This window comes from Rana temporaria, chromosome 3, assembly GCF_905171775.1.
Source record: "Rana temporaria chromosome 3, aRanTem1.1, whole genome shotgun sequence".
Taxonomy (NCBI): domain Eukaryota; kingdom Metazoa; phylum Chordata; class Amphibia; order Anura; family Ranidae; genus Rana; species Rana temporaria.
In genome coordinates, this window is record NC_053491.1 from 46,519,147 (window position 1) to 46,663,325 (window position 144,179).

Sequence of the window (144,179 nt, forward strand, 5' to 3'; positions counted from 1 at the left end):
CCAACGGTGTAAGTCACTTACACCTGTCGGATCTTAGGGAGATCTATGCGGAACCTGATTCTATGAATCAGGCGCATAGATACGACGGACGGAACTCAGAGATACAACGGCGTATCAGGAGATACGCCGTCGTATCTCTATCTGAATCTGGGCCCCTGTGTTTACATGTAAATAACCGTCATTCATATGTAAATAACGTGAACATTCATATGTAAATACAGGTGACATTCATATGTATATCATGCCCCTCTGCGGTGAAGAGATGATGTGCTATAACCTCTAGCAACCAATCAGTGAGCAGTATTACTGTACAGTAATCTCTAGAAACCAATCAACAAGAAGAAATCATGTTCTGTAACCTCTAGCAACTAATCAGTGAGCCGTAATGTGTGCTGTAACCTCTAGCAACCAGTCAGTAAGTGGTAATGATATGCTGTAACCTCTGGCAACCAATCGCAACCACTGCCTGATCTGATACAGTAATCTGATATTAAAGAGGAAGTAAACCCTTGTTAAAAAAAACAAACCCTGCAAGACAAATGCATAATGAGCTAGTATGCATAGCATACTACAGTAGCTCATTACTTACCTCAAAACGAAGCCCCCGCAGTAGTCCACATCTCCCCCTCCAGCCACCAAAATTCCGTCCCAGAGTGACTTCTGGGTATCGCGGCTCCGCCGCTGTGATTTTCCGGAGCCGCGATGACGTCACTCCCGCGCATGCGCACGGCAGCAGCCGGTAACGGCACAAGGGCTGAAGCAACGGCACATAGGTGCGATTGCTTCAATTTGCCCCAGTGCACATGGGCCGATGACATGCAGGTTTAAGAGATATCCTGGGTGGCGACAGGTAAGCCTTAATATAAGCTTACCCGTAGCATAATGTTGTAATAAAGGGTTTACAACCACTTTAAGTCTAGCTGATATTTATTGTATGTCTCAGAGCAGGTAAAGATCAAAATTGCATGGGGGGTGGCAAGAAATTATTTGCCCAGGGTCCAATCAACATTAAAGACAGCCCTGGCAGGGAAGAAGTTAACACTAGTGGTGATCGAGGGGTTAAGTGTGTTCCCTGGGCGGTGTTTCTAACTGTATGGTGGCTGGTCTGACTGGAGGAGGAGGGAGATCGCTGTTCCTGATCACTAGGAACAGCAGATCTCTCTCTACTCCCCTGTCAGAACGGGGATCTGTCTTTTTACATTGACAGATCTCCATTCTGGCTCTTGTTCCCGCAGCTGCCGGCCACGCGTATCGAGTCCCCTGCTGTACAGCGCCCCCTGCATCCTGGTGGTGTGAATGAAAGACAGTCATGATTGAGATGTGCTGCTAGCAGCTCTATGTATCCACATTGACAACATGGGGCTAGATTCACGTAGCTGCGCCCCTTCTTACGGCGCCGCAGCGTATCGTATTTACGCTACGCCGCCGCAACTTACAGGAGCAAGTGCTGTATTCACAAAGCACTTGCTCCGTAAGTTGCGGCGGCGTAGCGTAAATGGGGCCGGCGTAAGCCCGCGTAATTCAAATGTGGAAGGGGGGCGTGTTTTATGCTAATATGTGATGACCTGACATGATTGACGTGATTTACGAACGGCGCATGCGCCGTCCGTGTACATATCCCAGTGTGCATTGCTTCAAATGACGTCGCAAGGGCGTCATTGGTTTCGACGTGAACGTAAATTACGTCCAGCCCTATTCGCGAACGACTTACGCAAACGACGCAAAAAATTCAAATTTGGAAGCGGGAACGACGTCCATACTTAAAGGGGTGGTTCACCCTAAAAACTACTTTTTTTTATTACACTGGCCCCCCACATTACAATACGATTAAGCCTATTATCTTTTTTTTGATGCTGTACATACCTTTGTACAGCATATTCACCCGTGCATCCGGGTTGCGAGTCCCGCGGGAGTGGGCGTTCCTCACATGTCTGTGATTGACATTTTGACCAAAAACGAGCTCCCTCCGTCGCCACGGTTGGCGAAAGGAGCAGAACGGTGAGTTGGCGCTATACTGCGCATGCACATCGCCGTTCGGCTCCTTTCGCCAATCGTGACGCGGCTTACGCGACGGGGGGGGGGACTCGTTTTTGGTCAAAATGTCAATCACAGACATGTGAGGAACGCCCACTCCCGCGGGACTCGCAACGGGTGAATATGCTGTACAAAGGTATGTACAGCTTCAAAAAAATAATAATAAGAGCCTTAATCGTATTGTAATGTGGGGGGCCAGTGTAATAAAAAAAAGTCGTTTTTAGGGTGAACCACCCCTTTAACATTAATAGCAGGAGCAACGTTACGCCGAAAAAGCCTTACGCAAACAAGTAAAAAACTACCGCCGGGCGCACGTACGTTTGTGAATCAGCGTAACTAGGTAATTTGCATACTCTACGCCGAAAACTACGGGAGCGCCACCTAGCGGCCAGCGTGAGAATGCACCCTAAGATACGACGGCGTAAGAGACTTATGCCAGTCGTATCTTAGGCTAATGTCGGCGTATCTTGCTTTCTGAATACAGAAAGAAAATACGCCGGCGCAGATTTTAATTTACGCGGCGTATCTATAGATACGCCGGCGTAAATTCTCTCTGAATCCAGCCCATGGTCTTTTTTTATCTTTTGCACTGGTGGTACTGTGGTATTTTTATCTTAATGTTACTTTTTGCTACATTGTTTTCAATAAAGTATGTGGGCCAGATTTACGTAGCTGCACGGCGGCGTAACGTATCTCATTTACGTTACACCGCCACAAGTTTTCAGCGCAAGTGCTTGATTCACAAACCACTTGCCTGTAAACTTGCGGCGGCGTAGCGTAAAGCCGTCCGGCGCAAGTCCGCCTAATTCAAATGGGGCGGGGACCATTTAAATTAGGCGCGTTCCCGCACTGAACGTACTGCGCATGCGCCGTCCCTAAAATTTCCCGACGTGCATTGCGCTAAATGACGTCGCAAGTTAACGTAAATGGCGTCCAGCGCCATTCACAGACGACTTACGCAAACGACGTGAAATTTCAAATTTTGACGCGGGAACGACGGCCATACTTAACATTGGCTAGACCACCTAGGGCCCAGCTTTATCTTTATCTTATCCGCACTGGAATCGGATCACATGAGTGTTCACCCTAATGCCATCCAATTCCTGCACCATGTTACAGCTCACACTGCGATCTGTGAACCGATCGGGGGGTGTCATTAAAGTGGAGCTCCACCCTAAAGTAGAACTCCCGCTGATCGGAACCCTCCCCCCTCCCGTGTCATATTTGACACCTTTCAGGGGGGTGCAGATACCTGTCTAAAAACAGGTATTTACACCCACTTCCGGCCACATAGTCTCGGGCAGACTGCGGGCATGAAGTCACCTCCCCCCCCCCCGTTGTGTTCTGGGAACACTCGGCTCCCAGTACACAGCGGGAGCCAATCGGCAGGCGTAGCGCGACTTGCGCATGCGCCGCAGGGAACCGGGCAGTAAAGCCGAAGCGCTTCACTTCCTGGTTCCCTCACCGAGGATGGCGGGGGAAGCAGCAGAGTGACGAGCGATCGCTCGTCCTCTGCTGCGGACGCCGCTGGACTCCAGGACAGGTAAGTGTCCTAATATTAAAAGTCAGCAGCTGCAGTATTTGTAGCTGCTGGCTTTTAATATATTTTTTTCAGCCGAGCTCCGCTTTAACTTTGTATTGACACCTACAGCGGTTCGCAGAGGGCAGGGTTAACCACCGATGATTCAGGTGCGATGCAAGGCTCCTTACCACGTGATCAGCCGTGACCTATCACAGCTGATCACAGCGTGAACCAGGAAGTGCCGGTAAATGGCATTCCTTGGTTCACGCTGACAGGGAGAGCCGATCGGTGTCTCTCCCTGTCAGAGGGTGGTCTGTGCTGATGATTAGCATATTGATTATCAGTGCAGCCCCCCATGATAGGTGCCCATCAGCTGCCGATCAGTGGCCATCAGCTTCCAGTCTGTGCCCCATCAGTAACGCCTGTCAGTGCCCATCAAAGTGCCAATCAGTGTCCATAAATGTGCCAATCAGTGTTCCATCAGTAATGCCTCTCAGTGCCCTTCAGATGCCAATCAGTAATGCCTGTTAGTAGCTCCTCATCAGTGCTGTCTATCCAATGCCATCTATCAGTGCCGCCTATCAGTGCTGCCTATCAGTGCCACCTATTAGTTCCCATCAGTACCACCTATTCATGCCCATCAGTGCCGTCTATCAGTGCCCATCAGTGCCACCTATCAGTGACCATTAGTGCAGTCCACAAACAGTCACCATCAAATTGAACTGAACTTGAGCAGTTCTGCCAAGAAGAGCGGGCAAATATTGCAAAGTCTAGAAGTTAGTAAAGACAAATCGCAACAGACTAAAGGCTGCATTAGGACCCCTTTTACACTGAAGCGTTTTTACAGAGTTTTAGCGTTAAACATAGCGCTCTTAAAACGCTCATAAAATGCTCTCCATGCATCTCAATGGACCCTTTCACACTGAGTTCTGCAAGCAGCATCTTTGGAGCAGCTTTTGGGCGCTGAAAAAAAACGCTCCAAAAACGCCCCTCTCCATTGAAATGAATTGAAAGCGCTGTAAAAGCGCCTTACCCTTCCACACCGAGGCACTGCAAAAAAATCCTATGGGCCAGATTCACAGCAAAAATATGCCGGCGTATCTACTGATACGCCGGCGTATTTTCAAATTTGCCGCGTCGTATCTTGATTTGGAATCCTCAAACCAAGATACGACGGCTTTTGGCATAGATCCGACAGGTGTACGGCTTCGTACGCCTTCGGATCGTAGGTGTAATTCTCCGGCGGCCGCTGGGTGGAGTTTGCGTTGTTTTCCAGCGTCGGGTATGCAAATTAGCTGTTTACAGCGATCCACGAAGGTACGCGCGTTCGTCGCATTCTCTTACGTCGTCGCTAGTCGTTTTTTCCCGTCACAATTTTAAGCCTGCTATTTCATGGCTTATATTTAGACCAGCCATGTTAAAGTATGGCCGTCGTTCCCGCGTCGAATTTCAATTATTTTTTTTTTGCGTAAGACGTCCGGGAATACGAAAGTACGTTACGCACATCGCCGTTCAAAAAACACGTCGGGGCGCCGTAATTTCGCGCAAAGCACGGCGGGAAATTTCCTAACGGAGCATGCGCAGAACGTTCGGCGCGGGAACGTGCCTAATTTAAATGGTACACGCCCCATTTGAATTAGGCGGGCTTGCACCGGACGGCTTTACGCTACGACGCCGCAAGTTTACAGGCAAGTGCTTTGTGAATCAAGCACTTACGCCGAAAACTTGCGGCGGCGTAACGTACAGGGGATACGTTACGCCGCCGTAATTATTCGTGAATCTGGCCCTAAAACTTTAGGGTCTTAGCGCTGCTTTACCAGCACATTGGGATTGCAGATGAGGCTTCGCTCGAATAACGCTGTAATAACGCTCGAAAAATGCCCCAGTGTGAAAGGGGCCTTAAAGCAAAATGTGGTTCAACAAAATACCGACATAAGGGGGGTGATCCTTTTTCAAACTAAGTGATTCAGTTTTTTTTTTCTGATTATTTTTTTCCCTGACATGTTGGTGTTATACGTTTCACTTGGATGATATAAATTGCACTAATAAATACAGCTGGATAAAACAAAAACTGTGTCTGTCTTTATGTCAGGCTGCAACGCAATTTGATTATTTTAAACGGGTGGGTGATTCTTTTCTATGCCCACTGTATATTATTGTATATTAATTGGTAATAATTTGTATATTGAAATAATTTATTTATGAATTATTGACCCTTGGAAGATACAATTTGGGAGAGCATTATTGCAAATTTTAAACACACACATAAGATAATAATCACAATTGGACACAATTAAAAACTCATCATAATTTTTATTTACCAAAGATTTTTTTTTTCTTAACCTAAATCATCTTACCAAAGATTTTATGGAATTTCACATTAATACTAGTAAAGCGAAAGCAAAGTGCCCCATTACCATATATTGTATTTGATTTGAGTGAATTGACTACTTTTGAAACAAATACTGCATGGTTACATTTATTTGCTAATTCCCTCTAGCGTTCTCTAGCATTGTTACATTGTGGGCAGTGGCGGCTGGTGTTTTTCTTGGGGGCCGGCAAACAACCCCCTCCCAGCTGCACCTCAAACCCCCCAGCCCCCTGCCCGCTGGCTGTCCTATCCCATCTAGGTGGCAGGTGGCGGATATCAGCCAGTGGGCATCGGCAGCAGGATCAGCCGGCAGGCAGCGGGATCGGGCATCAGTAGCGAGAATTGGCCGCAGCACCGGGCATCGGGGATCTCCTCCATTCCTCCATCTCGGCGGCCGTGCCTCTCCTCCCCTCCTCCAAGGCATCCAATAGGATCACCTGTCACCAGTTAACTACTTAAGGACCCCTTCACGCCGATATCGGCCGATATACGTCAGCAGAATGGCACGGCTGGGCACATCAACGTACCTGTACGTTGCCCTTTAAGCCCAGCCGTGAGGTTGCGCGCGCACCGCAGGCGCGTGCACGCTACCCGGTCCGAAACTCCGTGACCGCAGCCGCGGGACTCGCGGACCCGATCGCCGCTGGAGTCCCGCGATCGGTCCCCTGTAAACACGGCTTCCCCGTTCTTCACTGTGGCGCCGTCATCGATCGTGTGTTCCCTTATATAGGGAATCACAATCGATGACGTCACACCTACAGCCACACCCCCCTACAGTTAGAAACACAGATGAGGTCACACATAACCCCATCAGCGCCCCCTTGTGGTTAACTCCCAAACTGCAATTGTCATTTTTACAGTAAACAATGCATTTTAAATGTGTCAAAATTGTCCGAAGTGTCCGCCATAATGTCGCAGTCACGAAAAAAATCGCTGATCGCCGCCATTGGTAGTAAGAAAAAAATTATTAATAAAAATGCAATAAAACTATCCCCTATTTTGTAAACGCTATAAATTTTGCGCAAACCAACCGATAAACGCTTATTGCGATTTTTTTTATACCAAAAATAGGTAGAAGAATACGTATCGGCCTAAACTGAGGAAAAACATTTTTTATATATATATTTTTGGGGGATATTTATTATAGAAAAAAGTTAAAAATATTGAATATTTTTTTTAAATTGTCGCTCTATTTTTGTTTATAGCGCAAAAAATAAAAACCGCAGAGGTGATCAAATACCACCAAAAGAAAGCTCTATTTGTGGGGAAAAAAGACTGCAATTTTGTTTGGGAGCCACGTCGCATGACCGCGCAATTGTCAGTTAAAGCGACACAGTGCTGAATCGCAAAAATTGCCCGGGTCATTTAGCTGCCTAAAGGTCCGGGTCTTAAGTGGTTAATCGGGTCTCAAAACCCGCTTTCTGATTGGCCAGGTGGAGGTTAAGTGTTACAACAGAGAATATTTATTCGCTGTTGTAACACACCTGGGTGGGCTATGTTCACATTCTCTCCCCCCCTGATCACACCCTATTTTGAAGCCTATTAGAGCTTCAAAAAAAAAAAAAAACCCACCCATTGGAATCCATGCATCCGACATCCTGAAAGGGGCCAGACGCATGGATTTTTGAAGCCTATTAGAGCCTCTGGCTCCTATCACATGCTTAACCCCCCTCCCCCGCATTGGAATCCATGGTTTGGCGCCCTGTATGTAGATCAGGGGGCCTGATGCATGGATGGGGGGGCATCGTGATAAATCTTTTTTTTTTCTAAGACAGCTAATCAAGAAGTCTAATGCTGGCCATACATTGTACGAAAAATCGTCCGAAACTTGGTCATTTAGACAGTTTGTTCGTTTTTCGGACAGGTAATGGGCACAAAATCGATAATCGTTGGGATGTTTTTGAGCCGAAAAAAATAAAAGACAAATTTGGAAATTTTAAAGGTTAATGTGTTTCCCTTCCGAATGGTTTGCACTAGGTATGTGTAAAAAAAAATAAAAAAAATAACATATTCATTTATGTCCAATGTTCCTTTTTTCGAAAATGGGTTTGGCCGATTTTTCATATAGTGTATGGCCAGCATTAGAGATTAGCCACAGAGGAAAATGCAAACTTTGTTCACATTTGTTTTTATTTCAGACATGCTTTCTGTCTTCATGTATTATGTTAAAAGCATTGGGAAAATATTTTTGGACTGGTAAATATGAAATACCTGGATTTCATTTGTATATCGTGTAGTCTTCTATGTAGCCACAAGATGGAGCTCTAGTCTTCTTTTTGTATTTTCAGCTTTCCTGAAAGTCAAAGGATGACATCTCAATCTGAGCTTTATGCCACGTACACACGATCATTTTTCAGCATGAAAAAAAACGAAGTTTTTCCAAGTTCATCATTAAAACGATGTTGCCTACACACCATCGTTTTTAAAAAATGATCTAGCAAAGCGCGGTGACGTACGACGGCACTATAAAGGGGAAGTTTCATTCGCCTTGAGGCTGCTTTAGCTGATTCCGTGTTAGTAAAAGACGATTCGCGCTTTTCTGTCTGTTACAGCGTGATGAATGTGCTTACTCCATTATGAACGGTAGTTTTACCAGAACGAGCGCTCCCGTCTCATAACTTGCATCTGAGCATGCGCGGGTTTTTTACGTCGTTTTAGCCCACACACGATCATTTTTTACAACCCGAAAAACGACATCGTTTAAATCGACGTTTAAAAATGCAGCATGTTCGAATTTTTTTTTGTCGTTTTTCAGAACCTGAAAAATGACATGTAGCCCACGCACCATCATTTTAAATGACGTTTTTGAAAAACAATGTTTTCTTCATGCCGAAAAATGATCGTGTGTATGCGGCATAAAATCTACAAATCTAACCTCTAGAAAAGTCAGATGTGAGCTTCGAACCGTGTGTTTGCTGTAGCAATTCCGACGCGCAAAATTACAACACATGCTCGGAAAAAATGTGACGCATGCTCGGAAGCATTGAACTTCATTTTGAACAATTTCAGTGGGGGGGGGGGGACGGGGACGTGTTACAACAGCGAATGCATATTCACTGTTGTAATACTGATCCTCCTCCCGGCCAATCAGGAAGTGGGTTTTGACATCGGTCACCCAATTGGCTAAAAAGGACACCTAGGAGGAGGAGGAGGAGGAGAGAAGCTGGAACCCACCATGGAGGAGAGGACCCGGAGTCGCTGCACCACACTGCCTGTCACCCGCCGCCACCTATGGGGTAAGTGCCCACTGGCAAACAGTGGGGGAGATGGGTGGTTGTTTGCCACTGATGTCCAATGACATCAAAAATTTGAAAAGATGAACTTGGGGGCAGTGGCGGCTGGTGCTCAAATTTTTTTGGGGGGGGGGTGCAAACAAAACAAAAACAATTGCATCCTCACTGTGCCCATTAAACGCAGCTACTGTGCCCATCAATTGCAGCCACTGTGCCCATCAAACACAGCCACTGTGCCCATCAAAGGCAGCCACTGTGCCCATCAAAGGCAGCCACTGTGCCATCAAATGCAGCCACTGTGCCATCAATTGTCGCCACTGTGCCATGCCATCAATTGTCACCACTGTGCCATCAATTGTCGCCACTGTGCCATGCCAATAATTGTCACCACTGTGCCATCACTGTGCCATCAATTGTCGCCACTGTGCCATGCCAGCAAACGCAGCCACTGTGCCATCAATTGTCGCCACTGTGCCATCAACTGTCACCACTGTGCCATCAATTGTTGCCACTGTGCCATCAATTGTCGCCACTGTGCCCTGTAAAATGCTGCCAGATTCCCCCCCCCCCCCACTAACCTTTCTGGGGTCAGCCATCCTCCTTCCACCATCCCTCGATGTCTTCTCCCGTCCTCGATGACGCTTCAGAACCAGTGAACTTGATTGGCTGAGACGCCTGTCAGTGTTAACCAGGGAACACTCCCCCGCTGGCTCTGATAGACACTTCCAAAGCCAACCAGCTGCCATTATTCAGATGGCCGGCGCTCACCAGGGGGCCGGCCATCTGAATAGTGGGCGGCAGCAACAATACAAGGATTCATGCAATGCATGAATCTATGTATTGTTGATCAGTGGACGTGCAGGAGCGAGAGGGGGCGGCGCTCCTGCGCCCTCTATGGACGCACCGCCACTGCTTGGGGGAATGTTTCTGTTTAAGGACTGGTTAATGTAAACTAATATTTTAAATTGTCATAAACTATTTATTAGTTGTGTTCCTATTAATAATAAAATTCTGCGCAGTAAAATATATTAATACCATAGAGGGGCAAAAAAATGGCCCAAATGCACGTCTCAGCGCCACAGAACCAGGATATCTCTGAGCTAACAATTGTCACTAGAATGGATGAGCACAATCTATAAAACAACCAATATCACTATTTTTTAAAAAGATATGGTAATGAAAGCAGCTATTTAAAATCCAAAAGTAAAACTCATAGAACACATAAATATTAAATATATCAAACTGAAACTTAAAAAAGTCCAAATGATAAAACAGCGCTTATTTAAGTTGGTTAGATGCCCAACTGCATAGAGGCATTTGCGTGATGACGATGCAACAAAGATATTCTACAGTGATGGGTGCTTATAGCAGTAGGTGGTGATGGATCCTACACTTGCTCCCAATCTTCACCAGAAGTGAGGCACTCTCCCCTTCGGGGTACAAACTCACCAGAAGGCAAAATAAATTGAGCATTAAGAGGTAACTGTCACTGGAACATCCGTCAGCACTGCCAGGGTCAGCATGGGTTAGTACTCCATATGCATATATAAAGACAAGAAGGCACCAGCATAGTGTAATCCCACTTTTAATAGATAAAAGAGTACCCCTTTAACTACTTGCCGACCTGCCGCTGTCATTTTACGGCGGCAGGTCGGCTCCCCTGTGCGAGAGCTCGTAGCTATATGTCGGCTCTCGCGCAGGCCCGTGCGTGTGCCCGGCGGGCACGATCCCAACTTTGTAGGAACAGTTTGGGGATGGCCCCTTCCTGTTCCAACATGACTGCACACCAGTGCACAAAGCAAGGTCCATAAAAACACGGTGAGCGAGTTTGGGGTGGAGGAACTTGACTGACCGGCACAGAATCCTGACCTCAACCCGATAGAACACTTTTGGGATGAATTAGAGCGAAGACTCCGAGCCAGGCGTTCTTATCCACATCAGTGCCTGACCTCACAAATGCGCTTCTGGAAGAATCGTCAAACATTCCCATAGACACACTCCTAAACCTTGTGGACAGCATTCTCAGAAGAGTCGAAGCTATTATAGCTGCAAAGGCCAACTCAATATTGAACCCTTTGGACTAAGACTGGTATGCCTTCAAAGTTCATGAATGTGTAAAGGCAGGAGTCCCTATACTTTTCACAATATACGTAGTGTATATTAGTCCATAAATGTCCATATGTTCCTAAAGTGCATTTGCCGCAGCCATCCTAGAGTGAGCCAACTCTGTATGCAGAAAAGAGAAGAAGTGAGAGAAGAAGTCCCTGGGGCCAGCTTGGAACGCACACATGGGCGGATGTGACGTCACTCTCGGGGAAGAACCAGTGTCAAAGCAAGGCTATGCTCTCTGAGCTTACTGCTCCTTCTATAGGCCTCTTAAAGGAGCAGTAAGCTCAGAGCACATAGCCTTGCTTTGACACTGGCCCTTCCCCACCCATGTGTGGGTTCCAAGCTGGCCCCAGGTAATTCCGGGATGTCTACACAGCGTCCTCATTGTTTGTTTTTGCTCAGAAGTTGCTTTATTTCTTCTCTGTTCTGTTCACTTCCTGCTTGTCTGATTTCACTATCCACCGTGAAGGGAGGCTTTACTGCGGTGGTCAGTAACGTGCTCACCCCCTCCTGGGAACTACATCTGTTCGGCAGGACGCTCTCTACGTGTTAGACCTCGTACACACGACGGGACATGTCCGATGGCGGATTTTGGTCTGATGGCTGTACACACCATCAGACCAAATTTCCCGCGGACAGCAAACGCGGTGACGTGGCCGCGCCGTCGCTGCAACGATGATGCGGCGACGTGCGCGACCCTGGAAGGTCAATGCTTCCACGCATGTGTCAAATCACTTTGACGCATTCACGAGGGCTTTTGGCCGAGCGGACATGTCCGGTGAGTCGTAAAGACGACCGAACATGTCCGACGGACAGGCTTCCAGCGGACATGTTTCTTAGCATGCTAAGAAATATTTGTCCGCTGGAAACCTGTCCGATCCGCTGGAAAATTGTCCGGTCGGCCGTACAGACGACCGAACATGTCCGCGGAAACTGGTCCGCGGACCAGTTTCAGCAGACATGTTCGGTCGTGTGTACGAGGCCTTAGAGACTTCAAGGAGGTGTGAATTACTGGGCGTGCCACAGTTCATACTGGGAAATGTAGTTCTTACATGAATAAGCAATACAAACCAGGAAGTGAATGAGAGAACAGAAACTAGAACGCCGAAAGGTGCTATAGATGAAGGAATTTAATAGGTATTTACTCGTTATTTAACAGAATCATTACACTATTCTGTCTGTCTACCTTGCAGACATAAATTTTAGGCAAAAATGTTTCTTCCTTTACAACTCCTTTAAGTTGAATCTGTTTGTAAGTTGGAACAGGTACATTTTATAAGTGTAGCTCCAGACAAAACAATCTATTTGTAAGCTTTTTGAAAAACATAGGGACATTTGTAACATTTGTTTTGCTGTCTGTGCCCCTGTTCAGAAGATTTCACCTCACTTTCTGTCCCAATGACAATTAGATTTTGAAAATTTTAGGTTATTAGGGAAACAAGGATTGGTGATAAAGCTTCAGTGGAGACACATTTTCCCATAATAACTCTTAGGCCGCGTACAGACGGTCGTTTTTTGTGATGAAATAAAACAACGTTTTAAATCATGAAATAAAACAACGTTTTTGAAACTTCCTTTTAAAAAACGACGTTGCCTACACACCATCGTTTTTTCAAAATGCTCTAGCAAAGCGAGGTTACGTTCAGCGCTCTTTTCCATTGAAGCTCGCTTCATAACTTGCTTCTGAGCATGCGCAGGTTTAAAAACGTCGTTTTAAACGTCGTTTTAGCTACACACAGTGATTTTTTATGACACAAAAAACGACATTTTGAAAAACAAAGTTTTCCCCCACACACGGTCATTTTAAATGACGTTTTTAAAAACAACGTTTTTTTTCATCACAAAAAACGACTGTCTGTACGCGGCATTAGGCCTCGTACACACGACCGAGGAAATCGTCGGAAAAGACACATTGTTTTCCTCGATAGGCTTGTGGAGAAACTTGACAAGCTTTCTTTGCGTACACACTGTCAATCCAAATCTCGTCGTTCTCAAACGCGGTGACATACAACACGTACAGCGGCAGGGGAAGTTCGATTCCACTGGCACAACCCTTGGGGCTGCTTTTGCTAATCTCATGTTACTGCGTGTTAAGTAAAAGTTTGGTAAGAGACGATTTTCACTTTTCAGTCAGTTACAGCGTGACAAATGTGCTATCTCCATTACAAACGCTACTTTTACCGAAGGTGCGCTCCCGTCTCATACTTTATTCTGAGCATGCACGGGATTCTAAGCATACACACGATCGTGTTTCTCATCGAAAATCAGCCCGACGAGGAAATTGAGACTCCCGTCGAGGAAAACTTGTTCTCTTTTTTCCTCGTCAAGTTTTCTCAATGAAAAACGTACACACGACCGGTTTCCTCGGCAAAAAAGCTCTGCCCCCAAGTTTCTTGATGGATTCTGCCGAGGAAAACGGTCGTGTGTACGAGGCCTCACAGGAGAGAATTTCCCTTCCTAGGGGTAGATTTTCTCTCACTTCCTGTTGTTTCCCTCCGTTTGTAAGTAGGAGTCGTTTGTAAGTTGGATGTTTGTAACTAGAGGAAAATTGTATTTGACAAAGCAAGAAGTGACGGATATCTGTAGCGGTCAGCGATCCCCAACACAAGGTAAGTATAAAGATGCAGGCTTCCAGAAAGGTAAGTACACATCTGCTTATTTTACAGGGTGGCTTTAGTTTAGGGCACAGAAACGGGGTCACTTTAACCTTCTGCCAGTTGGATTGTTTTTTTACTTCTGGAATATACTTAACTCAGCAAAACCTTACAAAAGTAAATTTTGTCATCACTTTGATCACTGCCATCAGCGAGAGGGTCCAACTTAGTGGTCTTCTTCTTGGTATAAAATAGAAAACAACATTTAGAGACCAAATGATAATTATGTCTTTTCAAATACAGTAAAACCTTGGTTTGAGAGTAACTTGGTTTGAGAGCGTTTTGCAAGACAAGCAAAATATTTTAATACATTTTGCCTTGATATACAAGCGATGTCTTGATACAAGAGTAGCGTCATGTCACAACTGAGTATAAAAAAGAAGAGAGGAGCCTCTAAGTGTAGCAATATGGTTACATTTAAAGGGTTTGTAAAGGAATTTTTTTTTTTACCTTAAAGCGGGAGTTCACCCGAAATTTTTTTTTTAACCTTAGATTGAGGCTAATTACAGGAAGCACAATCGGGTGTTTTTTTTTTAAAATCAATGTAGTACTTACCGTTTTAGAGATAGATGTTCTCCGCCGCTTCCGGGTATGGTCTTCGGGACTGGGCGTTCCTATTTGATTGACAGGCTTCCGACAGGCTTCCGACAGTCGCATACATCGCGTCACGAGTAGCCGAAAGAAGCCGAACGTCGGTGCGGCTCTATACGACGCCTGCGCACCGACGTTCGGCTACTTTCGGAAACTCGTGACGCGCTGTATGCGACCGTCGGAAGCCTGTCAATCAAATAGGAACGCCCAGTCCCGCAGCCCATACCTGGAAGCGGCGGAGAACATCTATCTCTAAAACGGTAAGTACTGCTTTGATTTAAAAAAAAAACACCAGATTGTGCTTCACAAAATTAGCCTCAATCTAATGTTAAAAATAGATTTTTTTGGGTGAACCTCCACTTTAATAGCTTCCTTTACCTTAATGCAGTGCTGTTTTCATGTCCTCATTGTTCGTTTTTGCTCTCAAGTTGCTGTAATTCTTCTCTGATCTCCACACTTCCTGGTTGTCTGTTTCCTGATAACCACAGTACTGGGAGCTTTCTCTCTGTGGTCACTAATCAAGAAGGTGTGATTACTGTGTGTCTAAAACCCCTCAGCACCAATCAGTTTCGTTTTCCAAACCATCACTGCCCTGTGTTGGCTCTGTGGCTCTGTACAGCAGAGAAGTAGGAAACAACATGCAAAAATGAAACTAGAAACTACAGGTACATTATAAGATTGATTTTTATCTATTTTTAATCGTTTTTAAAAGGAATCAGTTAACTATTATGTCTCTATACCCTGTAAACAGTCATTTCAGCAAAAACATTTTTTTTATTTACAACTCCTTTAATGAAGGTACAACATTTAGAAACGTATTGCTACGCTTCGAGGCGCCTCTCTTCTCTTTTATACCCTGTAAAAAAATGCTTTGATATACAAGTGCTTTGGATTACAAGCATGTTTCTGGAACGAATTATGCTCACAATCCAAGGTTTTACTGTAACAATGTTAACCTATATTCATTTTAATAGTGAATCCAGATGAAGATAATTAGTAGCTGCTGTGCTGGTCCAAAGGTGACTGTTGCTTTACTGTTCATGTAAAGTTTTTTCCTCTTCTATCATCATGTTTTTATTCTTTACTGTACCAATTTAATAATCAAGTCCAGAAATTGCATTGATCTTCCTTGTGCTCTCCGAAATCCAGTTCCTTTGCATGGTTATTAAATGCAGAATCTCACCATAACTTTGAACATTCGGTGTTGGCCAACATTTAGCATTCAACAATCTACGATGATACAACATGTATGTCTCTTTCTAGTTAACAGTGTATAATCTTTTCATTATTATTATTATTTTTATTATATAACTTTCCTTTGTAAAGCCACTTTATTTACTCTGTATTGTGTTACCAATATTGTTTTCTTGATGTGGATGTCTTTCATAATCCCCTACTGTTCTTCTTTTGTGTTTTATTTGTTGTTAGCATCCAATAAAAAAGTATTTAAGAAAAAACATTCTGCAGATGCCAAGTTAGGGTCCTTTCACACGGAGCGGACCGTTTCTGTGTCCGCTCCGTGTGTCCGCCAAAGCTCAGCGGGGATCATCCGTCATCCCCACTGAGCTGTCGGCGTATAGGGCGGTCCCCGCACACTGTGCAGAGACCGCCCTGTCTCTGCTCCGCTCTCCCCTATGGGGGATCGGATGCAGACGGACCGTCTGTCCGTCTGAATCCGATCCGTTCCGCCGGACGGAAGAAAAATAGGGTTTCTTCCGTTCGCAAAAGCGGATCCCGACGGACGCGGATGGTCGTGGACGCTAGCGGATGCAATCCCATAGGGATTCATTACAAGTCCGTAAACAGACTTGTAATAAACGGACGAACGGTCCGCTATTGTGAAAGGACCCTCAAAGCCTCGTACACACGGTCGGACTTCAAACAAACTTTTCCATGGATTTTTGTCCGAAGGGAGTTGGCCGGGCACACCCATAGCATACACACAGCAGGACTTTTCTGCAAACTTTCCCAAAACCTTCCCAACATCACGTGGTTTTTCTACTCTTTTCCGCCACCCTTTGGTCAACTTCTGCTATTGTTGGTTGATTTTAACATTGGTTCTGGGATGCGTATTTGTACTTCGGACAAAAGTCCGATGGATTTCTGTACACACGATTGGACTTTGCACCATTGGACTTTTGTTGCCGAAAAGTTTGTCTGTTTGCAGAGCGAACTTTTGTCCGATGAAAACCGACGGTGTACACATGGTCGGATTTCTTGGAAAACTTGCTCATTTTGAAGTTTGTCGGCAAAAAGTCCGACCGTGTGTACGAGGCTAAAGGCCCGTACACGCGGTCTGACTTTTTGCCAACAAACTTCAAAATCAGCAAGTTTTCAAATTTGTCCGATCGTGTGTACGCTCCATCGGGCCAACTTTTTCGGGTTTCATCGGACAAAAAGTTTGGTCTGCAAACGGACAAACTTTTCAGCAACAAAAGTCCGATGGTGCCTAGTTCGACCGTGTGTACAGCAAGCCATCGGACTTTTGTACAAAGTGCAAATACGCATGCTCAGAACCAATGTTAAAATCAACCAACAATAGCAGAAGTTAACCAAAGGGTGGCGGTAAAGAGCAGAAAAGTGCAGAAAAACCATGTGATGTTGGAAAAGTTTTAGAAAAGTTTGCAGAAAAGTCCGAGCGTGTGTATGCTATGGGTGTGACCGGACAACTCCCTTCAATCCAAGGGAAAGTTTGTTGGATGTCCGACTGTTGGTACAAGGCTTTAGGAGTGACTGTGGACTCCTACTGAAGCTACCCAGTGCAAACTAAAGCCTCATACACACGATTGGACTTCCAACTGACGTTTCCATGGATTTTGCTCCGAAGGGCGTTGTCCATTAACTTGGTATGCATACATACGGTAGCCAACAAACACGAACGTAGTGACATAATAGATGCACTATGTGTTTTTTCTGCTCTTTACCGCCACCCTTTGGGCAACTTCTGCTATTGTCTGATCTTTAGCATTGGTTCTGATCATGCGTGTTTGTACTTGGACTTGTGTACACAAGATCGGATTAGCCGACGTAGGACATTTGTTGCCGGAAAGTTTGTCTGTTCACACAGCGAACATTTGTCCGATGAAAAAGCGGAAAAGTTTGTCCGATGGAGCGTACACACGGTTGGATTTTCTGCATAAACAGGTCCATCGGAGGTTTGTTGTCAAAAAGTCTGATCGTGTGTATGGGCCTTTACAGTGACTGTGCCAGAATGCCCAAAATTCTGCTGTACTGACCGAATAAATGTCATATTCCATATAAAACACACATTTCCTTTGAATAAATAGAATATATTATCTATTGCGAGGCTTACTTATAAACTGTACATCACGTCATTCTTTTTAAGCTGATGGGCAGAATCCTTCAGACAAGCTTTCTTATTTGCAGTAGATGTCCTCTACTCAAGAAATCTCACTCTGTATATTCCAGATATGACTCCATGCCATATTTATCTGAAGGTGCATATAATGTTAGGAATACAGGTGTAAATAATGTCCAAGACTGTTGATATTCATCTGTTAAGTTTTAGTATGAACATTGCCAGCAAACTTAGCAAAGCTGCAGCCACGGCACCTATTAGTAGCCTCTTGTAGGTCACCTGGAGGAACAAGAAATTTAGAGATCATACACTTTATTAGTTGCTAATCAAGCAATAACCACTTGCCCTCTGAAGATTTACCCCCCTTCAAAGCCAGGCCATTTTGTGCTATATGGCACTGCGTTACTTTAACTAAAAAATTGCGCAATCATGCAACACTGTACATAAATTAATTGATGTCCTTCTTTTTTCCCACAAATAGAGCTTCCTTTTGGTGGTATTTGATCACCTCTGTGATTTTTATTTTTTGCGCTATAAAAAAATATATTTTGTGCTTTCTACTATTAACCACTTGACCACTAACCAGACCAATTTTCAGCTTACGGTGCTCTCACATTTTGTCATACAACACTGTACCCAAATGAAATTTTTGTCCTTTTTTTCCCACAAAGCTTTCTTTTGGTGGTATTTAATCACTGTTGTTTTTTTTTATTTTTTGCGCTATAAAAGAAAAAAGACTAAAAATTCTGTAAAAAAAATAATTTTCTTTGTTTCTGTTATAAAATTTGTCAAATTTGTAATTTTTCTTCATAAATTTTGGCCACAATTTATACTGCTACATATCTTTGGTAAAAATAAGTACAAATTGGTGAATATCATTTGGTCTTTGTGAAAGTTATAGCGTCCACAAGCTATGGTGCCAATATCTGAAAATTGTTCGGGGGTATTGCAGAGTATTGTGCGGGGGTATTGCAGAGTATTGTGCGGGGGTATTGCAGAGTATTGTGCGGGGGTATTGAAGAGTATTGTGCAGGGGATATTGCAGAGTATTGTGCGGGGGGTATTGCAGAGTATTGTGCGGGGGTATTGCAGAGTATTGTGCGGGGGTATTGCAGAGTATTGTGCGGGGGGTATTGCAGAGTATTGTGCGGGGGGTAGTGCAGAGTATTGTGCGGGGGGTAGTGCAGAGTATTGTGCGGGGGGTAGTGCAGAGTATTGTGCGGGGGTATTGCAGAGCATTGTGCGGGGGTATTGCAGAGTATTGTACGGGGGTATTGCAGAGTATTGTGCGGAGGTATTGCAGAGTATTGCGCAGGGGGTATTGCAGAGTATTGTGCGGAGGTATTGCAGAGTATTGCGCAGGGGGTATTGCAGAGTACTGCGCAGGGGGATTGCAGAGTATTGCACAGGGTATTGCAGGGATGGCTGAGCAGGGATGGCTGGATCTGTGACTGCAATAGTCACAGATCCAGCCCACAGTGCTGCTGACACCCGCGCTCTCCTCTCACACTGTACCGATCGGTACAGAGAGAGGAGGGAGGAACCGGCGGAACCGTCATCAAATGACGCCGGTTTGTTTACATGTGATCGCTCCGTCATTGGACAGAGCGATCACGTGGTAAACAGCCGATATCAGCGGCAATTTACCGCGATCCGTGATGCGCCGGGTCCTCCCGTGTGCGCGCCCCAGGGACGTCCTCCCAGAGTTAAGGAACCGCCTTGTAGCCGTAATTCGGCTATGAGGCGGTGATTAAGTGGTTAAACAATAAAAAAAATGAAAAAAATCGAGTTTCTACATAAATTTAGGCCAATATGTATTTTGCTACATATTTTTGGTAAAAAATAAAAAATAAATCCCAATAAGCGTATATTGATTGGTGTGCCCAAATGTTATAGTATCTACAAACTATAGGGTATACGGGTGAAACTCGAAAAATTATAATATCGTGCAAAAGTTCATTTATTTCACTGATGCAACTTAAAAGGGTGAAACTAATATATGAGATAGACTCATTACATGCAAAGCAAGATAGTTCAAGCTGTGATTTGTCATAATTGTGATGATTATGGCTTGCAGCTCATGAAAACCCCAAATCCACAATCTCAGAATATTAAAATATTACATGCAATCAATAAAACAAGGATTGTAAATAGAACAATATCGGACCTCTGAAAAGTAGAAGCATGCATATGTAGTCAGTACTTGGTTTGGGCCCCTTTTTGCAGCAATTACTGCCTCAATGCGGCGTGGCATGGAAGCCATCAGCCTGTGGCACTGCTGAGGTGTTATGGAAGACCAGGATGCTTCAATAGCGGCCTTCAGCTCTTCTGCATTGTTCGGTCTCATGTCTCTCATCTTTCTCTGGGCAATGCCCCACAGATTCTCTATGGGGTTCAGGTCAGGCGAGTTTGCTGGCCAATCAAGCACAGTAATCCCACGGTAATTGAACCAGGTTTTGGTGCTTTTGGCAGTGTGGTCAGGTGCCAAGTCCTGCTGGAAAATGAAGTCAGCATCCCCATAGAGCTCGTCTGCGGAAGGAAGCATGAAGTGCTCCAAAATCTCCTGGTAGACGGCTGCGTTGACATTGGACTTAATGAAGCACAGTGGACCAACACCAGCAGATGACATGGCTCTCCAGATCAACACAGACTGTGGAAACTTCACACTGTACTTCAAGCATCTTGCAGTGTGTCCTCTCCATTCTTCCTCCATACTCTGGTCCTTGGTTTCCAAATGAGATGCAAAATTTGCTCTCATCAGAAAAGAGGACTTTGGATCACTGAGAACAGACCATGTCTGATTTTCTTTAGCCCAGGTGAGACGCTTCTGACGTTTGTTGACAAGAGGAATACGACATTTGAAGCCCATGTCCAGGATCCGTCTGTGTGTGGTCGCTCTTGATGCACTGACTCCAGCCTCAGTCCACTCCTTGTGAAAGTCCCCAACACTTTTGAATGGCGTTTTCCTGACAATCCTCTCCAGGCTGCGGTCATCCCTACTGCTTGTGCACCTTTTTCTTCAACACTTTTCCCTTCCACATTTCTTCCAACTTTCTATTACTGTGCTTTGATACAGAACTTTGGAAACATCCAACTTCTTTTGCCATTGTCTTTTGAGGTTTTCCCTCCTTATGGAGGGTGTCAATGATGATTTTCTGCACAACTGTCAGGTCAGCAGTCTTTCCCATGATTGTGATTCCTACTTAACCAGACTGAGAGACCATTTAAAGGATCAGGAACCATTTACAGGTCTTATGGCTTAATTAGCTGATTAGAGTGGGACACTTTGGGCTGGATTCAGGTAGGTGCACGCATTGTTACGGCGGCGCAGCGTATCGTATTTAAGCTACGCCGCCGTAAGTCAGAGAGGCAAGTGCTGTATTCACAAAGCAATTGCCTCCTAAGTTACGGCGGCGTAGTGTAAATGGGGCCGGCGTAAGCGCGCGTCATTCAAATGAAGATGAGGGGGCGTGTTTTATGTTAATTTTTGGTGACCCGACGTGGCGCCGTCCGTGTAATTTCCCAGTGTGCATTGCTCCAAAGTATGCCGCAAGGACGTCATTGGTTTCGACGTGAACTACGTCCAGCCCCATTCACGGACGAGTTACGCAAACGACGTAAAATTTTCAAATTTCAACGCGGGAACGACGGCCATACTTAACATTGGCTACGCCACCTAGGGGGCATGTTTATCTTTACGCGGCGTTTCTCTTATGGAAACGGCGTATCTTTACTGCGACGGGCAAGCGTACGTTCGTGAATCGATGTATCTAGTAATTTACATATTCTACGTCAAAATCAACGGAAGCGCCACCTAGCGGCCAGCGGAAAAATTGCACCCTAAGATATGACTGCGCAGGCCGTCGTATCTTAGCTAGGTTTAAGTGTATCTCAGCTTGAGCATACACTTAAACTTACGACGGGCTTAGATTCCGAGTTACGTCGCGGTATCTTCTGATACACCGGCTAACTCTTTGTGAATCCGCCCATAGAGCCTAGAATATTGCACCTTTTCACATTATTCAAATTTTTTGAGATTGTGGATTTGGGGTTTTCATGAGCTGTAAGCCATAATCATCACAATTATGACAAATCACTGCCTGAACTATCTTGCTTTGCATGTAATGAGTTTATCTCATATATTAGTTTCACCTTTTAAGTTGCATTAGTGAAATAAATAACCTTTTGCACGATATTCAAATTTTTCGAGTTTCACCTGTATACTTGATTTTTTTTTTATACTAGTAATGGCGGTGATCGGTGACTTATAGCGGGGCTGTGATATTGCAGTTGACAGTCTGACACTTTGTGGGGACCAGTGACTAGGGTTGAGCGAACCCGAACTGTAAAGTTCGGTACGGACTTTGGGTTTTTCCCGAACCCGGACCCAAACCCGAATAATTGAAAAAAGTTCGGGTCCGGGATCGGAGTTCGGGAAAAAAAAATGTGCGGAGGTCCCCGCAAATTCAATAACCAGACCCTTTAGGTCTGGTATGTATATTCAGGGGAACCCCGCCGTCAATTTAAAACAAAAATGACGTGCGGTTCCCCCTAAATATCCATAACCAGACCCGTTATCCGAGCACGTTGACCTGGCCGGCCGCAGGAAAGAGGGGGGGGACAGAGTACGGCCCCCCCCTCTCCTGAACCGCACCAGGCCACATGCCCTCAACATGGGGAGGATGTCCCCATGTTGATGGGGACAAGGGTCTCATCCCCACAACCCTTGCCCGGTGGTTGTGGGGGTATGCGGGCGTGAGGCTTATCAGAATCTGGAAGACCCCTTTAACAAAGGGGACCCCCAGATCCTGACCCCCCCCCTGTGTGAAATGGTAATGGGGTACACTGTACCTCTACCATTTCACGAAGGAAGTGTAAAGTCTTGCAAAAAAACACACTGACACCAAAGAATAAAGTCCTTTATTAAAAAAAAAAAAACATCCAGCGGTGAGAAATCCACTCGTTCCCGGCTTCCTGCGTTGTCCTGATCCTGCGACGGCTGCGGGTGATCTCCCGCGATGAGAAGATCCTGCGTCGGGTGATCTCCGCTCCGGCGATGAGAAGATCCATCCAGCGCAGCAGCATCCCGGACCTCCTCTCACCGCTGGGCACAGCCCAGCGAATGAGCGGCTGAAGCTGTGACATTTCTTATATAGAGGAGGCAGGGCCACCCGTCACGTGACCCCGCCCCCTCTGACGTACCCTCTGCTACGTCACTGGGTAAGCCCGTCTTTCCTCTTCTAGGGCTTACCCAGTGACGTAGCAGAGGGTACGTCAGAGGGGGCGGGGTCACGTGACGGGTGGCCCTGCCTCCTCTATATAAGAAATGTCACAGCTTCAGCCGCTCATTCGCTGGGCTGTGCCCAGCGGTGAGAGGAGGTCCGGGATGCTGCTGCGCTGGATGAATGGATGTTCTCATCGCCGGAGCGGAGATCACCCGACGCAGGTTCTTCTCATCGCGGGAGATCACCCGCAGCTGTCGCAGGATCAGGACAACGCAGGAAGCCGGGAACGAGTGGATTTCTCACCGCTGAATGTTTTTTTTTTTTTAATAAAGGACTTTATTCTTTGGTGTCAGTGTGTTTTTTTACAAGACTTTACACTTCCTTCGTGAAATGGTAGAGGTACAGTGTACCCCATTACCATTTCACACAGGGGGGGGGTCAGGATCTGGGGGTCCCCTTTGTTAAAGGGGTCTTCCAGATTCTAATAAACCTCTCGCCCGCATACCCCCACAACCACTGGGCAAGGGTTGTGGGGATGAGACCCTTGTCCCCATCAACATGGGGACATCCTTCCCATGTTGAGGGCATGTGGCCTGGTGCGGTTCAGGAGAGGGGGGGGGCCGCACTCTGCCCCCCCTCTTTTCTGCGGCCGGCCAGGTCAACGTGCTCGGATAACGGGTCTGGTTATGGATATTTAGGGGGAACCGCACGTCATTTTTGTTTTAAATTGACGGCGGGGTTCCCCTGAATATCCATACCAGACCTGAAGGGTCTGGTTATTGAATTTGCGGGGACCTCCGCACATTTTTTTTTCTAAAAGTCCGTGTCCCATTGACTACAATGGGGTTCGGAGTTCGGGTTCGGGTTCCCGAACCCGAACTTTTTTTTTAAAGTTCGGGTTCGGACCCGAACCCGAACATCCAGGTTTTCTGCTCAACTCTACCAGTGACACTAAGGCTGCATTCACACCTAGGCGTAGGCGATTTGCGGCGTTTTTTACAGCGATTTGCCGCAACAAATTGCGGCGTTTTTTACCGCGATTTGCCGCGACAAAACGTGGCATTTTTTACCGCGATTTTCGCTGAAGGGGTGATTACAAATTGTGTTATATGGCTGAACGCCGAAGCCGCCTGAAAAAAAGGGTCAGGGACTTGTTTTGAGCTTCAGGCGTTTCGGCGGTCGGCGGTCGGCGTTCGGCGTGGAGATGTGAACCATCTCCGTAGCCGACAATGTTAAATCACCCCTCCAGCATATTGCAGGCTGCAATAGTGGCGGGCGTCGGGCGTGAAAACGCCTAGGTGTGAATGGAGCCTAATACAGTGATATGCACGGTCACTGTACTAATGACACTTGATGGGAAGGGGTTGTAAAATCTAGGGGGATCAAAGGGTTAAATGTGTGCCTAACCAGTGTTTATGTGTACACATTGTGGTGTTTTTTACTAAGGGATGTGCTGGATTTTATTCCCTCCATAGGTTTGCTGACGGAACTCTGCATTGTTTACATATGCAGAGCTCCATCCTGTGTCTCTCCACGATGATCAGCAGGTGCTGGCGGTCATCCATTGGCTGGCAACTGCTAATCGGCTTCTGCTGTGACTAATCACGGCAGAAGCAGCGCACTCCCTATGCAGAAGTGCAGAATCACGTATATATACGTGAGCGGCTGCCCTGTAGCAGTACATTTGCTATAGGGCAGTCGGCAAGTGGATAATATCCTTGACAAACCAACATACTTTAGAAATGCAATGTTGATTTATTCACTTACTGAGTATGCAGCTTCTTTATCTTCTAATCCTTGCCTATGTTCCAGTTTAAGCTGGTGCCATGACTGCTGCCCCAGATTTCTTGTTTCGGGGTGGCTACTTTTTCTTGCAGCATCCAATGGAACCACCTTGTATGAAAGGACTAAAATTGTCTGAAATTCTGTAGATTGGCGTGATTGTTGTGCGGCGATCTTACCCGGAAGTGGGAGCGTGTACCTGATTTTCACAGGTATCCGCTCCCCGCCAAAAAAGTGCCAAATGTGGCAGTGGAGGAAGAGGGGGTGCAAACAAGCTGAGCTACCACTTTTGGGTGGAGCTCTGCTTTAAGGTAAACTACTGAACAAACTACTTAACTACTACTTTAAAGTGGATGTAAACCAGTGGCGGCTGGTGCTCAAAATTTTTGGGGGGGCGCAAACGAAAAAATAACAAAAAACAATTGCAGCCACACAGTACCTATCTATTGTCACCACTGTGCCATGCCATCAAATGCAGTCACTGTGCCATCAAAACGCAACCACTGTGCCATCAAAACGCAGCCACTGTGCCATGCCATCAAAACGCAGCCACCGTGCCATCAAAACGCAGCCACTGTGCCATGCCATCAAAACACAGCCACTGTGCCATGCCATCAAAACGCAACCACTGTGCCATGCCATCAAAACGCAACCACTGTGCCATGCCATCAAAATGCAGCCACTGTGCCATGCCATCAAAACGCAGCCACCGTGCCATCAAAACGCAGCCACCGTGCCATCAAAACGCAGCCACCGTGCCATGCCATCAAAACACAGCCACTGTGCCACACAATCAAACGCAGCTACTGTGCCATCAATTGTCACCACTATGCCATCAAACACAGCCCCCAATTGTCGCCACTGTGCCCCCAATTGTTGCCACTGTGCCCCCAATTGTAGCCACTGTGCCCCCAATTGTAGCCACTGTGCCCCCAATTGTAGCCACTGTGCCCCCACTTGTAGCCACTGTGCCCAGTACCCCCCCCTGGCACTTACCTTTATGGCTTCTACGTCCCTCGATGTCCCTCGTCCCGCCCTCGATGACGCTTCAGCCAATCAGGTTACCTGATTGGCTGAGACGCCTGTCAGTCTTATCCTCGGACGTACGGCCGGTACGCCCCGAGGATGAGCTTCAGGAAGCCGACTACAGCCTCAGGGCTGTACTCGGACAGCCTATCAGGGCCGCTGGCCCTGATAGGCACTTCCACACAGCCAGTCAGCTGCCGCTATTCAGCTGACCGGCGCTCAACATCCGGCCAGCTAAATAGTGGGCGGCAGCGGCGAAAATATACAGATTCATACAGTGTATGAATCTGTATATTTTACTGGCTGTGAGCGAGCCAGAGGGGGCGGCGCTCCTGCGTCCCTATGGATGCACCGCCACTGATGTAAACCCACTCTCATCCTTTCTAAACTACTGCCATAGTGCTGATCTATAAGGATATAGATGCCTCCTGCATGTATCCTCACCTGTCAAATGTCTCCCCTCTGTCTGTTATAAGAACTGAAAAACTGCAGATTCTGTGGGTGGATCTGTTGTCTGGAGCTCTGTGGGTGGAGTTGTGATGTCAGTAGACTCCCCTCCCTCCTCTACACCCCCCTTGTCAACATGCATTTTCTCCTAGGTATTACTTACACTGAATTCTGCTATAATCACTGTAACGGAATGGCCTGTGATACCCAGAGACTTTTGAAGTATGCGGGGTACTCCTGTGCCAGCTTCACTAATGACTCTTGGGTCTAGGGTCATGCTATGTCCAATAGGGGCATAGGATGTCTGAGAAATTATATATCGGATTACATAAGATGGGACAGTAATGATAATTCATGTATTGCAGGATATCTTGAAATATTACAGGTGGTTAATTCTGACCCCAACAGGTCAATAGCAGAGTGACTCATTCATGTGGGGACACAGACTGTTGAGGTGCTAATTAAGTCTACCTGGCTGTAGTGATAAAAGCTTGCTGTGTTTGCGTTCTATTGTCTATTGTGTTAATTAAGTCTGGCTCCTAAGATATTTCATTGTGCTATGCTAACTAACCCTGTATTGTGTGAAAGTTCTATTGATGCTAATATGTGTTGTGAGTTAACACACTCTAAAAGTCATGATGTCTGCCATGTCAGCTATAGTAATTGATTCATGTAGAGTCAGTGCCAGAAAGTCTGTCTAAGATGTGGATTGAGGGGGACTCGTTAAGCACCCATTGTGTGACGTTGTGGGTAGAGTGAGTCATTGTCCAGATTTTGTTTCTAACTGTATATAACCAGCTGAGTTTACCATTAAAGTGGTCATCCGTTTGGAACCAGAGAACAGAGCTGTGTGTCTCGTTATTCTAGGGAATGGAATGGGTCGTGTCTGCTGGATTGTGGAGTGTCGGATAAGCTGTCTTGGGTTGGTGGAATGGAATATCGTAAACGATGTTAACCCCTGACCATTACAATCACTAACATCCAGTCAAAATCCAGAAAAGTAACCACATGACTTCAGAAAAGGAGTGTGGGTGGGAATTAAAAAATAATGCCTGTCTCCAGGCTAGTGCATGAGATATGTAAATAACCTGTCACTCACAGCGAGGGGGCGGACTAAGGTTTTTCTCTGTTAGTCCGTTTTATCTCACTGAACAATAAAAGAGGATTGCTCAGAGCTGGATTAACTCTTTGTGGCAAGACTGGGCACAGATGATAGGAAATCTTATACTCTACATTGTGACAGCAAAAAAAAATAAAAAATTTGGGTTTACATCCACTTTAATATTACTTTAAGTTTGGTAGCACTTGAAAATTTAAAGACCACAAGACCATACTGAGTAAACACCTTATATAACTGCTGATACAATATGCAGTCCAGCGTAAGGAACCTTCAAGTTATGCAATTCCTTCCATGAGAAATCATTGTGCAGTTTTGCAAACATACACAACCACGCTCATAGATATGACTCACCAGATCCTTCGACCTCAAAGGAGAAAAAAAGTCAGTATGAGATTATAGTATCAGGCTACAAGGCAGAAAGGCCAGAACACCGTGTTCCCTCTACAGATAGAAGACTCCAAGTTTGTCAATCTGATAGGTAGGTCACACGGATCTCACTATTCTGGGAAGTCACTTCAATGTAGCACAATCATCAAAAATATCATAAAAAGAAAAAGCGAGCGCAAGAACTATATAAGCAATTTAAAAAAAAAAAAACTTTTATAAAAGCCAAGATACCAGCAATAGATTTGCATGCAAAAATACAAAATAATTATTTTTCCTTTGCGATCAGAAGATCTGATGAGTCATATCTGTGACCACTGCGGCGGGGGTCACGACGTGTCTGTTTGCACGGCTTTAGAGTTATTTCTTATCGCAAGCATTACATAATGTGAAAGTCTACACTGAACTGTATATCATATCAGCAGTTATTTAAACCAGTTTTAAACCCCAAAAAATATTATATATTGGAGCTTACAAATGGTTAAATGTGGGGGCTGCATTAGTGTCAGGAAAGCCATGCCGATGTCCATGTGCGCATCTACACATGTGCATTCACATTTGAATTGACTTTGGTGCCCAATGGCCTATTTAAAGTGGATGTAAAGCCACTCTCATCCTTTCTAAACTACTGCCATAGTGCTGATCTATAAGGATATAGATGCTTCCTGTATGTATCCTTACCTGTCAAATGTCTCCCCTCTGTCTGTTATAAGAACTGAAAAACTGCAGATTCTGTGGGTGGGTCTTATGGCTGGAGCTCAGTGGGTGGAGTTGTGATGCCAGTAAACTCCCCGCCCACCTCTACACTCCCCTTACACTAAATTCTGCTATGATCACTAATATCCAGTCAAAATCCAGAAAAATAACCACATCACTTCAGAAAAGTGGGGGTAAGAATTAAAAAATAATGCGTCGCAGGCTAGTGCATGAGATATGTAAATAACCTGTCACTCACAGCAAGGGGGAAGAACGGTGAAAAGTTTTCTCCTGCTTGTCTGTTTATCTCACTGAAAAAAGAAATGAGTACTGCTCAGAGCTGGAATAACTCTTTGTGGCAAGACTGGCCACAGATGATAGGAAATCTTATACTCTACATTGTGACAGCAAAAAAAAAGAAAAAAAATCCACTTTAAGGTACTGCAGGGCTCATGATCATTGCTGAGTGGTTGTTAGCTCATGTGACCAGATCCTGCTTGTTTCTGTGATGTACCTGGTTTGCCTTAAAGCGGAGTTCCGGCCACAATTTCACTTTTTAAATATAAATACCCCTGTAATACACAAGCCTAATGTATTCTAGTAAAGTTAGTCTGTAAACTAAGGTCCGTTTTGTTAGGTTGTTACAGCATTTAGACACTTTATAAAATAGAAATTGACTGGGGCCATCTTAAGTGTGGGCATCATGAAGCCAGACTGTATGACTTCCTGGATTTCAGCCTTGCAGATCTCGCACATGCTCAGTGCTGCAGAAGCAGTGTAATAGGTTTCAGATCAGGTTTCAGCACTTGTACTGTCCAAGTCACATGATTCTTCAAGACTGGGGAGTGCACAGACTCCTGGAAAGTTACACCCACTACATTCCTAGGAGTCTGTGCGGTGTAGGTTAGGAAGCTTAAGCACCTATGTGCAGGAAGAGGGAAGATTAACTATTCTGCCTAGCAACAACATCTAAAAAAAAAAATGTTTTTCTTAAAGGACTAATGACATTTTTTTAAAACTACTGATGTAATGTTTTATTTATGGGTGGAACTCCACTTTAAGACTATGCCTGATTTTGATCCCTTCAGTACCTGGCCACTGGCTTGCTGCTTGACTCCACACCTTGTTTATCCCTTTGGCTCATCTTCTGCCCATGTGATTCTGACCTCGACCTGGCTCCTGTTTACGCTCTTGTCTTCTGAATGTGTACCTCTGCTGCCCACCCGTTGCCAACTTCTGCCTGTCTGACCACATCCATGCCTTCTTCTTCTACAAGCCCTGTGAAGATATTTGGAACGGCTTCCTTTTCTCCAGCTTATACATCATTGCAAGATCACTGTCTTCTGCTGGCCAGGAGTTCCTAGAGGTGCCTGTGTGACTCCGCGTCCTATCCTACTCTGTCCTTAAAACAGGATATGAGGTGTAAGGGAGAGCCCTCTCATCAGTTCAGTCTCTACCAGGAACGTGACAATTTGTTTCATTTTTTTATTTTTTATTCCTTTCCCAGCCAGTAACTCTCTTCCAGTTTTAGGAGGAGCAAATGGGTATCCAAACTTTTGGCCTTCCTGGGCCACATTGGAAGAAGAGGAATTGTCTTGGGTCACACACATAAAATACACCAACAATAAGGATCGCTGATGAGCACAAAAAGTTGGGCAGATCACAAGTTAAAGGGGTTGTTCGTTTTTTATTTTCTAAATAGGTTCCTTTAAGCTAGTGCATTGTTGGTTCACTTACCTTTTCCTTCAATTTCCCTTTTTTTTTCTTTGTCTGAATTTCTCACTTCCTGTTTCTCCTCAGTGAGCTTGCCCCCATCATCCGAGCCGTTCTGGCTGGGGGTTAGTCAGCTCGAACAGCTTACTGAGGAGTAACAGGTCAACTAATAATGCACTAGCTTAAAGTGGTTGTAAACACTCGGGGACAAGTTACACCTACAGGTAAGCCTAGATTAAGGCTTACCTGTAGGTGCTTGCAATATCTCCGAGACCTACACAGTCTCAGATATATTTGCAATTTCCCCGAGCTACGACTTCAACGGCGCATGCGCCGTCTTGAAAGGGCACGCATGCGAGGGAGTGACGTCACCTGACTCCGGCCAGTCAGAGAGCTGGAGTTCGCAGCCCCCGGAAGAAGAGGGGTGAAGATGGATGCCCACTGCCAGCGTGGAAGACAATGACATCGCGGGCTTCTACTCCAGGTAAGTGTCACACAATGGGCTACTATGCGATGCATAGTAGCCTATTATGCTTTACTTATGCAGGGAAAAGAGAGAAAGTAAACCCCATCAGGGTTTACTTCCTCTTTAACCACTTAAGGACCCCTTCACGCCGATATACGTCGGCAGAATGGCACGGCTGGGCACATCCACGTACCTATACGTGGCCCTTTAAGCCCAGCCGTGGGGTCGCGCGTGTGCGCCGCCAGCACATGCACGCGACCCGGTCCGAAGCTCCGTGACCGCGCCCGCGGGACCCGCGAACCCGATCGCCGCCGGTGTCCCGCGATCGGTCCTCCGGAGCTGAAGAACGGGGAGAGGTGTGTGTAAACACGCCTTCCCTGTTCTTCGTTGTGGCGCCATCATCGATCGTGTGTTCCCTAATATAGGGAACCACAATCAATGACGTCACACGTCCAGCCCTGCCCCCCTACAGTTAGAAACACATATTAGGTCACACTTAACCCCTTCAGTGCCCCCTTGTGGTTAACTCTAGGGTTGTCCCGATACCACTTTTTTAGGACCGAGTACGAGTACCGATATTTTTTTTCAAGTAGTCGCCGATACCGAATACCGATACTTTTTTTTAAATGTGTCCCCAAATGCAGCGATGTCCCCCCACATATGCAGCCATTGTCTCCCCCCATGCAGCCATTGTCACCCCCCATGCAGCCATTGTCACCCCCCATGCAGCCATTGTCACCCCCCATGCAGCAATGTATCCCCCCATCAAGCCATTGTCACCCCCCATCCAGCAATGTATTCCCCCATGCAGCCATTGTCACCCCCCATCCAGCCATTGTCACCCCCCATCCAGCGTCTCCCCCCATGCAGGCATTGTCTCCCCCCATTCAGCCATTGTCACCCCCCATCCAGCCATTGTCACCCCCCATCCAGCCATTGTCACCCCCCATGCAGCCATTGTCTCCCCCCATCCAGCGTCTCCCCCCATGCAGCCATTGTCACCCCCCATCCAGCCATGTCTCCCCCCATCCAGCGTCTCCCCCCATGCAGCCATTGTCTCCCCCCATCCAGCATCTCCCCCCATGCAGCCATTGTCACCCCCCATCCAGCCATGTCTCCCCCCATCCAGCGACTCCCCCCATGCAGCCATTGTCTCCCCCCATCCAGCGTCTCCCCCCATGCAGCCATTGTCTCCCCCCATCCAGCGTCTCCCCCCATGCAGCCATTGTCTCCCCCCCATCCAGCGTCCCCCCCCATGTATCCAGCGTCTCCCCCCATCCAGCGTCTCCTCCCCATGTATCCAGCGTCTCCCCCCATGTATCCAGCGTCTCCCCCCCATGTATCCAGCGTCTCCCCCCATCCAGCGTCTCCCCCCATGTATCCAGCGTCTCCCCCATGTATCCAGCGTCTCCCCCCATGCAGCCATGTCCCACTTACCTGCATCCCCGCTGCCGCCGACTGTGTCATACGCCGGGAACATTACAACTTTGAATCGCTGTAATGATTGGCGCTGCGTATAGACACTCCCCCTCGCTCGGGATTGGACAGTTCACCCGAGCGAGGGGGAGTGTCTATGCGCGGCGCCAATCATTACAGCTATTCAAAGCTGTAATGTTCCCGGCGTATGACACAGTCGGCGGCAGCGGGGATGCGGCGAATGGCGGCGGGATACGGCGGCGGCGGCGGCGGCAGGGGGGCGGCGGTTTAGGAAGTATTCTATTTGGGTATCGGGGGTATTTGCGGGAGTACGAGTACTCCCGCAAATACTCGGAATCGGTCCCGATACCGATACTAGTATCGGTATCGGGACAACCCTAGTTAACTCCCAAACTGCAATTGTCATTTTCACAGTAAACAATGCAATTTTTATAGCATTTTTTGCTGTGAAAATGACAATGGTCCCAAAAATGTGTCAACATTGTCTGATGTGTCCGCCATAATGTCGCGGTCATGAAAAAAATCGCTGATCACCGCCATTAGTAGTAAAAAATATTAATAAAAATGCAATAAAACTATCTCCTATTTTGTAGACACTATAAATTGTGCGCAAATCAATCGATAAATGCTTATTGCGATTTTTTTTACCAAAAATAGGTAGAATACGTATCGGCCTAAACTGAGGAAATAAAAAAAAAATGTATATCTTTTTGGGGGATATTTATTATAGCAAAAAGTAAAAAATATAGATTTTTTTTCAAAATTGTCGATCTATTTTTGTTTATAGCACAAAAAATAAAAACCACAGAGGTGATCAAATACCATATAATACCAATAAGGAGTGATTGTGAAGAGCGGGAGATTTTTCTTTGGGAGGATAAAACGTATAAAAGTCCAGTAGAGATACACTGTCAAATTTTAATTCAGATGCACATTCACTAAGTGTAAACACATTTTTTACAAAAAAGTAGAAAATAAATAAATTAGTAAGTATAAGATTTTGTGTTGGGCCACATTCATAGCCGTGTTGGGCCGCATTCGGCTCGTGGGCCGCATGTTGGACACCCCTGCCTTAGCAGATTTAGATGGACTTGACTAACAAATTAACTAACAAACTAACACACTGGGGGTTATTTACGAAAGGCAAATCCACTTTGCGCTACAAGTACACTGCAAGTGCACTTGGAAGTGCAGTCGCTGTAGATCGCTGTAGATCTGAGGAAATTAGGGGAAGCTCTGCTAATTTTATCATCCAATCATGTACAAGCAAAAATGCTCTTTTTTATTTTCCTTGCATGTCCCCCTCAGGTCAACAGCGACTGCACTTAAAAGTGCACTTGCAGTCCACTTGTAGTGCAAAGTGGATTTGCCTTTTCGTAAATAACCCCCTTAGCCTGTTAACCCCCCTGGCAGTATTCCTGAGTCTGGCTCGGGGTAAGATTTCAAGACCAAAAGCGGTATCCACGAGCCAGACTCGCAGTGTCCACAGGCATGGTTTACTTACCTTGTCCCTGGATCCTGCGGTGCATCCCTGCTGTGTGAGCGAGCGGCGTCCTTGCTCGATTCACACAGTGCCTGTGTGCCGCCGATCTCCGTTCCCTGCGACGTTACGACGCACGGGGGCGGAGAACGGCACCAAATTCAAAAAAGTAAATAAACACATTACATACAGTATACTGTAATCTATAAGAGTACAGTACTGTATGTAAAAAATACACACCCCCCTTGTCCCTAGTGGTCTGCCCAGTGTCCTACATGTACTTTTATATAATAAAAACTGTTCTTTCTCCCTGCAAACTGTAGATTGTCCATAGCAACCAAAAGTGTCCCTTTATGTCAAAAATGGTTTTAGAGCAGCTAGAAAACAGCGATAATAAATTATAATCACTTGCAGAATTGTGCGATAGCGATTTGTGGGGAAATTCGTCATAAAAAAATAAAAGTAATGACAGCGACAATTCTGCAACTGAGCAAATTTCAGTGATTTTGATTTGATTACATTATTGAATAATTTTTATTATAATTATATTATAATTTGTTATAATAATTTATAAATATTTATTATATTATAATTTATGATTTTGTTTTTCAAACTTTATCATACCCGGGATGTCTACTAGACCAGGGCTCGACAAATCCCGGGCGCCAGGTCGCCATGGCGACTAGAAATGGGGCCCTGGCGACTTGGCTTGGAAGGGGGGGCAAAAAAAAAAAAAAAAAAAAAATTTTTTTTTTTTTTTTTTTTTGAGCTGGGGCCATCTGGTGGTGAGCCGTTGGTATTACAAGTTATTACCACCAGATGTGACTTGGCTTGGAAGGTGGGCAAAAAAAAAAAAGTCCCCAGCTCTTCCTTGTGTGAGCTGGCGCCATCTGGTGGTGGCCGTTGGTATTACAAGTTAAGCATTACAAGTTAAACAGCAATTCTAATGTCATTTTTCACTATTTTCACTGCCATCTTCTTCCCTCTAATTAGAACCCCTAAACATTATATATATTTTTTATCCTAACACCCTAGAGAATAAAATGGCAAACGTTGCAATACTTTCTGTCATGCCGTATTTGCGCAGCGGTCTTACAAGCGCACTTTTTTGGTGAAAAAATTACACTTTTTTTAATTAAAAAATAAGACAATAGTAAAGTTATCCCCATTTATTTTTTTTATATTATGAAAGATAATGTTACGCCAAGTAAATTCATACCCAACATGTCATGCTTCAAAATTGCGTCCGCTCGTGGAATGCAGACAAACTTTTACCCTTTAAAATCTTCATAGGCGACGTTTAAAAAAAATCTACAGGTTGCATGTTTTGAGTTACAGAGGAGGTCTAGGGCTAGAATTATTGCTCTCGCTCTACCAATCGCGGCGATACCTCACGTGTGTGGTTTGAACACCGTTTACATATGGGGGCACTGGTCACGTATGTGTTCGCTTTCTGCGCGCAAGCTCGTCGGGACGGGGCGCGTTTTCTGGCTCCTAACTTTTTTACCTGGCTCCTAGATTCCAAGCAAATTTGACAACCCCTGTACTAGACTCTTGTTTGGACAGATTTAAGTGAGTTATTCCTAAGAATTACAGGCCTACAATCTAAACCGCCAAATTTCCTTGCAAAATAATGGTACCGCTTTCAGCACCTAAAATCTGAAATAATCATACCGCCAGGGAGGTTAAAGAAAGTTGAAAAATAACAAAATCACTGGCTAGATCACCAGGTGAAAATAAAGGGGGAAAAAAAGCTTAAAAAGATCTAAGATTTAATAGGAAAAAATCAAAAAGTGAACTAACTCCATACACCCTTCATGTGACTCTGCCCCGTTCACCGCTGTACTTACCTCTGTGGATGGTGAGCTACCAGTGCCCACACAACTGATGTAGCAATCTGTGGATTTGGAATCTACACTCTTCTCTCTTATTTCTGCAGGGCTTCCAGGACGGATCTGAACAATTCTGATTGGTCAGCGCTGCCACAGAGAATCGATCTGATCCATCCTGAAAGACCTGCAAAAAGAGGAGGGAGAAGTTCATTTTTCAAGCACTATATAACTTGAATAGACTATGCATGGACTGTTTTCAGTGTGAAGATTTTTCTGATGATGTGGATATTAGGAAGTGAGCTGAGTGTATTGGACTGTAAATCTTACTGGTGAAAAGTTTTTACCTTTGAGTAGTCACCACTGGTGACTTACTGTAGATACTGAAAAATGGGCTGAGTTCTATAATGCAGAATTCACCGGTGACATGGATACTGGGGAGGGAGCTGTGTGTACTGGAACACAAATCACACTGGTGACATCATGTATACTGGGGAGTGGGTTGGGTCTATGGGAAGGCAGCTCTCACTGGTGACATGGATACTGGGAAGCGAGCTATGTATAATGTGTAGCACCCTCTAGTGTGTGCTACTAGTAGGGTAGGAAAAAGTTCATCTTGGCAGCTCTCTGGTGCCTCCCCCTGGTGTCTGGAAGGTTGAAGAACCTTCTAGAACTAGAGGGCAGGGGTTACATAGTTACATAGTTAGTCAGGTTGAAAAAAAAAACATCCAGTTCAACAACAAAAAAATAAACAAACAAAATAAAAAACACAATACAATCCCATACACCCAACTCCATACCCACAGTTGGTTGAAAGGAGTAAGATGGGCTGCCATATTTATGGGGCCTCCAATCCCCAGATGTGGGCTGGCAGGGGGCTGAGATAAGCCCATGAATAGACATGGGCCATTCCAGTAGGGGAGTCGGGTCTACGATGGAGAAGCAGTGCTGAGGATAGGCTGTCAGTGGTCTTTGAGTTACCCCTTACCGGGGAGGGGTTCTACCTCGGGCTGAGGGCTCAGGGAAACTGGCCTGGAAGGATACTAACACAGGAGGCAGTGGAAGGATTCATGCCGGAGAGACAGTGGGAAGAAGCAAGGAGAGACAGTGAGTAGATCAGCACGGTGCAGGGCCAGACAAGGGGGAGACTGTCATCTGAAGCAGGTCTCTCTTGAAGACTGCGTAGTGCCAAGTCTTCATCTAACCTTGCCCTGGGAGGTCTCCCTGTGTGTGTGTGCCAGTTGGGCAGGACTGGGGCAGAAGGTCAGTCAGGAGGACTGGGAGGAAGATCAGCCAGGTGTGGCTGGTGGCAGTCAGGTGGGCTAGCATTTTCTGCAAGCAAGTGGAGCTGTGATTAGTGGCCACATGGAAGCAGAAGGAGAAATGTCATGCTGTTCACTCATATTGCACTACTTTGTCATGGGACTGAGAGTTCCTGCCTGTAATGGGCCTTTGCTGAACTAGTGATATCCTGCTAGTTCCTACAGGAGTGAGCAGCAGGTGCTGTGCAGTGGAAACCAAGTCTGTGCAGGAGGAAGAAACAAGAGGACTTTTTGTAAATAGGGAGAAAGTTTCCCTTTGTTCATAGTATTGCACAGTTTCAAGTTCCATAATTCCCTACCCCATCCAAGTTATCAACCTCTAATAAAACATAAAAAACAAGCCAAGGACTGTTTTCTGTGTTAGAATGTGGGAATGAAATGTTATGTGACTGGCTGTGCAGCAGTGGGGACCCGGGATATTAGCGACTCCTACGTGGGTAGTGCTAAAAATGGAATACAGATCTAATTAGTGACATGGTTACTGGGAAGATTGCTATGTACAATGGAATGCCGATTTCACTGTAGACATGGTTACTGAGGAGAGAGCTGTGTGTACCGGAATGCAGATCTCACTTGTGATACGGTTAATGAAAAGTAATATGTGTGTAGTGCAATGCAGATACCAATGGTGAATAAGATAAATGTGGTCTAATACTCAAGAGAGGCCAATGTGTATCATGGGGTTGGTATCTTAATGGTAGAGTGTGCTCTGAAAGCAGAAACCAGGCAAATTTACAAATAGGCCTGAGGGGCTCTGCAGGGAAGGTCACGTTCACTTTTTTTTTTTAAATAAGATCAATTTTATAGGAAAGACCTTCTCCTTTAACCACCTTGGCGGTATTCCCGAGTCTGGCTCGGAGTAAGATTTCAATACCAAAAGCGGTAACCCCATACCTCCCAACTTTTTAAGATGGGAATGAGGGACACCTATCAGCAAAAGTATGCAGGCATAGGACACACCCTATTGCCACGCCCCTTTAAAGGAGAATTGTACAAAAAACAAGATTGGTTAAACTCATAAGTGCTTTTTTTTACCACCATTATTCCTTTTCATTGGCTTTTGGAATTTACAAATGCAGCAATTTAGAAATCCGATGAAAGGTTTAGCACTGGGAAACACTTTTTGATAGATAAATAGTGCATTTTATATACAACTATATAGATCAGACCAAAATGAGGGACAAATGAGGAGAATGAGGGACAGAGGGACATTGCTCCAAATCAGGGACAGTCCCCTTCGAAATCAGGGACAGTTGGGAGCTATGTAACCCCGAGCCAGACTCGGGCTCGCCTCGCAGCATCCACAGGCACAAGTTACTTACCTTGTCCCTGGATCCTGCGATGCATCCCCGCTGTGTGAGCGAGCGGTGTCCTCCTCGCTCGATTCACACAGTGCCTGTGTGCCACCAATCTCCGTTCCCTGCGACGTTATGACGCACGGGGGCGGAGAACGGCACCAAATTCAAAAAAGTAAATAAACACATTACATACAGTATACTGTAATTTTATAGATTACAGTACTGTATGTAAAAAATACACACCCCCCTTTATCCCTAGTGGTCTGCCCAGTGCCCTATATGTACTTTTATATAATAAAAACTGTTCTTTCTGCCTGCAAACTGGAGATTGTCCATAGCAACCAAAAGTGTCCCTTTATGTCAAAAGTGATTTTAGAGCAGCTAGAAAACAGCGACAATAAATTATAATCACTTGCAGAATTGAGCGATAGGGATTTGTGGGGAAATTCGTCATAAAAAAATAAAAGTAATGACAGCGACAATTCTGCAACTGAGCAAATTTCAGTGATTTTTATTTGATTACATTATTGAATAATTTTTATTATAATTACATTATTATTTGTTATAATTATTTATAGTTATTTATTATATTATAATTTATGATTTTGTGTTTTAAACTTTATCATACCCGGGATGTCTACTAGACTCTTGTTTGGACAGATTTAAGTGAGTTATTCCTAAGGCCCCGTACACACGTCCAAGGAACTCGACGGGCAAAACTCATCGTTTTGCTCGTCGAGTTCTGTGTGAAGCCACCAAGGATCTCGGCGAGCCAACTTTCATTAAACAACGAGGAAATAGAGAACATGTTCTCTATTTGGCTCGACGAGGAACTCGTCGGCTTCCTCCGCCGAAAGTGTACACACGACCGAGTTTCTCGGCAGAATTCAGCTCCGATCGAGTTTCTGTCTGAATTCTGCCGAGAAACTCGGTCGTGTGTATGGGGCCTAAGAATTACAGGCCTACAGTATAAAACGCCAAATTTCCATGCAAAATAATTGTACTGCTTTTGGTACAAAATTCCAGACATAATCATACCGGCAGGGAAGTTAAAACATTTATGTCAGGGAATGTAATTTTTGAATGGCAATTGTCCACAAATTTTCCTCTATAAATAGAATGAATGTTGCCGAAGGGATATTGAGAGAAATTTGGGCAAATTGGCCATGAAATTATTTGTAAATAGAGAGAATGTTGGGTGAATTGGCCATGAAATTGTCCCATAAACAAGAATAATGAAAAAAAAATTGTGGTCACTAAAAGAATGTAAAATATGTAAGTTGCCATTGCTGATCTCCTTCCAAAAATTCTCGCTGGTTATCACTGGCTTAACAAGTTACCCGTCTCTAGAAGATGTGTGCTGCCAGTAAAGTCAGGACAAAGGATCTTCATATTTGTTCTGGGTTTGTGACTCAAAATATAAATGTCAATGGATCATCATAACAGTAAGGTTACTTACTAATAATTGCATACGCAAAGTTCAGCAATGGCATCTTACATGTTTCTCCCATTACATTTTTTCTTTAAAGTTAGTGACTCTGAAAGAGAGACATGAGACTTACCCTCTGCTTTGTGCTGTGACGTTTAAGCGGATTTAAGTCATCTCTAAGCTTGAGATGAGCTTTGGGTTTAAGTCTCACTGGGGATTTGGTGATTTCAGGCTGTCCTTTTTGTCTCCTTACCAGCTTGGAAAGCTCTGCATGAATGGCCTGAAAGGAAACAAGTCATTGGACCAGAGTATGAATCTCTTGAAAATTACTCAAGTTTAGGAACAGTACAAATAAGGATTAGAGTGATCAGGTCTCACACATACCGTCAAGAATATATACATTTCTGGTGACTACCCTAAATAATTAGGCTAAGATACGAGCGGCGTAAGTCTCCTACGCCGTCGTATCTTCGGGTGCATATTAACGCTGGCCGCTAGGTGGCGCGTCCGTTGAGTTCAGCGTAGAATATGCAAATGACTAGATACGCGATTCAAAAACGTACGTGCGCCCGGCGCTTTTTTTCCCGTCGTTTACGTAAGGCTTTTTCCGGCGTAAAGTTAGTCGAACAAATAGCTGGCCTAGCCAATGTTAAGTATGGCAGTCGTTCCCGCGCCGAAATTTGAAATTTTTTACGTCGTGTGTGTAAGTCGTCCGTGAATGGGGCTGGACGTAATTTACATTCACGTCGAAACCAATACGTCCTTGCGGCGTACTTTGGAGCAATGCACACTGTGATATGTCCATGGACGGCGCATGCGCCGTTCGTAAAAAACGTCAATCACGTCAGGTCACAGATCATTTACATAAAACACACCCCCCTGTTCCACATTTGAATTAGGCGCGCTTAGGCCGGCCCATTTACGCTACGCCGCCGTAACTTAGGAGGCAAGTGCTTTGTGAATACAGCACTTGCCTCTCTGACTTACGGCGGCGTAGCGTATATGCGATACGCTACGCCGCCTCAAAGATATGCCTGGCTATTTGAATCTATCTATATGCCTACAGCCTACAAAAGTAGGACACATGTATGTAAACTGGCAAAGGGGTCCAGTGCAAGAAAATCAACACTCATCAGCCACTTTTTAAGTTACACCTGTTCAATTGCTCGGTATCACAAATTGCTAATTAGCCAATCACATGGCAGCAACTCAATGCATTTAGGCATCTAGATGTGGTCAAGACGACTTGCTGAAGCTCAAACTGAGCATCAGAATGGGGAAGAAAGGGGATTTAAGTGACTTTGAACGTAGCATGGTTGTTGTTGCCAGACAGGCTGGTCTGAGTATTTCAAAAACTGCTGATCTACTGGGATTTTCACACACACAGCCATCTCTAGGGTTTAGAGAGAATGGTTCAAAAAAGAGAAAATATCCAGTGAGCAGCAGTTGTGTGGAGGAAAATACCTTGCCGATGTCAGAGAATGGGTAGACTGGTTTGAGATGATAGAAAGGCATCAGTAACTTAAATAACCACTCGTTACAACTGAGGCCTCGTACACACGACCGGTTTCCTCGGCAGAATCCATCAAGAAACTTGGTGGGAGAGCTTTTTTTGCTGAGGAAACCGGTCGTGTGTACATTTTTCATCAAGGAAACTGTCGAGGAACTCAACAAGCAAAAAAGAGAGCAAGTTCTCTTTTTCCTCGACAGGAGTCTCAATTTGCTTGTCGAGTTTCCTTGTCGGGCTGGTTTTCGACGAGAAACTCGAGCGTGTGTATGCTAAGGAACCCGCGCTTGCTCAGAATAAAGTATGAGACGGGAGTAAAAGTAGCGTTTGTAATGGAGATAACACATTTTTCAAGCTGTAACAGACTGAAAAGTGCAAATCGTCTCTTACCAAACTTTTACTTAACACGCAGTAACATGAGATTAGCAAAAGCAGCCCCAAGGGTTGTGCCAGTGGAATCGAACTTCCCCTGCCGTTGTATGTGTTGTACTTCACCGCGTTTGAGAATGAGGAGATTTTCTCTTGACCGTGTGTACGCAAATGGCCTCCACAGTCACCAGATCTCAATACAATAGAACACCTTTGGGATGTGATGGAACGGGTGATTTGCATCATGGATGTGCAGCCGACAAATCTGTAGCAACTGCGTGATCTTATAATGTCAATATGGACCAAAATCTCTAAGGCCCCTTTCACACTGGGGCGTTTTTCGAGCGTTATTACAGCGTTATTCGAGCGTTTTTCTAACGTTATTCGAGCGTTATTACAGCGTTATTCGAGTGAAGCCTCATCTGCAATCCCAATGTGCTGGTAAAGCACCGCTAAGACCCTAACGTTTTAGGGTGTTTTTGCAGTGCCTCAGTGTGAAAGGGTAAGGCGTTTTTACAGCGCTTTTCAATTCATTTCAATGGAGAGGGGTGTTTTTGGATCGTTTTTTTCAGCGCCCAAAAGCTGCTCCAAAGATGCTGCTTGCAGGACTCCGTGTGAAAGGGTCCATTGAGATGCATGGAAAGTGTTTTATGAGCGTTTTAAGAGCGCTATTTTTAATGCTAAAACGCTGTAAAAACGCTTCAGTGTGAAAGGGGTCTAAAGGAATATTTCCAAAACCTTGTTGAATCTATGCCATGAAGAATGGCGGCGATCAGCGAATTACAGAGGGCCTGCGATATTGCGGCACGCATTCGGCACTGTCACTGTATTAATGACACTAGCTGGAAAGGGGTTTAACATAAAGAGTTAAATGTGTGCCTAGCCAGTGTTTTACCACACGGTGTTAGAAAATCTATTACTTTCCCGCTGACTGGACAAGGCTCTGCATTGTATAGGCATGCCAACCATATATGTAAGTTATACGATCGGCAAGCGGTTAAAGCAGGGGTCCCCAACCACTGGGCAGCGGCCCACTACTAGGCCGTGGCCTCTCATCAGCCGGGCTGCAGGTGCGGTGGTCGGTATGAGAGAGCCGGGTGGATCAGAGAAGCGTGCTGGTGAGAAGAGATGACATCATCTCTCTCTGTCTACACCACATCACCGCTCTTCCATCCTCAGTGCCGGCCTCTTCAGTGTCGGAGGTGCGGCAGGGAGCAGAGATGACATCATCTCTCACCACCCACCCTGCATCTCACTCTGTGGCAGACACCACTCTGGGGGCAGGCAAGTGACATTCCTCACCTGGTGGCAGGCAGGTGACATCCCTCATCTGATGGCAGGCAGCATTCCTCATCTGGTGGCAGGTGACATTCCTCATCAGGTGGCAGGCAGTGTGGCAAGTGACATTCCTCATCTGGTGGCAGGTGACATTCCTCATCTGGTGTCAGGCAGGTGACATCCCTCATCTGATGGCAGGCAGCATTCCTCATCTGGTGGCAGGTGACATTCCTCATCTGGTGGCAGGCAGGTGACATTCCCCATCTGGTGGCAGGCAGCGTGGCGAGTGAATATTCCTCATCTGGTGCCAGGCAGGGTGGCAAGTGACATTCCTCATCTGGTGGCAGGCAGGGGACATTCCTCATCTGGTGGCAGGCAGGTGACATTCCTCATCTGGTGGCAGGTGACATCCCTCAACTGATGGCAGGCAGCATTCCTCATCTGGTGGCAGGTGACATTCCTCATCTGGTGGCAAGTGACATTCCTCATCTGGTGCCAGGCAGCATGGCAAGTGACATTCCTCATCTGGTGGCAGGCAACGTGGCAAGTGACATTCCTCATCTGGTGGCAGGTGACATCCCTCAACTGATGGCAGGCAGCATTCCTCATCTGGTGGCAGGTGACATTCCTCATCTGGTGGCAGGTGACATTCCTCATCTGGTGTCAGGCAGGTGACATTCCTCATCTGGTGTCAGGCAGGTGACATTCCTCATCTGGTGTCAGGCAGGTGACATTCCTCATCTGGTGGCAGGCAGGTGACATTCCTCATCTGGTGGCAGGTGACATCCCTCAACTGATGGCAGGCAGCATTCCTCATCTGGTGGCAGGTGACATTCCTCATCTGGTGGCAGGCAGGTGGCATTCCTCATCTGGTGGCAGGCAGGTGGCATTCCTCATCTGGTGGCAGGCAGCGTGGCAAGTGATATTCCTCATCTGGTGGCAGGCAGTGTGGCAAGTGACATTCCCCATCTGGTGTCAGGCAGGTGACATTCCTCATCTGGTGGCAGGCAGGTGGCATTCCTCATCTGGTGGCAGGCAGCGTGGCAAGTGACATTCCTCATCTGGTGGCAGGCAGTGTGGCAAGTGACATTCCTCATCTGGTGTCAGGCAGGTGACATTCCTCATCTGGTGGCAGGCAGGTGACATTCCCCATCTGGTGGCAGGCAGCGTGGCGAGTGAATATTCCTCATCTGGTGCCAGGCAGGGTGGCAAGTGACATTCCTCATCTGGTGGCAGGCAGGGGACATTCCTCATCTGGTGGCAGGCAGGTGACATCCCTCAACTGATGGCAGGCAGCATTCCTCATCTGGTGGCAGGTGACATTCCTCATCTGGTGGCAAGTGACATTCCTCATCTGGTGCCAGGCAGCATGGCAAGTGACATTCCTCATCTGGTGGCAGGCAACGTGGCAAGTGACATTCCTCATCTGGTGGCAGGTGACATCCCTCAACTGATGGCAGGCAGCATTCCTCATCTGGTGGCAGGTGACATTCCTCATCTGGTGGCAGGTGACATTCCTCATCTGGTGTCAGGCAGGTGACATTCCTCATCTGGTGTCAGGCAGGTGACATTCCTCATCTGGTGGCAGGCAGGTGACATTCCTCATCTGGTGGCAGGTGACATCCCTCAACTGATGGCAGGCAGCATTCCTCATCTGGTGGCAGGTGACATTCCTCATCTGGTGGCAGGCAGGTGGCATTCCTCATCTGGTGGCAGGCAGCGTGGCAAGTGATATTCCTCATCTGGTGGCAGGCAGTGTGGCAAGTGACATTCCCCATCTGGTGTCAGGCAGGTGACATTCCTCATCTGGTGGCAGGCAGCGTGGCAAGTGACATTCCTCATCTGGTGGCAGGCAGTGTGGCAAGTGACATTCCTCATCTGGTGTCAGGCAGGTGACATTCCTCATCTGGTGTCAGGCAGGTGACATTCCTCATCTGGTGTCAGGCAGGTGACATTCCTCATCTGGTGGCAGGCAGGTGACATTCCCCATCTGGTGGCAGGCAGGTGACATTCCTCATCTGGTGTCAGGCAGGTGACATTCCTCATCTGGTGTCAGGCAGGTGACATTCCTCATCTGGTGGCAGGCAGGTGACATTCCCCATCTGGTGGCAGGCAGCGTGGCAGGTGACATTCCTCATCTGGTGCCAGGCAGCATGGCAAGTGACATTCCACATCTTTTGGCAGGCGACGTGGCAAGTCAAACGCTCGGGGCTCCCACTGATTCGGCATTATGGTGAGTTGAACTATTTCATTTTATATTGCAAAGTACGGGAATAATAGAAACAATGCGCTTCAATCATCCTGACACCATGGTGCCGGGATGATTGAAGTGCCAACACCAGCCACTAACCCCACAAATTTCCAACCAAAAATTGCATACCCCCGCGCACACAGGGGTAGAGTTACTAAAGGCAAATAGACTGTGCACTTTCATTTCCCACAGAGCTTAGTAAATGTGCTGAAGTTCCGCTGATTTCCATCATCCAATCATGTGCAAGAAAAATGCTAGTTTTTTTTTTTAAACATTCTTGCACGTAATTTGTTATTCTCTAAAAAGTGAAGCTTTACCCCATTGGATTTACTAAAAAAAAAAAATTGATACTGCACTTGCAAGGTGCACAGTCTATTTGCCGTTTGTAAATCAACCCTACAGTTTGAAATGACATTTGTCTTGTTTCGTTGAGCTTTATGTGTTAATATTAATATTATCCTGCGGGTAGAAATAATTAATCCATGGACGCAATCATTCTTTTGTTTCCTTCTTTAGAAAGTCTGACTCATTCGTGGCTCTAACTTATTAAGTACAATTGTAATCAGTCTGTGAGGATAGAAATGTAGATGATGTAAATGGAAACACAGTAACAATACATGGTGGAAGTATCCAAAGCAATTACCTCAAATGAAATATTATTTTTATACTGTGGTACGTATGTGTAGGGGCGTGGTCTGGCCATGCACACATGAGGACAAGACCTTCACCTACTCTATGATTATGCCCAGGGCCGATCCTAGGGTCACAGACGCCTGGGTGCAGAAATATTACTGGCGCCCCCATATGGGCATGGTCATCTTACTAACTCCTCCCCTTTACAAATGTTTCTATGGCTACGACTCAAACACAGAGATGCTCCCCTAAGAAGTCTTCATTAGTGTCCCCCATCAGAGCCCCCCCAGCAGGTGTCCCCCATCAGAGCCCCCCCAGCAGGTGTCCCCATCAGAGCACCCCACATCAGGTGTCCCCATATATCAGTACTTGTCCAATAGATCCATGTAGCTCGGGCGTGCTGGGAGCAGAAGCACATTACAGGGGGCGGGGCATATGTGGCATCTTTGGTTACTTGGAGGGTGGCACTCGGAGAGCATTTCTGGGAGTGCACGGGATGATTGGCAGCAGCTCTGGCCAACCCAGAAGCCTCTCATCACACCGCCTATGGGAAAAAAAACAACACACGTAGAGGGGGTGGGGCAGACAGGAGACTGCTCCATGCACAACGGACAGAATTAATTAGTGGAGCCTAGTACCGAAACGTGTTCCAGTACTAGGCTCCACTGTGGTACCCAGCCCGGATTCCGGGGACAGCGGGAGGTATGGGCTCTTGTCAGTTGCCAGTGGAGAGAGCAAGCGGGATGGGGAACCGCAGCACCCGCTACATGCACTTTGCCTCTGTACACAGACAAGGAGGAGGGAGGGGAGCACTTGGAGCTTCGGCGCCCCCACCTCTGTGGCGCCTGGGTGCGGAGCACCCCCTGCACCCTGCCTAGGATCGGCTCTGATTATGCCTGGGAAGAGCAAGGGCTCCCCAAACCCACAACCCGAGAATACAAAAAGGAGTTATCAAATGCTTCTTCCTAGTTGGCAAGGAGATATTATATTATATTATATTATATTATTATATTATAATTTATGATTTTTGTGTTTCAAATTTTATTATACCCGGGATGTCTACTAGACTCTTGTTTGGACAGATTTAAGTGAGTTATTCCTAAGAATTACAGGCCTACAGTATAAAACGCCAAATTTCTATGCAAAATAATTGTACCGTTTTCAGCACCTAAAATCTGAAATAATCATACCGCCAGGGAGGTTAAACAATATTTTAGCGATTGAGTTTACATATACACTAACATTTAAGAAGAGATCCACTTTAAGAAGCAGTATGAGGCCACTTTCAGGCAGGACAGGTGCTACCACTAGGCAAACTAGGCAGCCACCTAGGGCGCACTGCTGCCTAAGGCGCCCGGCCATTGGTGTTCCTATTCTTGTCTCTCTGCAGCAAGCAACTAAGGCCGCGTACACACGATCGGTCCATCCGATGAGAATGGTCTGACGGACCGTTTTCATCGGTCCAAACCGATCGTGTGTGGGCCCCATCGGTCAAAAAAATAGGAACTTGCTTTAAAATTGAACCGATGGACGCCTAACCTATAGGTCAAAACGGATCGTTAGTATGCAAAAGCATCGGTTAAAAACCTGCGCATGCTCAGAATCAAGTCGACGCATTCTTGGAAGCATTGAACTTCGTTTTTTTCAGCACGTCGTTGTGTATTACGTCACCGCGTTCTGACACGATTGGTTAATTAACCGATGGTGTGTGGGCGCGACGGACCATCAGTCAGCTTCATAGGTTTCATCGCGGACCGTTCTCATCGGATGGACTGATCGTGTGTAGGAGGCTTAAAGGGTCACTAAAGGAAAACAATTTTTTTGCTGAAATGACTGTTTACAGGGTATAGAGACATAAAAGTTAACTGATTCCTTTTAAAAATGATTAAAAATAGATTAAATTCAATCATATAATGTACCTGCAGTTTCACTTTCATTTTTAAACTGGTTTCATGTTTCTGTGAATTAAAGAGACCCACAGAACAAAAACAAACAAATCCAGGGCAGTGTTTTGTTTTTAAAATGAATCTGATTGGTTCTGAGGAGTTTTAGACACACAGCTTGGACCACAGTGAAAAGCTGCCATGAGATTTTTCATAAGGAGCCAGACAAGCAGGAAGTGTGGAGATCACAGCAGAATTACAGCTACTTCAAAGCAAAAATGAACAATGAGGACATGAAACCAGGACTGCAGTAAGGTAAAGGAAGCTATTTAGTTTAAAAAAAAAATTCCTTTAGTGATCCTTTAACCTCCCTGGCGGTCTTCCCGAGTCTGACTCGGGGTTAGATTTTCTTGCTACTATCGGTAACCCCGTGTCAGTCACGGGCTTGCCTCGCTAGATCCACAGGCACTTTTTACTTACCTTGTCCCTGGATCCAGCGATGCCACCGCGCTGTGTGAGCGAGCGGGACCTCGCTCGATTCACATAGTGCTTCCGTGTGACGCCGATCTCCGTTCCCTGCGACGTTACGACGCACGGGGACGGAGAACGGCGCCAAATTCAAAAACGTAAACAAACACTTTACATACAGTATACTGTAATCTTATAGATTACAGTACTGTATGTAAAAAATACACACCCCCCTTGTCCCTAGTGGTCTGTCCTGTGTCATGCATGTCATTTTATATAATAAAAACGGTTCTTTCTCCCTGCAAACTGTAGATTGTCCATAGCAACCAAAAGTGTCCCTTTATGTCAAAAATAGTTTTAGAACAGCTAAAAAACAGCGATAATAAATTATAATCACTTGCAGAATTGTGCGATAGCGATTTGTGGGGAAATTCGTCATAAAAAAAAAAAAATAATGACAGCAACAATTCTGCAACTGAGCAAATTTCAGTGATTTTAATTTGATTACATTATTGAATAATTTTTATTCTAATTATATTATTATTTGTTATAATTATTTATAATTATTTATTATATTATAATTTATAATTTTGTTTTTAAAAAAATGTCATACCCGGGATGCCTATTAGAATCTTGTTTGGTCAGATTTAAGTGAGTTATTTCTAAAAATGACAGACCTACAATATAAAACGCCAAATTTCCTTGCAAATAATGGTACCGCTTTCAGCATGTTTTTTCTGACAGAATCATACCGCCAGGGAGGTTAAGTCTCATCATCAGCAGGCAGCCGCCGCTCCCTTCGCACATAGTGTCACATAGAGGCGAAGCGGCGGCGGAGGACTGTGTCCCGATTCCCAAATGAATGAAAGCAAGCAAACATTCATTGATGGGCACAGGTGAGGCTGCATTTGATGGGCGCTGGTGAGGCTGCATTTGATGGGCGCTGGTGAGGATGCATTTGATGGGCGCTGGTGAGGCTGCATTTGATGGGCACTGGAGAGGCTGCATTTGATGGGCGTTGGTGAGGCTGCATTTGATGGGTGCTGGTGAGGCTGCATTTGATGGGCGCTTCATTAAAAAGGTAGGGGTTTACATGGGCAGGGAAAAGAGGGTGGAGTAAGGGGTGGGGCTAGGGGGGCGGTAAAATGAGGTTTCGCCTAGGGTGTCAAAAATCCTTGCACCAGCCCTGCTTTCAGGGCATGTTCTGTTCAAGAAGTAAGATGATCTCATGCAGCCCTGCAAACCAGAGTCTCCTGTAGATATAGTATAAAGCCAAGTGCTGTCATTCTTTTATAAGATCCCTAATCTGCAAAGAAAAGGATGATGGCAAATTTGCCGGGATTTCATGCTTACCTCATCCTGTTAACGCGTCTTTGGTTGTTTTGTTCTTTTCAGGTAGATCGGAAATGTTCTGGAAAACTCGCCTGTGTTATTATCCAGCGAGATTAATTCAATGAATACCCTGATACTGTATTATATATTAGTAATGACAATTCAGTCTGCTTTCGGCTTTTATGAATGATGTGGAAAGATGATTCCACCGGCAGACAAAGTGAGACTTAACAGAACGTTTGCTGTCAATTTAATCACAGGCTTTGATTTAATTGTTTTCCATGTGATTGGTGCAGTAAGAGAAGAATGGTGAGAACTGTGCGGGGATTATTTCAGAAGCAAAGCACACTTCAGAACAGTAAGTCCTGTTATTGCTGATTATGAGGCACAGTTGGCTTGTTTACCGGATCTTTCCTAAACCGCTCAAAGTCAGACACGTATTTCGAGCGCCCCAAGCCGCTGTCTGAAAAATGCGCGGTTTGTCCTTTCGTGCGCCTGCAGAATTGTCATGGTCATCCAAGCACTAAAGTAGAACCACGGGCAAAAGCCAAAATTCAGTGGCCCGGATTCAAGAAGCAATTGCGCCTGTGTAACCATAGTTACACAGCGCAATTGCTTACTTGCCCCGGCGTAACGAATGCTCCTGATTCAGGAACCTCGTTACGCCGACTGCAGCCTAAGATCTGCGCGGCATAAGGCTCTTATGCCCGCATATCTTAGGCTGCATTCTTGCGATGGCCGCTAGGTGGCGTTCCCGTTGTGCTCAGCGTATAGTATGCAAATTGCATACTAATGCCGATTCACAACGTTACGCGAGCCCTGCGTACGCAGTTTACTTCATTTCCATACGGCGTTTTTCGCGTAAGGCTGCCCCTGCTATTAGCAGGGGCAGCCAATGTTACGTATACCCTTCGTTTCCGCGTTGGACGCCATTCACGTTCACTTTGAAGCAAATGACGTCCTTGCGACGTCATTTGCCAAAATGCACGTCGGGAAAGTTTCCTGACGGAGCATGCGCTCTACGATCGGCGCGGGAACGCGCCTAATTTAAATGATTCCCGACCCCTACGGGATCATTTAAATTGCGCGCGCTTACGCCGGGCATTTTGCCGGTGCTCACGCAATTTACGGAGCTTCTGCTCCGTGAATCAAGGGCAGCGCAGTAAATTTGCGGGGGCGCAGGGCAAAAACGTTGCCCTGCGTCTCCGTAAAAAAAAAGCGCAAATCTACCTGAATCTAGCCCAATATATTTTGCAGTCTATCATTAGCATTAACGCAGCAGAATTTGTATTTCTCAGTTCACAGATTTATTTCTTTGACAGTACAGTGGAACCTCGGATTGCGAGTAAGGCGGTTAACGAGCGTTTCGCAATACGAGCAGTTATTCTTTTTAAATCCTGATTCAGTTTGCGAGTGTTGTCTCACAAAACGAGCAGGATTCAAGCCTCTGCAGTGTGCGGTACTGCATTTGGCCACAGGTGCGGGGGCGCCGGTGACACTCAGAGCCATTCGGAAATACTCAGAAACACTCTGAAATATTCGGGAACAATCAGAAGTTTTTTTGAGTGTTTCCGAGCCTTTCCGAGGGTTTCTGGGTCCATCCGAGCTGTCTCCTGGTATTTCTGATGCCTCGTACACACAACCTTTTTCCTCGACAAAATCCATCAAGAAAATTGGTGGCAGAGGTTTTTTGCTGAGGAAAACGGTCGTGTGTATGTTTTTCGTCGAGAAAACTGTCGTGGATCTTGACGAGGAAAAAAAGAGAACGTGTTCTCTTTTTTCTCGTCGGGAGTCTCAATTTCCTCGTCGGGCTGGTTTACGGCGAGAAACACGTTCGTGTGTATGCTTAGAAACCCGCGCATGCTCAGAATAAAGTATGAGACTGGAGCGCACCTTAAGTAGCGTTCGTAATGGAGATAGCACATTCGTAACGCTGTAACTGAAAAGCGCGAATTGTCTCTCACCAAACTTTTACTTAACGCGCAGTATGAGAATATGAGGTTAGCAAAAGCAGCCCCAAGGGTGGCGCCAATGGAATGGAACTTCCCCTTTATAGTGCCGTCGTACGTGTTGTACGTCACCGCGTTTGAGAACGACGAGATTTTTTCTTGACAGTGTGTACGCAAAAAAAGCTTGTCAAGATTCTCCACAAACCTGACAAGAAACTCGTCGAGGAAAACAATGTTTCTTTTACGACGAGATTCTCAGGCCTCGTACACACGACCGAGAAACTCGACGGGCGAAACACATCGTTTTGCTCGTCGAGTTCCTTGTGAAGCCGTCGAGAAACTCGACAAGCCAATTTTCTCCATTCCCGTCGAGGAAATAGAGAACTTGCTCTCTTTTTGGCTCGTCGAGTTTCTCGACAGTTTCCTCGACGAAAATGTACACACGACCGGTTTCCTCGGCAAAAAAATATCTCCCAGCAAGTTTCTTGCTGGTTTTTTCCGAGAAACTCGGTCGTGTGTACGAGGCCTGAGCGTTGCATTATCTCCTTTTACTTTGCCTTTACCAATCGGACAACAAGACCGATAATTTTGAAACACGTTCGTGTGTATGCTTAGAAACCTGCGCATGCTCAGAATAAAGTATGAGACTGGAGCGCACCTTCGGTAAAAGTAGCGTTCGTAATGGAGATAGTACATTTGTCACGATGTAACAGACTGAAAAGCGCGAAAAGCACACCCCTCCCCCCCACAAAAAAACACTCCTCCTAGCACAAATCCCCTCCCCCCAGTACACATCCTCTCCTCTGCACTTCATATCCCCTCTCCCAGCACAAATCCCCCAAATGTTCCTACTGGCACAAATCCCCCCCCCCCTCCAAAAAAAAATCCCCTTTTAGCACAAATCCCCTTTCCCCTCTACTATATCACCTCTTCTAGCACAAACACCCCAAACCCCTCTTCTTAGCACAAATCCTCTTCCCCATCCCCCTTCCCAACACAAATCCCCCCTTTCCTAGTACGCCCCCCAAAGTTCCCCCCCTAGAACAATTCTCACCCCCTGCTCTCCAAAATTCCCCCACCCAACATAAATCCCACCCCCCAATCTCACATGATACTGCAGTGCCCGGGACAGCCTTCCCTCCTGCCCACCCCTTGCCCTCGTACCAAGAGATAAGGTCCATTGCTCAAAGTGTACAGTACCTTTGTTGTTGGCTCCAATTTAAGTGCTCTTTTTAGAACAGACATGGCTTCTTCATACTCTCCTCTCTCTGATAGCACCTGCAAAAGATTCAGAGACAATGACAACTAACAACGATGGGAAAATAAATGTTCACATAATGGGCTTTTCATATATATATATATTTTTCCCATAGGTGTTACATTTGAAGTAGCCTTGATCTAAATGAAAGAATACATTAATTTACTGCATGAAGTAAAGGCCAATTTAACGTTAATGGAAACCAGCTAAGTACATGGGAGGTGCCTCAAGACAAAAGGGCCCGGATTCACAAAGGAGTTACGACGGCGTATCTCCAGATACGCCGTCGTTACTCTGAGTGTGAGGCGTCGCATCTCCGCGCCTGATTCATAGAATCCGATACGCCTCACAGTTGCCTAGATACGAGCGGCTAAAGTCTCTTACGCCGTCGTATCTTAGGGTGCATATTTGCGCTGGCCGCTAGGGGCGCTTCCGTATATTTCCGCGTAGAATATGCAAATTAGCTAGATACGCCGATTCACGAACGTACGTGCGCCCGGCGTATCAAGATGCGTCGTTTACGTAAAGCGTCGGACCGGCGTAAAGTTACCCCTCATAAAGCAGGGGTAAGTCATGTTAGGTATGGACATCGTAAACGTCCTAACAGCGTCGTATTTTACATTGTTTGCGTAAGTCGTCCGTGAATGGGGCTGGGCGTAGGTTACGTTCACGTCGCCTAAGCATTGAGCGGTCGTAATTTACTTTCAAAATTCAACGTGATACCGAGCATGCGCCGTTCGAAAAGAGCGTCATTTACATGGGGTCACGAAACATTTACATACAACACGCCCCCTACCAGCCTAGTTTGAATTCGGCGGGCTTACGCCGTGTCAGATACCTACCAACCTACAGCCACACCCCCCTACAGTTAGAAACACATATGAGGTCACACATAACCCCATGAGCGCCCCCTTGTGGTTAACTCCCAAACTGCAACTGTCATTTTCACAGTAAACAATGCATTTTAAATGCATTTTTTGCTGTGAAAATGACAATGGTCCCAAAAATGTGTCAAAATTGTCCAAAGTGTCCGCCATAATGTCGCAGTCACGAAAAAAATCGCTGATCGCCGCCATTAGTAGTAAAAAAAAATATATATTAATGAAAATGCAATAAAACTATCCCCTATTTCGTAAATTTAGCGCAAAACAATCGATAAACACTTATTGTGATTTTTTTTTACCAAAAATAGGTAGAAGAATACATATCGGCCTAAACTGATGAAAAAAAACGTTTTTTTTATATATTTTTGGGGGATATTTATTATAGCAACAAGTAAAAAATATTGCATTTTTTTCAAAATTGTCACTCTATTTTTGTTTATAGCGCAAAAAAAAAAAAAAACGCAGAGGTGATCAAATACCACCAAAGGAAAGCTCTATTTGTGGGAAAAAAAGGACGCCAATTTTGTTTGGGAGCCACGTCGCACGACCGCGCAATTGTCAGTTAAAGCGACGCAGTGCCGAATCGCAAAAAGGGGCCTGGTCCTTAAGCTGCATTTTGGTCCGGGTCTTAAGTGGTTAAACATAGTATAGGGCAAATGGAACAAGGTTGGTGGTCAAGGATTTCCACATTCTTAGTATTCCATTTTCATATGCTGAATACTCAACTCAACAGCAGTCAAAGCTTGGTAGCTATTTCAAGGGTGAGTCAATGTCAAATACCCCTCCATATAATGATATGGCCAGATTCACGTACGGCGGCTTAAAGCGGAGGTTCACCCGCACATGACACTTTTTCCCTTAGCTTCATGCTCGTTTTGTCTAGGGGAATCAGCTAGTTGTTTTAAAATATGAGCCGTACTTACCGTTTACGAGATACATCTTCTCCGCCGCTTCCGGGTATGGGCTGCGGGATGGGGCGTTCCTATTTTGATTGACAGTCTTCCGAGAGACTTCCGACGGTCGCATCCATCGCGTCACGATTTTCCGAAAGAAGCCGAACGTCGGTGCGCAGGCGCAGTATAGAGCCGCACCGACGTTCGGCTTCTTTCGGCTACTAGTGACGCGATGGATGCGACCGTCGGAAGCCTCTCGGAAGACTGTCAATCAAGAAGGAACGCCCGCTCCCGAAGACCCATACCCGGAAGCGACGGAGAAGATGCATCTCGTAAACGGTAAGTACGGATCATATTTTAAAACAACTAGCCGATTCCCCTAGACAAAACGAGCATTAATCTAAGGGGATTGTTTGAAAAAATAGTTTAATGGGTGAACTCCCGCTTTAAAGATGTGCGGGCGTAGCGTATGTAATTTACGTTACGCCGCCGCAAGTTAGAGAGGCAAGTGCTGTATTCACAAAGCACTTGCGTCCTAAGTTACGGCGGCGTAGCGTAAATGTGCCGGCGTAAGTGCGCCTAATTCAAATTGTGAAGAGGTGGGCGTGTTTTATGTAAATAAAGCATGACCCCACGTAAATGACGTTTTGAACGAACGGCGCATGCGCCATCCGCGGTCGTATCCCAGTGCGCATGCTCCAAATCACGTTGCAAATAGTCAATGCTTTCAACGTGAACGTAACCTACGTCCAGCCCTATTCTGAATCGACTTACACAAACGACGTGAAATTCGACGACGGTTCCGACGTCCATACTTAACATTGGCTGCGCCATCCTTTTGGTGGTTTATCTATACGCCTGAAAACGCCTTACGTAAATGGCGTATCTTTACTGCGACGGGCGAGTGTACGTTCGTGAATAGGCGTATCTCGCTGATTTACATATTCTAGGCGTAAATCAGCGTACACGCCCCTAGCGGCCAGCGTAAATAGACAGCTAAGATACGACGGCGTAGGAAGACTTACGCCGCTCGAATCTTAGCAACATTTAGGCCGGAATCACAGTAGTGCGGTGCGAATTTCAGCTCTCTTATCTCTGCAGAGAGATAAGAGAAGTGTTCAGCAGATTAGCAACGTTTTAGATGCAAATTTGGAGACCTGGGAGAAGTTACGGGTGAGAGGAGAGTGGGGGAGAAGTGTATTGAGCTGAATGAGAGAAATTCCTGAAGAGAACTGAACACATCTGCGAATCAGCTGCGTACCCATAGAAGATAATGGGCTTGAATTCGCACCTGAGCCGCACCGCAATGCCTAAAAGACGCACACGGTTTTACTGCAATGCGCAGTGCGAATGCATCGCACATATGTGAACCAGCCTCATTGAAAACAATGGCCCAGATTCAAGAAGCAATTGCGCCTGTGTAACCATAGGTTACACAGCGCAATTGCTTACTTGCCCCGGCGTAACGAATGCTCCTGATTCAGGAACCTCATTACGCCGACTGCAGCCTAAGATATGCGCGGCATAAGGCTCTTATGCCCGCATATCTTAGGCTGCATTCTTGCGATGGCCGCTAGGTGGCCTTCCCGTTGTGCTCAGCGTATAGTATGCAAATTGCATACTAACACCGATTCACATCGTTTCCGTACGGCGGTTTTTGCGTAAGGCTACCCCTGCTATTAGCAGGGGCAGCCAATGTTACGTATACCCGTCGTTCCCGCGTCGCGACGTTCGAATTTTACGTAATTTGCGTAAGTGATTCGTGAATAGCGCTGGACGCCATTCACGTTCACTTTGAAGCAAATGACGTCCTTGCGACGTCATTTGCCGCAATGCACGTCGGGAAAGTTTCCCGACGGAGCATGCGCTCTACGCTCGGCGCGGGAGCGCACCTAATTTAAATGATTCCCGCCCCCTACGGGATCATTTAAATTGCGTGCTCTAGCGCCGGGCAATTTTGCCGGCGCGCCCTCGCAATTTACGGAGCTACTGCTCCGTGAATCAAGGGCAGCGCAAAAAAATTGCGGGGGCGCAGGGCAAAATCGTTGCCCTGTGCCTCCGCAAATAAAGCGCAAATCTCTTTGAATCTGGGCCTCTGTATTTAGAAATGTTTAGAAACGGTTTAAGCCGCACTCAATTCGCATAGGTGTGAACCTGGTATCTCAGGTGTATCTCAGTTTGAGCATACGCTTAAATCTAGGACGGCGCGGATTCAGAGTTACGACAGCGTATCTACTGATACGCCGGCGTAACTATACCTGAATCTGGCCCATAGTGTTTCTAATTAGTTTGGACAGTAACAATCAGGAACATATCATGTTTCTATTATATTGATATTGGCCAATGAAAGCAGGAAGCACATTGCAATGTTCCATTTCTTAGTCATGTGGAAAAGGGGTAAGGTGACATTACCTTGCCTTTCCTATAAAGTGCCTTTGCATTTTCGGTATCCATCTCCAGGACTGCATTGCAGGAATTAATGACGTCATCGTAGTGATGAAGCTTGAGTTGGGCAGCTGCCAGGTTATTCAGACACTTGATTCTATGTTCACGAATCTCCTCTTCTTCCTCTGAGCTCAGGGGTTCTGAGTAATACAGATAATGGTGAGTCATTATCCAGGAGACGATGAACATCCCGCCGCATGGTACCATGACAACATAGCCAGACATAATGTTCCATTTTGGAATGCCAGCATGCAAAGTACTGTGCATCTCCTGGTTATCTCTGATTAAAAGACACCTATAGGAGACACTAATTTGGTTAACAGCAATTGTGAAGATACAAAGGTCTTATTAATGTCATGATTATGTTTCCTATTTGTGATGCACATTTTGTGCTCCGATAATCTTCTCTAATGCATTTATGACTATGTGGCCAGCCGTCCTGAAACTGCGTGACGCACACACGTTTGACCTCGGGCAGTTTCCAGGCAAATACTGTTTCGTTAAAGGAAGACCATGCATCATTTACTTTGTGCAGTTCAGATTATTTTACATGTTCTTTTTAACTAGTATTGGAAGTTTATGCGCACAATGCCATAGACTGTACCAGTGCCTATATAGACTGTTGCAGATATATGAGAAAATTAGACTGATTTGTCTATATGTAATAAACACTATATAGTCAAAAGTATTGGGACACCTGCCTTTACACCAGGGGTGCCCAACCTTTTGAAGCGCGAGGGCCACTTAAGCGACTTGGTAACCAGTCACGGGCCACAATCAGCGGAGCGGGTGGATGGCAGGTCCAGGTCTGCTCTGCGAATGCAGAGCAGACACGAGCACAGCCGGATTTGGTGGCAGGTAGGACACAAGTCGGTTTACATCTGCCACTCCTAGAGGGTCCAACTGGGTTGGGCTGGCCATGTGGAAGGGGCCCATGGATGCTTTCACACCAATGCGCTGTGGGCAGGGCAGCCATCAGGAATTATGGGGCCCCTTACACAGCTTCAGGCATGGGCCCCCTGAAGCAGGGGGGGGGGGGGGGCTGCCGCAAATTGAGAAGCGGGGGGGGGACCTCTGTGCCCTGTAATAAAAAATAAATATAAATATATATATATATATATATATATATATATAGATAGATATATACAATTTTTTTTTATAAAAAGAAATTACAAAAAAGGGGGGTTGCCATCCGGGACCTCTGGGCCCATTAATAATAATTAAAAAAAGAAACCTCTGGGCCCTTTAATAATAATAAAAATATATATAAAAAAAACATTTATAAAAAAATATATATATATATAAAAAAGGGGAGGTAGCCATCCGGGGCCATGGGGACCTCTGGGCCCTTTAATAAAAAATAAATAAATATATATATATATATATATATATATATATATATATATATATATATATATATATATATATATATATATATAGATAGATATATACAATTTTTTTTTATAAAAAGAAATTACAAAAAAGGGGGGTTGCCATCCGGGACCTCTGGGCCCATTAATAATAATTAAAAAAAGAATAATAATAAAAAATATATATATAAAAAAAAAAAAACATTTATAAAAAAACAAAGGGCGGGGTTGCCATCCAGGGCCCTGGGGACCTCTGGGCCCTTTAATAAAAAATTTTAAAATAAATAAATAAACATTTATAAAAAAAGGGGGTTTGCCACATGGGGCCCTGGGGACCTCTGAGCCCTTTAATTAAAATATATATATATATATATATATATATATATATATATATATATATATATATATATATATATATATATATATATATATATATAAAGGAAAAAAAAAGAAATAAAATATAAAAAAAAACTTTTTTTTATATAAAAAAAGGGGGGTTGCCACCCGGAGCCCTGGGGACCTCTGGGCCCTTTAATAATAATTATATAAATAAAATAAATTAATAAAAAAATATATAAAAAAAATATTTATTTTTTATAAAAAAAGGGGGGTTGTCATCCGGGGGCCCTGAGGATCTCCGGGCCCCCCGTAACCCTAAAAAAAAAAAAATATATATATATATAGATATATATATATATATATATATATATTAGAATTTTTATTTTTTTTTTATAAAAAATAATAAAAAAAAGGGGGGGGGGGTTGCCATCCGGGGCCCTGGGGACCTCCGGACCTCTAAAAAAATAAATAAAAAAAGGGGCAGGGTTGATCCGCAGCTCCGTGTTGTTATTTGTATTTACAGGCTCTTTGAATGTTATAAATATTTCCAAAAATGAATGAGTCGAAGGATAAACTGTTAGCAATAGTATTTAGAATCTAGGTATGTTCTGCAGTAACAGTTACCTGCAGTGGGTAGAATGAGGATGCTCAGTGCTTGGCTATAAGAGTGCATGGCACTTCGATATTCTTCCCGCTCAAAATGGAAATTTCCACATTCCCTTTTCTGGTTTGCAAGGGTAATACGGTCAGTAGTGGTAAGAACCCCTAGACTGGGCTTGTCTCTGACATGGGTTAAAATCACTTTGTACATTAGAGGGGCATCCGATGGGATGTCTGGATCCCTGCAAGAAAATCAAAAGCAGAAAAAAAAGTAAATTTTGTGCATGCATATTCTTACATTAATCAAGTGTAATTTATAAGGAACATCTTATAATGGTTGACATTGTTAGGTTTAGCATATTTGCAGGGGCGGACTGACAACTCATGGGGCCCCTGGGCAATAGGAGATTATGGGGCCCCTGGGCAATAGGAGATTATGGGGCCCCTGGGCAATAGGAGATTATGGGGTCCCCAGGCAGTGCCGGCCCAAGACATTGTGCTCCCTGGGACCAAGAATGAAATGCTGCCCCTCCCCCCCCAAAAAAATCACGTCATGGCTCTATACATGTATAAAGAGGACCTGTCATGGCTCTATTCATGTGATAAAGACAAAATTGCTTAAAGAAAGCAACCAATGGTCGGACTTTATAGGCAACACAGACAGGAATAGCAAAAAATATATAATTTTATTACAAAGTAGTTACATAAAACAACACTAAAAAGAAAACCATACAAGATGTCAGGTATGTATGTTACCTATAAATGTCCCCTGTGCGTCTACGCGTTTCGCCATGAGGCTTCTTCAGAACAGACAAGAGAGGAAAATAGTCAAAGTCATCCGAACCACATAGGCATAGATATATCCTGTACACAGGCTGTCTCCCGGGGGAAAACGCTGCTATCCAATCTGCCATAATGAGTAATTACATTGTATCGGGGGCACGCACGGGGACGGGGCGGTATTAGGATCATAAGAATTTGTGGGTAGAGTAGGAGGGAGCGGCAATGCAGAGGGCTGGAGAGGCAAAGTTCCGATCGGAGCCGAGAGCTAGGGGGAACAGATTCCGGCGGGCAACCATTCTCGGCACAACAGGTTCCTCAGAGGGAGCGGCGCCTGCCTTTCTCACTCGCAGACTGCTCCCCTCCGGCTGTGAGTGTCCTCACAGGCAGCGGAGTGGGCTGACTGGCGGGCGGCAGAATGCTGCCCCCCTAAAAGTGCTGCCTGGTAACCATGGTACCACCCGGTCCCATCATAGGGCCGGCCCTGCCCCCAGGCATTAGATTATGGGGCCACACAGTATACACACACATACACATACAGTATGCATACACAGACACACAATATACACACACAGTATACACACAAAATACACATACACACACTGAGACGGTACTGGAGAGGCGGGGCAGCTATAATCTTGGGATTAAAAAAAAAAAAAACACAGATTTTTACATACTGTCCCTGGTTTTAATGAGGCTGGCTACCCTGATGGGGCCCCCCTAGTGGCATGGGGCCCTTGGGCAGTGCCCATGGGCCAGATTCACAAAAGGGATACGACGGCGTATCTCCTGATACGCCGTCGTATCTCTGTTTCTATCTATGCGACTGATTCATAGAATCAGTTACGCAAAGATATCCATAAGATCCGACAGGTGTAATTGTTTTACACTGTCGGATCTTAGGATGCAGTACCGCGGCCGCCGCTGGGGGGAGTTTGCGTCGTAAACCAGCGTCGGGTATGCAAATTAGGAGTTACGGCGATCCACGACGGATTTTCGCGTTCGCTACGTCGCCGCTAGTCTAGTTTCCCGTCGCAAAGTTAGTCGTCGTTTTGGGTGCCCTAACTTTAGTCAGCAATCGTATTGCTGTCTAAAGTATGGCCGTCGTTCCCGCGTCGAAATTTAAAATTTAACGTCGTTTGCGTAACACGTCCGGGAATACGGTAGTACGCGACGCGCGTCGCCGTTTGAAAAAATGACGTCACGGCGCGCAAAGCACAATGGGAATTGCAAAACTGAGCATGCGCAGTAGGTCCGGCGCGGGAGCGCGCCTAATTTAAATGGCACACGCCCATTTGAATTGGCCTGCCTTGCGCCGGAGGCTGCCAGCGTAGTTTTCATCGCAAGTGCTTTGTGAATCAGGCACTTGCGATGAAAACTTGCGGCGGTGAAACGTATCTAGGATACGTTACGCCGCCGCTCACCTACGTGAATCTGGCCCCAAGTGCCGAATGGTCAGTCCGCCCCTGAATATTTGTCATTCTACAGCAGCCTTTTGCAACTCTTTGTACTTATGAAACATGGAAAATTTACTGAGCACATTTTTTTCTGACAACCTGACAAAAAATGACAGACCTTTTATTAGGAACTAAAACAATCGATATTTAAAAAGTAGATACACAATCTGTAAACTCTGACAATACCCATAAGGCCGCGTACACACGATCGGACAAAACCGATGAAAACGGACTGAAGTTCAGTTTCATCGTTCCAAACCGATCGTGTGTACGCCCCATCGGTCAGTTGTCCTTCAGTCCAAAAAAAGAGAACTTGCTTTAAATTTGAACCGATGGACGCCTAACAGATAGGTCAAAACCGATGGTTAAAAACCCGCGCATGCTCAGAATCAAGTCGACGCATGCTTGGAAGCATTGAACTTCATTTTTCTCTGCACGTCGTGTTTTACGTCACCGCCTTGGACTCGATCGTTTTTTTAACTGATGGTGTGTAGGCACATCAGACCATCAGTCAGCTTCATCGGTTAACCGATTAAAACGGTCCTTCGAATCGTTCTCGTCGGATGGACTGATCGTGTGTACGCGGCCTAAGAGGTAATTGGCCTGGCTTACATTTAAAAAGTCAACACAGCATGACAAATTATCAGCCACCATGCTGGGATACAGTTGAAAAACAAGTTCTGTTATGCATGCCAAAGAGAGCAATGGGCACGACCAGATTGCGTCTAATAGTGGGAGTGACCTAAAGGAGGATGATTAAAACAGACCACCCACCTCTAAATGAACATAGCAGCTGCTTTCAGCCTCAATGCTTAACTTCATAGTGCAGCAATTTTAACTGGACATGTCAAGTTTCACAGACTGCATCCCCTGTTAAACTTGCCCATTGAGCTCAATGAGGCTGCGCAGCAGCCACAAGCCAAATATTTGGCTTGCAGTTGTGACACCGTATTTCAATGCCAAATTCTATTCTATTTGCAAATAATCCCAACTGGCTCTTCCTGTATACATGGCTGCTGGTGCTGCAACAAGCTGACAAGGGGTTCTTTCTTACACTTGCTAAGTCAACACTAACCTGCCTAAGGAAAAGGACTGATTTTAACTGGCAGAAAATGTCTCTAATGGACAGCAGTTCACACCTACTTCAGTGCAAATTGTTAATGTATGCTACCAAACATACAATATAATGGACTCCTTGGATTTACAAACCTACTTTAGCACTCAGCGTTGGATAGATAGTGAAGTCTATTAAGATTCTTTCTAGTGTGTACAGAGACCAACCACAATGTTATAATGGTAAAGGCTAAAACAGATCTGATAGAAAGTCTGCAAAGTTCTGAATTTCATCTCTCTAATATACCCTACATTTATGAGGCCACAGAAAATTAGTCCCCAGCACTAAAGCCAAAAGCCTCAGAGTTATCTTCGACTCAGGCCCCGTACACACGACTGAGTTTCTCGGCAGAATTCAGCCAGAAACTCGATGGGAGCCGTATTCTGCCGAGGAAACCGGTCGTGTGTACACTTTTGGCCGAGGAAGCCGACGAGGAACTCGTCGAGCCAAATAGAGAACATGTTCTCTATTTCCTCGTTAGTCAATGGGGAAACTTGGTTCGCCGAGATCCTCGGCGGCTTCACAAGGAACTCGACGAGCAAAACGATGTGTTTTGCCCGTCGAGTTTCTCGGACGTGTGTACGGGGCCTCAGACAAGACAATGGATGCACAAATAGAATCAGTAGTCAGCGGATCTCACCACCTTCTTTGCCTATTGCGTAGACTCACCCCCTTCATTCCGGAAGGAGACACAGCAGCAGTAGTTGGAACAATCATCAATTCCCGACTCGACTACGCAAACTCCCTCTACCTAGGACTTTCCAAATACCAAATTTCACGTCTACAAGTTATCCAGAATACAGCAGCCAGATTGGTAACTGGAAAAAAAAACTGGGAATCAATCACCCCGTCCCTTAGGACCCTCCATTGGCTAGCCGTGAAGGATTGGGTTACATTTAAGACCCTCTGCCTCACTTACAAATGTACACAAGGAAAAGCCCCGCAATACCTCTGTGATAAAATAAAGCACTACACCCCAAGTCGCCCCCTCCGGTCAACTAACCAGAATCTCCTCCACATCCCCAAGACCCGCTACAAATCAAAAGGCAACGAGATTCGCAGTCCAAGGCCCCGGGCCCAAGCTTCTTCTGCCTATGCTCTATTACTGGATACAAAGTAAGTTGCGCTAAGTGAACATAATATAATGTGAATGGATGGTAAAGTCCAAAAAAGTATCAGCAAAAAAAAATGAATAAGTTCAATTCCTTGAAACATATGCTGAATAAAGTTCTGGGTGCTGTGAACTCCAAGTGGTATCCTTCACCAGGTGAATCACCAACATAAAGTTAGGCTGTACTCTTACCCCACACGGTGGACCCTCTGTTATGGAAGGAAAGACAAGCATAGGAAACTGTCAACTATAAGAAATATACCTATGTAGCGCTCACCCCCTAAGGAGCCGCTGGTTGATTTTGGGATCGGCCTGCTAAGTTACCCTGGCGGTGTCTAGGGGTGCAATTGTGAGAACAGCGGTAGTGAACGAAGGTCCAGACAGCCAATAAAAGCGTTTTCAATGCTTTATTAACATCAACACGTATTAGGAAGGTCAAGGTTGATGAAGGAAAGAGAAGAGAACCTTGCGGTATCAGGCCTGGATGTTGAATGGAGCAATCAATACTGCTCTGTATAGTACCAATTGTTGTAACTCGTCGCCACTCTACTTGGAGTGGGTAAAGTGCCCCCGGACAGACCCACTATAATAGGCCTGGCAGCCGGAGCGTCACTCTGAACTAGCTGGGAGGAACGGGTCTCTCTCACAGACCCGGCTCTAGGGCCTCTGCCACAGGCCAAAGGACTTAGGTGAATAAAGAGAGTGAATCCTCCCAGTGGACTTTTCCTATATGGGCCCCCCGGATGACAGCAAGCATACCTGTCAGTGGTCCGGATGCCCGATCCCAGACTGGGATCCTCTCAACAAGTCATGGGACCCAGTGGAACACTGGGATCCCTTTTCTCCTCAGGACGAGGTTCGCTGCAGCATGTCAGCTTTGGCCAGGTGGGCTGCGCTGGCGGGGTCCATGGATGCGCGTACCCTGAAGGTGGATACCGCACCTGGAACGGGGACCCTGCGAAAACTTTCAACACATGATCCCTGTCACAGATATACTCACCCCCAGCATGCCCTGCGAGGGAAAACTCCTCCAATTGGCTGCTGGGAAAAACTTGCTCTGCCAGAACCCCTCTGGCGCCAACTGCCGGCAAGGGGTGATATTGCACCCCTTGACCACAGACTGACCCAGTGGTCATTTCTGGGATGACAGAAATACCTGCATATTGGTCCGGGTCTTAAGTGGTTAAAGGGGTTGTAAAGGTAAAAAATGTTTAACCTAAATAGCTTCCTTTACCTTAGTGCAGTCCTCCTGCACTTACCTCATCCTTCGATTTTGCTTTTAAATGTCCTTATTTCTTCTGAGAAATCCTCACTTCCTGTTCTTCTGTCTGTAACTACACACAGTAATGCGAGGCTTTCTCCCTGGTGTGGAGAAAGCCTCTTGAGGGGGTGAGCAGGAGGGTCAGGACGCCCACTAACCCGTGGACATATCCCAGTGTGCATTGCTCCAAATTACGCCGCAAGGACTTATTGGTTTCGACGTGAACGTAAATTACGTCCAGCCCCATTCACGGACGACTTACGCAAACGACGTAAAATTTTCTAAATTCGACGCTGGACCGACGTCCATACTTAACATTGGCTAGGCCAGCTTTTTGTTGGACTAACTTTACGCCTGAAAACGCCTTACGTAAACGGCGTATCTTTACTGCGACGGGCAAGCGTACGTTCGTGAATAGGCGTATATCGCTGATTTACGCATTCTAGGCGTAAATCAGCGTTCACGCCCCTAGCGGCCGGCCTAAATAGACAGCTTAGATACGACGGCGCAGGCCATCGTATCTTAGCTACATTTAAGTGTATCTAGTTTTGAGAATACACTTAAAGATACGACGGCTTAGATTCAGAGTTACGACAGCGAGCCATATTCTCCAACAAGTTACGCCGGTGTATCTACTGATACACCGGCGTAAATCGAATTTCCCGCCGGCGTATCATTGTTTTGTATTCACAAAACAAGATACACCGGATTTAGGCTAGGATCCGACTAGTGTAAGTCACTTACACTGTCGGATCCTAAATGTAATTCGCCGCCGGCCGCTAGATGGCGTTTACGTTCAGGTCTCATTTGTTTATGCAAATGAGCCTGATACGCCGATTCTCGAACTAAATCGCGTTGCGTAACCGTCGCTTACGTCGTTTGCGTAAGTGTAAGGTTACCCCTGCTATATGAGGGGTAACCTTACGCCAGTCCCACGTATTCCATGTTAACTATGGCTTCGGGTCCGCGTCGTCTTTTCCCGTCGGGTACGTCATTTTACTAAGTCGTTCTTGAATACGACTTTACGTCAATGACGCACACGTCAGCGTCATTGACGTTTTCCTTCGAGAACTGGAGCATGCGCACTGGGCTATTTTAAGCCCGGCGCATGCGCAGTTCGAACGGCACGGGGGCGCGCTTAATTTAAATACAAGCCGCCCACTTGGAATTACGCGGGGATACGCCGGGCCAATTACACTACGCCGCCCCAAACTACGGAGCAAGTGTTTGGGGAATACAGCACTTGCTCCTGTAAGTTGGGGCAGCGTAGTGTAAATGGCTTACGCGACGACCGCCTCAAATCTACGAGAATATGGCCCAGCGTATCTACTGATACGCCGGCTTAACTCTTTCTGAATCTAGCTATATATCTACAACTCATGATACATAAGTGTGATAGTCAATGGGAAGAATTCTTCTTACACTTGTGGTCATTGGGAAGAATCACCAACTTACAGATAGCAAAAAAGATCAATGGCTTCAGCAGAAATTTCTCATTGCTCAAGGAACCCCTTGCAATCCGTGAAGAAACCCTAGTTGAGAAACCGTAGACTAGAGGTTCTAGAAAGGTCACCCTCGCCATCTCGATCTCCAGCCAGGTATGTGACACTCTGTCAACGGAAAACCAGGCTTACATTTATTTATTCTTTGCTTTTAACTGTATTGGCTTTTTAGCTGTACTAGGACTGACTAAGTCAGATGCAATGTAGAATTTCACCAATTTATGCTGCTCTATCCTTGCATAAGCCTCTGTACCATATGGTACGCTAATTACATGTTTTAGGAATGAAACAGCTGCGTGCAAGCTAAATATATAGCTTTACTGTCATTTTTTTTATGACAATATTGTTTTAGAGGAGTGGCTTATGATGGGCCTGAAAAGTGATCCAAATAAAACATCTGAAATGCATAAATCCAGTTATATTTCTGATTGCGCAGCTGCTGTCGAGCGTTGTCATCTCAATAGGCTTGGCAATGTCAGCATCTGCATCGTATTTCTAACGGGTGATATATTGGGAAACATCTTGAACAAAGCGTTTTAAAGATTGCATTTTTTCACAGAATCACAAAGAGCTATTCAGAGCCATTATTCTTACTGTCATTTAGTGGTGACTTTGGAGTGAAAGGGAATAAGAGAAGGAGAAAAATGTATTACCCCAGTTTAGAACATATTTGAGTAGTCAGTTTTAAATTCTGAAAAATTGTTTTTTAAGAAAAAAATCCATGGGCCGTGCACCCTGGATAAAAAAATACCAAATTCATAAATTAAATAAATATATATATATATAGGGAGAGAGAGAGAAATAGAGAGAGAGAGCAGCCTGTAGTGAGACCAAAGTTCTAGTAATGAAACAAGAAACGGATATATATAGCTAGATTCATGTACCTGTGCCTAACGTTAGGCAGGCGTAGCGTATCTCATATACGCTACGCCACCGTAAGTTAGAGAGGCAAGTGCTGTATTCACAAAGCACTTGCGTCCTAAGGTACAGCGGCATAGCTGAAATGAGCAGGCCTAAGCATGCCTAATTCAAATTGTGAAGAGGTGGGCGTGTTTTATGCAAATGAATCGTGACCCGACGTGATTGACGTTTTTTAGGCCAGCTTTTTGTTGGACTAATTTTACGCCTGAAAACGCCTTACGTAAACGGCGTATCTTTACTGCGACGGGCAAGCGTACGTTCGGGAATAGGCGTACCACGCTGATTTATGCATTCTAGGCGTAAATCAGCGTACACGCCCCTAGCGGCCGGCGTAAATAGTCAGCTAAGATACGACGGCGCCCGCTGTCGTATCTTAGCTACATTTAAGTATATCTCAATTTGAGAATACACTTAAATGTACGACGGCGCAGATTCAGAGTTACGACGGCGTATCTACTGATACGCCGACGTAACTCTTTGTGAATCTGCCTAATAAATTCCATACCATGCTCATGAATCACAACTATGCGTATCAAATAATGATAATAATAAAGTCCATAAAACTACCACCAAATTCTTCAATCCAAGTGAAAGTGGAATATTCTTAAAGGGGTTGTAAAGGTAAAAGTTTTTTCACCTTAATGCATTCTTTGCATTAAGGTAAAAAAAACTTCCAACAATACCCCCCCCCCCCCCGGCCCAATACCTGACCCCTCGAAACTCCCGTGCTCGGCCCCGACATCCTCTTTGCCCCTCAGCCTGGCCGTTTATTGGCTAGAGCGGATGGATTGAAAGCAGTGCAGCCATTGGCTAGCGCTGCTGTCATCACATCCAATGATGCGGCACGCCGAGGGGCGGGGCCGAGTGATACAGTGAGCAGCCATGGCCGCTCGCTGTATCACGGGAGCGCGCCCGCAAGGACTCCACACAATGCGAGGGAGCTCGCATGAATGTGTGGAGTTCTTGTGGGGAGGACCAAAGACAGCCGCCGACGGACCCCAGAAGACGAGGATCGGGGCCACTTTGTGCAAAACGAGCTGCACAGTGGAGGTAAGTATAACATGTTTGTTATTTTAAATAATTTATTTTTTATTTACAACCCCTTTAATTGCTGTGAGGAATAAGTGCCATCTTCCACCTGTAATTTAGGCAAACGTCCTACTCACCGGACTACCGTGACACCCATTACAGGTAGTCAAATGAGCATGGGTAAATGTGAAGATATGTCCTCCAGTATAATACGGCCACCAAACAGTAAGTCCGCCAACTATAGTGTTAACATAAATCAAAAAATAGGGAGAACACTCCTCCTGGTGTAATATGTATCACATTTTTTCCATAAAACCATGTAGCACTTACAGTTCAGTAAACTCAGATCAGCCCATAAAAACGAGCAGGCACACCGATTGCATTCCACCTGCGCTCCAGATAGATGGCGGAAGTGACATATCATACACTAACTATCCCGATGCGTTTCATCAGTAATGTCTAACGTCATCAGGGGTCTGACGTCACATGGCCCCTGATGTTGTGATATCGTTAGTATTGCTTCTGAGCATGCGTCTTTGTACTTTGGATTTTTTTCTGAAGGACTTCTGTACACATGATAGGATCATCCGACAACACGCATTTGTTGTCGGAAAATTTTAAAGCATGCTATCCAACATTTTTTGACGGAAAATACAAACAACAATTGTCCGATGGAGCATACAAACAGTCGTCTGTCATCACACAATTCCCATCGGAAAATCTGATCGTGTGTTCAGGCCTTTATAGTAAACTGAACTACTGTAACCTGATGTGAACAGGTGACTAGATGTCCGCAGATTCCAATCCGCAATGGCCTTACATACTAGAAGCAGAAAAACACTCTCTAAGGCCGCGTACACACGATCAGTCCATCCGATGAGAACGGTCCGAAGTGCCTACACACCATCGGTTAATAAACCGATCGTGTCAGAACGCTGTGACGTAAAACACAACGACGTGCTGAAAAAAACTAAGTTCAATGCTTCCAAGCATGCGTCGACTTGATTCTGAGAATGCGCGGGTTTTTAACCGATGCTTTTGCATACTAACGATTGGTTTTGACCTATCGGTTAGGCGTCCATCGGTTCAATTTTAAAGCAAGTTCTCATTTTTTTGACCGAAGGTTAACTGACCGATGGGGCCCACACACGATCAGTTTGGACCGATGAAAACGGTCATTCAGTCCGTTTTCATCGGTTTTGACCGATCGTGTGTACGCGGCCTATATCTCTGATCTCCCAATTAAGAAGCACAAATGTTCTGTATACACAAAGCAGCCCTACGGTCTTTTATACACATGTCAGGTAGTTCTAATTGATAACAGAGCATCTTAAAAATGTAATGGCTAAAGTAAACTTGCTAGTTCTGCATACTACATAAACTAGCCATGGGAATAAAATGTAGACACCTGCTTGTGCCTAAACATGCTGTGTACCTGCAAAGGTTCTCTCCCCCGAGGAGCCTCAAATCCTGTGAGCAAGAGCTGTGTTATGTCAAACGCTGGCTTGTCCCCTCCTGCCTCCCACACATTCTTAGCAGCCTATCACTATGATGGACTGCATTGCTGGTCAGAAGAGAGATGTTAGGGGGGAATCAACAGCAAGTACATTTTGTAGATTAGAGTACCCCTCAGGGCTCCTGAAGCACTTAAGAAACCTTTTAACCACTTGCCGTCGCCGCACCGTCATAATACGTCCACAAGGTGGCTCTCCTAGGCGAGATCACGTATTATGACGTCCTGCCTTTTAGCCGCCACTAGGGGCGCACGCGACTCCCGTGCGTGTGCCCGGCGGGCGCGATCGCCGCCGGGCACACGCGATCGCTCGGTACAGAGCGGGGACCGGGAGCTGTGTGTGTAAACGCACAGCTCTCGTTCCTGTCAGCAGGGGAAATGCTGATTTTCTGTTCATACAATGTATGAACAGAAGATCAGTGTTTCCCCTAGTGAGGCCACCCCCCCCCCCACAGTAAGAACACACCCAGGCATACTTAACCCCTTCCCCGCCCCCTAGTGTTAACCCCTTCACTGCCAGTGGCATTTTTATAGTAATCTAATGCATTTTTATAGCACTGATCGCTATAAAAATGCCAATGGTCCCAAAAATGTGTCAAAAATGTCCGAAGTGTCCGCCATAATGTCGCAATACCGAAAAAAAAATCGCTGATCGCCGCCATTACTAGTAAAAAAAAATATTAATAAAAATGCCATAAAAATACCCCCTATTTTGTAAACGCTATAACTTTTGCGCAAACCAATCAATAAACGCTTATTGCGATTTTTTTTTTTTACGAAAAATATGTAGAAGAATACGTATCGGCCTAAACTGAGGAAAAAAATGTTTTTTTATATATTTTTGGGGGATATTTATTACAGCAAAAAGTAAAAAATATTCATTTTTTTCAAAATTGTCGCTCTATTTTTGTTTATAGCGCAAAAAATAAAAAACGCAGAGGTGATCAAATACCACCAAAAGAAAGCTCTATTTGTGGGAAAAAAAGGACGCCAATTTTGTTTGGGAGCCACGTCGCACGACCGCGCAATTGTCTGTTAAAGCGACGCAGTCCCGAATCGCAAAAAGTACTCTGGTCTTTGGGCAGCAATATGGTCCGGGGGGTAAGTGGTTAAAGATACACATTATACAGGTGCTGCTAGCAGGTGCCTGGATTTTAGTCTAATGCCGCGTACACACGACCGTTTTTCGGGTTGTAAAAAATTATGTTTTTAAGGGTCTAGAAAAAACAATTTTTTTTTTCAACCCGATCATTAAAACGGCCTTGCCCACACACGATCGTGAAAAAAAATGCTCTAGCAAAGCGCAGTGATGTACAACACGTACAACGGCACTATAAAGGGGAAGTTCCATGTGGATGGCGCCACCCTTTGGGCTGCTTTTGCTGATTTTGTGTTAGTAAAAGACGATTCGCGCTTTTCAGTCTGTTACAGCGTGATGAATGTGCTTACTCCATTACGAACGCTAGTTTTACCAGAACGAGCGCTCCCGTCTCATTACTTACTTCTGAGCATGCAGGTGAAAAATTAGAGCATGTTCGAAATTTTTAATGCCCATTTTTTACATCGTGTAAAATGCTCTGGAGCCCACACACGATCGTTTTTAATGACATTAAAAAAAATCATTTTTTACAACCGAAAAATGGTCGTGTGTACGCGGCATAAGGGCCAGATTACATAACACATAGATGAAGCTGGTGTTCTTTTACTATCTCCAACCCGTCTGAAAATCCAACCACTTCACTTCCGGTTTATTTAAACCCTTAGTAATCAGAGATTTTGACGAATTGGTGGTTGGACACAACACCGACAACCGAATAGAGCCGGTACAGTTAGACTGAGCTGTTTTGACAGCACAGCAGCTAACGAGGACAAAGTTGTCGCCACCTCGGAGGCGGCCATTTTGTTGGCTAGTTTCGGAGCGGAGTAAAAATCTCTGCTCATATTATCCTGCACCGGACTCTATCCAGTTGCCAGTGTTGTGTCCAACCACCAATTTGTCATAAACTCCAATTACTGCTGGTTTTAAATAAACTGGAAGTTAAGCGGTTAGAGTTTCTGACAGGTTGGAGAACTTGACAGAACATTGCCTGTGTATATTAGCCTCTGATCTCAGTAGAAATGTGATCCTGGAGGTTTGCTTTAAGCTGGAGTGTCTCTAAGTAAATTTAGTGTTGTTTTGAATCTAATCTATAGCCAGCCTGGGCTCTGTTCGCTAGATTTCTCCTAAAAACGCGTAAATGATTATTATTTATGCCTACTGCTGTTGACTTGTCTCCAGTAGTAAGTCTGAGAAGTCCTATGTACATGGGCGTCCGCTGAAATTTTTTCAGGGAGGGGCGCTTCGGCAGCGGTGATACACAGTCGCATTTAACCCTTTCTTCAAATGCTAGCGGGGGTTAAAAGCGCCCCGCTAGCGGCAGAATATTGCAGCTAAAACAATGGTAAAGCGCCACTTTACCGATAACGCGGCCAGCTGGCAGTGTGAAATAGCTCTTGAGATAATTCAGCTTCACTCCATGCCCATATAAATATAGCCTAGAGAATGTACAGAACCCCCTTCAGCACAGATGGACCCCACCTTCAACACAGACCCCCACTTCAGCACAGACCCCTCCATTCAGCACAGACCCCCCATTCTGCACAGACCCCTCCATTCAGCACAGATGGACCCCCCTTCAGCACAGACCCCCCATTCCGCACAGACCCCCCTTCAGCACACATGTACCCCCTTTAAGCACAGACCCCTTTCAGCACATACCCCCCTTCAGTACAGACCCCCCTTCAGCCCAGATGGACCCCCCATTCAGCACAAACCCCCCTCCCTCATCCCCTTCAGTACCTCAGATCAGCCATCAGCGCAGCACAGGCACAGCAGGTTCCCTCCCCCTGTGTACACATAAACACTGGAGGGGAGGCAGCTTCACTCTGATCACTGTGCCTGTGTGACATCCAACCAAGGATCGCTCATACAGCCCGTGGCCGCAAAACTCTTCAACACCTTCTCGATTTTCCAGGGGGGGTCAATTGCCCCCCCTTGCCCTATGGAGCGGACGCCCATGCCTATGTATTTAGTTATACATTTTTGTCTGCCTTGGCCAATCACTGATGGTGTTATTTTATTGACGTAAGCTAAGGGGAGATGATAAATATTTGAAGCAACCTTCTAGAAGGTTCCTTGCCTCTCAGGTTTTGTCTGATGAGTATGTAAAGGTCTTGTTTTGTGTGCTGGGTTCCTGCCTAGAGAGGATGTCTAACTGATTAAGGGTTTTCATCATCTTGGGGTCCTGAACCTGAGCCCAAGGAATCTAAAGCTGGCTTTGTGGCAGAGGCATTAGGAACCTAAGCAAGATGGCCTGTGGCAGAGGCTTAAGAAAACAGAAAGGGGCTACCCACAAGGAGCATCTTCGGCGGCGTCTGCAGTGCTGGATGTCCTGAAGACCTTGGGAGAAATCACTGTCTGAAGACACACCTCCCAACTTTCTGAGATGGGAACGAGGGACACCTATCAGCAAAGGTATGTAGGCTTAGGACACACCCCCTGTCACGCCCCCTTAAAGTTAAACTGTACAAACAAATTTAGTTAAATTCTCAAGTGCTTTTTTTTTTTTAGCAAATTAACCTTGGAAACTAAAAAGACTGAAGCCTGGTTGTCACCACTGGTGGGCCAGTGTATTGGGTGCAGCTACAGGGTGGGTAAAAATTCAGAGGGCAGGAGAACCCTTTACATTCCAGCAGGTCCCTCAGGGTTGACTTTTATTTAAATAACGCCATACTTATGTTTACTAAGCTGTCATATGCGAAATACCTTCCCAGAAGACCGAAGGCATATAAGCCATTTGTTAGCAGAAAAGACACTTCTCCGAGCTGCATTGATCGTACTCCCAGCTCTAGGGCCTGTGGATGTATAAGGAATGAGAAAAGCAAAACAAATTAGCTGTAATAGTCGTATCTATTTAACATGTTTACACAGAAAACATATCCTTACCAAAATTTGTATTAGTCAAAAAAAGAAAACAACCATGGTATAAAATGTTCTATTTATACAGTATGCAATTACAATTTACAAAAAATATATAAGGTTTATAATAGCTAGAGATAAACAGATAGATAGACAGATAGATAGATAGATAGACAGACAGACAGACAGACAGACAGACAGATAGATAGACAGATAGATAGATAGGGCCAGATCCACATACATTTAGTTAGGCGCAGCGTATCAGAGATACACTATGCCGCCGTACCTTACCTGGCGTATATTCGAATCCTCAGCGAGTTCGCGCCGTAAGTTACAGCGGCGTAGTGTATTTCTGGCGGCGGATTTCAAATTGGGCGGGTTGGGGGCGGGTTTCATTTAAATGAAGCGCGTCCCCGTGCCGAATAAACTGCGCATGCGTCGTCGCAAAATTTCCCGACGTGCATTGCGCTAAATGACGTCGCTAGGACGTAATTTTTTTAACTTAGACGTGAGTTACGTCCATCCCTATTCACGGACGACTTACGCAAAAAAATTCAAATTTCAACGCGGGAACGACGGCCATACTTAACATGCGCCGCAAAATACCAGCTTTAACTATACGCCGGAAAAAGCCGACTACAGACGACGTTAGAAAATGCGACGGCCGCGCGTACGTTCGTGGATCGTCGTAAATCGCTAATTTGCATACCCGATGCGGAAAACGACGTGAACGCCACCCAGCGGATGCCAAAGTATTGCATCTTAGATCCAAAGGCGTACGAAGACGTACACCTGTCGGATCTAACCCAGAAGCCGTCGTATCTTGTTTTAAGGATTCAAACTAAAGATACGACGCAGGAAATTTGAAAGTACGCCGGCGTATCAGTAGATACGCCGGCGTACTTGCTCTGTGAATCTAGCCCATAGTGCCTTACAAAGTATTCATACCCCTTGAAATTTTCCACATTTTGTCATGTTATAACCATATATGTAAATGTGTTTTATTGACATTTTATGTGATAGACCAGGGGTCTCCAAACTGCGGCCCGGGGGCCAGATGTGGCCCTTTGCTTGCCTTTATCAGGCCCTTGAGGCCCTAGTCCCCCACTGATACAAGGCACTATTAATTGGACACTACCCAGTATTTCTTCCACACCAACAATAGGGCACTATTCATCCCACTGACACCAACTGCAGGGCCCTATTCTTCCTATTGACACCAATGAAGAGGCACAATTCCTTGCCCTGATACCAACAGGTACTACTCCTCTCTCTGACACTAAAGAGGGGGCCTTATTCCTCCCTAAGTCGCCAATAATAAGGCCCTATTTCTTTCTCTAATACCAACACTCCCATTAATATCAATGATAGGGCATTCTTTACTCACATTGACACCGGGGCATTTTCTACTTCCAATGGCCACATTTCGGTCCTCACAAAGTGTAAAGGACAGTAAACTGGCCCCTTGTTCAGAAAGTTTGGAGACCCCTGTGATAGACCAACACAAAGTGTCACATAATTGTGAAGTCGAAGGAAAATTATAAATGTTTTTTTTTTTTTTTCTTTCTTTTTTTTTTACAAATAAATATCTGAAAAGCGTTGCATGCATTTGTATTCAGCCCCTTTACTCTGATACCCCTAACTAAAATCTAGTGGAACCAATTGCCTTCAGAAGTCACCTAATTAGTAAATAGAGTCCACCTGCGTGTAATTTAATTTCAGTATAAATACAGCTGTTCTGTGAAGCCCTCAGAGGTGTGTTAGAAAACCTTAGTGAACAAACAGCATCACAAAGGCCAAGGAACATACCAGACAGGTTAGGGATTAAGTTAGATGGTAGAAATTTCATAAGGATGGACAGCCGCACTCCAAAAAAACTCTTAAGTTGTCTCTATTGGTAAAATCAATAGAAAATGCACCACAGAAAAACAGCAAAAATCGGGAAAAGAACAGCCTACGCGTTTCACACTGGTTCAGTGCTTAGTCACTGACTAAGCACTGAACCAGTGTGAAACGCGTAGGATGTTATTTTTTTGGAGTGCGGCTGTCCATCCTTTTGAAATTTCTATCATTTGCCTAGTGCATTGCCGGCACCCTTGGTTTCCTGAGAAGTTTCTGAATGCTTAGTAGACCCACCTGGAGCGGTGACTCCCTTTTCCTTAGGGATAAAGTTGTGGAGAAGCTTAAAGAAGGGTCAGGTTATAAAACAATATCCCAAGCTTTGAACATCTCATGGAGCACTGTTCAATAAATCATCCAAAACTGGAAAGAGTATGGCACAACTGCAAACCTACCAAGACATGGTTGTCCAGCTAAACTGACAGTCAGGCCAAGGAGAGCATTAAGTGATGCGTAAATTGGTGGTGCTATATAAGTACCTGAAATAAATAAATACATTAGAGATGCAGCCATGGTAACTCTGGAGGAGCTGCAGAGATCCACAGCTCAAGTGGGAGAATCTGTCCACAGGACAACTATTAGTTGAGCTCTCCACAAATCGAACCTTTCTGGAAAATTGTCGAGAAGAAAGCCATTGTCGAAAGAAAGCCATAAGAAGTCCCATTTGCAGTTTGCGAGAAGCCATGTGGGGGACACAGCAAGCATGTGGAAGAAGGTGCTCTGGTCAGATGAGACCAAAACTTATATTTTTGGGCCTAAAAGTAAAACTATGTGTGGTGGAAAACTAACACTGCACATCACCCTGAACACACCATCCCCACTGTGAAACATGGTGGTGGCAGCATCATGTTGTGGGGATGCTTTTCTTCAGCAGGGTCAGGGAAGCTGGTCAGAGTTGATAGGAAGATGGATGGAGCCAAATACAGGTAATCTTAGAAGAAAACCTGTTAGAGTCTGTAAAAAACCTGAGACTGGGGCAGAGGTTCACCTTCCAGCAGGACAACAACCTTAAACATACAGCCAGAGCTACAAAGCAAAGCAGATGAAAGCATATTCACGTGTTAGAATGGCCCAGTCAAAGTCCAGACCTAAATCCAATTTAGAATCTGTGACAGGACTTGAAAATTGCTGTTCACAGACGCTCTCCATCCAATCTGATTGAGCTATTTTGCAAAGAAGAATGGGCACAAATTTCACTCTCTAGATGTGCAAAGCTGGTAGAGACATCCCCAAAAAGACTTTTAACTGTAATTGCAGTAAAAGGAGGTTCTACAAAGTATTGACTCAGGGGAGCGGAATACAAATGCACATCACACTTTTCACATATTTATTTGTAAAAACCTTTTTATGTGCCACTTTGTGTTGGTCTATCACATAAAATCCCAATAAAATATATTTACGTTTTTGGTTGTAACATGACAAATTGTGAAAAATGTCAAGGGGTATGAATACTTTTTCAAGGCACTGTAGATAGATAGTAGATATTAAAAATGTGTTGCAATATAGTAGCTAAATATGGAATATACTTTAATATAAAGTACAGCCAAAATCCAAACCAAAATTAAACTGCTGCACCTATTAAGATCCTAAATATGGAATCCAAAACAACTATGACTAAAGAAAAAGATGTGCTATCTCTTTAAGTATCTTTCACATCTAAATGAACAATTCATATATAGGTAAATAAAATACAAAAATTAAACAATATTTAATTTAGTGTGCAAAAATCCCATTAAGGAGTGCAAAAAAAAATGATAATATATAGAGATACACAAATAACAAAACTGTCAGTTCTTAAAAAAGATTCTTTAACCACTTAAAGCGGAAGTAAACCCATCTATTTGATAGTTTAAAAAAAACAGTTAACATTCCCGGCATGCCGGAAATGCTAGATGTCACATTTGCTTGTGCTCTCAACCAAACTGTCAAACCATCCAATGGCTGGTTTCATAACTGATCACATGTGCAGCATCGTGGCAGTTGCAGATTAAACATAGGTCAAGATGGCAGCTTCCTTGGCTGAAAACAATAGGAGGGTTTACTTCCACTTTAAGGACCGCCGCACGATGATATACGTCGGCAGAATGGCACGGCTGGGCACGGGGACGTATACATACGTCCCCTTTAAGAGAGCCCAGCCGTGGGTCGCGAGCGCTCGTGACCCGGTTCAAAGGTCCGTGACCGCGCCCGCGATCAGGTCACAGGAGCTGAAGAACGGGGAGAGGTGAGTGTAAACACACCTTCCCTGTTCTTCTGTGTGGCAGTGTCACTGATCGTCTGTTCCCTGATATAGGGAACGACGATCACTGACATCACACGTCCAGCCCCGCCCCCCTACAGTTAGAAACACACATGAGGTCACACTTAACCCCTACAGCGCTCCCTAGTGGTTAACCCCTTCACTACCATTGTAATTTTCACAGTAATCAGTGCATTTTTATGGCACTTTTCGCTGTGAAAATGACAATGGTCCCAAAAATGTGTCAAAAGTGTCCGCCATAATGTCGAAGTCACGAAAAAAATCGCTGATCGCCGCCATTAGTAGTAAAAAAAAAATATTAATAAAAATGCCATAAAACTATCCCCTATTTTGTAAACGCTATAAATGTTGCGCAAACCAATCAATAAATGCTTATTGCATTTTTTTTTACCAAAAATAGGTAGAAGAATACGTATCGGCCTAAAATGAGGAAAAAATAATTGTTATATCTTTTTTGGGGATATTATAGCAAAAAGTAAAAAATATTGAATTTTTTTTCAAAATTGTCACTCTATTTTTGTTTATAGTGCAAAAAATAAAAACCGCAGAGGTGATCAAATACCACCAAAAGAAAGCTCTATTTGTGGGAAAAAAAGGACGCCAATTTTGTTTGGGAGCCACGTCGCACGATCGCGCAATTGTCAGTTAAAGCGACGCAGTGCCGAATCGCAAAAAGGGGCAAGGTCCTTAACCTGCATAATGGTTCTTAACCGGTTAAGCAGTTAAAAAAAAAAAGATAATATATAGATACACAAGTACCAAAACTGTTAGTTCATAAAAAAGATTCTTTAAAGAGATTTATTATTCAATAAAAAAAGAGTCCATCCAGTTGCCGTGAATAGGGGCTCGGTGCTCATGAATTAAAAAAAGTGCTTCAGTGCCTAAAAGTGCTCCTTGGACTGAGAGGCCTCTTACCAGATGGATATGACCTCATATCAAGGAGATCAATATCGCTTTGTGTGTTCCACCTCAGGAAGCCGATGGATCCCTCGGACACTTTACAACCCAGTCAGCCAGTTCCACCGTCAATAACCTCGCCATGCACTTGATATCCATTCTGACATCAAGTGTATGTTGAAAGCAAAGAAAGGAATCTCATAGTGTAATATTGTAGCAAAAATTATTAATAATAATGTCACTGGTTCCCAAATAAGTGTCAAAAGTTTCAGTTAGGTGTCTGATTTGCCTGCCCAATAATTCGGTGATCGCCGCCATTACTGGTAAAAAAAAAAAAATCCCACAGTTTGTAGATGCTATATCTTTTGCGCAAACTAATCAATATGCGCTTATTGGGATTTTGTTACCAAAAATATGTAGGAGAATACATATTGGCCTAAATTGATGAAGAAATCAGATTTTTTTTTTTTGGATATGTTTTAGTGCAGAAAGTTAAAATATATTGGTTTTTTTTTACAAAATTGTCGGTTGTTACACCAAAAGTAAGCTCTATTTGTGGGAAAAATGGACATAAATTTTATGTGGGTACAGTGTCGCAGAACAGTGTAATTGTCAGTTAAAGTATCGCAGTGCCGTATTGCAAAAAATGACCCGGTCAGGAAGTGGAGTAAATCTTCCAGGGATGAAGTGGTTAAAATGAGAGATGAAGAGGAAGTGAAGAGAAATATCCAGCAGTTAAAACACTCAAAAACGGCCACGACAGCCTGAGGCGGACCCGTGTGCAGAGGCGTATCTAGTGAAAATGGCGCCTATGGCAAGCACTTAAAACTGCGCCCTTGTCAAAACATTTAAACCCATCTTTCAGATAACCAGGGGCACAGCGGGGACAGAGAGGGACACTGGGGACCACTGGCAGCTGGTACTGAAAATTTTTGGGGGCCGCAAATAAACTGAAAAAAACCTCCCATAAATTTAAGCTACTGTGCCCATTAAATGCAGCCACTACCCTATGTGGATCCGGTCTGGCCAGTCATCGGCCGTCTTTGGTGCACCTGTCACTCCCCTCCCCAGGCAGAAGGAGAAAATATTAGCAATTGTTGTGCCAGCGTTGCGCATCAGCAGGGTAGGCGTGGCGCCGGGAGCTACATTAGTGCGGGAGGCGGCCGTGGGAGGACAGGTGGGGTTTTTTTCATGCAAGGGGGTGGCTTTTTGTTGCCCCCCTACTCATGGCGCCCATGGCACTTGCCATGGCTGCCATACCCTAGATACGCCACTGCCCGTGTGTAATGACGACACAAGGTTACCTCTGCGTTTCTGCGTTTTCCCCATACAAGGCGCCCTCTGGGATTGAGCCTCCAACCCCAGAGGATTACATCATGTTTTCCATTTAAATACTCTTAAAAGATATTTATTTAATCCTAACCTGTATTACATCTCCATCATCCAGGACAAAGGATAGTTTGGGATCTTTCTCAACCAGACTTCCATTTTCCAAAATCCCCAGAATAGCAACAGTCACCTCTTGACCTGGGCGGGGCGTTTCAGCAAAACCTGGCTTTAGAATTTTCTTTCTCAAAAGCCGGTCATCTAAAAAACATAAAAAAAATAGTCAACAAAATTTTTCATTTATTTGGTTCTTTTTTTATTTGATATATTCAATTTGTGTAACTAACTGACATCTTTTCGATGTTTTTTGTTCGTGTCATTTTTGTTCACCACTAGATCGTTATGCTCCTGATGAAGCATTTTTTAATGCGAAACATGTTGATTAAAAGCGAGTAAAAGCAACATCCATCACTCCGCATATTCAATCCAGTCCTAAGGAACTAAAAGTTTTTATATACCCCTTGGTGCTGTATGTTTTTTGTTTTATAAGCATGTGTGCACTAGTATAAACTTTTATGCAATATTTCCTAATGTACCGTATTTATCGGCGTATACCGCGCACTTTTTTGCCCTGAAAATCAGGGCAAAATCGTGGGTGCGCGATATACGCCGATACCCGCGCCGAGTTTGAACCACTGCGCCGGCATATACCGAGCGCAGTACACTCGGGTATAGTCGGGCAGCCTCGCCTCCTCTCGCGGTCACGTCCTGTGCGTCCTGTACGTCCTTTACGCGAGAGGAGCCGAGCCTGCCCTTCTATACCCGAGTGTACTGCGCTCGGTATATGCCGGCGCAGTGGTTCAAACTCAGCGCGGGAAGCGGGGATTGAGCGGGGAGGACACCACGATGGCCGCAGGACGCCGGACCCGACGAGGAGGACACCACCGAATCCGCAGACGGACGCCGGACCCAACGAGGCCGCCGATGGACGCCGCACAAGGCAGCAAAACTGTAAGTACTAAAATGTTTTTTTACAGGAATGCGGGTCCACATTAGGGGTGCGTGCTATACGCCGGAGCGCGCAATACCCCGATAAATACGGTATGTACTGTGTTAAATATGCCGATATTGTATCATTGTGTTCACAAAGTTTTGTATACCATCTCTTCTTTCGTATATTTCTTATTTTTATGAATAAATATATCTATAGATTTTCTACCCTATTTACTTGTACCGTCTAAAGTCCATTTCATTAGACCAGATTAATTCCCAGTTACAAAATTTCAGTATGGGTTCACCTAAACACTTTAAAATCTAGAAGACTTTACTAATACTAAATTTACTGCATTTCGAATTACCAGCTGACGGTGCTGATTCATTGTCCATTGTCGGCAAACGAAAGGTGACACAGGAAGGTGCAATGCTTACTGCACTATAGGTCTGTTAGCTGTCCAACTGTGCAGGGGGTGCACATATAATTAAATACCAGATGGCCGTACAAAAAAAAAAAAAAAAATTATTGGTAGGAAAATAATAAACAGTTACTGGGCCAGATCCACAAATGAATTACGCTGGCGTATCTATGGATACGCCGCGTAATTTTTAAAATGCCCCGTCGTATCTTTGTTTTGTATCCACAAAACAAGATACGACTGAATCTGGACTCGATCCGACAGGCGTACGTCTTAGTACGCCGTCGGATCGTAGGTGCATATTTACGCTGGCCGCTAGGTGGCGTTTCCGTAGAATTCTGCGTTGAGTATGCAAATTAGCTAGATACGGCGATCCACGAACGTACGTCCGGCCGGCGCATATTTTTACGTTGTTTCCGTAAGGCTTTTTTCGGCGTATAGTTACCCCTGCTATATGAGGCGTATCCTATGTTAAGTATGGCCGTCATTCCTGCGTCGAATGTTACGTCGTTTGCGTAAGTCGTTCGCGAATAGGGCTTTGCGTAGAATGACGTTAACGTCGTAAGCATTGGCTTGTTGCAGGTTAATTTTGAGCATGCGCACTGGAATACCCCCACGGACGGCGCATGCGCAGTTAAAACATTTTTTATTTACGTCGGGTCAAGACGTATTAACATAAAACACGCCCCCATCACATACATTTGAATTGCGCGCCCTTACGCCGCCTTAGTTACGCTACGCCGCCGTAACTTACAGCGGAAATTCTTTCAGGATGCAAAAACAAACCTGTAAGTTACAACGGCGTAGCGTATCAGAGATACGCTACACCGGACGGAAGAATGCGCCGCGCTACGTATGCGCCGCGCTACGTGGATCTGCCCCACTGTATTTACCTTAAATCTATTAAATTCTATCATCCATCAAGACACTAGAAATCGAGCCAAGACATGGAGTGCCAGTACTGTGAGCCTATCACTGGTAGATGTATCAGGTTGCTTTGTGAAGATTGTATGTCCAAGCATGGTTTGCTGCAGGATGGAGGGAGGGGGCTTCCCTAGCCTTTTTCCACAGATCGTACTGCATGTCCTCAGATGTTATGGTCAGTAAAAGTTACCCTCTCTATATTGCATCATTGCTTAAAGACCTCCACATTTGTAAAACAAATGAATAAAGTATACAAAATGGCTACACAAGCCATTTTGTAATTTAAAGTGGAGTTCCACCCATAAATATAACATTACATCAGTAGTTTTAAAAAAATGTCATTAGTCCTTTAAGAAAAAAAAATATTTTTTTAGATGCCTTCAAAGTGTTGTTGCTAGGCAAAATAGTTAATCTTCCCACTTCCTGCACCTAGGTGCTTAAGCTTCCTAACCTACACCGCAAAGACTCCTGGGAATGTAGTGGGTGTAACTTTCCAGGAGTCTGTGCACTCCCCAGTCTCGAAGAATCATGTGACATGGACAGTACAGGTGCTGAAACCTGATCTGAAACCTATTACACTGCTTGTGCAGCACTGAGCATGTGCGAGGTCTGCAAGGCTGAAATCCAGGAAGTCATACAGTCTGGCTTCATGATGCCCACACTTAAGATGGCCCCAGTCAATTTCTATTTTATAAAGTGTCTAAATGCTGTAACAACCTAACAAAACGGACCTTAGTTTACAGACTAACTTTACTAGAAAACATTAAGCTTGTGTATTACAGGGGTATTTATATTTAAAAAGTGAAATTGTGGCCGGAACTCCGCTTTAATGTTAATAAAATGTATCTTTCCATTTAATTCTGTAGCCGCTTTAATGTTCTAAAAATGCACCCTGGTGTATGGAATGCCCCCAGAAAAGTAATTTACTGCGCTGCACTAAGATACAAGTAACATTTCTGGCATCCCCCGCAATAGGAATTTAATGTTTGGTAATGTAGATGTAGGATTTTTCGAAGTTGTATTTTTGTATATTTTGTGATGTTAGTAAACTTTAGTTAGCTTAGCTGTGTGCTGACTTAAAGCGTTTGTAAAGGAATCTTTTTTTTTTATCTTAATAGCTTCCTTTACCTTAATGCAGTGCTGTTTTCATGTCCTCATTGTTCGTTTTTGCTCTCAGGTTGCTGTAATTCTTCTCTGATCTCCACACTTCCTGGTTGTCTGTTTCCTGATAACCACAGTACTGAGAGCTTTCTCTCTGTGGTCACTAATCAAGGAGGTGTGATTACTGTGTGTCTAAAACCCCACAGCACCAATCAGTTTCATTTTCCAAACCATCACTGCCCTGTATTGGCTTTGTGGCTCTGTACATCACAGAAGCAGGAAACAACATGCAAAAACAAAACTAGAAACTGTAGGTACATTATATCATTGATTTTTATCTATTTTTAATAATTTTTAAAAGCAATTAGTTAACTATTATGTCTCTATACCCTGTAAACAGTAATTTCAGCAAAACATTTTTTTTCCTTTACAACTCCTTTAAGATCTCTAAGTATAGAGAGAATACTGTGTTGAGCTTGCTCCAGTAGGGTGTGCTAAAGTTAACATTCTATGTTAAAGATGTTTAATACCTGGCCAATCATCAGGGTTGGGAACCTGATGTGCATGCTGGGAGAGCTAAGAGTTAACCACTTGCTTACTGGGCACATATACCCCCCTCCTGCCCAGGTGAAATTTCAGCTTTCGGCACTGCGTCGCTTTAACTAACAATTGCGCGGTCGTGCGACGTGGCTCCCAAACAAAATTGACGTCCTTTTTTCCCCACAAGTAGAGCTTTCTTTTGGTGGTATTTGATCGCCTGTGCAGTTTTTATTTTTTGCGCTATAAACAAAAAAACAAAAAAGTGCGACAATTTTGAAAAAAATACAATATTTTTTACTTCTTGCTATAATAAATATCCCAATTTAAAAAAAAAAACACATTTTTTTTCTCAGTTTAGGCCGATGTGTATTCTTCTACATATTTTTGGTAAAAAAAAAAATCGCAATAAGCGACTGGTTTGCGCAAAAGTTATAGCGCTTACAAAATAGGGGACAGAATTATTATTTTTTATTATTTTTTTTTTTACTAGAAATGGCGGCGATCTGCGATTTTTATTGGGACTGCGACGTTATGGCGGACACATCGGACACATCGGACACATTTTTGGCGCCATTTACATTTATACTGCGATCAGTGCTATAAATATGCACTAATTACAGTATAAATGTGACTGGCATTGAAGGGGTTAACACTAGGGGGTGAGGAAGGGGTTAAATATGTTTCCTATAAAGTGTTCTAACTGTAGGTGGAGGGGGGGTGACTGGGGGAGGTGACCGATCTGTGTCTCTATGTACAAGAGACACAGATCGGTCTCCTCTCCAGAGACAGCACCGCTGTCTCTGTGTAAAACGGCAATGAGAGATGATCTCATATGTTTACATATGAGATCATCTCTCATTGGCCGCACAGATCGCATCGCAAACGGCCACTCTGATTGGCCGTTCGCGGCGATCTGTAATTGGCTGTGTCCAAGGGACACGGCCAACACAGAGTTTCCCCGCTGCGCGCTCTGGAGCGCGCGCGGGGACCGCCCAAAGGGGTGGACGTCAATTGACGTCCACTTGGATTTTGGGATCCGCGCTGTAGCCGTCAATTGACTATAGCGCGGGTCCCAAGTAGTTAATATCTGAGGCACATGTTATTCCCCTCTGGGCTTCTACCCTGAAATACTGTTACTCTGACATCAGCCTAGCACTTTGGAGCCTAATGCCCTGTACACACGATCGGATATCTGATGGAATCTAATCCAATGGATTTTTTCGTCGGATATCCGATGAAGCTGACTTTCATCAGTCTTGCCTACACACCATCGGTCAAAAATCCAACTGTGTCCAAACGCGGTGACATAAAAAACACTACGACGTGCTGAGAAAAATTAAGTTCAATGCTCCCGAGCATGCGTTTTCTTGATTCTGAGCATGCACGTATTTTTGACCGATGGACTTCCACAAAGACGATCGTTTTTTTTATCCATAGGAAAAATTTAAAACATGTTCTATTTTTTTTTTCACCGATGGAAAACAAACCGATGGGGCCCACACACAATCGGTTTGACCGATGAAAACGGTCCATCGGTTTGTTATCATCGGACAAACCAATCGTGTGTACAGGGCTTAAGAGTATTGAGTAGTGAGTACTGTGGGGATCTCCCCTTCTGGAAAGCCTCCCTAAAGATATTGGCTACTGAGATGTGCTACGGGCCTTGAGAAGCAGACTGTAGAGGACCCCCATATGTAGTTGGTGAGAGGCTTTTGTGTAGGAAAGAAACGCAGGAGCCTTCCCAGTGCTGTCCTGATTTCAAGTCTTAGTTATTACATGAACCTTAAATGTCAAGGAGCCTTTTTAAAGATTCAGGGCCAAGATTCTGTCGGATCTTGGCCGTATCTATGCGAAAATGATTCTAGGAATCACTCGCATAGATACCCGGGCTCAGAAACAGAGATACGACAGTGTTTCCTGAGATACACCGTCGTAACTCTTCTGAGAATCTGGCCCTCAGTGTCCAGCCAATACAGACAGGGAACCATAAAGACAAGCTGGAAGACTGAAGGCTGTGTTTTGAGAAGAAACAGGCAAGTCTCCTGTGCTCCTTTTTACCCTCCTTACCAACCTTTTTATGTACATGTGAAAAAAAAACTTCAACACCTAAAGCTAAGTGATTGGCACTCATCAATCCAACCATCTTGAGGACTAGAACTTCACTTTGAGAGGAATGTGCCTGGTACATTTATTGTCAAATAAGTGGGTTTGGGATATTTGTATTGTAGCTATTGGGTAGCTGAAGAGTCATATTCCTTTAAAATGTGTCTGCCTGCTTCACAATAGCCCTACTCTTAAGGCCCCGTACACACGACCGAACATGTCTGCTGAAACTGGTCCGCGGACCAGTTTCAGCAGACATGTTTGGTCGTGTGTACGGCCGACCGGACAGGTTTCCAGCGGACATTTGTCTAGCCGTCCGTTTTCCGGCGGAAAAATGTTTCTTAGCATGCTAAGAAACATGTCCGCTGGAAGCCTGTCCGTCGGACATGTTCGGTCGTCTGTACAGACTCACCGTACATGTCCGATCGGCCGCCATCCCTCGCATGCGTCGAAGTGATTCGACGCATGCGTGGAAGCATTGAACTTCCAGGGCCGCGCACATCGCCGCGTCATCGTCGCGGCAACGGCGCGGCCACGTCACCGCGTATCGTGTACGCGCGGATTTCTGTCTGATGGTGTGTACAACCATCAGACTGAAATCTCCGGGCGGACATGTCCGCTGAAAACGGTCCGGTGCATTGCCACGAAATGAGATTTGCCATCGGATGAGATGGTCCGCCTCCATCACATCCTATTGGCTCACTCCTGTCACGTGACATATTTAAATGTCAAGTATCGACGCGAACATCAGTCTCAGCTAGGCTATCATAGGGAGAGGATCTCCTCTCCCTGTGATAGCTGAAGCTGCACGGAGCTGGTGCACGGAGCTCACGTGGCCTCTGTGGCCCGATTCCGAGAGCGGAATCGGGCCACAGAAGCTCATACATTTACTAGGCTAATAAATGTTCTCCTTTATTACAATGTCAGGCTAATAAATGTTCTCCTTCATTACAATGTCACTTCGGGATCTACAGCGATATCGGGATCCCTCTGCCCGATAGCGCTGTCATGTCTCCCCGCGAGCGCGATAGATCCACAGTGCTATCGGGATCCCAATGCCCGATAGCGCTGTCAGCGTGCCTCCCGCCAGTGCTAACTACACCCCGCACCCGCAGCTCTACTCCCCGTCCCCCGTTAAGGCTCAGGGAACGGGGAACAGAAAGTAGAGCATCGGGTGCAGGTAAAGTAGTAGTGCGCAGGCGCAGCACTACGCAAATAGGTCCGTGCACCAGCTCCGTGCAGCTTCAGCTATCACAGGGAGAGGAGATCCTCTCCCTATGATAGCCTAGCTGAGACTGATGTTCGCGTCGATACTTGACGTTTAAATATGTCACGTGACAGGAGTGAGCCAATAGGATGTGATGGAGGCGGACCATCTCATCCGATGGCAAATCTCATTTCGTGGCAATGCACCGGCGGAACATTTTCAGTGGACAGTCCGTCCGTCTATACGAGGGTAAGGGTTAACTACTTCTAAAAAGATGCAGACACTTTAGATTTTCTCATTAATACACTACTTCTCCAGGTGGTTCTAATGACCAATGGCCTTCCAATTCAGGAATCAGTCTGGAAAATGTGGAAACAAACAGCTTTTTCTTTAGAAAAGAAACAGGAACGACTCTGCAACTATATTTGTTAAAATTCTTTCAATGTACATTGCTCACTCAGAGGGAAATGTTTCTTTTTTCTCAACATAATGGAGTTACACTTTAAAGAACTATCCGTTATACACCAGCTACATATGACTATTCAGGAAAGAGAAGGTGTTCGTCACTACCTGCTTTGCTTTAGAATATATTTAAAATCTGAAGCCTCGTACACACGACCGGCAGGAAAACTGCCAGGAGAGCTTTTGGCCGGGAATGCCGGCTGTGTGTATGCTCCCTAGCAGTTATCCCTAACAGTTCTCTATTTTTCCTGGCCAGTTTTCCTGTTGGGGAAAACTGCCCAGGAAAAATAGAGAACCTGCTCTCTATTTTCCCGTTGGGATTCCCGGCAAAGTGTTTCCTGCCGAGAAAACCGGTCGTCTGTATGCTTACACTTCGACGCATGCGCGGTAGCATACCATGTTAGTGTGGGGTGTAGCAACATGGCGGCGACGTAATCGAATGTGACGAGACACCAGCTCGTCGTAGTCAATGACGTCACCGCGTTCTTGCCATTCAAAAGATCGGTGGGTTTTTGTGTGGCCGTACACGGCTTTTCAAGGCAAGACTGCCAAGAATCCTGTTGGGAAATCCAACGTTTTTTTCCCAACGGGATTCCCGGCCATGAGTACAGGGCTTCAGAGTTACAGCTTTGCTGTTATCTACCTTTAATTGGTTATCTTTAAATATTCCATCAGTTGAGTGGTTTCATGATTACCACATGACTTGATAATGTCATCTCCTCCTACCTGTCCAGCTATACTGTGTACAACTGGTTATGGGTTTGGAGTCTTTGGACTCCACTTCCATTATGGGGAAAGACTGCTTTGTTTATACTGATCCTTATGAACACTTGCTTTTCTTGGTTGTTCTGAAACATTCTTTGTTTCAGAGCTGCAGTGCTGTTTGCCATTGATAATGCTTTTTTTTTTCTTTGGAATGCATTATCAAAATATTATTTTTATTCTTTTGCTTTTATAAATTTATTTGGGTACTAACATTGTTAATGCAAGTTCATCCTCAGTGTTATTTACTGTGTTGCTTTGCTGAGTCCTGGGCCCTGATGTAGTGGTTGTGTCCAGTTTTTAATTACCAGCCATTGCCATTGATCAAAGGATGTTCAGCACTAATCAACCAAAATTTGTATTATATATGACCAGCTTTAGTTTTCCCACTTTAACCACTTAAGCCCCGGAAGATTTGGCTGCTCAATGACCAGGCCATTTTTTGAGATACGGCACTGCGTCGCTTTAACTGACAATTGCGCGGTCGTGCGACGTGGCTCCCAAACAAAATTGAGGTCCTTTTTTCCACAAATAGAGCTTTCTTTTGGTGGTATTTGATCACCTCTGCGTTTTTTTTTTGCGCTATAAACAAAAAAAGACTGACAATTTTGAAAAAAAAACACAATATTTTGTACTTTTTGCTATAATAAATATACCCATTTTTTTTTTTTTAAAAAGCGAATTTTTTCCTCAATTTAGGCCGATATATTTTATTCTACATATTTTTGGTAATAAAAATCGCAATAAGCATATATTGATTGGTTTGCGCAAAAGTTATAACGTCTACAAAATAAGGGAAAGATTTATGGCATTTTTATTATTATAATTTTTTTTTACTAGTAATGGCAGTAATCACCGATTTTTATTGGGACTGCAATGTTATGGCGGACAGATCAAACACTTTTGACACATTTTTGGGACCATTGGCATTTATACAGCGATCAGTGCTTTAAAAATACACTGGTTACTCTGTAAATGTCACTGGCAGTGAAGGGGTTAACAGTAGGGGAGATCAAGGGGTTAACTGTGTTGCCTAAGGAGTGATTCTAACTGTGGGGGGATAGGACTGCCTGGGTGAGGAGAGCGATCGTTGTTCATACTTAATATGAACAACAGATCGCTCTCCTCACCCCTGACAGCACGGAGATCTGTCTATTTACATTGTGTGAAAGGAAGTCAGGTAAATCTGTGGGTGTTGTCACAGACGGGACATACATTTCTGCCTTGTTTAGACAATACACCAATTGTTATTAGGCGTCGGCTGCAAATTTAGCCAGAAAAGGCTAAAGGCCGTTGGAAAACTTCAGCTGTTCAGAATGAGGCAATTAAGGCCTCTATACGTAATCCAGAGGATTACCACTAGATTGCTGCATGCTGAGGCTTTCTGAGTGAAAGAGAGCAGTAGCTGAAGGTCTTCTGAGGAGGTGAGGAGAGGATTGATTTTTCTGTGTGATAAAAATCAAAAGACTATTGTTTTTCTGCTTTATGACCAGCACTGTCTGCCCAGCACTAGGCTGAGCCAGACTCCATACATAGGTTCCTGTGTGGAAGGTAGACGCCCAAGGTGGCCAGGGTTTATTTTGTGTTTGATTTTGTTAATGCTGTTTGGATGCTTGCACTTGTTTCCAGGAAGATGGAAGAATAAACCCAAATCTTTGTTTTCAACCGTTTTCGACTGCCTGTCTGTATAAATTCAGTGTGTGGTGAACCCATCCAAGGGGTCACACACCCCGCTACCGAGCTAACCCCTTACAATTGACAGATCTCAGGTTCCGTCTCTGTGTGGAGCGATCGCGGGTGCCCGGAGGTCACCGCGACTGCGCCGGGCACGCGCATTGGCTCCTGGCGTTGCGCTGCCTAGTTGACCCCCTAGTGGTCAAAAGGCGAACCGATGTACAGCTATGATGGTTTGCCCAGGGGAGCCAACCTGCCGCAGTATAACTGCAGTTGGTCGGGAAGGGGTTAAGCAAGCAGGCCTTCAGACTAGTGTGGTGCCCTGAACTTTAAAGATTTAATTTCTTCTCCATTAAAAGTCTGCCAACAACTATCTGTTACCTAGATCTAGTAACATCTATTACCACTCTTTGATGGACAGTTGTGTTAACCAACCAGAGGTCAGGAATACTCCCTATTAGGGGAGGAGACCTAAACATGTCTCGGTTTTCCTTAGAGGAGAATGGACGCATTGGAGAAGTCCCCAGTGTGCCTTAGTAGGACAGGGAGAAGAGAATTTGGATGTAGCAAGGAAAGCAATATGAGACCACGAGGACCAGGAGCTCACATGTAATCCCATCCTCTTCAACCCCTGTTCCTCTGCCACAGTTTAGATGTTATTACTTTTTCTGGATGAGACTTGTTCTCATTTATTAACATATTAAAAACTGAGTAACCAGGAGGAATAACAGAATAAGATACTGATAACCATGTAAATTTATTTCGCTACCCACTGACCAGTAAGGCAATATATATAATTATTTTTATTTTTTATAAATAATGCAAAAAAACACAATATGACATTACCCTCAGATGCAAAAATGTGTTTATTTTGTTTATCTAAAGCAGGGGTCTCCACACTATGGCTCGCTATAAGATTTCATCCAGCCCACAGCTAGAGTAATGGGCATATCCTCAATGTGCACTGATTGAGGATTAAGGTCAGCAGAGGTTGCCTGATAAGGGGGACCCTGATGTAAGGGGGATGCTAATGTAAGGGGGACTCTGACCGAGATCCTGATGTAAGGGGGACTCTGACCGAGATCCTGATGTAAGGGGGACTCTGACCGAGATCCTGATGTAAGGGGGACTCTGACCGAGATCCTTATGTAAGGGGGACTCTGACCGAGATCCTGATGTAAGGGGGACTCTGACCGAGATCCTGATGTAAGGGGGACTTTGACCGAGATCCTGATGTAAGGGGGACTCTGACCGAGATCCTGATGTAAGGGGAACTCTGACTGAGATCCTGATGTAAGGGGGACTCTGATGGGAATTTTTAATGACCTACGAATATTTGTAAAATAAACAATGTGGTTCTCATGGTAATAAAAAATCTAAGATCCCTGATCTAAAGAAACCTGTCACAGGCAAGCAAACAGTCCAATCTCACAATGAAAAATGACAGCTTGAGATTAAAAGGTGGGATCTCAGTGATTATTATGAATTTCCTGATATAGTTCTTTGTTTAAGCAGCTTTAGAGCCTCTCTCAATGGGCTTTTGTTTTCATCATAATTGCTTCTCTTCTTATGCAAGACTTTGGAACTGCAAAAGCAGCTTAATGCAAGTCAAATGCAGGTCAGTAGTGATAGCTTGCAGTTCAAATGCACCTGCAATGAATTCTAAATAATCTTATGCCGCGTACACATGATCGGATTTTCCGTCGGAAAAACCTTGGATGTTTTTTTCCGACGGAATTCCACTCAAGCTTGGCTTGCATACACACGGTCACACAGAAGTTCTCTGAACTTTCGACCGTCAAGAACACAGTGACGTACAACACTAAAAGGAGCCGAGACAATAAAGTTCAATGCGTCGGAATTGCTACAGATGATCGGAATTTCCGATTGGAATTCTTTCCGTCAGAAAATTTGAGAACCAGCTCTCACATTTTTGTTGGTGGAAATTCTGACAGAAAAAGTCAGATGGAGCATACACATGGTCGGAAATTTCCGACAAAATGCTCACATCGGACTTTTCTTGTTGGAAATTCCGACCGTGTGTACAGGGCATTAGAAGCATCTAAAGCTGATGCCAAAAGCATGCAGCAATTTCACCCTAAGCCGGTCAACACTGGCTCTTATTCTGGGCATAGTTGCAACCATGCTTTGGAGGAATCCTGTCTTTTAGAAACTGCACTAAACAGATAATTCAGTCTAACTCAATTTTGATCTATTAAAATTATAAATGTTATGGAAAATATGACCAAATTCAACTGAATCAATATTTTCCTAACTGTATCCTACAGGATTATTTTAAGTAATAAAATCTAAGATACATTTTAATCTATTGTTACTTGCATGGCCAACATTACAGTGCACATAAGCTTCAGACTCAGAAGCCAAAACACAGTATGCCTTTTAAGTACATTCAAGGAAAAAAAGCTTTGAGTTTTTAAATGTTTTGAGTGATTCAAATTACTCTTGACTTGCTTATGTTTACATTCATATGGAATTGGACTTGGATACAAGAAAAGCAAATAAAACCAATGTGGTTATGTAACGTGTGTTATTACTAGGTATCAGTGGCAGCGTTTCAGGGCCTCAGAGGTTCCAGCCTCATATTAATAATCCAGGGAGTACATTAAAGCCATTCTGAAATTTTCCCATTTATTTTGTTAACGTGGATCCAAAATGGCACAATGTTTGGGGCAAAGCTAGCAGTTCATTCGGTTCTTAATACACTGAACAATTAATCACCCTTAGGCCCCGTACACACGACCGAGTTTCTCGGCAGAATTCAGCCAGAAACTCGATCGGAGCCATATTCAGCCGAGAAACCCGGTCGTGTGTACACTTTTGGCCGAGGAAGCCGACGAGGAACTCGTCGAGCCAAATAGAGAACATGTTCTCTATTTCCTCGTTAGTCAATGGGGAAACTTGGCTCGCCGAGATCCTCGGCGGCTTCACAAGGAACTCGAAGAGCAAAACTATGTGTTTTGCTCGTCGAGTTTCTCGGACGTGTGTACGGGGCCTTATAGATAATCTTCACGCCCCATTATGGGGTTCGACACCGAATACTATCCAAAAATTGTTGGTAATTGGGTGTAAAAGAACACCCATACACCAGCTGCACAGAACATACAATGACAATTTTAATTTATTGTTATCCGTATGACCAGCATGCAGTTCAGTTGGGCATTAAATTCAGGAACTAAATGCATTATGTTTTCATGTGCTTTCAAGGAAATATGGCTTACATTTGAGTAGCCTTTGAGATGTTTTGGGGTTACTATTGACTTGCTTTTGTTTGCATTCACATTGACTTGTGTGGCCCAAAATGCAGTTTAAACAAGGAAAGACTAGGACATGGCACATCAACCAAAACACAACACAAAGCCTACTTTGCTGTTAAACCATAACCAACAACTACATTATTTTGGGATGACAATTCTTAACAAAATTACAGAAAAACATATATTGATATGGCTCAATACAGCATTTATACTACATTTTCACCATACCTGTGATGTCTATCCATTGGTCAGAAGAGAAAAGTTCATCAAAATTGTAACCTCTAAATTTCAGAACATCTTCGATGGCTTTATAGAATTGCTTCTCGTCCTCTTGGGGCACATTATCATCGATAGTGACGGGTGGCAAGAGAAACTTGACAGTTTTTCCGAAACTGGGTGTCCTTTGCAATACCCTTTTACTGTCTTTGTTTACATCCAGCTGAGGCTCTGTTTCCTGTACATATACAGTGGGTATCTTGCCAAGGTTTCCATTATTCTCCAGTTCTGGTGGGGTATTCCACAATGTCCCAGGCTCTATAGGATCCAGAATTCTTCCAGACTCTGAAACATCTTGCGGTAGACCTGTCATCACTTCCTTCACTAATTCCACTTTTAATGACATTTATATCAAATGAATTAAGGTTATGAAACACTAAAAGCTAGTATTTCTTCTTCACCTGTCACATCATCTCTTCAGCCCGAGGCTTGTTTAATGGCTAATGAGCACTGAGTTCACAAAATAAAGTTAAAAGAGAAGGAAACACAAGCTGAGAATAGGTTGCTGTCTTAGATTTGAACCTCGAGTCTTCTAAATGTCTGTAATTCAATTACTGCTATTAGTTGAATGATTAACATAAGCTTCTCTCTCTCTCCCTCCCCTTATGCTGTCTATTTCCATTCCTGTAAGGATCTTAAGTCTCTTCACCGAGGGCAGACATGCAGTCAACACCAGGCAATATATCCTTATAGAATTTTACATGATATAGCAGGGAAGGCACTTGGTTGGTGCAGAGAAGCAAAATCTAGGCTCAATGGGCCAGATCCACAAAAACCTGACGTAACTTAAAAAATCCAATTTAAGTTACACTGGCTTAAAGTTTCTACCTAAGTGCCTGATCCACAAAGCACTTATCTAGAAATTTCAGGCTGTGTAACTAAAATTCCGCCGGCGCAAGGCGTTCCTATTCAAATGGGGCGAGTCCCATTTAAATGAGGCGCGCTCCCGCGCCGGCCGTACTGCGCATGCGCGTCGGCCGTACTGCGCATGCGCGAAGTTACGTTGAGTTTTGAGGATCGCGACGGCTTAAAGTTGCGTCGGGGAAAAAAAAAATGACAGCGGCATGCATTCCTGAGGGAGAACTCCATGCCAATTTTCAAAGAAAAAATCGGCATGGGTTCCCCCCCCAGGAGCATACCAGGTCCTTAGGTCTGGCATGGGTTGTAAGGAGACCCCCCCACGCCGAAAAATTGACGTAGGGGGTCCCCCTACAATCCATACCAGACCCGTATCCAAAGCACGGTACCCGGCCGGCCAGGAAGGGAGTGGGGACGAGCGAGCGCCCCCCCCCCTCCTGAGCCGTGCCAGGCCGCGTGCCCTCAACATGGGGGGGTTGGGTGCTCTGGGGCAGGGGGGCGCACTGCGGGCCCCCCCACCCCAGAGCACCCTGTCCCCATGTTGATGAGGACAGGACCTCTTCCCGACAACCCTTGCCATTGGTTGTCGGGGTCTGCGGGCGGAGGCTTATCGGAATCTGGGAGTCCCCTTTAATAAGGGGGCCCCCAGATACCGGCCCCCCACCCTAAGTGAATGGATATGGGGTACATCGTACCCCTATCCATTCACCTGGAGGCAAAAAGTAAAAGTTAATAAACACACAACACAAAGCTTTTTAAAATAGTTTATTAATCTGCTCCGGACGCCCCCCCTGTCTTCGTTATTAGCTCAATTACCAGGGGGGGCTTCTTCTTCCGCTCTCCGGGGGTCTTCTTCCACTCTCCGGGGGTCTTCCGCTCTCCGGGGGGGCTTCTCCGGACTCCGGGGGGGCTTCTCCGGACTCCGGGGGGGCTTCTCCGGACTCCGGGGGGCTTCTTCCATCTTCTCCCCTCTTCCGCTCTTGACTCGGCGAACCCCGGTTCTTCTGCAGCTCTCCGGTGCCTTCTTCTTCAGCGCTGGCTGCCTGCTATGTTTGTGTGTTAGCTCGATTTCAAACAGGCAGCCGGCGCGGTCTTCTGTGGCGTCAGGGTCTTCTGGTCTTCTGTTCTTCCGATGTTGTCTCGTCGCCTGTTGTCGCTGTAATGATGGAAGCGCGCCTTGCATCCCATTTATATAGGCATCACCGTCCCATCATGCTCCGGTAGGTACCCACGTGGTGGGTGCCTACCCACGTGCACCCACCACGTGGGTACCTACCGGAGCATGATGGGACGGTGATGCCTATATAAATGGGATGCAAGGCGCGCTTCCATCATTACAGCGACAACAGGCGACGAGACAACATCGGAAGAACAGAAGACCAGAAGACCCTGACGCCACAGAAGACCGCGCCGGCTGCCTGTTTGAAATCGAGCTAACACACAAACATAGCAGGCAGCCAGCGCTGAAGAAGAAGGCACCGGAGAGCTGCAGAAGAACCGGGGTTCGCCGAGTCAAGAGCGGAAGAGGGGAGAAGATGGAAGAAGCCCCCCGGAGTCCGGAGAAGCCCCCCCGGAGTCCGGAGAAGCCCCCCCGGAGTCCGGCGAAGCCCCCCCGGAGAGCGGAAGACCCCCGGAGAGTGGAAGAAGACCCCCGGAGAGCGGAAGAAGAAGCCCCCCCTGGTAATTGAGCTAATAACGAAGACAGGGGGGGCGTCCGGAGCAGAATAATAAACTATTTTAAAAAGCCTTGTGTTGTGTGTTTATTAACTTTTACTTTTTGCCTCCAGGTGAATGGATAGGGGTACGATGTACCCCATATCCATTCACTTAGGGTGGGGGGCCGGTATCTGGGGGCCCCCTTATTAAAGGGGACTCCCAGATTCCGATAAGCCTCCGCCCGCAGACCCCGACAACCAATGGCAAGGGTTGTCGGGAAGAGGTCCTGTCCTCATCAACATGGGGACAGGGTGCTCTGAGGTGGGGGGGCCCGCAGTGCGCCCCCCTGCCCCAGAGCACCCAACCCCCCCATGTTGAGGGCACGCGGCCTGGCACGGCTCAGGAGGGGGGGGGGGCGCTCGCTCGTCCCCACTCCCTTCCTGGCCGGCCGGGTACCGTGCTTTGGATACGGGTCTGGTATGGATTGTAGGGGGACCCCCTACGTCAATTTTTCGGCGTAGGGGGGGTCCCCTTACAACCCATACCAGACCTAAGGGCCTGGTATGCTCCTGGGGGGGAACCCATGCCGGTTTTGTTTTTTACAAATTGACGTGGAGTTCTCCCTCGGGAAAGCATACCAAATGCCGTTGCTGCAATGGGCCTTTACAAGGTGTGACTAACTTTACACTTTGTAAAACGAGCCCTAATTTTACACTTGCAAAATAACACTTACGGCGCAAAAAAGAAGCTAGAAAGCTTTGTGGATCGCCTTAAGTGCTAATTTGCATACTAGCAACGGCATTTCGACTCGAAATGCCCCCAGCGGCGGATGCGGTACTGCATCCTAAAATTAGGCAGTGTAAATCAATTACACATGCCGGATCTTCTGTGTAACTTTGGAAAAAGCCTTTTGAGGATCGTTTCCAAAGTTACACACAGACTGAACAGCACTTAAGTCGGAGTATCTCTTTTGAGGATCTGGCCCATAGAGCTTAGCATTTGTTTGCAGTGTGTGCAAACATTTGCTCAATGGGTGCAGCTAACATATACAGAGTTTATTAACAAGAGTGCTTTGCTGCAGAATGCATGGTCCATCGTCAGAAAGTATGCAGACTAATGCCAGCTACTTGCCCTAAAATAAAAGTGTTGTTTTGTTTTGAGTTGTTGTGTCTACCTAAGTGCTGTTAATATATTTAGATGCACATACCATAGGATTATGATTGAATCAAGGGCACACAGCTATCCTTAACCACTTAAGACCCGGACCATTATGCAGGTTAAGGACCTTGGGCCATATTCTCAAAGAATTACGCCGGCGTATCAGCAGATACGCCGACGTAAGTCCGATTCTAAGGCCGTCCTATGTTTAAGTGTATTCTCAAACTGAGATACACTTAAACATGCCTAAGATACGACGGCCAGCGCCGTTGTATCTTAGGCTGCAATATCTACGCTGACCGCTAGGTGGCATTTCCTTTGCGGTCAGCGTAGAATATGCAAATGACTAGTCACGCCGATTCTCTAACGTACGCTTGCCCGTCGTAGTGATTTTACGTAGTTTCCGTAAGCGATACGCGGCGTAAAGATAAACATGCCCCCTAGGTGGCGTACTCAATGTTAAGTATGGCCGTCGTTCCCGCATCGAAATTTGAAAATTTAACGTCGTTTGCGTAAGTCGTCCGTGAATGGCGCTGGACGCCATTTACGTTACCGTCAAAACAAATTACGTCCGTGAGACGTCATTTAGCGCAATGCACATCGGGTAATTTACCTGACGGAGCATGCGCAGTACGATCGGCGCGGGAGCGTGCCTAATTTAAATGATCCACGCCCCCTACCAGGATCATTTGAATTAGGAGTGCTTGCGCGGGTGGACTTTACGCTACGCCGCCGCAAGTTTACAGGTAAGTGGTTTGGGAATCAGGCACTTGCCAGTTAAACTTGCGGCGGAGTAACGTAAAGGACATACGTTACGCCGCCGGAGATCTATAAGAATATGGCCCCTTGCCCCTTTTTGCGATTTGACGCTGCGTCAATTTAACTGACAATTGTGTGATCATGCGATGTGGCTCCCAAACAAAATTGGCGTCCTTTTTTTCCCCACAAATAGAGCTTTCTTTTGGTGGTATTTGATCACCTCTGCGGTTTTTATTTTTTGCGCTATAAACAAAAATAGAGCGACTATTTTGAAAAAAATTCAATATTTTTTACGTTTTGCTATAATAAATATCCCCAAAAGAGATCCTCAGTTTAGGCCGATACGTATTCTTCTACCTATTTTTGGTAAAAAAAAATTGCAATAAGCATTTATCAATTGGTTTGCGAACAATTTATAGCGTTTACAAAATAGGGGATAGTTTTATGGCATTTGTATTAATCATTTTTTTTTACTACTAATGACGGTGATCAGCAATTTTTTTGTGACTGTATTATTATGGCGGACACATCGGACAATTTTGACACATTTTTGGGACCATTGTAATTATCACAGCAAAAAGTGCTAAAAAATGCACTGATTACTGTGAAAATGGCAAATGCAGTTTAGGAGTTAACCACTAGGGGGTGCTGAAGGGGTTAAGTGTGACCTCATATGTGTTTCTAACTGTAGGGGGCGTGGCTGGACGTGTGACATCAATGATCGTCTTTCCCTATATCAGGGAACAGACGATCACTGACATTGCCACAATGAAGAACGGGTAGGTGTGTTTACACACACCTCTGCCAGTTCTTCAGCTCCTGAGACCGATCGCAGGACACCGGCGGCGATCGGGTCCGCGGGTCCCGCGGACGCGGCCACGGAGCTTCGTACCGGGTCGCAAGCGTGCCGTCGCTCGCGACCCCACGGCTGGGCTCTTAAAGAGGACGTACAGGTATGTGCTTGTGCCCAGCCGTGCCATTCTGCCGACGTATATCGGCGTGAAGGGGTCCTTAAGTGGTTAAGGAAGACAGTAAAAGACCTTAAAAAAGATCTATCATCTGGATTTTTATTTTTACAGTTTTATCACCACATTGGTTAAAAATTGCAATCCATGAACCTATGTAGTCAATAGGGATGGGCCGAACACCCCCCAGTTTGGTTTGCACCACCAGAACATGCGGACAGACAAAAACATTGTGCGAACATGTGAGCCCTATTAAAGTCTATGGCTTATATGCAAGTTATTGCCATTAAAGGTGCATGGGGACCCAGGTACTGCCCCAGGGAACATGTATCAATGCAAAAAGTTTTTCAAACTACAGCTTTTTAAGGAGAAGTGATTTTAATAATGCTTAAAGTGAAACAATAAAAATGAAATATTCCTTTAAATATCGTGCATGGGGGTCCCCCTTAGTGTGCCTGTAAAGTGGGGCATCTGTGTAATGTGTTTTACAGGGCCGCAGCAAAATTACATTTCTAAAGTAAAAATTTCATTTAAACTAGCTCGTGGCTGTAATGTTTTGCCGGCTTATAAATAAAAATCAAGGAAACAATCCACACCAAAATTGAAAAAAAAAACAGCGTGGGGTCCCCCCAAAAATCCATACCAGACCCTTATCTGAGCATGCAGCCTGGAGGACAGGATGGGGGGGACAAGCGAGCTAACCATACCAGGCCACATGCCCTCAACATGGGGAGGGTGCTTTGGAGTCCCCTCAAAGCATCTTTTCCCCATGTTGATGGGCACAAGGGCCTTGTCCTCACAAGCCTGGCCCGGTTGTTGTGGGGTCTGCAGGCAGAGGGCTTATCAGAATCTGGAAGCTCCCTTTAACAAGGGGGACCCCAGATCCTGGCCCACCCTATGTAAATGGGTATGAGGTACACTTTACCCCTACCCATTCACCAAAAAAGTGTCAAAAAGTAAAAACCACAGTTTTTGACAATTCCTTTATTAAAAAAGAAAAAAAAGTGTCTTGCGATGTACATCCATTGTCAATTGCAGCAACTCTGACGGACCTTAAAAAAAAAACGAAAAAAAAAAAAGACAAGCAAGACTGCTGTCTTTTCGCTGTGACAGTTGTTATATAGGCAAGGGTGGGGCCACCAGCTGACGTAACCGGGTGACCATGCCCCCCTCTGATGGCACATGACGTCAGAAGGGGCAGGGTCACTTGATTATGTCCCCGGGTGGCCCCACCCTTGCCTATATAACAGCTGTCACAGTTAAGAGACACAAATCGGCGGGACGCTTCCCACCGAAGCAGAGTTTTTTTTTTCTATTTTTCGTGTCTGCCCAGACGTGATTAAAGATGGATGGACATTGCGGGCAACTTCTTTATTAAAAAAAACTAAAAGGTGTCCCCCAATGTCCATCCATCTTCAATCACAACTCCCGCCGGACTCCGAAAAATAGACAGGGCAGGCGCACTCTTTGATCTGGTACAAACCCTCCAGCAGCACTGAATGTGCGTTCAGAAAGAATGCTGCCGTTGGTTGCTGAGGACTAAAAAAATGTTAAAGGCCTCGGTCAGCTGGCCACCTTCTCCACTGCTTTTCCTCTGACCGAACAAAGCCTCAGAAACACGTTGTCCAGCACCAAGAAATGGTAACCTCCCAGGGTCTGGAAAGGTGTTACACAAACTTTTCTTCAAGACGTCCTGCAAATGCTTCATCCTCTGCTCCCTCTGCAAAGGCAGGATAACCTCTGCATCTTTACCCTTGTAACGAATCCAGTGTAGGTTTGCAGAGGCATGAGATTCTGAGTCCTCTGGGTCACTAAGGATGACATTGTTAGCAACTACCTCCTCCCAGCCACGTACAAATCCTTGGGCTTCTGGGGACTGAAAACCATCCCTTGAAGACAGCTGTGTGTTATCCTCTACATCCATGCTGACACAATCCTCCTCCTCTTCTACCTATGTGTTTAGCAGCCCCCGCAGGAATGCTATCTGGCTAAAGGAGGCCTTGAGAGGAAAGGAAGTTCTCCTCTTCCTTCCGCTCTTCGGCATAGAGGAAGAAGAAGAGGAGGGGGTGGAGCAGAGAGATGTGCCAGAATCACCACAAGCTTTTTGGAGGCGTGGTGGCGAAACAAGCTCCAACACTGAACCCTGTCCTGCATCCTTCCCAGCTGCCAACAGAGTTACCAAGTGTTTCTTGAAGGAAAGGTAACGTCCGTGACCATGCGTGCTGGACCATGAGTCAGCGGTAATATGAACCTTGCTGCTGACCGCCCTGTCAAACGTGGCCAAAACATTGCCTTCCACATGACAGCAGAGAGCTGGAATGGGCTTACGTGAAAAAAATTTTTTTGGGAACCTGCCACTGTGGTACAGCACATTCCACAAATTCACAAAAGGGAGAAGAGTCTACCAGCTGAAAAGGCAGCAGTTGCAGTGCTAGAAATTTAGCCAAGCTAGCATTTAGACGCTGAGCATGTGGATGGCTGAGACAGCCTTTTTTTTTTTTTTTACGGTTCAACAACTGGGGTAGCGAAATTTGCCTGCTGATATCAACTGGTGGTGCACTGCTAGCAGATTGCCTGCAAGTACTTGTGGCACCTATTTCTATACATTCATTCCTCTCAGTGCAGGATTTTGAGAGGACTGGAGGTATAGTAGGGGTTGAGATCACAGATGATGAGCAAGAAGTCTGCTTTTTTTTATTATGTGGGCCTTTCAGGTGCTGTTGCCAACAGACTGTATGGCAGGTCATCATATGTCTTGTCAAGCATGTGGTGCCCAAGCGGGTGCTGTTCTGGCCACACTTGATCTGCTTCAGACATAGATTGCAAACAGCAATGGTGCGATCTTCTGCACATGTGTCAAAGCCCACCCCAATGACATTTTGGAAGTCGGCGGGGAGTCAGCAGCACCCTGCATCTGTGGAGCTCTGTGGTGTGATGCAATAGGGTGGATGCCCTTAAGCTGGCCCCTGGAGGACATCCTGCGTCGTTGGAGTTGCACCTTCTCCTCACTATCCTCCTCTCTTCTCTCAGGCACCCAAGTACAATCAGCAACCTCATCATCCCCTCTCTCCTCATCACTGAAGCAAACATGGCAGTATGGGATGGAGGCGTGTGTTTTTCATACGACTCATTTAAAGTCCCAACCCCAGTTTTCTTTGTATCATATAGGGATGGAGATGCGTTTTGTTGATACCCTCATACTACTATGCGTTTTTTTTTCCAGTGCTCTTCACCACAATACCAAGCATAGGTGGAGGCGGGGACACACCCCTAGTCACCTGTCCTCCATCTACCCATCAGTCTTTACATGCCTCCATTGAGGAGACTTCAAAAGTTTAGTTAGGACTGCAGATCGCAGAGAGCCTTGTCGCTGGCTCTGCAGCTTACTCATGTACTTGCAAATGCGTGCAACCAATCCTCTGCTTTTAACATATACAGTTAGACAGTTGAATTTGGCTTGCTGTTTGGGTGGCAAGTATGAGCCTAGTTATAAACGTTTACTATTTTACTTATACCACTGTTTGTTTAAAAACGCATCTCATTTAAAGTCCCAAAAACCCTTTTTTTTTTTGTATCCAATAGGGATGGAGGCGTGTGTTTTTCATACGCCTCATTTAAAGTCCCAACCCCAGTTTTCTTTGTACCATATAGGGATGGAGATGCGTTTTGTTGATACCCTCATACTACTATGCATTTTTTTTCCAGTGCTCTTCACCACAATACCAAGCATAGGTGGAGGCGGGGACACACCCCTAGTCACCTGTCCTCCATCTACCCATCAGTCTTTACATGCCTCCATTGAGGAGACTTCAAAAGTTTAGTTAGGACTGCAGAGAGCCTTGTCGCTGGCTCTGCAGCTTACTCATGTACTTGCAAATGCGTGCAACCAATCCTCTGCTTTTTACATATACAGTTAGACAGTTGAATTTGGCTTGCTGTTTGGGTGGTAAGTATGAGCCTGGTTATAAACGTTTACTATTTTACTTATACCACTGTTTGTTTAAAAACGCATCTCACTTAAAGTCCCAAAAACCTCTTTTTTTTTTTTGTATCCAATAGGGATGGAGGCGTGTGTTTTTCATACGCCTCATTTAAAGTCCCAACCCCAGTTTTCTATGCAGCAGCTGGGGAACATGACTGCTAGTTTCTTGTCCTTCTGTGGCACCCCCTCTCTCAAGGCTCACGTTCCTCCCTTCCTCAACCTGGGAACCAACATGGGAGCCTTCAAATTGCTGCGCATCCTCCTTCAGCATGTAACAAACTCTATGGTCAAACAATTCTGGTGACTCCTCCGTGCATGATGGTGGGGCTACAGAAGGAGTAACTATGGACAAGGAGCCGGTGGAATAGGCCGCTTTGGCAGCTGCGCATTAGAAGGCAAACTAGTATGAGCCTGGGTGAGAGGGGATGAGGACGGCTTGGTTATTGGTCATAATGCAGTAAACACTTTTGCTGACAATGGCAACAGAAATACATGCTTTTAAATATTTTACACTATTTGTAGCGCTTTATCAGTTATTATATAAGTGCTTACTCACCAGATCGAATTTAGTCCTATTATGAGTAATTCTATTTAAACTGAAGCACATGCCTGGACTAGATGGACATTTTATTTATATATTTCTTTCCATATTTCTGATCATCTGGTAATCTTATGTATAATCCAACCTTTCGCAACCTATATAACATGGAAGAACCCTTGAAATAATGTTCTGGCCTTAAGGAACCCCTGCTAATAATGATTTCATCTACAGCTCAATGTACATTAGTGTCATGGTCAAGGAGAAGAATGCTTCTTACATTTGTGGTCAATGGGAATAATTCCCCTCCTACAGATAAAAAAGTCATTGGTTTCAGTGGCAACTTATTTGAGTGGCAGAAATTGCTCTTTGCTCAAGGAGCTCCTAGCAACCTCTGGAGGAGCCCTAGCATTTCATGGAACCCTGGTTGAGAAAGAATGCTCAAATCGGACTGCCTTGCTAGGACATTGCTTTCTAATTCAATAACAACCATGCCTATACATTGAATGGATTGGTCTTCGGCCACAATTTTTATTTGCTTTTGCAGTTAGGGAATTACAGCATGCATAATTTAACTTTTTTTTTTTCATTTTGGATAGAGCAGGGGATGGTTATAACCTGTCAGTTTTTTTTTTTTTTGCCATCTGTGTCCCATAGCGGAGATTTCCCTTCACTTCCTGCCTGATAGCCACAGCGGGAATTGGGAGGAAATGCCTACAAAGTGAGCGAATCCCGGGGTGTCACCACCAGGGATTTTTTTCTCGGAAAGTAGGTACAGGAACTCAATCACGAAACCCCCGTCCATTACACACACCCTCCAAACCGAATCAAATAGTGGGTGTGGTCAAATTTCTCTAACGGTCAGAGGGTCTTAAAAGTGTCATTAAATACCAGTAGGTAGATTCAGGTACGAAGGCTTAAACTTGCGGCGGCGTAGCTTAGCCTGTTTAGGCTACGTCGCCGTAAGTTAGCTAGGCAAGTACAGGCATACCCCGCTTTAAGTACACTCACTTTACATACACTCGCGAGTAAGGACATACCCACAAGTGTATGTAAATTGGCTTACAAGTACTGTACAGACATTTTGCAGCCACAGTAAAAGGAGCTGAAGCTCTGAGAGTATAGCCCGCCCTGTTACGGTGTGCCCCTGACACCCCCACTACAGCCCCTGGGACCTCAACTACAGCTTCTGGCACCTGCACTACAGCCCCTGAACCCCCACTACACCCTAGAAGTGAAAAAAGGTATTGATTCACTTTAAGTACATTTTCGTTTTACATACATGCTCTGGTCCCATTGTGTACTTAAAAGTGGGGTATGCCTGTACATGATTCTCAATGTACTTGCCTGCTAATATACGGCGACGTAGCCTAAAGCAGGCGGGCGTAAGGGCGCCAAATTCAGATGTGTTGGAGGGGGGCGTGTTTGATGATAATGAGGCTTGACCTTGCGTTTTATTTTTAATGCGCATGCGCCGGGCGCCTACATTTCCCAGTGTGCATTGCGGCTAAGTACGCCGCACGGGCCTATTGATTTTGACGTGGACATAAACTACGTAAATCCCGATTCGCAGACGACTTACGCAAACGACGTAAAAAATGTGAATCTCGCGGCGGGAACGGCGACCATACTTTAACATTGTTATTCCACCTAATAGGTGGAATAACTTTAGGCCTGCTAATGCCTTACGGAAGCGGCGTAAAACTACTGCGGCGGGCGTGTGTACGTTCGTGAATCGGCATATCAACTCATTTACATATTCTACGCTGACCGCAATGGAAGCGCCACCTAGCGGCCATCCGAAAAATTGCAACCTAAGATAGGACGGCGCAAGCCGTCTTATCTTAGATATGTTTAAGCGTATCTCTGTTTGAGCATACGCTTAAACATAAGTCGGCGTAGATTCTGAGTTAGGTCGACTTATCTACTGATAAGCCGGCCTAACTCTACCTGAATCTACCTAAAGGAGTGCAATATGTACAGAGAGAACTCCAGACAAAACACAAAAGTAATCTTTAAATATTATATATGAATAGGCACTTACCTCCTTCTCTCCTTCCCTACATGTCCCTTTTCCCTTTGTTTCAATCCCCTCTTTCTTTCTTTCTTTCCCTCCTTCTTGTCCTCTGACGGTTTCTTAATACTTTCTCTCTGTTGATTGGGTTCATCTTGCTAAAATATGAGGCAAAAAAAGGTTTTGAAAATGGTATAAGGGGATACTCACACCAACAATAAATGTAACTTCTTCTACCTGCTTATGGAGTTTTGTCCTGACATTTTTGCTACATATTTTAAAATGTTTGTGCAAACCATTCAGATGCCAATAAAATGTTCATTAGGAAAAAGAAAATGACACTTTTGTCTGCCTCCTGTTTGTAAAAGCATTGGCTTGGCAGAAAATCTATTGATCCACATTAGTTTTCAGCCTATTATGAAGTTAGTTATACAACGCTTGAGGAAAGGAAGCAATGTGACCAGTCTGTGGATCACTAATGACAACTGGGCCATTAAGAGGTGTACTAACAAGCTCTTTGTTAGCTAAAAGTGATCATTACTACAAAGAGGTTTGCCAGAGACACAATTTTTCCCCTGTACAAAACATTATTAAGCCATACATAACAAACACTGCCAGCCCCTCTATTAGAGCTAGGCATAGCACACTGCATTAGTCTTTTATAAAAACGAGGCTTGTAAATACTGATTTAGAGCGATCTTCAGGCCGGTCACGTAACTCGCGGCCGCGGTATACTTCTGATACATGGCTTCTGCAGGAGGGGCTGAGATCTTCCTCTAACGTCAGTCGGGGAGTTCACATGGCCGCTCAGCCTTTCCTGCAGTAACCAGGCCGCGAGTTATGTGACCAGCCTGACGATCACGCTAAATTGGTAATTACAAGCCCCAAGACTAATACAGTGTGCTATATCAATCTATAATAGAGAGGCTGGCAGGGACCATTCAGAATTTTTTATTTTTACTAATTGCTGCGGGGGGAGTGGGGGCATAGAGAGAGACACCGACACGGAGCAGACAGGCAGGGAGGAGGGGGTGAAGAGTAGAGAGGACAGGCGTGGATGGCGAAGGAACCTACACTGACCATGGTGGTCAGGTCGCAGGAACCCCCGATTTTCATGGTCAGTGCAGAGAGGGGAATACAGGAAGTGGCAGGATTAGCCAGGTTTTTTTTACAGTTTAGAGGGGGAAAGATTACACAGCACGAGCACTGTGCTGTTTAATCTGCTGTAAGGGACCAGGATCTCTATTTTTTAGGGTTAACAAACACTTTAAGACCTCACCTGGAATATGCCATTCAGTTTTTGGAAACCAGTTCACCAAAAGTATATATAAAAATGAGGCCCCAAGGGGTGAGACTTTATAGGCACTAACAAAAGACAATAAAGGTAAAAACAATCATTTTAATTTATTAGTAGAAAAATACATGACATATTGAGCATGGTCATGAATATTGAGGAGTTAAAATATGAAAAATGAAGATACAGAGTCCTATACCCAACGCGTTTCGGAGATGAGTGTTGTCTCCTTCATCAGGGTTTAACAGGAAATATATAATCTATAAAATTCAAATACAGATCATCAACAGTAAGTTAGTATATCTAACCCGTAATGACTAGTCAAAACAGGTCAAAAGTGCTGGTAACTTACACCTTATTCATGAAATCATCCACATTCATTTAAAAGATGAACACTGCCTCATGAAGTCTTCTGACCATCCTGCCCACCCTATAGCTGCTTGCAGTCAACCTCTGGAATAGAGGTGTCTCCAGCCCAAGGTATACGGTGAAAAAGATATAGGGACCTTACCCCAAATCAGTAGAAGGGGGCCTAGTCCTTAATTGTAGCAAAAGCACACATGCTGGAGCCTACAAAATGGGAATCCCAGGATTGGGCTGGAGACATCTCTATTTCAGAGGTTGACTGCAAGCGGCTATAGGGTGGGCAGGACGGTCAGAAGACTTCATCGGGCAGTGTTCATATCTTAAATGAATGTGGATGATTTCATGTATGTGCAACTGAATAAGATGTAAGTTACCAGCATTTTTTACCTGTTTTGACTATTCATTACGGGATGGATATACTAACTTACTGTTGATTATCTGTATTTGAATTTTATAGATTACATATTTCCGGTTAACCCCTGATGAAGGAGACAATACTCATCTCCGAAACACGAAACGCGTATCTTCATTTTGCATATTTTGACTCCTCAATATTCATGATCATGTTCAATATTTCATGTATTTTTCTACTAATAAATTAAAATTATTATTTTTACCTTTATTGTCTTTGGTAGTGCCTATAAAGTCCTACCCCTAGGGGCCCCTTTTTTCTTCGTTCTTTACGGGATGTGGCACACCTTTGAAATCTTATATATGAGAATTCTCCATTCACCAAAAGTATATGCGAGAACTGGAGAAAGTGCAGCGAAAAACTGCTGTGGCCGCTATTTGTAACCACGGCTCAATTTAAATTTTTATGGGCCAGTGAAAATTCTAGTCATGTAGAAGATTTTAGTACCACTCTACCTCAAAGGCTTAACCTCTTCACGCCGGCACCTCTGGGACCTTTAAGAGGTTTATGATGCCAGGAGGCGGGGCAGGGCTTAAGAGCACATGACCACTGTGATTGGCTGTCGGGAGCTCTGTTAGGCACTGGTAACTGTGTCGGGAGCACGTAGCACGCACGCTCTTGGCACAGCTATATGGACAGCAATTCATGCAATAATGCAGCCCCTCGGCACCAAGGACCAGGCACCAAGAGGCTGCATATTTGCGTGCGGCCGGCGCCAAGGGGTTAGGTTACAGTATTACCATTATGGAATATTTACAATTGTGATCATTGTGTTTGATACTCTAGTGTCTATGGTCCTGAAGAATCAGTGTTATCAACAAAACGTGTAGACACAACTATTATACATTGTAATGATTGGGATATCAAACCTGCGCCCGACTGATAACCCATTACTGCGCCTGTATGGAAAGAAGTTGAAGCGCCTAGCTGCTGTTTAAATAAATAATATGTGAAATAAAGGAATATGTCATATGCATCAAGTGTCAATACAAATCCACAGCGCTATGAGAATATATTAATATTCAAATCTAAATACATATAAGTGTACAATGTGATATCACAATTATAAGTGAATAAACTCATAAAATTGTAAACATGCAAATTGGGTGAAAAAAAGTCTGTGATGTTACAAAAAAAACGTGAAGTATTAAGAGGAAAGTTCATATAACTTCAATATAGTTGATCCACTCTTCCAGGGCTTCCACCACACCTCAGTGTTCAGTGCTCCAATCCCCCCTCACAGTGGACACTCACCACAATACTATGCCTCCCACTCTCGTGTTTGGCTAACGAGCTTGTAATCAAAATATCTCCGATGTGTCACCAATATATGAATTCCAATGTTAGATTCACAGATGTTCCAAATTGCAATGCAAAAAAAAGAGAAGGTGCACAATAGTGTAAAAACGTAAGACCAGTTTAATTAAAACACTCAAATAAACCTCCAAAAATTGCACTCACAATCAAGATCAAATGCAAAACTTTGTGTGATAGCAGATCGCTGCACACTTCAAATCCTTAACTGAAGATAACAGTGGTCACGGCGGACCCTCGATCAACTGGACACTCTCACCGCAATCCTTGGCACAGCACACCACTCAAACGATAACTTTTCAACTCGAAAATCCAAAGCAGCTAAGAGATGACTGCAACTAGTCCTAGATGTAACTTGGAACTTTAGACATGGATTAGGCCACGCCCCGACATGTTTCGACTTCCTGTCTTATTCATGGGTGTGGCCGAATCACCCCTTCCCCTCTTTTATATGGTCCGTACTCAAGGATACTATCATCAAATCCAATCAATGTATAGCGATTACCACACCGCATATTGCGTGTGTGTATCGCACCATCTGTGACAGCGAGAACGTCACCCGGTCACATGTTACCCAGCGACCAATAGGGTGAGACCATCGCCGTCTCTATGGGCGGGAGCTGTGTGAAGCGTCTCCTTCGTCACTCCGGCAACGAGGAGCGCAACCAATCATGTTGCGCTACTCTTGTAGCCAATCGGTCTGGAGCGGAGCGACGAATGAGAGTGAGCTGTCGTCAGGGTGCCGCGTTGTCCTAACAACGGGGAACGCGGCCAAATGGTCACGTGTACCCCGTAGCCAATAGACAATATTCGCAACGTTGCCCCAGACGGAAGTGCAGTGTATATCTAGTACACTGACACATCACACAACAGTTTACTTTTAAACCAATGAAGGAAATTCAAACTAACAAACTAATATTAAAAATGAAATTGTGATATATGGAGAACTCACTTTCCACAAGATCGCCAGTACTCATGCTATTCTAGCTCCCATCATACGCTTTCCAGAATAGACCTGGCAGTGGGTAGTGATGATGCAATGTCCTTGGTGAAGAAAATTTACTATGGCCCCAGAGGGGTTTCGGACCATTCCCCTCTGGTGCTAATAATAAAGATTGGAGTTAAAGTCTCCCGTAGCGAGTGGAGATTTAATCCAGGTTGGCTGGAGTTGATTGGTGACCCAGAGATCCTGATGTCTAGACTAAAAGAATTCGTATATATTAACACAGGATCTGCTCCAACGGGAATAGTGTGGGACTCTCTGAAAGCTTTTTTGCGCGGCTTACTAATTCAGCAGGTAGCCAGGGTGAAAAGGGAAGGGAGAGAGCAGGAGGGCAAGTTGGCCCGTGAAACCACTCAAGCTGAAGTAAGGTTTATTGAGCAGCCCACCCCAGCCACGCGGGAAACATGGTTGACAAAACAGCTAGAATATAAAACAGCTACTTTGAAATGCGCGGAGAACAAGCGGACTCTACAAAGACAGTGCCAGTTTGGAGAGGGAGAGAAGGTAGGGCGGATGCTATCCCTTCTAAGTAGGACTAACTCCCCTCCGTCAAATATTCCAGCAATAAAGACAATAGGGGGAGAAATATCCATGGACGGCCAGGTGATCTTACAAACATTTTGTGAATATTACAAAGAATTGTACAAATCTAAAGGGGGGGCTGAGAGTGGAGCTATGGAATCATTTTTTCAGAAAATAATAGTCCCTACCCTGCTAGACGAGGACAGACAGGCCTTGGATGCACCAATCACGTTAAACGAAATTCAGCAAGCCGTAACTTCAATGTCAAACCAGAAATCCCCTGGCCCGGATGGACTACCTATCGAGGTGTATAAGAAATTTGGCGAGATTTTGCTACCAGAGTTGTTGAAGGCTCTGGAGGGTGCTGAGAGTGGAGGCACTCTTCCCCATTCAATGCTGGAAGCAACCATCATAGTGATTCATAAAGAGGGGAAAGAAAAATTGTTCCCCTCATCTTATCGCCCAATTTCTTTGTTACCTACCGATGTTAAGATCTTAGCCAAAATTTTAGCAACTCGCTTAAATAGATGCATTAGTAAACTTATTCACCCAGATCAGTCAGGGTTTATACCAGACAGGGCAACAACTATTAATATAAGAAGAACTTTTTTAAATATAGAAATACCAACTGATAATGAGAGGCCCAGAGCAGTGTTATCTCTTGATGCCGCTAAGGCATTTGATAGCCTTGAATGGAGATATTTATGGGAAGTATTAGAGAAATTCGGCTTCGGGCCTTGCTTTGTCAGATGGGTTAAATTACTATATAGCGAGCCAAAAGCTAAAATTAAAATTAATAATGAGACATCGGAATTTTTTCAATTGGAGCGAGGGACGAGACAGGGGTGTCCTCTGTCCCCCCTTCTGTTCACCCTCGCCATGGAACCACTTGCAATAATGGCCAGGGCGAGGTCGGACATAATGGGGTTCAGAAGACACCAAGGGGAAGACAAGATTGCATTATTTGCAGATGACATCTTGTTCTTTCTGGGGGATGTTGAAACCACTCTAGACAAAGTGATACAACTGGTAAATGACTTTGGTCATTTCTCAGGTTTGACAATTAACTGGGAAAAATCTGCCCTTTTACCACTGGATCCAGTTGATCTCCAGCTCCTGCCAAGTGCTTCTCAATTAAGCGTGGTCACAAAATTTAAATACCTAGGCATTTGGATAGCGAAAGATATTACCCAATACGCCAGTTTAAATCTTGATCCACTGTTACTAAAGTGGAAAAATAAATGCGATATCTGGAAAAGACTTCCCCTGTCTGTAGCAGGACGATGCAACTTAATCAAAATGATATGGCAACCGCAATTAATATACCTGCTCCATAACGCACCTTTATGGCTGGGATATAAATGGTTCAAGAAAATAGAAACACTATTTAGAGAACTCATATGGAGGGGAGGCCAAGCCAGGATAAGTTTGCAAACACTCCAGCTGCCAGTAAAAGAAGGGGGTATGGCGGTTCCACACCCAAAGTTATATTTAATTGCGTCACAACTGCAACATTTGGTAGGGTGTGGAACCTTTGAGGGAGACGGCTTTATTAGCCGCTTGATGTTAACGGGTAATCCCCATAAATTGTTGGTGGAAGCCCTAGAGGCAGATTATTTTCCCCATAAATTTCCAACTATAAAATTGGCTATTAAAGTATGGCACACAATAAAGACCTTATTGGCAGGCCCGTCGGAACTAGACAGGCAAAGCAGGCAATTGCTTGGGGCCCCGAGCTGGCCAGGGGCCCCCAAGCTGGCCAGGGGCCCCCAAGCAGGAGCCCGTTCGTCCCGCTGCGGGGATAGGGGCTTTCGTTTGCTGAGCCCCGAGCGAGCACCGTGTGTTGCGAGAGCTGTGTGTGGCCGAGAGTCCAGAGACACAGATCCCGCCTTCCGGAACCTGCAGCACCTATGATGGACGTCCCACTGCTCCAATCCGTGACTGCGGGACGTGTGACGTCCATCATAGGTGCTGCAAGCTCAGAAGGCGGGAATTACAAAGCCGCCCGGCGCGCCATGATGTCACATGATGATCCATCCCCGCTCGGTACAGCGGCTCTTCTCTCCTCGGCAGCTCGGCTCCTCCTCCACTTTGACACACATCAACATATGTACACAGGTTAGCCAATGTTTTCAAAAGCTTCTTTGTCACGTTTTTTCTTTTCATTTGCATTGACTTTGCCAGGTATTTTTTTGGGGGTAAAATCAGTGGCTTCAGTGTATTTAAATATCCAATAGCATAGCATTAAAGTTGCCTCCATTTTTGGGGAAATATCAGCCTTATGGTCCCATTAATGTAATTGGTGATAAGTTAAATTTTTACTGAATACGTGGTGTACTTTCTTATTGCGAGTTTCAGAAGTATTATGCTGGAAGTAACAATTATTTTCTAATCATTTTCAATCAATGGCATGTAGGTATGTGGGATGTGCTATTGCTGGATTACATTGTCTGCTGCTAGTGTTCTCCACAGAAAAGATGAAGGTTTTTGCACCTATAGAATTAATTTTATGGAATATATTTAGTGTTTATACATAAAAGGGGATTAAAAAGTCTGAAGAGTCACAAATGTTTTCACCTTGAATATGTATTTCTGAATATTACGTTCTGTCTAGAGTTTATTTTATTCAATACCAAGTTTTCATTACTGTATATTCTCATTTGTATGTCTGGTTGTTGTGGTAACCAAGGCAGTACTATGAGATCAGTGTCATTGGCATCCTGGGAATGGATTTTCTCTGCTGCAGAGACAATTACTTCTCTGGAGATTCCGAAGACTACTATGTAGATGAGCATAGCAGAAATCCACGTTCATTGCTGATTTGTCCACTACGTTTCCCTACATATGATATGCCCCATATTTGTAGAAGGTATGAGTTACACAGACTAATTTACATTGAAAGCTACAGGTCATTGAAGGAGGAAAATTATACTCGGAATGCATTTGTTATTTTGCTAGCCAATGGAACAAAAAATTTTTACCATATTTTTTTTTTTTTATATATAATTAGCATTACAACCACCATTCTTCACAAATGTAATATCCTATAAAAAAAAATCTTGAAATGTACTAAACTGTAATGTAGTCACTATAAAAACTACTATAAACACAAATCTGAAACATAGCTGCACTGTACCTTCTTTTGGAGGAAAATATATCACTATGACAACACTGAAATGATAAACATATTTCAGAAGCCTTTTACTGAGGACAGATCAGGTCAGTGTATGTAGGTCAGGTCAGTGTATGTAGGTCAGGTCAGTGTATGTAGGTCAGGTCAGGTCAGTGTATGTAGGTCAGGTCAGGTCAGTGTATGTAGGTCAGGTCAGTGTATGTAGGTCAGGTCAGGTCAGTGTATGTAGGTCAGGTCAGTGTATGTTGGTCAGGTCAGGTCAGTGTATGTTGGTCAGGTCAGGTCAGTGTATGTAGGACAGGTCAGGTCAGTGTATGTAGAACAGGTCAGGACAGGTCAGTGTATGTAGGTCAGGTCAGTGTATGTAGGTCAGGTCAGTGTATGTAGGTCAGGTCAGGTCAGTGTATGTAGGTCAGGTCAGGTCAGTGTATGTAGGTCAGGTCAGTGTATGTAGGTCAGGTCAGGTCAGTGTATGTAGGTCAGGTCAGTGTATGTTGGTCAGGTCAGGTCAGTGTATGTTGGTCAGGTCAGGTCAGTGTATGTAGGACAGGTCAGGTCAGTGTATGTAGAACAGGTCAGGACAGGTCAGTGTATGTAGGTCAGGACAGGTCAGTGTATGTAGGTCAGGACAGGTCAGTGTATGTAGGACAGGTCAGGTCAGTGTATGTAGAACAGCTCAGGTCAGTGTATGTAGGTCAGGACAGGTCAGTGTATGTAGGTCAGGACAGGTCAGTGTATGTAGGTCAGGACAGGTCAGTGTATGTAGGTCAGGACAGGTCCGTGTATGTAGGTCAGGACAGGTCAGTGTATGTAGGTCAGGTCAGTGTATGTAGAACAGGTCAGGTCAGTGTATGTAGAACAGGTCAGGTCAGTGTATGTAGGTCAGGACAGGTCAGTGTATGTAGGTCAGGACAGGTCAGTGTATGTAGGTCAGGACAGGTCAGTGTATGTAGGTCAGGACAGGTCAGTGTATGTAGGTCAGGACAGGTCAGTGTATGTAGAACCGGTCAGGTAAGTGTATGTAGGTCAGGACAGGTCAGTGTATGTAGGTCAGGACAGGTCAGTGTATGTAGGTCAGGACAGGTCAGTGTATGTAGGACAGGTCAGGTCAGTGTATGTAGAACCGGTCAGGTAAGTGTATGTAGGTCAGGACAGGTCAGTGTATGTAGGTCAGGACAGGTCAGTGTATGTAGGACAGGTCAGGTCAGTGTATGTAGAACCGGTCATGTAAGTGTATGTAGGTCAGGACAGGTCAGTGTATGTAGGTCAGGACAGGTCAGTGTATGTAGGTCAGGACAGGTCCGTGTATGTAGGTCAGGACAGGTCAGTGTATGTAGGTCAGGTCAGTGTATGTAGAACAGGTCAGGTCAGTGTATGTAGAACAGGTCAGGTCAGTGTATGTAGGTCAGGACAGGTCAGTGTATGTAGGTCAGGACAGGTCAGTGTATGTAGGTCAGGACAGGTCAGTGTATGTAGGTCAGGACAGGTCAGTGTATGTAGGTCAGGACAGGTCAGTGTATGTAGAACAGGACAGGTTAATGTAGGTCAGGTCAGTATGTAGGACAGGTCAGGTCAGTATGTTGATGGGGCACGGTGGCTGCATTTGATGGGGCACGGTGGCTGCATTTGATGGGGCACGGTGGCTGCATTTGATGGGGCACGGTGGCTGCATTTGATGTTTCTTTTTTTTAGAATCCGTTTGCGCCCCCCCAAACAAATTTGAGCACCGACCGCCTCTGCCCCCAACACATATCTATCTCTCCCCTCTCTAGCACTAGCCCTCTCCCCAGGACATATCTAACCCCTGCATTCCATGCAGAACACTCGCAATTCAGATACATGCGTTTGCTGCGGCACATTATATGCAACAGCAGTATTTGCACTGTAAACATTTTTTATTTATATAACGTGTGGGTGAACGTAAACTGTATCGCTATGCTGTGGTTCCTGTAGGCTTTGCGTGTGTGCGGGGGGGGGGGGGCTGGGCTGGGGCTTGGGGGCCTCCATGTCCATTTTGCTTGGGGCCCCCAAATTCCTTCAAACGGCCCTGCTTATTGGGATATAGTGGTCAAACAGAATTCTCCCCCCTATGGAATAACAATAATCTACAGGAAATAACAAGCATAGAAGAATCGAGAGAATGGAAGAGTCAAGGTATAACTCGCTTAAAGCATCTGTTTGAGGGTAACACCCTAAAATCATTCTCAGATTTAACAAGAGAATTTAATATTCCCAACAAAACATTCTATAAATATTTGCAGGTCCGCCATGCTATTCAAGCACAATTTAGTTCTAAAACAATGGTATGGACCCAGATTCCCGTCCTTCTCAAAGTAATCAGGGCAAGTAAGGCCAAGGGCTTAATAACAGTAACATATAACAGCTTGAGTGCTAGTGCGATAAGCAGAGCGGGCCCGGCCAAGAGTAAAGAAGCGTGGGAAAGAGACCTGGGAACAATACCATCTGAACAGTGGGAGAGAATTCTGCATCAATGCGCCTGTGTTTCAATCGCCCCAGCGCAAAGATTGTCCCATTTGTTTTTACTGCATAGGGTATATCATACCCCGCATAAAATGTTTAAACTGGGGTGGAGACAGAATAACGAATGCCCGAGATGCAAAGATAAAGGGGACCTAATTCACATGGTCTGGAAGTGCCCCAAACTCTATGATTATTGGGTAGAAATAATAGAGAGGATAAACAAGGTATTTGGAACATCCCTCAATCCAGTGGCCAGGACTTGTCTACTGGGGTGTATAGAAGATATAAGGGCACCTCAGGGCAGTTTGGAAGCTATATTGAGGTGCCTTTTCCAGGCACGAAAAACGATAGCCCAAAAATGGCAGGCGCAGACGCCCCCGTCGGTAGATAACTGGTTAGCGACTATGAATCTAACAATTTCAAATGAGAGAGTATATTTTACTAGACAGGGGAACTATGGGAAATTCACTAGTATATGGGGGCTGTGGCAGAGGGCGGTGTGGAACATATGAGGATGGCACTTGAGGAAGGGACTCCAGGGTAACGCGCCCCCCCCCTTTCCCACCCCCCCCTCCTCCCTCTCCCGTTGGAAGTGGCTGTCACCAATTGTGGTGGGAGTATGGCTGATGGGTGCTCTAATGGGGATTGGCGATATAGGGCATGTGATCACAAGTATCGTCACAAGAGAAAAGGGTAGAGGACGGACTCCCCCTCTCTTCTGTGCTCGTCTGTCCGCTTAGTGGATTAACAAATGGGGTAATACGCTCCCTTAGGTAGTTGGGGGGAGGGTGGGGGGAGGGGGGGTGATTGGATACAGGGTTACAAGACTTAGAAGATATCAGGTACATCTGATTATACAGGCTCAGAATATGTTTAGCACTGATTATAGTATGTTGTCTTCTCTTTCTTTTTTCTGTTTGTATAATGCTAGATGGTTACCTGTTAAGATAATTGTCTGATGTATAAGTAATCTTAAAATCAAATAAAAAGAAATTAATTTAAAAAAAAAATGAAATTGTGTGGGCATAACAGCACTTCTCAAGTGCTGAGGGTAAAGTATGATCTCAAATAGGGGGAACGGTCTCTCGAGAGTCCCCGTGACCACCAATCCTCAGCTTTGACCCACATATCAATATATGGTCATACATTCATTATTTAGATAAAATAAATAAAATAAAGTACACACCTTATTTAAAAGTTGAATTTGCACTATAACTATGATCTGACACTGTATATATTAAAATATATGCCTATACACATTAACCCAAGAATGCCCAGACCCGTCCGTTTAGATCAGCATAAATCTAGATTACTATGTGCATATTATATAAATAAATACAATTTAAGCAATTAATGTTAACTATATATGGAATGAATGGTTGTTAGTCAGTAATGATTACGGGTACTATAATTCAAATTTCTCAGACATCATAATGACCAGATAAAATAAAATCTGGGTGTGAAACCCCAATACTGACAACTGCAAAGAAAGGGGTTTAAACTGGTGTCGCCCCTGCTAATGTAGCTTAATATATTGCAGTTCAGTAGTAGGGTACAAACCAGAAAAGAACAATAGAAGAAAAAACTTATTTTCACATACATGAGTGATAAAGATAAACGACATAAATATGGAGAATGTGATAAAGAAGTTATATGACTCAGGAATTATTTATAAAACAATTTAAGTCAACTTCTATATTTAAACCCCGAGGCTGAAGACATTTGAGCAGATATACAGTATCCACTGGGTTTCGCGCTGTGAGAGGTCTCTTATTCTATTTGATCCCCTCCAACCAAAATACACCACGTCGATCCCACAGAATTGGATCAAAGATGGATCCTGTTTATGTCTCTTTTTAAAATGCATGGAGACGCTATGATATTCAAAGCCCTTTTTTATGTTCGCTAGATGTTCAGCGATCCGCACCCTGAGCAATCTTTTGGTTCTCCCCACGTAAAGTAGACCGCAAGGGCACCATAATAGATAGACTACATAAGAGGAGTTGCACGTGCTGAATTCTTTGATCTCAAAAGAACTGCCATCACTTCCTACTACTTCACATTTCCCCCTGTTGTGTGTTTGTACTGTTCGACAACATATACACCTCCCACAGGGAAAAAAACCTTTTAAATAAATTTTTATAGAAGGATTAGGTGGATCCCGAATTTTTCGGACAACCCTATCTCCGAAATTCGGTGCCTTTCTGTAAATGAAACGAGGCTGCTCTGGTATTACAGCCCCCAAATGTGCATCTCTAGCCAGGATGTACCAATGTTTACGGAAAATTGTTTCAATATCCTTATATTGGGCGTGAAAACCTGTTAAAAATCCCCATTGATGTTGATTCTTGGAATTGACAGCTTCTTTCTTCCTTAGACACTGTTCCCTCGGTACCTCTGCTACATCTCTTATAATGTTATTCAGTTTTGTTTCATTGTATCCCTTCTGTACAAATCTGTGTTTCAACATAGTTGCTTGTTCTACATAATCAGATTCCTCGGTACAATTTCTCCTCACTCTTAGGAATTGTCCTTTCGGGATGTTACTTATCCATGCCGGATGATGTCCGCTTCGGATCGACAAGTAACTGTTCCGGTCCGTAATTTTGAAATGTACTTTGGTCTTCAATTTTCCTCTTTGGTGTTCAATGTTGACATCGAGGAAATTAACTGAACTCGTACTAATACTGTATTCAAGCTTGATGTTATTTCTATTGTCATTAAGGTCTGTCAGGAACAATCTAAGATCCACCTCCGATCCCTCCCAAATGAGTAAGAGGTCGTCGATGAATCTGCGGTAGAATATGAGCTGTTGCTTCTGATTACGGAAGATATATCTATCCTCCCATTCCGCCATGAACAGGTTGGCGAGGCTGGGAGCAAACTTTGCTCCCATAGCCACGCCAACCTGCTGTGAGAAGAAGAAGCCATTGAACCAAAAATAGTTATGCGCCATGCAGAACTCCAAAGCTTGGCCCAGAAATTTCTTTTGGACGTGGGGGATATCGTCCCTCTTGCTTAATGCCCAATTTAATGCCAGTGCAGCGTCCTCATGTTGAATTATGGTATATAGGGACGCTACGTCCGCTGTTACCAAAATAATGTTGGACTCAGGGTTGATGTTTAATAGCTCCAAAGATGTCAATAAATCCGCCGTGTCTTTAAGGAACGCCTTGGTGTTACGGACACTGGGCTGGAGGAACTTATCTAAGTACTCTCCCAGCCTAGCGGTCACTGATCCAATCCCATTTACAATGGGGCGGGCCGGTGGAACCGTTGGATGTTTGTGGATCTTAGGAAGCGTGTATATCACAGGAGTCCTACACACAGAGGGAGCCAAATAGGCTTTTTCTTTGGCATTTAGGGCATTAGTCCGGTATCCCCAACAAACAAGGGCATCTAATTGAGATTTATAATCCTCAGTGGGATCTGAGCCTAATCTCTTGTAGGTGGCAGGATCGCTTAACAGTGTGGTCAGTTGGTTCAGATAAAAATCCTTATCCATAACGACCACCCCGCCTCCCTTGTCCGCAGGACGGATAATGATCTCCTTGTTAGTTTCGAGGCTACTTATTCCTTCCTTTATGAATTCTGGGTTCACCTTCTTCTTCTGGGGAAGTTCATCAATGTCCTTCAGCACTAACTGCTTAAAGACCTCGATGTAATGATTATTCAGATTTTGGGGATTGAATAGGGATCTATTCTTCAGGCCACTATCAACGTGCACAGGGGCAACAATACTCCTCATCGAAGATTCTGCCGGGTGACTCAGAAAGTATTTTTTCATATTAAGAGTCCTTATAAATTTATGAGTGTCAATGTACAAATTAAACTTGTTCATGACTCTCCTTGGTGCACATTTTAGGCCAGTATTTAATATGTTGAGCTCTTTCGGATTCAACACTACTTTACTTAAATTAAAGATCCCTGTATTTAGGTTTTCCTCGGTCTTTTCTTTGGATTGCTTTCGCCGTCCGGCCCTGCAGCCCCTTCTTCTCTTTGGGGGTAATCCCCATTCTTGGAATGAGGGTGTGGTTGTCCATTCCTGTCCCCCCCCCTGTTGTGAGTAGTGTGAGGGGGTCTCTTCGGGGTTGCTCCTCTCCCCCTCCCCCTCTGCCCTAAAAAAGGCTGTGGTTGATGATAATAATGGTTGGGTGCTGGGTGTGCATACCACTGTTGATATTCTTGTTGAGGGTAATACTGACAATGGTTATGTTCACCCTGTGTGTAATAAGGGCGAGGTGATTGATGATTTTGGCCATATTGGTGATCATCTCTCTCACGTCGAGATGCTGCAGGTGATTCAAAATGTGGACCATACTGTCCACTTCCAGAGGCTTGTGAGTCAGAGTTCCGTCTCTGATTTGACAGTAGATGTTCACCTTTCCTCATAGTAGCTTTACCGGTAGTTTGTTTAATCGACTCCTTTTTCTGACTCACATGGTTCGTTTTTTGTACAGGTTTAACTCCCTCATTCCCGTTGTCAGTTCCTGCAGCAGTTTGCCATGCATATATTTTATCATTTTTGAAGTCTTCGGAGTCTCGGTTATACTTCTTAACCTTTCTCTTCTGCGTTTCTTTATCAACCTTCTCCAGTTTTTTCTTCATGTTCGTGTTAAATTCTTTAATCATGGCGGAATCATTAATTGGTACTAATTTGTCTTGTATGATTTTGATTTTTTCATTAATCAGACTCAACTTAATTTGTTTCCTTTTCAGGACCAACTCCTGTAATTCCATCCCCACTTTATTAAAGAATTTTTTCCATTCATCCATATATTTAGTCTCATTGAGACCATCCTGGGGAGTCACCTCCCACCTTAAGCTCCTAAAAATCAGACCCTCCTTGTTATAGTGCTCGAACGTAAACACATCCCACCAGGCTTGTATTTGTTTCTCCAATAGAATTTCCAAGGATTTTTTTTGCATTGCAATTTGGAACATCTGTGAATCTAACATTGGAATTCATATATTGGTGACACATCGGAGATATTTTGATTACAAGCTCGTTAGCCAAACACGAGAGTGGGAGGCATAGTATTGTGGTGAGCAGGCCCGGACTGGGACAAAAAATAGGCCCGGGCATTTTTAGACTGAGCAGCCCGGTCACTGGGGGGGGGGGTTGTCGACATTCATGGGGGTGGCTGGTGTCGGTTCTCCACACTGTAATGGGCAGGGACACAGTGATATAAAGGGGACTGCACTGCAAAGGGGCCCTGCTATGATTACATTGCCCCTTTACAGTGCAGTCCCATTTTTATCACAGTGTCCCAGTCCTATTTTGGCTAGTACTCTTTGTCTCCTATTGTCCCCACACTGCCCCGTGACACTGACCTGCTCTCTCTCTGGTGGTGCTGGACAGCATGGCGCTCTCTCTGGTGGTGGGGGTACAGCGTGGCTCTCTCTCTGGTGGTGCGGATACAGCATGGCTCTCTCTGGTGGTGCGGATACAGCATGGCTCTCTCTCTGGTGGTGCGTGTACAGCATGGCTCTCTCTGGTGGTGAGGGTACATTGTTGCTCTCTCTGGTGGCGCGGGCACAGCGTGGCTCTCTCTGGTGGCGCAGGCACAGCGTGGCTCTCTCTGGTGGTGCGGGCACAGCGTGGCACTCTCTGGTGTTGTGCGGGTACAGCATGGCTCTCTCTGGTGGTGAGGGTACATTGTTGCTCTCTCTTTGGTGGTGCGGGTACAGCGTGGCTCTCTCTGGTGGTGAGGGCACATTGTTGCTCTCTCTTTGGTGGTGCGGGTACAGCGTGGCTCTCTCTGGTGGTGCGGGTACAGCATGGCTCTTTCTGGTGGCGCAGGTACAGCGTGGCTCTTTCTGGTGGCGCATGTACAGCGTGGCTCTCTCTGTTGGCGTGGGTACAGCGTGGCTCTCTCTGTTGGCGCGGGCAGTGTGGATTTCTCTGGTGGCGCGGGCACAGCGTGGCTCTCTGGTGGTGAGGGTAAAGTGTGGCACTCTCTGGTGATGCTGGGGCTATTAGTTCCCCCAGCACAGTCCTCTTTCTTTTTCTATGTCTCCTGTAGTAGCTGCAGCCTGCTCAGCCTATTTCCTGGTTTTCTCTTTCCCCCCAACAGAGTGCATTCTGGGGAATGTAGTCTGCTCCCCACTGATAACAACTGGGCCACCTATCTCTGGGACTACATTTCCCATGATGCCCTCTATTTTTCTGTGATTGGTCTCCGCTGTGGCCAATGGGGAGGGGAGAAGAACGGGCTGGAAAGACTTCTCTTTCCATGCTGCCGACATGAGAAGGAGAGGGGGGGCCAGCGGGGGAAACATTCCGGACTGCAGCTCTCCCCACCTGTGCGGACGCTCATGGCTGGACGAGGAGGAGTGGAGAGCGGAACTGTCAGCGCGGCTCTGAGGCTGGGCTGTGTGTGAGAGAGACACACAGCCCAGCCCATGCAGCCGCTAGTTCCGCCAGAGATGACAGGTATGGCCGCATAGCGGTAGGCGAGCGGCAGCCGCGGCCTGTGTTAACCCTGTCCAGGCAGCGGTCGTCGCTTAACTCCCGCTGTGCGGCTTGATCAGCAGCATGTCACGGAGCGGGTGGCCGCAGCCCACCGGGCATTTGCCCGGTCTGCCCTATGGCCAGTCCGGGCCTGGTGGTGAGTGTCCACTGTGAGGGGGGATTGGAGCACTGAACACTGAGGTGTGGTGGAAGCCCTAGAAGAGTGGATCAACTATATTGAAGTTATATGAACTTTCCTCTTAATACTTCACGTTTTTTTTTGTAACATCACTGACTTTTTTTCACCCAATTTGCATGTTTACAATTTTATGAGTTTATTCACTCATAATTGTGATATCACATTGTACACTTATATGTATTTAGATTTGAATATTAATATATTCTCATAGCGCTGTGGATTTGTATTGACACTTGATGCATATGACATATTCCTTTATTTCAACTATTATACATTGTTGGATACCTCTAAAAACTCTAAGTCTGCTGTGTTATTTTTTTACATGATATACAGTATATTGCAGTCATTAAAAAATCACAATCTTTTATCGCTTATAATTTAAACATTGCTGTTAAGCCCTGTGCACACGATAGGTTAACCAGAGGACAACGGTCTGAAGCTGACTGATGGTCCGTCACGCCTACACACCATAGGTTAAATATCCGATCATGTCAGAACGCGGTGACGTAAAACACAACATCGTGCTGAAAAAAACGAAGTTCAATGCTTCCAAGCATGCGTCGACTTGATTCTGAGCATGCACAGGTTTTTAACCGATGGTTGTGCCTACTAACGATCGGTTTTGACCTATCGGTTAGCAATCCATAGGTTGATTTTAAAGTGGAGTTCCACCCATTTTTTTTATGTTTGTCTGTGCTGCATGCTCTAATCTCATAGTGTTCAGAATGGACAATTTTTATTTAATTTGTTGCTTGTAAATACCTTTATTTTGTAGTCCTTCATTACTTCCTCCTCCTTATTTGCCTAGGCTATTTGCAAGGGTTTCTGGGATAGGCATCATGTTTCCCAGTAGTCCTTGCAAACCTGACTGAAACCTATTACATTGCTTGTGCACTGAGCATGTGCGAGATATGCAAAGCTGAAATCCAGGAAGTCATACAGTCTGGCTTCATGATGCCCACACTTAAGATGGCCACGGTCTATTTCTAGATTATAAACTATTTAAATGCTGTAACAACCTAACAAAACGGACCTTAGTTTACAGACTAACTTTACTAGAATACATTAAGCTTGTGTATTACAGGGGTATTTATATTTAAAAAGTGAAATTGTGGGTGGAACTCCCCTTTAAAGCAAGTTGGCTTTTTTTTAACCTATGATTAAATAACCTATGGGGCCCACACACGATCGGTTTTGACCGATGAAAACGGTCCTTCAGACAGTTGTCCTCTGGTTAACCTATCGTGTGTACGAGGCCTTATATACATTGTTTAGTTGGCTGGATTCTTGGGTTCAATAGAGTTCCTTATGCACTAAAAAAAAAAATCTGATTGTGAGAATATCCAATTGCCCTGAGAGATCAGGAAGGAATTTTTATTTCCTTTGGGGGAGCAAATTGGTGAATAAACACAATTTACAGTATATTTGCTTTCCTCTGGATCAATTGTTGATATAGGGTTATGTTTTTTAAGGTTTTTTATTTATTTATTATTTTTCTATTGGATGAATTCAATGGACTTGTGTCTTTTTTAACCTGACAAACTTTGTTGCTATTTTATTACTAAGCCAAAAAATATATTTGGGACTGGTAGATGACTATTATCCTGTTTACGAGACTGCAGCATTTCCCGTACATACACCACATCAGTGCACAATTTGAGGTGGTAAGCAGATTGTGGTAGCATACCAATCATTTGATGATGAGTAAATGTTTCACTACAACTTACTATAAAATACAATACAATTCAATTCAATTCAAACTAATTCCAGCGGCCACCTTGCAACACCTTAAACCCTATGCTACCACTTTAGTCTAGCGAGAAACCTATACCTATTTTCATCCAGCAGCTTACTTCACCCTTACTGATTCTTGACAAAAACCTCACTATTATTTATTGTTTCTTCAATAGATTAACATGCTGTGCTTCGTTTTGTAAAATAATGCTTACTTTGTCAGATGTTCATTACATTGCCCTCCCCTCTCCGTTCTGCAGGGTGTACTAATCATCGGACACCCAGACCAGAAACTAACAAATGAGAACTTGGCTTTGTTCCCTACCAACACATGTGTACCCACACATGTGCAGTTCATCCACCTTCTGCATGCAATGCCACTGAGAGGAGGGCGGGGGTGGGCCGCGGGCGCCGGAGATGGAGCGGAGTGGTGGAGACACTGGCATGAAGATCACACACACACCGACCAGTCCCTCCCTACTACCAAGTCACTCCTTCATATGCTGCTGCGAGGAAGGTGGGTGGAGACAGCTGTGCAGTGCAGCACTAGGCGCAGACCTCCCTCCGCTCTGCCTCACTCTGACACTGTGATGTCACTGGTTGCTATACACCAAGTAGGGCAGCCCTAGCAACCAGTTCTGGCAAATTAGTTTAGAAGGATGGCAGTGTCAGTAATATTTTCTCAGGGGGGAATTACCCCATTGATCCCCCCCTGCTGGATCCACCTCTGATCCTTTAAGGCTTGTTTTTTCTATGTTTACTGCTGAAAAGGGCTGTTATTTACAGAGCTCTACTGCTCAGGCTCAGAATACACACACAACTTGATGAGGAATCACGCATCCCTCCACCCATTCCTTCTTCTCCTGCTCTGTATGAGGACAAGGGGGCACTCTTTAAGTCTAGAGGAAAAGAGATTTCATCTCCAAATACGGAAAGGTTTCTTCACAGTAAGAGCTGTGAAAATGTGGAACAGACTCCCTCCAAACGTGGTTCTGGCCAGCTCAGTAGATTGCTTTAAGAAAGGTCTGGATTCTTTCCTAAATGTACAGAATATAACTGAGTACTAAGGGCCAAATCCACAAAGATCGTGCCTAACTTATTTTTTTCCATTTAAGTTACACTGCCTTAAAATTTCTACCTAAGTACCCGATCCACAAAGCACTTACCTAGAAATTTTGGGCTTTGTAACTTAAATTCCGCCGTCGCAAGGCGTTCCTATTCAAATGGGGGCGATTCCCATTTAAATTAGGCACGCTCCCGCGCGGGCCGTGCTGCGCATGCTCGTGACTTCATTTTCCAGACGTGCATAGCGCGAAATTACGTTACGCCGAGCTTTGTGGATTGCGACGGGTCAATAAAGTTGCGTCGGGAAAAAAAAAAGATACGGCGGGAAAAAAAAAATTCAAAATTTTAAAAAAATCGCGTCGCTGGACAGAAAGGTCTGCTTTTACATGGTGTACTAACTTTACTCCTTGTAAAAGCAGCCCTAATTTTGCGTATGCAAACTAAAACTTACGGAGAAAAAATGAAGCTGAAAAGCTTCGTGGATCTCCGTAAGTACTAATTTGCATACCCGAGGCGGCATTTCGACACGAAATGCCCCCAGCGGCGGATGCGGTACTGCATCCTAAGATCCGGCAGTGTAAGTCCCTTACACATGCCGGATCTTCTCCCTAACTATGGAAAACTGATTCTATGGATCAGTTCCATAGTTAGGAACAGGGATACGACGGCGTAACAGCAATTACGCCGTCGTATCCCTTTTGTGGATTTGGCCCTAAGATTTGTAGGTAAAGTTGATCTGGGGTAAATCCGATTGCCTCTCGGGGGATCAGGAAGGAATTTTTTCCCCTGCTGTAGCAAATTGGATCATGCTCTGCTGGGGTTTTTTGCCTTCCTCTGGATCAACTGAGGGTATGGAGTTGGGTGTATGGGATTGTACTGTGTTTTTTATTTTGTTTGTTTATTTTTTTGTGGTTGAACTGGATGGACTTGTGTCTTTTTTCAACCTGACTAACTATGTAACTATGTATGGCTCCACACAGACTTGCAGTTAGAGAGAGACAGTCTGAAGAAAACAGCTCCTGCTGTGCTCTCTCTTTAGAAAACTTAGTTCTCTTTGACACCATTTTCATAGAGGCACCCAGCATAAAAAAAATAACAATTAAAAAAAAATCTATGTAAAAAAGTTAAATAAAATGGACTCAAAACAACAAGGTATTTAATTTTTTAATTATTGTGAGAAGAAACATTTTACTGCACACAGCTATCTATGTGCTATCAGTTATTTTTATCAATGTGGCACATCATTCCTTTCAACATATAATACTAAAATTGCAAGGTGTAAATTACACAGTTCCTCGGGTGCAAAAAGTACAGTACTATACACAAAATGTTCAAATCGCAGAGAAAATCTCTTCTTAAAGCCGACAGTACAGCACAGGTATGTGGGGGAAGGAAGAGTTAATCTGCTCTGCCCTCTGTTACTATAAAGGAATTCAGGGATTTGGGATTAAGAAACTGGATTTCAAAATATCCTACTCAGTGAGGCCTAGACTATTTCAGAGTATGAGCCTTGCAATTTAGTAAAAACATCTTACAATAAACAATGAGACTAATTTATTTGACTTACAGTAGAAGAAAGAAAAGTAGAAACAATCTGTCCTAATGGTAAACCCACCAGTTGTAGTGACACCAGGCCCGGACTGGCCATAGGGCATACCGGGCATATGCCCGGTGGGCCGCGGCGGCCCGCGGGCCGGTAGTGGCCCGCGAATGGCCCTTGGCGGCCCGCGGGCCGATCGCGGCCCGCGAACGGCCCTCAGCGGCCCGCATGTCATTTCTACCCAGAGGTGTACCAAGGCCCTTGGGTCGGACTGGGCTGGGTTGCAAGAATGCATTTGCCCCCTGGGCTGCTCTAATGTCCTTCAAAAAGGCCACTGAGCTGGCCGAGTGCGCCACCTGCCACAAATTGTGGATTGTCCACTGGCCACGTCACCTGCCATGTCACCTGGCCACGTCACCTGCCACAAGTTGTGGATTGTCCACTTGCCATGTAACCTGGCCACGTCACCTGGCCACATCACCTGCCACAAGTTGTGGATTGTCCATTGGCCACGTCACCTGCCACGTCAACTGGCCACGTCACCTGCCACAAGTTGTGGATTGTCCACTTGCCACGTCACCTGACCACGACACCTGCCACAAGTTGTGGATTGTCCACTTGCCACGTCACCTGCCACAAGTGGATTATGCACTTGCCAAATCACCTGGCCACGTCACCTGCCACAAGTTGTGGATTGTCCACTGGCCACGTCACCTGGCCACGTCACCTGCCATGTCACCTGGCCACGTTACCTGCCACAAGTTGTGGATTGTCCACTTGCCATGTCACCTGGCCACGTCACCTGCCACATCACCTGGCCACATCACCTGCCACAAGTTGTGGAATGTCCACTGGCTACGTCACCTGCCACGTCAACTGGCCACGTCACCTGCCACAAGTTGTGGATTGTTCACTTGCCACGTCACCTGACCACGACACCTGCCACAAGTTGTGGATTGTCCACTTGCCACATCACCTGCCACAAGTGGATTATGCACTTGCCAAATCACCTGGCCACGTCACCTGCCACAAGTTGTGGATTGTCCACTGGTCACGTCACCTGCCACAAGTGGATTATGCACTTGCCAAATCACCTGGCCACGTCACCTGCCACAAGTTGTGGATTGTCCACTGGCCACGTCACCTGGCCACGTCACCTGCCATGTCACCTGGCCACGTTACCTGCCACAAGTTGTGGATTGTCCACTTGCCATGTCACCTGGCCACGTCACCTGCCACATCACCTGGCCACATCACCTGCCACGTCACCTGGCCACGTCACCTGCCACAAGTTGTGGATTGTCCACTGGCCACGTCACCTGCCACGTCAACTGGCCATGTCAATTGCCACAAGTTGTGGATTGTCCACTGGCCACGTGACCTGCCACATCACCTGTCCATGTCACCTACCACAAGTTGTGGATTGTCCACTTGCCACGTCACCTGCTTCAAGTTGTGTATTGTCCACTTGCCATGTCATCTGCCATGTCACCTGGCCACACCACCTGCCACAAGTTGTGGATTGTCCACTGGCCACGTCACCTGCCACAAGTTGTGGATTGTCCACTTGCCATGTCACCTGGCCACGTCACCTGCCACATCACCTGGCCACGTCACCTGCCACAAGTTGTGGAATGTCCACTGGCCACGTCACCTGCCACGTCAACTGGCCACGTCACCTGCCACAAGTTGTGGATTGTCCACTTGCCACGTCACCTGCCTCAAGTTGTGTATTGTCCACTTGCCATGTCATCTGCCATGTGACCTGGCCACGCCACCTGCCACAAGTTGTGGATTGTCCACTGGCCACGTCACCTGCCACAAGTTGTGGATTGTCCACTTGCCATGTCACCTGGCCACGTCACCTGCCACATCACCTGGCCACGTCACCTGCCACAAGTTGTGGAATGTCCACTGGCCACGTCACCTGCCACGTAAACTGGCCACGTCACCTGCCACAAGTTGTGGATTGTCCACTTGCCACGTCACCTGACCACGACACCTGCCACAAGTTGTGGATTGTCCACTTGCCACATCACCTGCCACAAGTGGATTATGCACTTGCCAAATCACCTGGCCACGTCACCTGCCACAAGTTGTGGATTGTCCACTGGCCACGTTACCTGGCCACGTCACCTGCCACAAGTTGTGGATTGTCCACTTGCCATGTCACCTGGCCACGTCACCTGCCACGTCACCTGCTACATCACCTGGCCACGTCACCTGCCATGTCACCTGCCACAAGTTGTGGATTGTCCACTTGCCACGTCACCTGACCACGTCACCTGCCACAAGTTGTGGATTGTCCACAATGCAATGCAAGCAATTACATGTTTTAATGTTTTTTTTATGGTTTTTCATAATTTGCCATCATTTTTGAGATTTCTAATGTAAAAAAATAGGTCACCTTTAAAAACGCCTATAAACAAAATCGCGGCAAAACGCCGGTACCCCGTTTTGCCACGTTTAGCAGCGATTTGCCGCGATTTGCGTCTGAAACACGAAAACTTTTGCGTCTGAACCCAAAATTTTGCTTCTGAAAAAACAAGCCTAAACCCAACTGCTTTAAAACGCAAAAAAAAAAAAAACTAATGTGTGCATGGACACATAGGATAACAGGGGCATGTGTTCAGGGGCAGTTGAAAAAAATGCCCAAATGCCTCTGAACTCGAGTTTACCAGCATCTCGTGTGCATTGGGCCTTAGATATGCCTAGCCCCTCCCTCCTCCACACAAAGCTCTATCAGAGGCTGGGTGGAGCTGCTCTTCCTTTCCCCGCCCACACTCCTGGCAGCCCTGTGTTGTCTGTGAAGAAGATTTGTGGGCGGGAAAGTTAAAACAAAGCAGTCAGCTCGGCATCCACAGCCTTAGAAAGACAAGTGAGCCCCTCCTGGGACTGTCCATTATGTCCCATCCAAGTAAGTGACAATAAGTAAGCTTCTCCATTCCTGCTCTCTCTCCCCCTCTCTGCATATTAAGTGTTATATTACAGCAGCCTGTGACAGTTTCTTGCCCTCCTAGATGTTATGATGTGGGTTCACACTGGCAAGCTGCAGTTTAGCTGCAGTGCTGGTGTTCTGGTATGTTACCCTCCAGTCCCATAGACTTCTATTAGGATGTACATTTTTGCTGCATGTCCTGAAAGTGTACAAAAAGTCCTGCATGCCGCATCTGTGGTGCAATTCCAAAAAATGCAGCAAAAATGCACAATTTCTAATTAGAAGTCTGAGGGACTGGGGCTATGGAAAACCGCCACAGTGGCGACCTGTCCATTAAGGGCACATGGCACTGCCCCCTCCATTATGCCACCCCCATATGTAAAATGGATAGATTCATGCCTGACCGGCCACTATGGGTAAGTGTCGGTCAGACAGTGAGTGGGTGGAGGGTGTGTCACAGTGGCTGCATTTGATAGGACAAAGTGGCTGCATTTGATGGGGCACAGTAGCTGCATTTGATGGGGCACAGTGGCTGCATTTGATGGGGCACAGTGGCTGCATTTGATGGGGCACAGTGGCTGCATTTGATGGGGCACAGTGGCTGCATTTGATGGGACAAAGTGGCTGCATTTGATGGGGCACAGTGGCTGCATTTGATGGGACAAAGTGGCTGCATTTGATGGGACAAAGTGGCTGCATTTGATGGGGCACAGTGGCTGCATTTGATGGGGCACAGTGGCTACATTTGATGGGGCATAGTGGCTACATTTGATGGGGCACAACGGCTGCATTTGATGGGACAAAGTGGCTGCATTTGATGGGGCACAGTGGCTGCATTTGATGGGCACAGTGGCTGCATTTAATGGGGCACAGTGGCTGCATATGATGGGGCACAGTGGCTGAATATGATGGGGCACAGTGGCTGCATATAATGGGGCACAGTGGCTGCATATAATGGGGCACAGTGGCTGCATTTGATGGGGCACAGTGGCTGCATTTGATGGGGCACAGTGGCTGCATATAATTGGGCACAGTGGCTGCATTTGATGTTTTTGTTCAGTTTGATTGCTTCCCCCCAAAAAAATGTTGAGCACCAGTGTGAGCCAAAAGGCTTGCACTCACAGATACTCCACTGAAAAGTTATCAATTCTCATGTCACTTTTCAGAGGCATTTGACAGACAGTAAGGAGGTGATGCCTAATTTCCTCCCTGCCTGTTTAAAACCTCAGCCAGTCCCTCCAGATATTTCACTTTGTACTCCACCTTATTTTCATTACTCTTTTATAGGTATTAGATGTTCTCTCACCTTATTCTTTGCACATCTAATACATAACGAGAGTTCTGGAAATAAGGTGGAGTTCAAAGTGAATTTCTAAACCTAAGTTGAGAACCCCTTTCAGAAGATTTGAGGATATTATTAAACTCAGAGACTGGTGGACTTAGGCCATCATAAATAGATTGAAATTCTGCCAGTTCAGCAGAAATTTCAATCTATCAATGTGCAGACTGGTTATACAGACTCCGATCTATCAACTGACTTCAGTACAACAATGGGAAATGTCGAATGATTTCTCTCTGTTCCAGCAATGTGGAGTGATTTCTCTCTCTGTGCCACAAATGTGGAGCAGTCTCTCTCTCTGTGCGGGCATCCCATCATTACCCCCACCGCATGCCCCCCCCCCCCCCCCCCCGGCTGCTCAGTCTAAAATGCCCGGGCCTATTTTTTGTCCCAGTCCGGGCCTGAGTGACACTAAGATGTTTTTCTGTATATTAATTACTTGAGTATTTTAGTAGCAGTAAATTCATGCTGATGTTTTATGGCTCCATCCCTCACTGCATTATTATAATCTAAGTAAGGGAGTCATACTCCTCCTGATGCATTCTGCATAGTGTATAATACAGAGGATCCGCCAACAAGAGTAATCATGGCAATGATAAAGGACCAGAGCTAGGAAAGTAGGTTGCAAGAAATTAGTGCTAAAGTACCCGAGGAATATAAGAAGGCAATGGGTGATTAACCAGCTGGCTTTCACCAGAGGTTGAAATATTAGTTTTGGGTGGATTGACCCATTAAATGGCATCTGGCAGAATAGTAAAGGGGCATCTAGGATTGTAGACTTGTTTTTGATGATGTGGGCTCCAGAGTTATCATCCATCATTATCTTTGTTGTAATATCTGACCTGGGACCAGTACACAGACTTATTCATGGGCTTCCTTAAAGTGCAACATAATGCTTGGTTATGCACCAAAACAAACTTCTTATAAATGAGCCCTTAAAGTGATTGCAAAGGTACTTTTTTTATTAAAATGATGAACAGGTTTATACTTACGCAAAAAATAAAAAAAATTCAAATTAAACGCGGGAATGACGGCCATACTTAACATGGCAAGTCTAACTATACGCCGCAAAATACCAGCTTTAACTATACGCCGGAAAAAGCTGACTAGAGACGACGTAAGAGAATGCGACGGCCGCGCGTACGTTCGTGGATCGTCGGAAATAGCTGATTTGCATACCCGACGTGGAAAACGACGAGAACTCCACCCAGCGGACGCATAGATCAGGGCTCAGGAGTGAGCACTCACCAGTGCCCCAAAGCAAGCGACTTGCTATTGGGGGCACTGGCCAAGAGGGAGGAACCAGGAGCATTGTTGGGAGGCCTGAGAAGAAGAGGATCAGGTTGCTCTGTGCAAAATCATTTCACAGAGCAGGTAAGTATGACATGTTTGCTATTTTTAGAAAAAAAAAAATTAAAATCACTTTCAGTTAGCAAATAAATGGAATCCCTTAAATTTAAAACGTTCTGCATATACTGTATGTATTAAATTTACAGCAAGGTATAGTTCATGTGTGTCAGTGAGGAAACATTAATGTTACTTTAGTTTTGCCCATTGAACAGTTGTCAGGGCCAGATTTGCGCCGGACCTACTCCGCATGCTCCATTTCTTAACTCCTGCTTTGTGCGCCGTGACGTCATTTTTTTGAACGGCGACGTGCGTAGCGTAATTCCGTATTCCCGGACGGCTTACGCAAACGACGTTATTTTCTAAATTTCGACGCGGGAACGACGGCCATACTTTACACAGCAATACGATTGCTGTGTAAAGTTAAGGCACCAAAAAAAACGACTAACTTTGCGACGGGAAACTAGACTAGCGGCGACGTAGCGAACGCGAAAAACCATCGGGGATCGCCGTAACTCCTAATTTGCATACCCGACGCTGGTTTACGACGCAAACTCCCCCCAGCGGTGGCCGCGGTATTGCATCTTAAGATCCGACAGTGTAAAACAATTACACCTGTCGGATCTTATGGCTATCTATGCGTAACTGATTCTATGAATCAGTCGCATAGATAGAAACAGAGATACGACGGCGTATCAGGAGATACGCCGTCGTATCCCTTTTGTGAATCTGGCCCATAATGCCTAACAAAGAAGTCATGTTGTTTCAAAAGCCATCATTTAAGTTCTACTGGGTTTGAATAAATGATGCCATTTAATGATGCCATTTAACCCACTTCCAGTAACTTATACTGTGACAATTGAATCTGTTGTGCCCTTAAAATTTATTTAGACTTATATAGTATATACAAACTTTTAGTGATTTCTATTACTGAAATGCTCCTCAAAACGTTAGATTCTGCCAGAAGGTGTCTCTGTTTTACAAAAGACACAGAAAGTCTTCTGAACCGGTTACTGATAACATATTGTAACAGCACAAACAGTACAATTAAATATTAGCTTGTAACATTTTATTATCAGCAAATAGAGCCAAAGGAATAATAAAAAATCTGCTCCAACAACAATTCACCCAATCCACTCCCGCAGTCCATTGCATTTTAGTCCACCTCTAACCAGTGGCGTCTCCAGCTTTCATATTTAGGGGGGGCACATGGGGGGACAGGGACAAAAGTAGGGGGGCCAACTATAAAATGCAATTATATATATATATATATATATATATATAATATATATATATCTCCTGGGGCCCTTTATTACGATTCCACTATGGGCCCTTTCACATGTTCTGCAGTGAGCTCCCTTCCTACTATACTGGGGCCCCCCAGGGTGGCAGAAAACAAGAGATATATGTCACCAGCACACCAAGAAAATATAATGGTCCAAAGCAGTGGGAGAACTATCAGGCCCCGTACACACGGCCGAGGAACTCGACGTGCCAAACACATCGAGTTCCTCGGCCAGTTCAGCCCTGAAGCCGCCGAGGAGCTCGGCGGGCCGAGAGCTCCCATAGAACAACAAGAAAATAGAGAACATGTTCTCTATTTTCTCGACGAGTTCCTCGGCGGCTCCATCGGGCCGAAAGTGTACACACGACAGAGTTTCTCGGCAGAATCAGGCTCTGACCGAGTTTCTCACCGAATTCTGCCGAGAAACTCTGTCGTGTGTACGAGGCCTCAGGGTTTCAAAGGTTGTCTTGCCACCGGGCCCTGGTGTTCTGCCACAGTGGGGATCCCCAGCTGTCCTGTCCCTGCTATTTACAGAGCTGGTCTGGCGTCTGTCTCCTTGGCAGCGGCGGCAGTCTATTAGGACCTAGTGCTGGTGACATTACGGGTGCATGCAGGGGAAGGCTGGCACTATTGGTTATAGAGAGCCGAGCCCCCAGCTGGTCACCTAGCAGCAGTAATGCTGTATAACCTTCTCTGGTGACATGCTGATCGGGATGTGATCCAGGTGATGCTCCCAGTCAGATCTAATAAACACAGTATTTATTAGCATCAAGAGTACAACCACATAAATATAATCAACCGTATGTTCCGCAGCCATGTGGGCTCTATGCCTGTAAAGTGTGGGCTTTGTTCAATAAAATCACTGATATTTATGACTAGGATTTGACTAAGAGCATCACCTGGATTGCATCCCGATCAGCATGTCAGAGAAGGGTCCACTGCTGCTAAGCAACCTGCAGGGAGCTCAACTGTCTACAACCAATAGAGATGGGCTCGGGTGTGTTTGAAATCCCACATGCCCGATCACGCCAGGAAGCCGACACTCCACAGTGCTAATCAATGTATGGGCTGCCTAAGAGCTAAGACCAGCCATAGACAGTTTAAATCTCAGCTGGTTCAGCAGAAACTTGCTGAGATTTGAACCATTAATGAGCAGATTCTCTTATAATTATCACTAGTGGTTGCTGTATAGCCACTAGTGATAATCACTGTTTGTCGGGAGAATATAATTGCTGGGCAGGAGGGATATTCCCCTGTCACCACTGTCTGTTGATGGGGGAATCATGCAAGTTTCTTTCCTGCAATCTGTGGATGCAGGAAAGAAATTTGCACAGTATATTATCTGCCTAACTGAAAGTGAAAGTAAATTGTGAATGTTTTGAAAGAACAGGAGAGGGAGAGGGAGACAGATGGGGGGGAGAGAGAAGGGATGGAGATAATGTAGTTCAGTGATTACAGTGTACTGCAGTCTGCAGTGCACACACTTAAACACGGCCCAGGCTAGAATATCTGGTTGTGTGAGCGCTCGCATTATGCAGTGTCGGCGAGCACAGGGAGGGGGAGGAATCCCCCGCAGAGCTGACTGGGGACGCTCTCCCTCTCGGGGAGCAAAATACAAAAATTGCAAAAAAAAAAAATTTTTTTTTGGGGGGGGCACATGGTGGGGCACAGCATGATGTTGGGGGGGTCAGGGCCCCCTCTGGCCCCCCCTTAGGGACGCCTCTGCCTCTAACACAAGGTTCAATTTCTTCAACATTAAAGGGTCACTAAAGGAAAAAAACAATTTTGCTGAAATGACTGTTTACAGGGTATAGAGACATAAAAGTTAAGTGATTCCTTTAAAAAATGATTAACAATAGATTCAATTCTATCATATAATGTGCCTTTAGTTTCACTTTCGGTTTTAAACTGGTTTCATGTTTCTGTGAAGTAAAGAGACCCACAGAACAAAAACAAACAAATCCAGGGCAGTGTTTTGTTTTTAAAATGAATCTGATTGGTTCTGAGGAGTTTTAGACACACAGCTTGGACCACAGTGAAAAGCTCCCATGAGTTTTTTCATAAGGAGCCAGACAACCAGGAAGTGTGGAGATCACAGCAGAATTACAGCTACTTCAAAGCAAAAACGAACAATGAGGACATGAAACCAGTACTGCAGTAAGGTAAAGGACGCTATTTAGCTAAAAAAAAAAAAATTCCTTTAGTGATCCTTTAAATACAAAAATGCAGTAAACTAAAGAAAGTTGGAGAATCAACAAGAAAGCTAGGGTCATTATTATCAGTCCCTAAATCAGCCATTGTAAACTAGGGTTCCATGGAGCCCAAGGGCTCTTCCAAAAGTTGCTAAGGGTTCCTTGAGCTGTGGCTGATTGACCTCTCATTTAATCGCGCCTGCATAGTTCCGGGGCCAACACCAGTTAGCAGAGTCAGCTGCATGAAACCAATGATTTTTTTACCAATCTGTAAGAGGGGCATTCTTCTTACCACCACCGCCATAAGGGTAATTTTTTTCCACTGACCACCAATGTAATGGGCATTCTTCCCATTGACCCCTGGTGAATTGGTTTTATTAGGAGTAATTGTTTCAAGGGTTCCTCTAGGGTGAAAAGGTAAAAAAAAGGCTGCCCTAAAGTCAACCCCACTGAAATATATGTACAAACTGATAAGAGGAATGGAGGAGCTCAGCTATGAGGAAAGATTAGAAGAACTGAACTGATTCACTCTTGAGAAGAGAAGAATTAGGGGGGATATGATCCACATGTACAAATATATAAGAGGTCCATAAACTTAGTGTTGAGTTATTCACTTTACGGTCAACACTGAGGACCACTGGCGTAGCAAGGGGGGGGGGCAGGGGGTGCTGTGGCCCCGGGCGCGACATTTAGGGGGGCGACTTTGCGTGCCTCCTCCTAATTTTAATTTTCCGTGTCACCGACACGGATGTCCGGAGCGGCCAGAGGCCACCATGTTTAATGTCCAGCGCCCTGTGATTGGGCATATGGAGGTCATGTGTAGAGTGGGGCTGGAAGTCCCGCCTCCGCACATGACCGCCCTACGTCCAATCGCAGAGCGCCGGGAAAGTCTGAACATTGCGGCGGCCGGCGGGAGACGTCAGGCACAGAAAGTGTGAGCCGCCAGGGCCGTCTTCCCCTCCGCTCTGGTGCTCTGCAGTACGGCGCTGTGTGGAGGGAGTTGCAGCATGGAGCGGGCTGCGGGTGGATGGTGCTGGCGGCCGGCGGGGAAGAGACTCGGGACAGTTCTGCACATCCAGTGCTGGGGTCCTGTCCGTCCTGAGGAGAGTCCTGGAGGAGTCTCTGGAGAAGAGCAGACAGAGGTAAGGAGGACTCAAGCTGGGGGGAGGGGGGTGCGAGTAGTGCAGGAAATAGGACTTCTACTGTAGGAGTTAGGTCAGTGCAGGTGTCAGTAAAGGTGTCAGTGTCAGGTGGCAGTGTCAGTGCAGGTGTCAGTGTCAGTGCAGGTGTCAGTGTCAGTGCAGGTGTCAGTGTAGGTGTCAGTGCAGGTGTCAGTGTAGGTGCCAGGTCAGTGTAGGTGTCAGTGTAGGGGTCAGTGTAGGTGACAGTGTAGGGGTCAGGTCAGGTGTCAGGTCAGGTGTCAGTGTAGGGGTCAGTGCAGGTGTCAGTGTCAGGTCAGTGTAGGGGTCAGGTCAGTGTAGGGGTCAGGTCAGTGTAGGGGTCAGTGTAGGGGTCAGGTCAGTGTAGGGGTCAGTGTAGGGGTCAGTGCAGGTGTCAGTGCAGGTGTCAGTGTCAGTGCAGGTGTCAGGTCAGTGTAGGTGTCAGGTCAGTGTAGGTGTCAGTGTAGGTGTCAGGTCAGTGTAGGTGTCACTGTAGGGGTCAGGTCAGTGTAGGTGTCAGTGTCAGTGCAGGTGTCAGTGTCAGTGCAGGTGTCAGTGTCAGTGCAGGTGTCAGGTCAGTGTCAGTGCAGGTGTCAGGTCAGTGCAGGTGTCAGTGTCAGTGTAGGTGTCAGGTCAGTGTAGGTGTCACTGTAGGGGTCAGGTCAGGTCAGTGTAGGTGTCAGTGTAGGGGTCAGGTCAGTGTATGGGTCAGTGCAGGGGTCGGTGTAGGGGTCAGGTCAGTGTAGGTGTCAGTGTAGGGGTCAGGTCAGTGTCAGTGCAGTGTCAGTGTAGGGGTCAGGTCAGTGTAGGTGTCAGTGTAGGGGTCAGGTCAGTGTAGGTGTCAGTGTAGGGGTCAGGTCAGTGTAGGTGTCAGTGTAGGGGTCAGGTCAGTGTAGGGGTCAGGTCAGTGTAGGTGTCAGTGTAGGTGTCAGTGTAGGGGTCAGTGTAGGGGTCAGGTCAGTGTAGGTGTCAGTGTAGGGGTCAGGTCAGTGTAGGGGTCAGGTCAGTGTAGGTGTCAGGTCAGTGTCAGGTCAGTGTAGGGGTCAGGTCAGTGTAGGTGTCAGTGTAGGTGTCAGGTCAGTGTAGGGGTCAGTGTAGGTGTTAGTTTAGGTGACAGTGTAGGTGTCAGGTCAGTGTAGGGGTCAGTGTAGGGGTCAGTGTAGGTGTCAGTGTAGGGGTCAATGTAAGGGTCAGGTAAGTGTATAGGGGTCAGGTCAGTGTCAGGTCAGTGTAGGTGTCAGTGTAGGTGTCAGGTCAGTGTAGGTGTCAGTGTAGGTGACCGTGTAGGTGTCAGGTCAGTGTCAGGTCAGTGTAGGGGTCAGGTCAGTGTAGGTGTCAGTGTAGGTGTCAGGTCAGTGTAGGTGTCAGGTCAGTGTCATGTCAGTGTAGGGGTCAGGACAGTGTAGGTGTCAGTGTAGGTGTCAGGTCAGTGTAGGGGTCAGTGTAGGGGTCAGTGTAGGTGTCAGTGTAGGGGTCAGTGTAAGGGTCAGGTAAGTGTATAGGGGTCAGGTCAGTGTCAGGTCAGTGTAGGTGTCAGTGTAGGTGTCAGGTCAGTGTAGGTGTCAGTGTAGGTGACCGTGTAGGTGTCAGGTCAGTGTCAGGTCAGTGTAGGGGTCAGGTCAGTGTAGGTGTCAGTGTAGGTGTCAGGTCAGTGTAGGTGTCAGGTCAGTGTCATGTCAGTGTAGGGGTCAGGTCAGTGTAGGTGTCAGTGTAGGTGTCAGGTCAGTGTAGGGGTCAGTGTAGGTGTCAGTGTAGGTGACAGTGTAGGTGTCAGTGTAGGTGACAGTGTAGGTGTCGGGTCAGTGCCATTACTGGTTGAACTTTCACATATACACGATCGGCGGCTCTATAGCCTGCCAATTGTGTATATGTGCTGGCTGCGTGCCCCCCTACCCCCCTCCAGTACTGCCGCCGCCCCCCTCCTGACCCCTCACCTTCAATCCTGGGATCCGCTGCCCCATCTGCGGCCCGGGAGGGTGTCAGGAGGTAAGATGGGAGGGAGACCAGCATCTTCCTCCTTGCTGATCTCCCTCCAGGCTGTGAATGCAGAAGTGATGTGTATTACATCCGCATTCACCTGACCCTAATGTCTCCATTAAGAGGACCTGTCAGTGTACCTGTGCTATTATATAGGGGGATTTTTATCCCCCTATGTAATAGCAATGACATCAAGTGTAAAAAAACATAAAAAGAGTGAAAAAAAAAAAAAGTAACTAAAAAGTTTTAAAAAAAGCTCCAAAATGTTTAAGTCCTCCACGTTTACGCACATATAAACGTGGATGTTTATATAAGGGGGGCAAATTTTTTTTTTCGCCCCGGGCGCCCATAACTCTGGTTACGCCACTGCTGAGGACAAGGGGGCACTCTTTACATCTAGAGGAAAAGAGATTTCATCTCCAAATATGGAAAGGTTTCTTCACAGTAAGAGCTGTGAAAATGTGGAACAGACTCCCTCCAGACGTGGTTCTGGCCAGCTCAGTAGATTGCTTTAAGAAAGGTCTGGATTCTTTCCTAAATGTACATAAAATAACTGAGTACTAAGGGCCAGATTCACAAAAGGGATACGACGGCGTATCTCCTGATACGCCGTCGTATCTCTGTTTCTATCTATGCGACTGATTCATAGAATCAGTTACGCATAGATATTCATAAGATCCGACAGGTGTAATTGTTTTACACTGTCGGATCTTAGGATGCAATACTGCGGCCGCCGCTGGGGGGAGTTCGCGTCGTAAACCAGCGTCGGGTATGCAAATTAGGAGTTACGGCAATCCACTACGGATTTTCGCATTCGCTACGTCGCCGCTAGTCTAGTTTCCCGTCGCAAAGTTAGTCGTCGTTTTGGGTGTCCTAACTTTAGTCAGCAAACGTATTGCTGTCTAAAGTATGGCCGTCGTTCCCGCGTCGAAATTTAAAAATGAACGTCATTTGCGTAAGCCGTCCGGGAATACGGAATTACGCTACGCGCGTTGCCGTTCGAAAAAATGACGTCACGGCGCGCAAAGCACGACGGGAATTGCGCAACTGAGCATGCGCAGTAGGTCCGGCTTGGGAGCGCGCCTAATTTAAATGGCATATATATATAATTTAAATGGCACACGCCCATTTGAATTGGCCCGCCTTGCGCCGGAGGTCGCCGGCGTAGTTTTCATTGCAAGTGCTCTGTGAATCAGGCACTTGCGGTGAAAACTTGCGGCGGTGTAACGTATCGAAGATACGTTACGCCGCCGCGATTCTACGTGAATCTGGCCCTAAGATTTGTAGGTAAAGTTGATCCAGGGTAAATCCGATTGCCTCTCGGGGGATCAGGAAGGAATTTTTTTCCCCTGCTGTAGCAAATTGGATCATGCTCTGCTGTTTTTTTTTGCCTTCCTCTGGATCAACTGTAGGTATGGAGATGGGTGTATGGGATCAACGGCGGATCCAGGGGGGGGCAACAGGGCAATTCCCCCCCCCCCCCCCGAGACAATCATGTCACATTGGCTTTAAAAAAAAAAAAAAATTTTTGTTTTATAATTTTTTTTAAAAACTGCTTTGCAGTGCCTGCAGCTGCCGCTGCCGAGTCTCTCACTCTCTCTCTGTCATCACCAGGGCCGATCTGGCGCAGCCCGGTGGGCTGCCTGTCCTGAGGCTGCTTTGAGCTGTAGCTGACTGCAGCGCTCCCCCTCTCTCCTGCGTGTATGACACCGGGCATCTCTCGCTGTGTGTGAGAGCTGGGTCTGTGTTCGGCTGTGCTGCCTGTGCTAGACCTGCTCATGTGATAGTAGATGGAGATGGAACACTGATTGAATCAGTGTTTTGTCTATCACACAAGCCCGTCTAGTCGGGGACCTTGCTAGAGCACACTGCCCTGCCAAACACAGACCTACAGCTCCTGTTTGTTCCATGACACACGTCGGGAGAGGAGATACCTGCTGTGTGTGATCGAGGCAATGCCATGGTGAGTGCCATGCACAGTGAGGCTTCATTCATATACAAAAGTGGGGCTGCATTAATATACAAAGTGGGGCTGCATTCATATACAAAGTGGGGCTGCATTCATATACAAAAGTGGGACTGCATTCATAGACAAAAGTGGGACTGCATTCATAGACAAAGTGGGGCTGCATTAATATACAACAGAGGGGCTGCATTAATATACAAAAGTGGGACTGTATTTATATATACAGTGGGGCTGCATTTATATACAAAAGTGGGACTGTATTTATATATACAGTGGGCTGCATTTATATACAAAAGTGGGACTGAATTTATATACAAAAGTGGGACTGCATTTATATACAAAAGTGGGGCTGCATTTATATACAAAAGTGGGGCTGCATTTATATACAAAAGTGGGACTGAATTTATATACAAAAGTGGGACTGCATTTATATACAAAAGTGGGGCTGCATTTATATACAAAAGTGGGGCTGCATTTATATACAAACGTGGGAATGCATTAATATACAAAAGTGGGGCTGCGTTCATATGTACAGTGAGGCTGCAATGATGGGCACTGATGAGGCTGCATTGATCTCTTGTACCATGTCTTCAGTCTCTGACCATCTCTTGTACCATGTCTCCAGTCTCTGACCATCCCTTGTACCATGACCATCCCTTGTACCACGTCTGCAGTCTCTGACCATCCCTTGTACCATGTCTGCAGTCTCTGACGATCCCTTGTACCATGTCTGCAGTCTCTGACCATCTCTTGTACCATTTCTGCAGTCTCTGACCATCTCTTGTACCATGTCTGCAGTCTCTGACCATCTCTTGTACCATGTCTGCAGTCTCTGACCATCTCTTGTACCATGTCTGCAGTCTCTGACCCTCCCGAGACTAGGCTCTGGATCCGCCCTTGTATGGGATTGTACTGTGTTTTTTATTTTGTTTGTTTATTTTTTTTGTGGTTGAACTGGATGGACTTGTGTCTTTTTTCAACCTGACTAACTATGTAACTATGTACAATGCACTTCAAAAAGGGAAAACAGGAAGTTTAGCTTACGGCAATGGCTTGGCTGGCACTCTGGGGTGGGAAGTTAGGGAAAGTCTTCCCAAAGACGGTAACAAAAATGAACACATCTTACCCTTCCTCACTCTGTTTTTAACTTTTGTCTGGAGCTCTACTTCAGGGAAAAGGCAGATGAGGAGGATAAAATGTATTTATTGTCATCCTAAAATGAACCTGTGCTTTAGTTTTCACCATGCAGGGAAAACCAACAGGTTTACTTTATTGGTGGACTCCAGCAACAAATAACTTCCTTTAACTGTCCCATCACTCTGTTTGGCCTTTATGAGCAAAGAAAAATGCTTAGTACTTCAAGGTATGTAATGCATGGGACTCACTCCATTTCCCCCCATGTAATAGGGTTAGTGCATTCAGTGCCAATCCTGACCTCCCTGGGGCCCAAAGCAAAATGACATGTCACATTAAAGTTGAGAAGTGGGGGGCTGCCGAAAATGACATGTCACATTAAAGTTGAGAAGCGGGGGGGGGGGGGGCTGCCGACAGTGACATGTCACATTTAAGATTATAGTTGAGAAGTGAGGGGGTGTTCTGCTGTCTGTCGGAAAGACAAGATAGTGCACCTTTAACATTGTGTAAAAGTACTCCACCATGTTAAAGTATGCCTGTCTTTCCCGCGTCGCTTTTGAATTTTTTTTAAATCTTTTATTTTTCCCGGCGTGAATCTTTTTTCACGTCGCGATTCACAAAACGTTGGCGCGTCGTAATTTCACGCAAAGCACGTCGGGAAATTTGTGACGGGAGCATGCGCAGTACGTCCGGCGTGGAAGCGCGCCTAATTTAAATGGTACCCGCCCCATTTGAATTGGGCCGCCTTGCGCCGGACCTGTTTACGATACACCGCCGCAGATTTCCAGGTAAGTGCTTTGTGGATCGGGCACTAACTCGGAAAAATTGCGGCGGTGTAACGTAAACCGGTTACGTTACGCTGCGCCCGCTGTACGTGAATATGGCCCTAACTTCCTATTGGCAAAAACAAAAGCGCTCAAGGTGAATATGTCAGAATGCAAAGGCCCACTGGAAAAAAAAACACATAACAAAAGCGACAAACCACACAATTAAACAATGTACAATGCTCAAATAAGTGCATGAGCTACTGTACTTTGTTGCTTTAGTTGCATGTAGGCAGTCCACTGAAATTATTGGGTTGCCCTATGCATGTGGTGCGAGAACGTGCAAAATGCGCATGTGCACAATTTTGTGCACTTTCACAAAACACTATAATGTGAATGCAGCCTTACAGTGTGTGTTAAATGATACATTAAAAGAAAAAGGAAAAAAGGGGGAGGCCTTGCTTTCTATGAATTACAACAGTATATGTTATTTATTGATGCCAGTTTTGGTACGTTGTAGCAGCTTTAAGCTTCCATCCAATGGGATCTGGTCTTGGTTGCCATGCTGCAACGGGTGTCTGACTCTTCCTTGTTGTACCATACAGCATCTTTATCTTTAAAGTGCAGCTGTGTTAAATGTTGTGTGTCTCTGATAAAAAAAAGCTGCATTGGGAGTTTCTTAATTCATTTAACATGTGCAATACTTTCCTGTAGTCTTTGTAATATACACTGGCAGAAATAAAAGCTACAATAATATATATATGTAATAATAAAACCCTTTTATACGGTAGTACACTAGGTCGGTGCTCCCTCCTTTCTTTTTGCTTTTTTAGCACAGTGGGGACAATTGCATGGCACAGTGGCGACAATTGATGGGCACAGTGGCGACAATGGCATGGCACAGTGGCTGCATTTGGCAT

General features: G+C 45.3%; 1 protein-coding gene across 1 annotated transcript; it reads right to left on the reverse strand.

Annotated features, from left to right (window-relative positions):
• Window positions 1–17,642: 17,642 nt before the first annotated feature.
• Window positions 17,643–94,403, reverse strand: LOC120931250 (peptidyl-prolyl cis-trans isomerase FKBP8-like). The gene is made up of 8 exons (XM_040342499.1): window positions 93,663–94,403; window positions 80,072–80,235; window positions 73,440–73,528; window positions 58,971–59,188; window positions 56,605–56,777; window positions 52,358–52,435; window positions 39,621–39,767; window positions 17,643–18,112 (listed from the first exon to the last, which is right to left on the reverse strand). The coding sequence occupies exons 1-8, from the start codon at window positions 94,054–94,056 to the stop codon at window positions 18,026–18,028; spliced, it is 1,350 nt and encodes a 449-aa protein (XP_040198433.1). The 5' UTR covers window positions 94,057–94,403; the 3' UTR covers window positions 17,643–18,025.
• Window positions 94,404–144,179: the final 49,776 nt, after the last annotated feature.

Excerpts from the sequence above, each read along its gene's own strand:
- LOC120931250 (XM_040342499.1), bottom strand. The coding sequence starts at position 94,056 with ATGTCATTAAAAGTGGAATTAGTGAAGGAAGTGATGACAGGTCTACCG. Across the intron at positions 73,529-80,071 it reads ATGATGGAGATGTAATACAG|GCCCTAGAGCTGGGAGTACG; the intron begins GTTAGGATTAAA and ends ATACATCCACAG. Across the intron at positions 56,778-58,970 it reads CCTCATTCTACCCACTGCAG|AACCCCTGAGCTCAGAGGAA; the intron begins GTAACTGTTACT and ends TGTATTACTCAG.